Consider the following 134,397-nt stretch of genomic DNA (forward strand, 5'->3'; position numbering starts at 1 on the left):
TCCCATAACCTTAGGGGAAAAAAAATTTAAATGCGAGTTGAAAATTACCAATATTGATGAGTAGATTGGATTTTTGTGACTATACTCATACAAAGTTTTAACATTTATAGGAATAAAGCAAGAGTTGGCTCACACAACTTGATCTGGGACAAAATAAAAAACAGTTCAGAAGTAGTGGTGTAAAGGTTGATATTTAGTAAAATGCTTTTCTCAGCAAAGTGGTTTACAATTAACCAAATAATGGAACAACATGTTAACTCAATCTATTATATAGTACTACAAATGAAAAGCTGATCTAAGATTAAAAACAATAACACTATGCTAACTAGTCACTAGTCTAAATTGAATCACTAGCACAAATCAATACAATTTATACAATTGGTGGTGGCTTATATTGATGGTCATTATATAGCCTATAATTGTTGGTACTGATAGGGGTTTTATTGAGGAGTGATTTGTACCAATAAAATGTAATGGGAATGCATCAAACATCATCAGACATCTCTCCACACAAATTACTGGCTCCAAGATCACCATTAAAATACCCATCACAAATATATTCAATAAAAACTGTGTGTTAATCCTCATTAAGAAAAGATTCATTGCAGGGCTGTTGCATGACACTTCACAGGTTTGTCTTGCCACATTTAATGATATGGAAAGTTAAAAAATACAATTATATAAATCAAAGAATCAATTATTTTACAAAAAAAAAAAAAAAAAAAAAAAAAAGAATTTCCTTCAGTTGCATAGCTGTACTGACCAATACCATATTTCAAGGGGCACTTAAATGCTGTATCCTCATTTTCTTCAACTCTGCAGTAAGAAGCATCAACAGGGGCTATAAGATCTGGACAGATTTTGCTTACTGGATGATAAATTCCATTAAGCTGTTTCCTTTGCTGATGCTGATCCTCACATGGCATGAATGATGTGCTTTGACTGTGATTCCAGATACATGCCAGAGCCTTGAAGAAAAATTCCAGTTTTTTTAAACCAAAAGTTTGCATCCAATGTGTAATGCTGGCAGTCATGTATTCAAATCAAGCCTTGGATTTATATAATCTGTAGTCACAAATAATTTCTTTGAAATAAGCCATGTTAATTCTGAGTGCAATTCAGGAATACCTCAGCTGCACCTTCTTTGACAATAAATAGACCTAATATAATTCGTCAGATGCATACCAGGATGCATCTGACAATAGGCTGTCTATACTTTCAGGGAATTACAAGTCATTCAGTTTTGTCACTCTTTATCTGGCTTAATGATGCCATTGATTGGATATGTAATGATGTTTTAAGCAAACTTATTTGAAGAGACATCTTCCGGGCAATGAATGGTCTCCATGATAAAGATGAATAGTGCATGTCTGGCATGCAGGAGTTATGGATTAGACACTGAGGTATTTCACCATATTTGTAGTAGAGCTCTGACCTCTTGTGCCTTATGGTGGAAGTGCAAAAGCGTCACACCTCGTTGGCAACCGTGCAACAAGAAGTCCTAGAATATAATACAGTTTGTAATAAGTCAGTATAATATACATCAAATCAACCCTTCTTGATGGCCCCTGTTTTGATCCCTATTTCCGCTTCATATACCTGTACGATCACTTCTTGTGATTGTTAGAAAAGTTAAATTCATTTATTGGCGATCCTCACCAAACACTGGGGGACAAAGTACCAATTACTTGTGTCAATAGAAAATCTAGATTTTATATTTTACTTTTGTAAGGTCACATTAGTATGATCTAAAAATGTTCAATCACATAAAAAGTAAAATTACTATTTATATATCATTACATTTTACGCTACATTTACAATTGAGTGCCTAAAAATAAGACAATTCCTGAAAATTACAATGAAAGTATTTGAAAATGAACAGTTGAAATTAGAGTTTTACATGCCGACTGAAAAACTTCCTCATTTTATTTTTATTGTTTGTATGATAAATGATTATCCATGCTAGCCATGTATTGTGCCATTATTCAGTTCACAAAATGAATACAATAATGTCCTTTTTTTCAAATGTTGACATGTACTTCCTTTTTTAAAGCCTGATCCTTAAGTTACATAAATCTGACAAGGAAATGTCGTGGACGGCAAGGTACATATTTATCTTCGATCTGTAATAGAGGTGAATCAACAATAAATATCTAATTGAAAAACTAAAAACTGAAGGTTACCACATCTATCACTGACATCATAAATTAACTCCTGTTCTGATAAAAGAATATCCAGGCCGATCTTATCTTAATGTAAAATACATCTTTAATGCTGCCTGACTAAAGATAAATGCCAAAATGTACCATAGTCCTTTCAACAGTACTGTTTAAACTAATAATTAATATTGTGTTATGTGAGCTTTAAAAGTTCAGACTTGAATAATACTGTTGCTGGCATGGGTCAGCAGTCCCACCTGCTCCGCTGCCATCCAACAAAACAATGAAAGTCTGTTGCTCTGTCTCTTAGAGGCTACAGATAACTAAGACTGATAGCATCAGAAATACCCTGAAAAGGACCAGAGAATGCTACACACAGGGACAGGGATGCATCCAACCAATAGCACTAGAGGATATGCTGAAGTACTAATACATATCAGCAAAGACGATTATCCGTCAATGGCAAGAACATCTCTTTAAATCAATGTCATGGAGGCTGATTAAATTTCAAGTGAGGGGCAACACAAGCAGGGATAGAAAATTGTAAAATGTCAATTGTAGTTTGTAATTGACCATAAACACATTTAAGTTTTGAAATGCTTTTGTTTTATAACAGTTGGTAATTTTGTTGGGTATATACTCATAACTTTTTGAAAAGCATGAACCTTAAGTGAATAGCAGTTACTGTGAAGTGTATGAAAACTGTATATTTTATAGTTTATTTCATACGATGACTATACAGGTCAGTCAGTAAGACCAGATATGAAAACCTTACTTTTCATTCATTTGTCAGATTGTCAATATTGGCCAATCAGATAAATGTAACCTGCTCGTTTAGAGATACTTGAAACACATATTGTGTCAGATGCTGATTACTGCATGGATATTCATCTCATCAGACTCATCAGTCTTTGAAATATACATTTTCTAAATACAAGGGTACTAGTATTATTGTCTTATACATTTGTGTATTGTTTATTTACTTTCTACCAGTTTTCGGTAGTTTAGAGCATTTGCACGATTGCTTTTTCACAGCTGTTTCAATTGTCTGTATCTAAAATCACTGGAAAATATATTCCCAATTTACAGAAACCACATAACAAAGTTAGAGAAATACTTTATCAACATAAGCAAGATATTGTTATAGAATTGACAGAAAGTACTCTAAAAATACAGATAAAACTGACATAATTGATAAATAAAATGTGTTTTAATTTTCTTAAAACTAACCTGCTGCAGTAAATGTTGTGAAACATAGATTGTGATACATTGTGATCACAATATACAAAGCTGGATTTGGACAGCATGACATATCACATTTTCTAGTTCTCATTTTGTCACTCAAAATGTCTACTCAAATTCGATAAAAAAAAGAATTATACATTAGCTGAAATTATTCAACTTGTTTCTTGAATTTAGAGTCAATAGAGGATAGACATTTAAGATACATTTAAATACATAGTGCATTTGATATGTGAGGGTTGATTGTTTAAAAACAATTATTTTGTTGTCTCAACCACACAATTGTACTCACACACATACGAACACGCACAAGTACATCTACATATGCACATGTGTGCGCCCATACACACAAATGCACACACTCACACAAACAGGCATGGCAGTTCATTCAAGAAAAGACATTTATGGAATACTGCATTTTCATTTTGGAATTCTTGTCAACCCTGTGAATCCTAATGAAGCAGAAATCTGTCAAATTTAGCCCAGAATGAGGATAGCTGGCAAACTTTCTCTTCAAAATGAAACTATTATCTCCAACTACTCATGCACTGGGCTCAATATAAATAAGTAAAGTCTCACTTATCTAGTGGCCGATGTGATTACTTCAGCCGAAGCTGACATCCAAATTGACTGTCTTATCATGTTGAAGTGATTTCTGCTGAGTGGAGACTGTAGATGAAAAAAAAAAAAAGATCTTTAAATAGTAGTTAAAGATGGTTTTGTGATAAGTTGTTCCACAACAGTTTTGATCATTGAAGCATGCATTCAATATATTGCCTATTTAGATATGTGAGATAAATTTAACTGGTCCTCTAAATGGTTAATAAATTTCCTCAGTACAAGGTAATGGCTTTGTTGAATTCATAATGTTGTGAGACTTTTGGGAAAATTATAATGCACATCAAATGACAGATTCTGAATAGTCTCCTGTTTGAGTCAGCTTTAATTTGGAGAACAATATTTTTTATCGAAACATATGTTTGAGCCAAATCACTGCATCAAACAGGCACAACTACAATGTAATGAATGAACTATTACCGCACAATAGCTATCTGTTCCTGGGTGTTGACCACTGGCCAAATAATTGAAAATGGGCCTTTAAGCTACAATTCCAGAGAAAGCTTTGGCACCAGCACATCCAAAAGCCATGAATTGATTTGCTTGCCCTCATATGACAAAGGCAGTCAGGTGGAAGCTACGGGTGTGGAAAATGTCAGAGCTATTTTCCTCTTTACTAGTCAACGCAATGCTTGCTTAATAGTAATTGGATTCTTATCCTTCTGTTTGCTCATCATTTCCTGTGCCTAGTTATTCCACACCTAAACTCCATTTAAGTTTTAATAACATTTTAGAATAGTTCCCATTCAGGTAAACAGAATCTGATTACCCTGATGGATTGAAAATGTATGTTTGACGCTAGTTTATTTGATTTATTTGAGGGGCCTCAAATGAAGGAAGTTTAACTGAGGCAAACAAATGATTGTGGTCCCTCTCTAACAGCATACTGGTTTACAGAAACTGGGGGCGCTTTTTAGCGTCTGGATTCAACAGTGGAGACAGTCTCTTAAGGATTTGGTTGTGAGTCAGAGCTGATTTAGTTATTCATAGAGTGCTTTTTTTTTCAACTTATACTGTCCACTGGAGTGCTTTGCTTGACTTGCGATATTTCTAAAAGTGGAATGCACTTGAAGCTGAGACTGCAGCTATTCTGTGATAGTTTTGGATTTCCTTCTATCTCTATGCCTCTCATTGTGTTGAAGGACCTGCTTTGTACAAGTGCTTGGCTGCTGCTTACTAAATGAGGTTATAGTGTTTCCGTATCAACTGTAAATTTCAATAATTTGTTGCAGGGGGCTCTCACCGTCAGTTTTTATCATATAATCAGTGACGACTCAATTTTCCTCTGCCACTCCATATCTGACATTGACCCCTGGCCCTATTACAGGCCTGTAATGGAGTGCAATGGAGTGGTAATTGGTCCACATTATAGCAGATCAGGTAACATTAGACTTATTTTCTTATCACAATGAGGCCTGCTGGTGACTCTCAATGAGAAACCAAACACACTTCCTTTCTTATTCAGGCTATCATCCAAATAACTTTTCAGCTGGACCCAATCCCCATTTCAGTTTTCCATTTCAAGATTGCACTCCATGTCCTCGGATTATGCTTTGTTTCCTGCTTCCTCTGCTATGTCTCTCAAATGGCAACAAAGTCAGTGAAGATAAAAAGATAGAGTTTTCTCAGTATAGTAAATCAGAAAGTATCATGACCACAATGTCAGCATAGGCAAGGTTATATGGGAAAAATGAATATCGAGATATCCAGACAGTTTTTTTTTCCAATCACTGTTCTCAGTAGGGTTTAAGCCAGGTGAAAAAAGGGGCCATGTCATTAGTTTCATCTTTAAGGCCTTTACTGTCCAGCCACGCAGTGGAGTACTCTGATGCTTGTGATGGAGCATTGTCTTACTCAAAAATCAAAGTCATCTTGAAAGATTGAGTATTTTTCCTTTACCACTGCTTGAAGAAAGAGTCTTCTAAAAATTGGCAGTAGGTCTGAGAGTTGATTATGTGTCAATTTTCAGCCCGAAAAGTTCCAGCTGGCTCATCTTTGATAATACCTGCCCGTGCCAGTACCTCACCGCCACCTTGCTGGTGTCTTAGTTGAAGTGGAGCTCTGTGTCCCTTACTGATCCAACTACGGACCATTCCATCTGGTCAAGAGTCCCTCTCATCTCATCATCTCAAAAAACCTTTGAAAAATCTGTCTTAAGATATTTCTTGGCCCATTCTTGACGTTTCAATTTATGTGTCTTGTACAGAGGTGGTTGGATTTCAGCCTCTCTTACCTTGGCCATGTCTCCGAGAACTGAACACCGCGTACTTCTTGACAGTCCAGGTGGGTTACAGTTGTGGAATATGGCAGCACTGGAGGATAATGGGTTCCTGGTAGTTTCATGTTTGAGTCTTCTCAAATCTTTGGTAGTTAAATAGCATGTTAAATTGCACCCTCTTGACACGTTTCTTGCGACCCTGTTGACTATTTGCAACAAAATGTTTGATGGTTCTGTGATCACACGCCAATATCTTAGCTATTTCAAGTGTGCTGCATGCCTTTGAAAGACTTTTTACTATTTTTTTACTGTTCAGATAAGTCAGTTAAATCTCTTTTTTTGCCCATTTTTCCTGAGGAGAAGAATCTGCCTAATAATTATGCACACCTTGATATCAGGTGTTGATCTCCTTAGGCCACACTGTCCTTATTACACAAATACACATCACCTGATATGCATCAAATCCAGCTTGGCATTGGAAATTATGGATAAAATGATGATATGGGCAAAATAATCACTTGCCTAATAATTGAGCACACAATGTATGTATATGCTATCCTTTTTCGTTTTGTCAAGTCAAATCTGATGTCATTAAATTGGTGACTGGAGTCTGGCTTTATTCCAAGTTGTATGACCTGACTGCACACCTCATACAAACAATAATTTTAGCTCCAAAAGTATTTGTCATTTGTCTTGTTAAAAGGTGGATAAATAAAATAAAGTTGCAACAAAATTAATCATAGAAGTGGTCCAAAAATATGCAGATAGATGACTGTTGTATTGCAACATCCATTTTCCTGGGCCAGTAAAGCAGACTAGCTCAAAGCTGTCGGTCCATGCTGCTTCTGGATGAACTTTTGCTCTAGGAGGCCGGATGTCAGATCTCCGTCTTGAACTGACGCAAGCTCTCTAGCTCTGTGTGCTGAAAACACACCAAGGAGTAAAAAGACAGGATATTGGATAACAAGGTTAAAATATAGGAGCAAAAATATTCTCTTATTAAACTCAGGCTGCTGGGATTTGAGTTGAGCCACCTAATAGATAGTGGTTTCAAGGGAGCCCAAACAAAAGGTAAAAGACCGGTCATGCACATGGTGGCTAATGGCAGAGTTTGAAGAAATTAGGGGATTCTTTTACTACAGGAAATTGTACTTAAAGATGGATCATGGATCACCCTGCTCTTCACAGGCCGCTTCAGAAGTCTGAGGGTGAACTTTTGCTGCAGTCATTAAAAGGTCTAGGTGGTAGGAAGAGGTCAAGGCAAAAACAAAACTGATTGTATTATTGAGAAAGGCAAAGCTATGTAAATTGATTTCATGGCTGGGATTTCATGGTGAGACAAATGAATAAACTATGTCTTCTCATTTTCTAACAGCAGTTTTAGGAAACTTTGATTGTGGCTGTGGCAAAGTTGCAGGTGCCAAAATCAACTGAATGCTGACAAAATGTATTTAAAAATGAATCACCAATAACTGTTTTTGGCTTCCATTTGACAGGAACTTGAATGAGATATTTGATGATTCAGTATTGTGTTCATGGTAGATTCAGGTGTTGCCACAGAATCTTATGTCTCTCCGCCAAAATAATCAATGCTCATGCATTTGAGTGTGATCACTCAGAAAATTACTTTGTATGTATTGGCAGTTATGTTACCTAAGTAATTGGTTATGTGTCAGACAAGGGTTTTCGTAGTCAAAGGCTGTGGGCTCCCCCTCAGACTCAGACTGAAATAAAGGGCACCCCTTTGTCTACCTGAGTGCTGGAACAATCAGTGCATTCATTAATTAGTTGGCTAATTAAACAACGACATTAATCACCAAGTATTTTCATAAACTATTATTGATGTTGGGCATTTTGTAGGGAGGAAATCTGCAGAAAAGTATTTCACTTTATTTTCTTCAGTTCTCTATGACAGTGAGTCTTGGGAATGTTCAGCTCTCAAGCCAAAAAATAAAAGCTCAAAAGTCTGCCCACAGTATCCCCGGGAGCTTTTGAAGGATGCTGATTGTGTGCACAAACCAAATAGGTCTGCATTGCTCAAACCAAAGTGACGGGAAGAGCTGGCCCTTTAATTTTTCAGTAGCCTTATGGTCATGTGACATGACGCGACGCTGGTAGCTCACAGCACCGTATTCCTCTTTTGTTAGTTTTTTTAAACTGCACTCAAGCGGCAAAACGCCGAAAGGCAAGCTCCTGTACAATTTAGCTGTTCCGGCGGTTAGAAAACAGTACGCCAAGACAGAGTTATCGTCTTTGGTTTTAGCGACTCAAATTCAGTTGAACGTGAAACGAGGGAAAAACGGCACTCGAGAACAACATTCCTGAAGGATTGAACTTTACAGAGGTTTCCTTGCGCTGACCTGGAAGGAAAGCTAAGGCGAACTGCAGAAGTCAAGACAGTTAGAGAAACTGTGTTTTTCCCACCATTATTTTGAGGTTACAACATCTAAAACCCTCAACCTAGTGATGTTTAGTACGTGCCAATCTGTAAGATCAGGTGCTTGCTATACTGTCCTGTAGCTCCATCTTTATTGTGACACCACCTCCACTTCATCATTGTGTTTATTTCTCTGTCTTCTTTTTCTACATTTAGTTTGGCCTATGCTATGGCCCTTGCTTGCTGTGTAGTAAATAACCTCTGTGGCTCCTGTTGGTGTGTAGTGAACAGCCCTTTTGAGTTGGTACCTGTTGCTGTGTAGTGAATAACACTTGCCATGTTATCTGGCTATGTTTTGTGTGCAGGGAATTCCCAAAAAGGTTGCTTGTTTATGGTTGGGGTGTAGGTGTAATACTTCCTCTGGGATGTGGCAGCCGCAGCTGACTGGTTACACTCATTTTGCTCTCTTGTTAGGTTCTCCATCCTTGTTATCGCCATTATTTTTTTTTTAATCAAAAATCAACATATGAATGCACAATTTTACCTGAAATATAACTTAATAGGACCGACTTGTTTCTGCACATAAGCTTCCCTCCTTTCTTAATTTATTCTATTGAATAACTCATCATGTGTAGTACTTACCTTTGGGTAGGTTACACCAATTTTTATCACCTTTGAACTGTTTTAGTTTTTAGCAACTCTTATGGTACACAGGGAACTTAAATCATCCCATATATTTTTTTAGAATAGAACAGTACAGAATAGAATATTCCTTCAGGCATCCTACAGTGGAGAAATACCAATTTACACACAGCAAAAAGGGGATAGTGCAGTAGAGACAGTTACCAATATCACTAAGATATATAAATATCAGAAAAATAAAAAGTAGTAAATAAGAATAAAAATTAAAAAAAAATACAGGCAATATATAATCAGTATAAACTTCTGCAAAAGTGGCAACTAGCAGTGTATAATAAAGCTTACAGCAACAACACCTATGGGTTTCTGGATGAATGGATGTATGAGCGAGTGAATGAATGAAAGAAGTCTATTGAGAGCAGAGCTGGGTGTTAAACCCCCAAACAGCAGAAGGAAGGAACGACATCTGACATCTGTCCTTCACACACTTTGTGTGAAGGAGGCTGTCACTGAAGGAGCTGCAATGATATTCTGCACAGGGTTGGAGACACGGTCCCTCATTGCTGATACCTTTGCTATGATTCTTCTCTTTCCCACTACCTGCACTGAGTCAATGGAGCAGAGTTGGCCTCCTTCAAAAGTTTGTCTAGTCTCTTCCTGTCAGTAACTAAAAGGCTGCTGTACCAGCAGACTACTCCAATGAAAATGGCTGATGCCACCAAAGTGTCAAAGAAGGTCCACAGGAGAGTCCCCTGCACTCCAAAGGACCCCGAGCCTCCTCAACAGGTAGAGTCTGCTCTGACCTTTCCTTTAGAGAACATCAGTGTTTTTCGACCAGCCCAGTTTATTGTTCAGGTAAACACCCAGGTACTTATAGGAGACCACTCTCTCAATGTCCATCCCCTGGATGTTCACCAATGTTGGGGTATGTCTGCTCCTAGTAAATCCACCACCAGGTGCTTGGTTTTTCCCAGATTTAACAGGAGGCAGTTCCGCATGCACCAGTCCACAGAGTCCTGTATCAGCTCTCTGTATTCCCTTCTGTATTCCCATCATCATCATCATCCTTGATGAGTCCAATGATCACTTGATCCAATGAGAACTTCTGAAAATGGCAGTTGTCTGAACTGTATATGAAGTCTGCAGTGTACAGAGTGAACACGAAGGGGGGCTGAGACCGTTCCCTGTGTGGCCCGTGTGCTGCAGACCACCATGTCTGAGACACTGTTCTTTGAGCTCACATACTGTGGGCAGTTAGTAAGGTAGTAAGATCCACTTCATGATGTGATCACCCACACCTGTAAGCTCCAGCTTGTCCTTCTGAGGCAGAGGCTGGATGGTGTTGACGGCACTGGTGAAGTCAAAGAATATGATCCACACAGGGCTTTTTCAGGTGAGAAAGAACTCAGTACAGGAAGTTGATGATTGCATCATTCACCCAGATGCCAGGCTGGTAGGTGATGTGTAGCAGGAACATCAACCCCCTTCCTCTAATTGTGCAAATATTTGGGTGATTTTAGGCAGATATTGAAGCAATGCAGAATATCCCCGGAGATGAGACAGTGGTAACCGGTGAAGACTTCAATGGACATGTTGGTGCTGCCAATAGAGGTGAAGAAGAAGTTATGGCCGGGATTGGTATCCAGGATAGGAACGCAGAGGGACAGATGGTGGTAGACTTTGCAGAAAGTATGGAAATGGCTGTAGTGAATACTTTCTTCCAGAAAAGACCGGAAAATAGGGTAACACCATAGAGCGGAGGTAGGAACATGCAGGTAGACTATATCTTGTATAGACAAGGTAATCTGAAGGAGATCAGCGACTGCAAAGTAGTGGTAGGTGAGAGCGTAGCCAGACAGCATAGGATGGTAGTAGGTGTAATGACTGGTGACAAGGAAGATCAAGAGTTCAAAGGCAGAGCAGAGGATGAAGTGGTGGAAGCTGAAAAGAGAAGAGTGTTTTCAGGGAGGAGCTGAGAAAGACTGGGTGGTCAGGGAGAGATAAGGAGACTTGCTGGTGGAATGAGGAAATGCAGGAGTATAAGCAGAAAGTGGTTAGCAAAGAAGAGGTGGGACACAGGGGACGGAAGAGAACAGACAGGAGTACAGGGAGATACATTGTAAGGTAAAGATAGAGGTAGCAAAGGCACAACAAGGCATCGATGACTTGTATACTCAGCTGAACAGTAAGGAGGGATGAATTATACAGGTTGGCAAAATAGAGATATAGAAATGGAAAGGAGTTACTGCAGTTCTAAGTGATTAAGGATAGAGAGGGAAATGCATTGACAGATGCAAAAGGAGTGATTGGAAAATGGAAAGAGTACTTTGACAAGGTGATGAATGAGGAAAATGAAAGAGGGAAGGATAGAAGAGGTGACTATTGTAGACCACAAAGTAGCAGAGATTAGTAAAAGTGAAGTGAGGAAGCCATTGAAGAGGATGAAGCATGGAAAGGTCCTGGTGATATATCTGTAGAGGTATGGAAATGTCTAGGAGAGGCAGTGGTATGGTTTCTGGCTAGATTATTCAACAGGCTCTTAGAGAATGAGAAGATATCTGATGAATGGAGAAGATGTTGTGATAGTGCCCATTTTAAGAATAAGGGGGATGTGCAGAATTGCAGTAAATATAAAGGGATAAAGTTGATGGGCCATACAATGAAGTTATGGGAAAGAATAGTGAGATATAAATAGACTGAGAGCAGGAGTCAGCATTTGGAGACAGCAGTGCAGAGAAGCTGTAGGTAAAGGAGAAGTTCAAGGTGGAGCGGGACTCCATCGGGGACTGATGAACAGGCTGTGGTGAACAGGCTGACGGATGAGGTTAGACAGGAATCTCCATGGACCATGATGTTTGCAGATGACATTGTGATCTGTCGTGAGTGCATGGAACAGGTTGAGGAAATTCTTGAGAGGTGGAGATATGCTCTGGAAAGGAGAGGAATGAAGGTTAGTCACAGCAAGGCACAATATATGTGTAGAATGCTGAGGCTACAGGGATTGGAGAACAAGAAGTAGGTCGATTTGGTTGGTCAACAGTCCAGCAATGGAGAGTGTGGAAAAGGGGTAAAGAAACGGGTCCAAGCAGCTTGGAATGGGTGGAGAAAAATGTCAGGGGTATTATGTGATAGACTATCAGCCAGAATGAAAGGAAAGGTGTACAAGACAGTGGTGAGACCAGCAATGTTGTATGGTCTAGAGACATTGACAATGATGAAAAGACAGGAGGCAGAGCTAGAGATCACACAGATGAGGATGTTGAGGTTCTCTTTGGGAGTGGCGAGGATGGATAGGATAAGGAATGAGTCCATCAGAGGAACAGCACATGTTAGATGTTTTGGAGTGAACGTCAGAGAAGCCAGACTGAAATGGTTCGGTCATTTACAAAGGAGGGATAGTGAATATATTGGTAGACGAATGCTCGAATTGGAGCTGCCAGGCAAGAGGTCTTGAGGAAGACCAAAGAGAAGATTTATGGACGTATTGAGAGGGCATATGAAGGTAGTTGATGTGAAAGAGGAGGATACAGAGAATAGGGTTAGATGGAGAAAGTTGATTCGCTGGAGTGACCCCTGAAGGGAAAAGCTGAAAGAAGAAGATATGAAGTGACAAACTATTGATTGTGTCTATCATTGCAAAGACTCTTACACAATTCTTTTTGTATATTTTGCATTTCCCTATTTCTTTTCTAAGTAGCAAAGATCTGTCCACAGTGTTTCCAGTTTTTCCCTAGACATTATACTTTCATTTCAATAACAATCCACAAGAGATAAGTAAAGTAAATTTCTACTTCTAAAAAGCTTACTTTGACAGCAAGATACTTCAATTCAAATGAAATTGTTTCATCATATATTTATATTTCTTCATGAAGCTTATTCATTTTATTATTTGTTAGCCTTCTGCTTCAGTCCTGAGATTTTTGCAATTTTTCTCCACTGGAAAAAATGTCTTTACAGGCTAAAATGAATGGGATATTTCCGAGTAGTCTCACCTATTGGGTAGCTGGCTTCTTTCTAATGGCAGCTTTTTTTTTTATTAAGCCACTTCATATCCATTATAGTCTGATGTGTGTGTGTGTGTGTGTGTGTGTGTGTGTGTGTGTGTGTGTGTGTGTGTGTCTGTGTGTGTGTCTGTGTGTGTGTGTCTGTGTGTGTATGTGTGTATGCGTGCGTGCATGCGTGCGTGGGTGCATGTGTGCGCATGTGCAAGTGCGAGTGAAGTCACATATTAAAACTACTTGTTCAAAGGACAAATAATTACACAATATTTCATGCATTATGATCAAGTCATGTAATTTCCAGTTGACAGTTGGTCTATAAAAACAAAGCCATGAAAACTTTGTCTCTTTTTAAATGAAGTGAGCATAAAGATCATATAATTGTGGAGAACAGAAGACTATTATAGTCTGTGTTATAAACAGAGATATAAAGGTACAAAGCATTTGCAGTTAATTTAATCTTTCAATAAACAATATTAAAGCATGAATATATAAATACACATATTGTATTTGTGTAAGTATGTATGTATGTATGTTTTCAGGCAGGGCACATATAAATCATATATTAAAAGTTATTAAATCATCAAAAGAGATAAGATAACTATGGTTCCTGATGTTTGAATGGGACGTTGTGATGATATAAATTATAACAATCTCTAATGCTGAAAGTCATATTTACAATTTGCAGTTTAAAGTTATTTGCAGACTTAATATTATATATTATGAAATACATTTCAATAAAAAAAATTCATGTGGAGAATGACACCAATTATTATTAATGGTAAACTGGATAATAGGTCAAATAGACTACAGGGTTTATGATTTCCAAATCAGAAACCCAACTTCTTACTATATCTTTTTTTTTTTTCATAGCCTTTTTTGTAATGACATTATGACCACTGACAAACATGTTGCAAAGTCTGACTTGACTGTGTTGCATTTTCTCACTTCTTCAACTGCTTCAGGAAGTGGGGCAGAGTCTCTAAAATCAGGAAACTAAAGGTTGCTATTAATATAACTGAGCGAAGTGTTATAGGTGGTGAAAGCGAACGCAGTTTCATTTTAAGAACGAAGCAGCTCCAGTTCACCTGGGAAACCAAACGGATTAACTCTATCAAATTATGTTCTTTTCTGGGTGATTTTACCGATGAGTCTTTATAACTATGGAAGAATACATTTCAAGCAGTGAATCAGGTAAGATAATACACATCTTTAACTGTCTTTTTGGTCAGTAGGCTCTTTTTAAATGATGGAATGTTTTATTTTGTTTAGCTTTTTTAATAGTACCTTGCTTTTGCAAAGATCATATCAATATTCTATTAATTTTGTTTTTGAAAAAAGCAACTGCACCCAGCTTGTTAAGGAAAAAAGAGGAAGAAAGCAACTGCCCCCTTCTGCCCCCCCTTCTGTTTTCAAATTTGCCTGCCACTTCATTCCCCCACAAATTTTAATCAGCAGTGTAACGGTCTATTAACAAATTCACTCTATCCTGACATCGCTGAAAGCGGTGATGAAGCTGATTACTCACACTGGGGTTTCTTTCCCAGTTTGCTTGTGCAGATTTGAACTTGACCTGATTAAACACTGTAATGAGTCAAACTAAATTTCTCTGATGGTGTTGACACAGCATCGTGTTTGCACAACTCCTTGTGGCTCCACACTGGAGTCCAACAGATTGAACATTCATTCCCTAACCACAGTCACCTTGACATTCCATTGGTGGTGTGTTGTGGAGCTCATCCACCATAAACACTACCGGCTGCAACATAGAAAGTAACTCATAATATCACCAGTGTCATATCATTCATGTCATGTTTGAGCTAATTAGAGGAGTGCGTTTTAGGGTTAGCTTGGATCAGAAAGGTTTAAGAGAAATAATAAAATTAGATTTTTCCAGTTTTATTCCATCTCAGTCTGAAGGCCGGCACTGTACTGATGAATCACCTTTTAATATATTCTGTTTTTCAGCCGCCTCTCCTACTCTCTCGACACATGAGCTGCTGATTCTACACACTTCTGAGGCACAGGACTGGGCAATGTATATGTGGCAAATCTTGAAGTGCTCCAAAAAATTCCACAAAGAGCGTATTTTGCTGTATTCCATCAGCCCAGCTGATCAGCTCCACAATTATAATTTTGAATATCTCCGTAGCTTCAAATGCATTGTGTTGCTCCTCACAGGAGCTTTCTTAGACATCCTTAATGATGTTGAACTGCAGGGGGCACTGCAGAGACTCCTTTATCCTCGACACAGAGTGGTGGTGCTGTTCTGCGGTGTGTCAGAGAGTGACACACTGACTGACATCTTTCACGACTGGCCAAGGTGGAGGAAACTATACGCCGAGGATGAGCCTGCTGTCTATGTTACCACCATTTTGGAGAGCATTGCTCACAGTATGCCAGTAACCACACATTTCAAGCACTGCCTGTTCTTCATTGTGTTCTTCTACATTATTTCAATTCTGCTCAAAAAGAACCTTACACATAGGTGGGGTGTGTTAGAATTCTGTAGGTCTCTGCTGTTAAAATTATTTCTGATTGGTTTATCGGTAAGCCAATTTATCAGACAAGCTGAACCAATGTCCAGCTATGGTTTGCCTGTGGTTTGCCAACCTATGGTTGTCCACCTATGCACCACACTGGGGCAGCGTGGTGCAGGAGCTAGAGCAATTTTCTTTGGAACCGAACATTCCTGGTTCGATTCCTAGCTTGTTGAAGTGTTGTTGATGAAACCAGCAACAGCATACACCTTCACCGAGCTCAAATTAGGGCTGAATTAAATTTGTTATGAAAATTTTATTACACTGGCAGCCTCTGATGTTTACACAGTCATCTTGAAAGGTCACTGAATCTGTCATTTGGGTTTCGAGATGAACTTCCTTAACTCGCTCTGGAACTCTTGCAATTGTAATAATACAAATTGGAATCAGGTGTTTTCCAATGCTTTGGAGAGGTTATTTTTATTCTAATAAAATTAACATTAAAGTAGAGCTATGAGGTTAAATATGTATAATGTATACACAATATGTCGTGTGTGTGTGTGTGTGTGTGTGTGTGTGTGTGTGTGTGTGTGTGTGTGTGTGTGTGTGTATGACTACATACATGTCCATAGACAACACCGTGATGTTGTTTTTTTCACACAGGCACAGGAGTGGAGGCTAAACAAGAACTTTTGTTGGCAGCTGCAGAAAAGTTGCAGATCACAGAAGGATCCTTAACTGAAAATCCCACTGCTGATGAAACAGAGGAAGAGGTACCTCACAATCAAAAGCAAAAAATCTCAGGGGATGATGAACATGTGGCATCATCCTCAACCGCCACCTGTCTCACTGTTCAGCCAAAGAGAGTTCAATGTGGGGTAAGGCTATAGTTATTACACATAATGAAACCTTTTTTAAATAATGGGTAAAGAAGAGAAACCTTTTTGTAACAAGAAAATGAAAATCATATTTAATGAAAGGGAATTCATAATCTTGTTACTAAGTTCTTGGTTATTATCCTAAAGCCATGCCTGGAACCTAATTACTAGCCATTCTCTTCTTTTTTTTTTTTTTGCTTTTTCCTAAGGAGGAGGAAAGCATTTTTATTATTTTTACAGACAAAGTGGACAGTCAGATCATACCAGTGGTGGAATTTTCAGCTGAAAACTGTGCATCAAGAAGAGTCCCAGGGATTGTGGAGAATGAGTACACTATATGTGTCAGAGCTCCTGGTGAGGATCTTCAAATCTTCAGGAAATTGAAAATTGCATATCTTAGCCTTCATTTTTACAAATGATTGAACAATAGGGACATTATCAAAACTGATCATGGATACTATTTTTTTCCAAACTGAGTTATTTTTGCAATTATTAGTGATCATGTAGTCATTTATTTATAATCTGTTTATTTTAATGTTATTTTCTAATTGCTTTAAATGATGTTAAAATAAGTAGAGCATCATATGACAAAATAGGTCTAAGAGTAAATTCCAAGATGCATCTGTGCTTCCTAAGCTGGTCCTAATGCCTCCTACTTGTAGGATGTATTTTCACCACCTTACCAGAAACATGTGTCCAGACGAAAGATGCTCCATACAACCTAAAAACTCCGCCATATCAAATTCCAAGCTGTTTAAACAGCAGGTTTGTTCTTACATCTCATTTATAGAAAGAACCTTTAAAGCATGTTTTTTTCCCCCAGACATGCCTCCTGGAGAGGTATCACTCACTATGTACACAGACCAGTCATGTATCTGCTTGAAACCTGTCATCTTCTACACAATGATGGGAGAAGTCAGCTGGTGTCTAGAAAATGCTACTGATCCCATTAGTTTTATCTGCCAGGTTAGAAATTCTATCATGCTACAAACACCAGTGCTTGTTGCTTCGATAAATGCTGTAATTTAACTTACTTTTTGCCTCCAGGCCTTTAACTCCACTTCAACAGAATTTGTGGACAACATTTTAACTGACTCACTTAAATCCAAGATGCCTTCAACTGGTCTTGAGCTGTTTGGAATTAGACAGATAGAGGAAGGCAATATGGCAGCGTGTAAGTGATGAACACACATATCTCAATCATTCCATAATTTGTTATCTATACCACTGATTGTGCGCTTAGGGTCATAACAGAGGGGAGGGAGGCAATTGGGAAAGAGGACTTGGTCCCCCTGGACTGGTCGCTAGCTTATTACCAATAGAACATTGAAAACTTAAGAGATCTGCTCCACTGCTGTAATACTTCATTTATTTCATTTTGTAAATTTTAGAGAAATCCAGCCTGCCAGATGCAAACAAACAGCATTAGTTCTATGGACTGAGAGGCAGACATCAGGTGCAAACATGTTCAGCAAACTAGCCATTTACAATTAAATAATTTTTTTAAGAACATGTGCAAGATTGACAACAAGCAAAGTCCCAAAACAAAGAAAAGAATGTTCTGAAACATGATATCCAAAAGATCAAATACACGTGTGTCTGTTTCCACCAAATTTGAAAGAATTCCAAAAAGAAATGAATGGGTTGTGAACCCAGAAACTACCTCTGGCCACAGTTGTTACAACTTGCAGAGGTAATGATTAAAAGGAACAATAAAAAAGAATAACACAGCCTCAGAAAGTCTGTGACTAAATGGTAGCCTCAAAAGGTCTTTGATGAAATGAAACTATTCAGAGTAAATTCACACATACATCACAACTTTTTGCCTTTTGTTCTTCAGATGAGCGCAAGAATGAGCTTCCTACACTGCTCCACTTTTCTGCCAAGTACGGCCTGAGGAAGCTGACTACCATCCTTCTGCAGAGTCCAGGAGCTCTACAGGCCTACAGTGTCATGAACAAGGATGGTGACTACCCAAACACCCTGGCGGAGAAGAGTGGTTTCCCCGACCTCAGAAAGTTCATGGATGATTTTGTAGTAGGTCCAATGAATGGGACACAATCTCCCTTAGAACATGACATCAAACAATTCTCCCTTCTAACAATCTTCATGTGTCTTCCGTTAAAACAACACCTAGGAAACAGCAGACTTTGAAGACTCCATCAATGCAGAGGTGTATGAGAGGATGGCGGCCATGGACATCAGTATGAAGTTTTCCAGCTGCTCAGAAGATATCTATGAGTCAATGGTCGGGATTAATCCTGAATGTGCAGATGAGCTGTGTAAGGTTGCATTAATTTGTTATGTCAATTTACAAATATTTAAAGTCCTGCATGTTTGTGGATGATAACAGTCTTAGTAGCTGCTGATGAGGGGACCAATGTGTTTACCAGATGTAATGATGAATGCAGTAGAAGAGAACCCAGAGGAAGCTCTGCTTCGGAAGTTTTTCCAAGGTATGAAACTTCAAAATTATCACCAACAATTGCTAAACTCCGTGTAATTAACACGTGAGCAAAGGGTTAATACATATAAGACAACATACAGATGAAGTTTTCATTTGTTTTAAGCATTGATTCTAGTTCTGTTTAAAACAAGAACAATGGGGTTTATGAAGGTTCTCAGTCATCCAGGTCATAGTTTATTGTTTTTAAATCTTGTTGTGGCAACGACCTTTCTTTTTTTTCTTTTTTTCTTTTTTTTTTAAGATAATTCATCTCAGAGGCTTCTTCAGTTCTAATACGGTAGACCATTTTCTTTCTTGTGCACATCTGTCTATTTGAACTGAGCAGGCCCCTCAGGTGACAGATGAGAAAAAAGGAAAGTCCAGTTGCCTAGAGAAGATTTGACAAAGATTTGACAATGATTAAGGAAAATGGTACATTCTTCTTTAGTTTTTTTCTTCATCTTATTTCTGTGGAACATCTGTATCTTCTGAAGAAAATTCGTTGCTGATGTTAAGGAAAAGTCTAGCTGCAATCCATTTATGATTTTCAAACTGAAAAGCAAGGTACAGCGCACTAATTAGACAATGTACTTGTTTATATGTTTTCCAGCCTGTGTATAATGTGTGTGTGTGTGTGTGTGTGTGTGTGTGTGTGTGTGTGTGTGTGTGTGTGTGTGTGTGTGTGTGTGTGTGTGTGTGTTTTGGTCAAAAGCAAAACCTCATAACAGTGAAATCCTGGATAACAAAGAGCAAGCTAGCAACAAGCAACGAGAAAATGATGACCACACTGACCCGGGTCAAAGTGATCAAGAGGATGACCCTTACACCCTCTTCTTTGAAGATGTTTACGACTCTGTGGACACAAATATCAAGAGTCCAGTAATAAGCCGTCCACCAGCCCCTATTCCAAGACCTGAAGTAGACCATGAATCACTAAAGCTACCTACCTACATTTCAAAAGGTAATTTCAAATTATTCTTGAACATGTTCTAAAATACTTTGATTTGATTTAATAAAGCTTTTCTTTAACCAGGAAAGAAATTAACCTTTTTTACAGTTTCATCACAGGATCAACCTGTAGAGACTGGATATGCTACAGGTATGCTGCTTTTTAAATGATTAAGAGAATATTTTCGTACAGTAAGTCCAGCAATCTAAATCTAGGAGTTCAAACATTTCACAATTTCTGACTATTTCTATTCTGGTTTCAGCTCAGTCTGTGAAGGCTCTCAATATGCAAGGTCATGATCCCTTTGCTGGAATGAAGACACCCGGACAGAAGCAGCTCATATCCCTGCAGGAGAGGGTAAAATTTGGGAAAATTACTGTGGATGAAGCCGTCCAGGAGTTCAAGGCATGGCGAGCTGACCATGACAAGAGAGCCAGATCCATACGTTACCAGCAGGTGAACCATCTGTGAATATACACTTTATCAGGTATAAATTCAAAAATTGTCAAGGTATATGAATGGGATTTATTTTGTGTCTGGTGTGTTACTGCACCTCATACCTCCTCAGGAAAACCTGAGGAGACTACGAGAGAGCATCACTCGACGCCATAAAGACAGGGAGAAGTCAGGGAAGCAGCTTGGTAAATGATTCATTTCTAACATTTTCATGAATGTTGCATCTTAAATTGAAAATTAAAATCCATGTATGTGTTTAGAGTATGAGATAAGTGCACCTCTGCAAAGAAACTTATACTGGGGTACCAATTCGGGATTTGACTGTGCTATTTACGATCCGGCACCAAGAAAGGTGGCTCAGACCACTTCAGCAAATCCGCCCATCCAGAGAGGGAGCTGGAAGACAGGAAGCACATCTAGTACATCCAGTGAGTCAAGTGCAAATTTCTTCTTCACCTACTCTCTTAAAACACAGAACTTCTAAAAATGTTAAATGTTATATTTATAGAACTGTGGCCGGCACCACTCCTGGAAGCCAAAACATTGACGTGATTGAGGCTGATGGATTGTGCATACACCAAATATGTGGGATTGGGAAAGTTTTTTGTTCATTTTTGCTTTCTTTTGATTATTTGGATTACATCTGGAGTATTCAGAAAAAATGTAAATTTTTGTTTGATTTCTGGCTCCTTTTTATGATTATTGCCAGTTTTTCAGTGGATTTATGTGAAAAGTTTGATGTAACCTCTTGCTCATTCACAAAAGTTAACTTTTATTCAGGTTTTCCTTTTAAATAATTGTTGTACACAGACATTGCTTGTTGATGTACGCTGCTATGTTTTGGAGATTAATTTTGAGGGCAAATAACCAAAAGCATTTATTGATACCATGGTGACACTTCGGTCAGTGCTGGTTTAGCATTCTTACAACCCTTAGTACAGGATAAGTGGTGGAAAATGGATGGATGGATAAAATAGTAACATATGGTCACTAAAAACAGTGTGAATCAATAATGATCAATAATTCAAATAAATCTTTATCTTATATGTCACTGAACTTTTATGGCATTAAGAAGCTACCACCTTACATGTTTCTGAAAAACCAGATGAACCCCTGCTTTTCAGTTAAGTTCATTCCCCCTAATGGTGGAATGACTGAGACAAGGAAGAACAGGAAGCTGTTGCTCATAACAGTAGGCAGAACACATTTTAAAGGCCAGCACTAAAGGAAGTAACTTCTCTAGTACTTACACAAAGCTAATAGTGTGACTTGAAGTTCCCTGTTCTAGTAATTGCTTGCTCATTTCTGTTGTTCACATTGTGCCCAAAAAGCAGTAGTATAGCTTGACCCGGAAGGAAGTTTGACTCTTGAACTGATGTGAAAACAAGGCTCAAACAATTACATGGTCAGGACTTTAGAACTGTTATTCGAACTATCCAGATATACAATCATTAAAGTAACATCCATATGTGTCAGATAGCAATATTTTTTTCCCAATATCATTGCCAAAACAGGAAATACCATGTCAGATACATAAGATGTGTTGTTCCTAATTTTCTCCTACTACCTCGAATTTCTTGAAATGGCTTAAGGAGTTATTGCAATGCAAAAGGAAACAATTTAATACTTTATCATTTCTTTATATCTTTCAAATTCTGTCTTGCTGTTTCCCCAGCTTATTAGCTATTCTTTAGCAGTTGTCTTCAAACTGAGTAATTGTCAAAGTACTACTAGTAATCCATACAACACTAAAACAGTGAAATATGTGAGAGATTTACAAATTAGCTGAACACTGTAAACATGTATCACAGTAAGCTGTCACAGTATATTCATGTTTCCATGTGCCCTTTATTACCCATTTTCAGTCTTGATCGGTCTGAAAGGTATTTGGTCTTGTTCTGTTATCTGTAGATACTTCAGTAGCTTTATGTGAGCCATTGAGAAAGTTATCATTACTGAGAGACAAACAAATTGGTAGTTTCCAATCCTTTGGTTTGTTCCAGCCAAGGGGAAATGTGGTACCAAAGTGTGTCAGGGGGAGAGGTTATAATCAAAAGGTTATGATTATACATCGAATAAAAAAAAAATTCAATCAATAGATTTCATAAAAATTTACAACTATTATGTACCGGTAAATATGTTATTTTGAATTAAACGTTCTTTGATTAAGTAATTATTTAGTTTGTTGATTATTTTGTTTACACTGTAAATTGCAGGAAATTCCTTAAAAGGACCAGGAAATAATCAAGTACAAATGAAAATATGATATTTGAAAGTTAGCGATATATTAAATGTGTTAATATTCATTGATAAATGAGTATAGAATACCACTATTGCATATAGTTTATAAAGCAACAAATATAAAAGATAAATATCCCACAAGTTTCATCCACCTTCCTGTGAAGTCAAATGCTGGCTGCACTGTTCATGGTGTGTTCTCTCTGGATTTTTATGATGTCTTGGGGGAGTTTTCAACACTGCCTTTTAAAAAAGTACAATTTGTGTTTAAATGTAAAATATTCTTTTTACTTCACATACCTTTTATCTCAAAGTTTTAGTCAACAAATAGAGGGTTAGCAAATTGTGCCGTAAGCTGCATCGATATGTCAATAAGATTTGAAGACTTGTTTTCTGGTAGATTATTTAATAAATAGTATCCTCCCCACCAAGCAGCTGCAATTATTCTCACTCTGACTGCTTGTTCACTCTGCCCTGCAAAAATGTCATATGATGCTGTTGTTGTTTTAATATCTGAAAATTTTTTCAGACAATATGTGACTTTGTTTTTCACCAGAGTCTACCACAATTGTCAACCTCAGAGAAACTTGAAATCAACATAAGCATGTTTTTTTTTTTTTTCCATCAGGTACTGAGAGCAACAGACTCAGCACTCACAGCAACATTAGCTACAGCAGCGGGACTGAGCCTGATTCAGAGGTCAGCCAGACACAACACCTGAAATCAGTTTTCATACTATATGGGCAATATAGCTGATAGCAGCCTGTAATTGTTGGCATATTATCTGTTAATCACACTAACCACTTTCTTTTGTGGTGCTGCACAAAGCTTACTTTGTGCTCTGCTAAAGGAACTAGCTCAGCAGATATGTGTGTCCAGCAGAGGGCCCACAGTCTCCCCCAGTTCCTTCAACTCTTGCAACTACCAAAATGTTTTTAGTTCCAGACGACAATTGAAAATGCTTTATTATGGCTGTGTTCCTCATCCCACCTGTTTTGGCGAAAAATCTATTTCTGTCCAGACCCTTATAGTGACATAAACTGAATTTAAATGACAGAAATTAATGCAAATAAAGTAAGGCTGCCTTTAGTTTTGAGTGTTTTTGAGTTACAGTTACATGTTCAGTCAGATCCCAGATCTCTTGTCAGTGATGAGAACAGAAATCTATGATATCTTGTTTGATGCTCTTTCTATAGTAATCACTTTTTTCTTACACTTGACCATGCAACACGTGTTTTAATTTGATTCTTTTTAATGATAGCATAGTAATAGTCTTTATCTTGTCTGATTTCTTCAAGGACATCCTAGAAAATATGCCTCCTCCACTACCTCCACGACATTCTGACACTGCAAGTCCTAGTCATCCCCCCAGGGTCCCTCCACGGATTCCACACAGGTCAGTCAGCTAATCAAAGGTGTGCACTAGAGCTTCATGATCTGGTTAGGTTGACACTGATCTCATGCATCTGATGAATGCAGACTGGAACTTACCAGATTCAGAGCTTTACCTTTTTTGATTGTGAAGACTTCAGATTTTCTTGATACTTTAAAAATTTAAAATCTTCAACATATCTCCACACCTCTACACTGCATATAAAGCATGACAGTGTTGACTTTACAACAAGCAGTACAGTGGTGCAGTGGTTAGCACTTCTGCCTCACAGTACAAAGGAACCTGGTTCCTGGTTCGACAAGGGGACATTTCTGTGTGGAATTTGTGTGTTCTCTCCCGTGTCTGTGTGGGTTTCCTCTGGATTCTCTGGTTTCATCCCACATTCCAAAAAGGTTAATTTGAAAGAATCGGGAAAAATTGGGAAAAAAAAATCCCAGAATGAGTGAGTGAGTGAGTGAATGGTTGTCTGTCTCTGTATGTGGCCCTGTGATCGACTGGTGACCAGTCCATGGTGTACCCTGCGTCTCGCCCAATGACAGCTGGGATGGGCTCCCGCATCCCCCACGACCCTGAGTGCAGGATAAGCGGTAGAAATTGGATGGATGAACTTTACAACTATTGCCTATGGTATTCATTCCTGGTGTTTAGACTCTTGTCTTCTCTTCATGGCAACTGGACTTGAATTTCTTCCCTTGGAACTTTTTCTGTATATCTTCTTGTTCTTCTCCTTTCGGCTTTTCCCCTCAGAGGTCGCCACAGCAAATCAACCTTCTCCATCTAACCCTATTATCTGTATCCTCCTCTCTCACACCAACTACCTTCATATTCTGTCTCACTATGTTCATAAGTCTTCTCTTTGGACTCCCTCGAGACCTCCTGCCTGGCAGCTCCAATTCCAGTATCCGTCTATCAATATATTCACTATCTCTCCTCTGTACATGACCGACAGCTTTAGTCTGGCTTCTATGACCTTCTCTCCAAAACAACTAAAATATCCTCATTCTTGATCCTATGCATCCTGGTCACTCCCAAAGAGAAAGAGAGAGGTCTCACCACTATCATGTACGCCTTTTCTTTTATTCTGGCTGATACTTTTGTGTCGCATAGTACCCCTGAGTCTTTTCTCCACCCATTCCAACCTCCTTGAACCCATTTCTTCACCTCTTTTCCATACTCTCCATTGCTCTGGACTGTTGACCCAAAGTACCTGAAATCCTCCAACTTATTGATCTCCACTCCCTGTAGCCTCACCGTTTCACCCAAGTTCCTCTCATTCACACACACTTACTCTGTCTTGCTGCGACTAACCTTCATTCCTCTCCTTTCCAGTGCATACCTCCAGCTCTCTAGATTTTCCTCAACCTGTTCCCTGGTCTCACTAAAAATCACAATGTCATCTGCAAACATCATGGTCCATGGAGATTCTTGTCTAACCTCATCTGTCAACCTGTCCATCACCACTGCAAACAAGAAGGGACTCAGAGCTGATCCAGGAAGGAGTCCCACCTCCACCTTGAACTTCTCTGTTACCCCTACAGCACACCGCACCACTGTCTCACAGCTAGCATACATGTCCTGCACCAGTCTACCATACTTCTCTGCCACAGTTTTTCTGTATATAACTGCCAGTATTGGGGACTGGTCTAAGTTGGGATAATTTGTTATGTTAATAGGAAAGTTGTTTTGCAGAGACTAGGTTGAATAGGGTTGAGGTGTCAATGGGGGTGTCCTATGGGGGGAGCAAAGTTACAACTTCGGGGGCCTTTCTCCTTCAGGAGTAGGTGGACTGTGGAGTCCTGTCCCGAAGTGGTGGCTCTCCTGTTTTTGGCCAGCCATTTGTGCAGAGGTTTTGTCTCCCCAACATAGACATTATCACAATTCTCATTGCATCTCTCTATTTGTTGGATCCTTGTTTGTCTGCTTACAGTGGTTAATAGGATGTTTTTTGCTCTGTGGTGAAGTGTTCTGCTAACCCCTATCTTGGGTTCAAGGGTATGATGTGACTCAAAGAATAAGTATTCGTCAGTTTGTGTAGGTTTCCTTTAGCTCATGTCCTGTCCTGGAGCCTCTGGCTCCTGTCCTGTTGAGTATGAGCACAACAGTCCAAGTACCAAGTTTGGCAGTGACATCCTCACTACTGAATTTGATGTGGGTGTCGTAGACCACAAAGTAGCAGAAATAAGTAAAAGTGAAGTGAGGAAGCTATTGAAGAGTATGAAGAGTGTGGAGGCAGTTGGTCCTGATGATATACCTGTGGAGTGACTAGGAGAGGCGAGGAGAGGAGAGAATTTCCGGCTAGATTATTCAACAGGCTCTTAGAGAATAAGAAGATGCCTGAGGAATTGAGACAAAGCGTGCTAGTGCTCAATTTTATGAATAAGCTGGATGTGCAGAATTGTGGTAACTATAGAGGGATAAAGTTGATGGGTATACAATGAAGTTATAGGAAAGAGTAGTGGAAACTAGACTGAGAGCAGAAGTCAGAACTTGTGAGCAGTAGTATGGCTTCATACTTCTTATCTTATACTTCTCATCTTATTTTAATTTCTCTTATCTTATGTGAACAGTTAGGTTACGTCAAAGAGCACCATGGGTTCATCTGGGTCTAGCTTGATCTGTCTGACCTTGTTGGCAAAATCCTGTGAGTTCTGGATACGGTGTGTGATATTGTCAACTTGAGGGGCCAGAATTCCTACTCTGTGTTGGTCGATGTTGTGGAGTTGGTGACGGAGTTGGTACTGCTGACAATAGGTCTGAGGGGGCCTCCCTCCTTGTGAATCTTTGGAAGTCTGTAAATGCAAGGCATGGATTCTCTTGGGTACAGTGGTTAACCACAGTGATATTGACTTTGTTCCCCTTAATTACACCCCAATTAACACAACAACCCCATTCAACCTGGTTTCTGCAAAAACAACTGTCCCATTGACATAAAGACCCATCACAACTTAGACAAGTACCCAACACTCCCCACAGTCAATTTGTAATTGAAGAAGTATCTTGGATGAGAGGTGAAACGTCTTCAAGAGAAAAAAATTCAAGTCCAGTTCGCATGAAAACATTTAGACAAAAATCAACCATGGCCTAAATAACCGAGAACGTCTATATATATCAGTATTGTAGATTATGCCATAGATTATACTGGAGATGGTTACTAACAAACCCCAGGGCAAGAAGGTTCCTGGTTTGATCCTGACAGGAGGTTCTTTTGAGACCTTAAATTGTCCAAACGTGAATGGGAGCCTGAATGATTGTTTCTATGTGACCATATGATCGACTGCCAACTGATTCAGGGTGTGCAACCCTGAGGACAAGACAATTGGTATAGATAATGATTCAGTGGATGATTACTAACAAAAGAGCTCTTGGTCTAGATATTTCATCCTGGGACAGTTAAACAATAAAAATTACTCCTTTTATCCATATCTGCACCACACCGCTGGAGCTGGAATTAAAAACTTGACTCTCAGATTGACATTCAATTTAAAATTATATTAGGCAATTTATATTTCTCAAAACCTATGTATACAGCACTGTGTAAAATAAATTTCCATATCTCTTTTTTTCATGTGTTGAATGTATGTATTTTCCAACTTGTAAACCAATCTTTTCTGACTTCACCTTTGAAATGATTTTGTATGACCAACAAACTGCACCCTGAATTTTCAGTCTGTTGACCAAAGTTCACATCATGGTATTTAGTCTCAGTCTTAGTCTAACACAGGAACTGAAAGTAAACAAAAAAAACAGTTGCTAGTTTAGATTCACTAGGGAGAAAAGAAAGATCAGTCTAATCAATAAAGTCATGGAGTATAACAAAAAGACAGGACTACTCACTTTAATGTGGTGAAACAGCCAAATAAGTCAAATACTTCCATGTGTAAAAGGTTTGTGAAGTACTTTAATGGATTTCAATCCAACCACTAGATATAACAAGCAGACAAGGCAAAGCCTTCAAAATAAATGAGTCTGAAGTCTCATTTTATACAGAAATATACAGAAATATTTTCATTGTCTTCTAAAGAATAATCATGTAAATTATTGCAGTACAATACTTGTGCAAGAAAACAAACATGTTAAATGGTTATCAAAGCTAAGGTGTGTCCAGAACAAACTTTTTATGTTATGTTATGTTTCATGTTAAATACATTTTATGCATGTTATTATTTAATACAGGTTTCGGTGAGTCAATGTTACTTTGCCATACATCAAACTAAATAAGTAAGTTAATATTCTGGAAAATGAAAAAAATTCTATCAGTCCTATTTCATAGTAATGAATGAAAATTAACTTATTTTCTAATTATTTATTAATAGTAGATGGTCCTGATAACTAATAAACTATTTAGTTTACTTTATAAACACTGCTTGATGTGTATAAATCCTGCAGTTTTTTTCACCAATTTTCACACACCCGAATGTCAAAATAACATCATAAAACAGGTAATTTAGCCTAATACATGGTCAACATTATATTTGGGTAATTCATAGTCATTTAGAGTCTGCACTACATAAAGTATAGTATACAAATCTTGGAAATTTGCTGTCACAGACTGAAAGGGAAAGATGGCCCACCTGTTCACTGAGCATGAGCCACAGTAAGTTGAACAATAACATATAAACTTTCTGCTTCTTGCAGCGTGTCACAAAAGATGCTGAATGAGCGCTACATATTCCATTCTTCCCCAGCAATTCCTCAGATACCCCCTCGCAAACACACAGACCTAACACCTCTCCCTCGTCGCCACCGGTGATATACATGTCAACTTTCACTGGTGATCCTGATTGTATCAACATTTTAATTCTTCTTTGATTGTTTTTTTGTGTACTTCTTTGTTTGTCTGTTTGTTTTCCCTTTTTTTCTATAATGATATGCACTGTTTCTTTGTATGACATGTTTTTGAGAGGATAGCATGTCATTTCTGAATTTCTCTGAGGATTTAAAGTTAATTTTCTTGGGGGGGATTTTTTGCTTTAAAGTATATTTATTTCATTAAAATTAAAATTAAAACAAAAGGCTTGCATCATTGAACACGTTTGGAGCCCATCTCTGATGTAAAGTTTTTTTTACATGTGTGGAAAATGAGTGATTATTCTGAAAATGTTTTTTTTTCCAGTTATGTTACATTTCATATAACCTCTCAGAATAACTGCATGGAATATCATAAAAGTTACCATTTTTGAAATGTTTGTTTTTCTTTCCACTTGAAATCTGGTGATTTATATCTCGAGAACTAAGCAATGTGGCCACTTGATGGCGCTCCATGTTCTGCTGCTCAACTATGAAGATGTCCTTGAAGATGTTCATTTTTTCCAAACTGATGTTTTTTCTCTATTATATACAGTTGTTTGACAATATTAAAGATGACCTGTCAGTTTAGATTTTAAAGGACAGGCAATCTAGAAATTCAGTTTAAATGTTCAAAGTAAAACAGTTCTGACAAGTAGACTGGCAGAAGGATATGTGTGTGTGTGTGTGTGTGTGTGTGTGTGTGTGTGTGTGTGTGTGTGTGTGTGTGTGTGTGTGTGTGTGTGTGTGTGTGTGTGCGTGTGTGTGTGTGTGTGTGTGTGTGTGTGTGTGCGTGTGTGCGTGTGCGCGTGCGCGCGCGTGCGCGCGTGTGTATGTGCGTGTGCGTGTGTGTGCTGTAATGAAGAATCATTCAGGGATATGGTGACAGAATGTTATATTAACGGGATTGCATAATTAATCATTGTTGCCTATACAGTTTTTTGGATGTTAATTTAAAATATAAACAAAATTACATTCTTAAAACATACTTTTGTGCCTTGGGGATAAATGTAACGAGATCATGAACAAATGAATGAAAATTAAGTTCCGAGCACAGCTTTAAATGATTTAAACCACTCAGTTATTGGTGTCATAATCAACTGGACAAAACCCACAACAATCTGAAAAGAAAACTCGTAGTAAAGTCAACATTTTATGAACATGACATTTCACAGACCCAACTTTGCAGAGTACAAATGATATTTGCCAAAACAAAGTGTAACTTCAAAAAAAGATGACAGATTAGATTAGATTAGATTAGATTAGATTCAACTTTATTGTCATTACATATTTTCAAGTGCATTGCAATGGAATGCATAGCTATCATGCATGATAGGTAAATTAACATTATGTCATCCAGGGTGTACCCTACCTCTTGCCCGATGACAGCTGGGATAGACTCCAGTATCCCCCTGAGTGCAGGATAAGTGTCAGAAGATGGATGGATGGATTATGACATGGTAATGTTAATGGACTTGTCAATAATATACAGGTGATTCACAGACTAGGTACTATGTATATATTATACAGATGTGTATGTTCATTTCATGTGTTAGGCTATAGGTGGGAACTATGAAAATATTTACAAAAGGAAATGTACAGATGTTAAGTTATGCCATAGAAAAATACAGTTGAAAGGGAGATTAAATAGCGCATAAATGAATATAGACAATAATGTCTAGGTTTACTAATCTAGTGTGGTATAAAGCACAGAGATGTTATTAAGCTTGTTCAGGGAGTAGGTCTCCATGGCTATCGGGATGGAGGTGGTAGGTTCTGGTCTGTGATGGCCTGGAAGCCTTGTCACATACATCTGGGGTCGGAGATGGAAAAGTGACCCTCTATCTTGACTTTGTGGCAGTGGTGGGCCTTTTTCATGCCCCCTCCTCAGATTTGCCCTGGATATGTTGTAGGCCTGTGCATCACCTGTTCTGAGTGCAGTACTACAGGCCTTTAGCAAAATCTGCATCTCCCTGTTCATCCATGGGTTCTGATTAGGATATGTGGTGATCTGCTTCCTTTATGTGACACTATTGATGGTGGTGGTGCTAGAATCCAGAACAGGGGTAGTACAGTATAGCTGTCGATGTCCGTATGTGAGGCACAGGTGGTCTGGGGAGAAAACGCACACTAGTCTGTGTGTTGTAGTGGAGTGTAGTTTGTTCATACTTTGATGGTCCTCACCGATGGCCTGACATGGTTGATGAGGGCTGAATATTTGAAACAAAGGTGGTCTGATTGTCCTAGGTGGGGGGTTGTGTTGTAAACACCAGCCATATTTGTGTTAATATGGTCCATGGTATTTTTTTCTTCTGGTGTTGCAGGGAAATTGCTGGTGGATATTGGGAAGCACTGACCTTATGTTTTAGTGTTTATAATAATCTGCAATAATAAATGCCGCAAAAAAAAAAGAATTTTAATTATAAAAGTAATTCAGGAAAAAACAAAGGATGAAAAAAAATATAGACGAATCAGAAGACATAACGACCTTTCCAAAAAATGGACCGCTGTTGTATTTAAGCACAAGCTTTTATTTTGAAGCCCCCCCCCCCCCCCTCCATCGGGCCGCCCCCTCCTGTGCTCACGCTACTAGGGCCGGTTGGGTGACTGTGTGTCCCTGTGTCTGCGTGTGCGCAAGTGTTTGTGCTCGTGCGTATGCAGATCGTTGGCAGGACAGGGTTGAAGAGCAGACTTCGTCGTAGAGTCAAGAGTGTCTACAGCTGCGACCACAACATTGAATCACGCACAGGTACGCCTGTTCCTCCATCGCTTCATATCTCCTTAGTTATTCTGAAGTTATTGTGCTTTTGTTGTTAATTTCACACCATACCTATATTTACTTATACATTGGCACCCTGGCAGCTGTCTGTATGTGTATGCAGCATGATGCTCCATCAGTGGCACATTTCTAATCAATCAAACAACCACTTAGAAGTGAATACGGCAGACTCTATCCAGCCTGTGTGCGCCCGTTGGTCGATATTTCCCCCCACGTCGCAGACCGCAGTATATGGCCACCCTGCTGCGGGACGGTCTCTGCAGTCGAGACATGGGCGCTGCGCTCTGGATGCCCAGGACAAAAATTACAGCCTGAAGTTTCCATGCCATTCTGGAATATATCGTGTTCAGTGCATTCTGGTCCTTAGAGTGATACCCCTGAAGTTGCGTTTGTCACTGTGGGCATCAGGCTGCCCCCTGTCCTTCGACAACATGTACTTAATGGAATGCATACACTGCGGCACGGAGCTCCCTGGTACTACTGACAGTGTGCTGACCGCCCTTCAAAAATCCAGTTTTAAGGGGAAATATTATCGCTTTATTTGTTCTGTTCTAGAAGACTCTGGACTTCGAAAACCTCAAAGCCCGACCAGTGTTGAATTGACAAAAAGTTAACTATAATTCTATTTGCACAAACCTGTTCTTTTTATGAAGAAAGTATCTTTAATGTTAGGTCAAAAATCGAATCAGTGTGCATAGCCATTGAGGTTTTTGTAAGTTAATAAGGGATAAACATGTTTTCATATTGTAACTGTATCTAACTAGTGAAGTTAATTTTTGTGATTCTAAACCCGATAGTTGACATGACAACATTGTCAATGTCACACAGGGGAAGCAAGTGCACTTTAGAATCCTGGATAATAGATTTTTTTCAAACAAGAAAAAAAACATATATTTCTTTATCACATCATCACAAACACGTTTAGCTGCTTGATGCGCTTGTAATCACAGAACACTCATATTAAACCTTGATATGAATGCCTTTGTTTATATTTAATGCTGTATTCTTGTAGAAATAAGACATTTCTACTTTTGACTTGAGTTTTTGAAGAACTCATTCAACATTCCTTGTCCATGGTCTTTTATTGTGAATGCACTCGGAAATGTAAATTTATAAGTGTAAATATTAACTATACATGAAAGATATATGTATATATAGAATACAACTGCCCTTTTCTACCATTTCAGCGTGCTCTTAGACTATTAAGGAAACCAATGTTCTTCTGTGCCTTTCAGCTTTTCCATTCAGGAGTCACCATAGCGAATTGACCTCCTCTATCTAACCCTATTTTCTGTATCTTCTTCTCTCACATTGAACTTCTTGTCCTCTTTTACTTCTTCCATAAATAGTCTCTTTGGTCTTCATCAAGGCCTCCTGCCTGGCAGTTCCATCTCCAGTGTCCTTCTACCAATGTATTCACGATCCATCCTCTGTATATGACCAAACCATCTCAGCCAGGCCTCACTGACCGAATGTCCAAAACATGTAACATGTGCTGTTCCTGTAATAGAACCATTCCTGATCCTATCCATCCTCGTTACCCCTAAAGAGAACCTCAACATCTTCATCTCCAGCTATACTTCCTGTCATTTTGTCAGTGCCAGTGTCTCTTAACCATATAACATTGCAGATCTCGCCACTGTCTTATATACCCTTCCTTTCATTCTGGCTGATACTCTTTTATCACATTACCCTTGACACTTTTCTTAGCTGTTTCAGCCTGCTTGAATCTGCTTGATTTCTCCTCTTTCTTTATCTCTACTCTTTGTAACCTTACCACTCCACTTGTGTTTCTCTGATTCACACATGTATTCTGTCTTGTTGCAACTAGCCTTCCTTCTTCTCATTTCCAGAGCATACCTCCATCTCTCAACATTTTCCTCCACCTGCTCCCTGCCCTCACCATAAATGACAATGTCATTTGCAACATTAGGGTCCATGTACATTCTGTCTAATCTTATGTATCAGCTTGTCCATCACCACAGCAAACAAGAAGGGGCTCAGAGCTGATTCCTGATGTAGTCCCACCTCTACCTTGAATTTCTCTGTCATACCACAGCACATCTCACCACTGTCACACAACTTGTATATGTCTTGTACCATTCTATTATACTGTAGCGTTTCAGTCAGGGAAATACCCGGGTGATGGTTAAATGTCTGTTTACTGAGCAATAGCTGTTGTTGGCCACAGCGGTGCCACGCGAGCCTGCAAAACAACTAACTGTTCCCACTCAGTTCCAGGCAAAAAAAAAAACAGAATTCATTGCACCCCAAACTACACCCACATAATTCCCAGTAATGCCAAAACTATACAGAAAACAAGCATCAACATAAACCCCAACATTCGTTACTCGCTACACTTTCCCCCCCATAGTGGAGTCCTCAATCCTGAGGACAAAGTCTCTGAACCTCGGCGGCATATGTCTTCTCCTTGGTCGTCCTCTTGGCGTGGTATCTTGTGGCCAGGTCGTTTTCTCAACCGGATGTGTGGACGGTCCCAGGTCCCTTTGTGCACAAGTCATAATTCTGTTTCTGCCACACGCCCGCAACCTGCATTTGCCTCCGGGGGAAAGCGTGCGCTGGATCCAAGAAATCCTGCAGCTGCTTTGCATAGGCCGGATTAGCGAGGACTGGTGGTGCATCCAGAGCCCTTCCAAAGGCCAACTTTGCTGGTTTTCTCAACTCCCTGCCCAACAAGAGCAGGCATTTGCAGTGTGTTGGGCATCTGCGCATATACCCGCCGTGTCAGCCCCTCAATATAATTTGCCAGGGCCCTAAGTGACTCCCCTAGGCGTCTCTGACGTCCGTGTAGCTCCTATCTCAAGAGCTCTGAACGAAAACACTGTCCAAATCACCACCCTAGCGCACTTGTAAGCGAGCTATGATTAGCTCTCTCACTCGGGTCCTGAAGCAGCAGGCAAGACAAAGCATCATCCATCAGACAAAAGGCGAGCTGGAGGGCTTTTTGCTCATCAACCCGGCCACTTGCATGGGCTAACAATTGGAACTGAGCATGGAAAGCATCCCAGTACGATTTTCCAGCGTATTTAGGAGTCTATATCTCCAGTGCTTTCCATCCATGGGCGCCGCCATCTTTTTTTACATCCTTGCCAGATACATTGCCTGATGTCATCGTTGTGCAGGGAAAACACTCTTTGCTAACCTTTTCTACCCCCCCAGCAGCTGCTGAGCAGGGCTCTTCATAGAGCGCTGATTCACTTTTCACTATGGCATGTTTCTGACGCAGAGTGTCAAACTGTCCTCTCCCCCCCGATGTAGAGCAGCATACCCTTCTTCCTCCTCCTCCATCATGATATGCACCGCACAATCAATCACACAGTCAGAACACTGTGCCAGAGAGGATAGCTTTTCTTCCACCAGACGAACTGATTGAACAGTAAGTATACTTCTGACACCAGTTGTAGCATTCTCGCCAGGGAGACAACCGGGTGACGGTAAAATGTCTGTTTAATGAGCAATAGCAGTTGTTGGCCACAGCTGCGCCACACGAGCCTGCAATACAACTAACTGTTCCTGCTCAATTCCTGCTCTGCAACCCCAAAATCACACAGAAAACAAGCATCAACATAAACCCCAACATTTGTGAATCGCTACAATATTTCTCTGTCACTCCAGACATCCTCATACTGGAGCATAGTTTCACCACTCTGCTTTTTCGAGATCAACAAGTAACAATGCAGCTCCCTCTGACCATATCTGTACTTCTCTACCAGTATTCTTAAGGCAATTACTGCATCTGTAGCACTCTTTCTAAGCATGAAACCAATTTCTGCTCACTTTTCCTCTCAGTCTAGTTTCAGTCTAGTTTCAACGTCTTTTTCCCATAGCTTGTGTGTCTCATCAACTTTATCCCTCTATAGTTACAGCCATTTTGCACATCCCCCTTATTCTTAAAGTTGGGTACCATCGCACTTCTTCTCCATTTTTCGGACATCCTCTCTCTCTTTAAGAGCATGTTGAATAATCAAGCCAGAACTCTACTGCTGCCTCTCCTGGGCACTCCCATACCTACACAGGACCAACTGCCTTTCCACTCTTCAATGCTTTCCTCACTTCACTTTTCTGCTAATTTTTCCTCATTCATCAGCTCTTGAAAGTACCATTACCATCTTCCCATCACTCTTGTAGCATCTGTCAATACATTTCCCACTCCATCCTTAATCACTCGACCTGCTGTACATCCTTTCCATCTCTATTTCTGTTTTGCCAACCTGTATAAATCACTCTCTCTCCTTACTGTCTAATCGAGCATACAAGTCACTGTATGCCCTCTATCTTTACCTTACACTGTATCTCCCTGTACTCCTGCCTGTTCTCTCCAGTCCTCTCAATGTCCCACTTCTTTGCTAACAGCTCTCTCTGTATATACTCCTGCACTTCCTCATTCCACCAACAAGTCTCTTTATCTACTTTCCCTCCAGATGATACACCAAGTACTCTCTTACCTGTCTCCCTGATCACATTAGCTGTAGTTGTTCAGTCATTTGGGAGCTCTCCCTGACCACCCAGAGCCATCCTACAAACCTCCGTCTTATGCTGTCTGGCTGAGCTCTCACCTACAACTACTTTGCAGTCACCGATCTCTTTCGGGTTACCTTGTCTATACAAGAGGTAGTCTACCTGCCTGCTCTTACCTCCATTCTTATAAGTTACCCTATGTTCCTGTCTTCTCTGGAAAAAAGTATTCTCCACAGCCATTTCCAAGTCTACCATCATCTCTCCCTCTGCATTCCTATCCTGGATACTAAACCTGTCCATCACTTTTTCATCACCTCTGTTGCCTGCACCAGCATGTCCATTGAAGTCTGCACCAATTACCACTTTCATCTCTCGGGACATTCTGCATCTCTTCATCTAACTAATTCCAGAACTTCTTCTCTTCTAACTCACATCTCAACAGCAGGGCATAGCCACTACCAACATTGAGCATCACACCTTCAGTTTCCAATTTCAGACTCGTTTATCTGACATTCTTTTCATCTCCTGAACATTCCTTCCAAACTCCTCATTCAAGATAACTCCTACTCTATTTCTCTTCCTATCAGTACCATTATCGTACAAATTAAAAACCTGCTCCAAAGCTTCTAGCCTTACTTTTCTAGCCTTACTTTTCCACCTGGTCTCCTGGGCACACAGTATATCCACCTTCCTTCCCTGCATGTTGTCAACCAACTCTCTAGCTTTTCCTGACGTCATCCAAATATTCAAAGTACCTACTCTAAGTCACAGACACTTGTTTTAGAAAGTGTCAGGAGTGCTATGTGATATAAGACTATTGGCTGGAATAAAACGTGTAGCTCAATGGTAGTGTGCATGCTATGCATGTTTGAGGTCCTGGGTTCAATCCCCGGCATCTCATCTGTAAGTCGTTTTGGATAAAACCGTCTGCCAAATGACTGTATTCTCAGTGTCAGGAGTACTATGTGATAGAAGACTATCGGCCAGAATGAAAGGAAAGGTGTACAAGACAGCGATGAGACCAGCGATGCCGAATGGACAAGAGACATTTACAATGACCAAAAGACAGGCGGCAGAGCTGGAGGTCGCAGAGATGAAGATGTTGAGGTCACTCTTTGGGAGTGACCAGGATTGATAAGATCAGGAATGAGTCCATCAGAGGAACACCGTGTTAGATGTTTTGGAGAGAAGGTCAGAGAGTCAGACTGATACGGTTCGGTCATGTACAGAGAAGGGATAGTTAATATATTGGTAGGCGGATGCTGGAATTGGAGCTGCCAGGCAGGAGGTCTAGAGGAAGACCAAAGAGAAGATTTATGGACGTAGTGAGAGATGAGATGAGATGAGAACAACTTTATTTATCCCCAAGGAAATTTTTGTGCCAGAGTTTCAAGCAAAAACATAACAATAATAGATAATAGTAGGAAGGAGGGAGAATAAGAAATACAATAAAATATAAATTGTCAAGGTTAAGGTCAAAGGTGTTTTAAGGTCTTAAGTACAAAGATTTGAGGATATGAAGGTAGTTGGTGTGAGAGAGGAGGATACAGAGATTAGAGTTAGATTGAGAAGGGTGATTCCATGTGGTGATCCCTGAAGGGAAAAGCCAAAAGGAGAAGATATAAATGTGTGTGTGTATATGTTGTGTATATACTGTATACACTATATGGCCAAAAGTATTCGCTCACTTGCCTTGACTCGCACACTCAATTGACATCCAATCCCTAATCCATTAGGGTCCAATATGAAGTTGGTCCACCCTTTGCACCTGTTACAGCTTCAACTCTTCAGGGAAGGCTGTCCACAAGGTTCAGGAGTTTGTTTATGGGAATTTTTGACCAGTCTTCCCGAAGTACATTTGTGATGTCACACACTGATGTTGGATGAGAAGGTCTGGCTCTCAGTGTCCGCTCTAATTCATTCGAAAGGTGTTCTATCGGGTTGAGGTTAGGACTGTCTAGGCCAGTCAAGTTCATCCACACCAGACTCTGTCATCCATGTACGTATGGACCTTGCTTTGTGCACTGGTGCATAGTCATGTTGGAAAAGGAAGGGGCCAGCTCCAAACTGTTCCCACACATTGGGAGCATGGAATTATCCAAAATGTCTTGGTATGCTGAAGCTTTCAGAGTTCCTTTCACTGGAAATAAGGGCCAAGCCCAGCTCCTGAAAAACAGCCCTACACCGTAATCCCCTCTCCACCAAACTTCACACTTGGTACAGTGCAGTCATACAAGTACTGTTCTCCTTGCTACCGCCAAACCCAGACTCGTCCATCAGATTGCCAGATGGAGAAGTGTGATTCTTTACTCCAGAGAATGCGTCTCCACTGCTCTAGAGTCCAGTGGCGGCATGCTTTAAACCACTGCATCTGACACTTTGCATTGCACCTGGTGATGTGTGACCTGGATGCAGCTGCTCGGCCAAGGACACCTATTCTATGAAGCTTTCCGTGCACTGTTCTTGAGCGAATCGAAGGTTGAAGTTTAAGTTTCGTCTGTTGCGATTGACTCTGCAGTAAGTTGGTGACCTCTTCACACTATGCACCTCTGCATCCACTGACCCCGTTCTGTCAGCTTACGTGGCCTACCACTTTGGTCAAGTTGCTGTTGTTCCCAAACACTTCCATGTTTTTATCATACAGCTGACAGTTGACTGTAGAATATTCAGGAAATTTCACAACTGGATTTGTTGCACAGGTGGCATCCTATCACAGTTCCACGCTGGAATTCATTGAGTCCCTAAGAGCTACCCATTCTTTCACAAATGTTTGTAAAGAAAAACAGCCTGCAAGTCTAGGTGCTTGATTTTATACACCTGTGGCCATGGAAGTGATTGTAACACCTAATTCCAATTATTTGGATAAGTGAGCAAATTTGGCCATAGTGTATATGTCTGTGCGTATACAGTCATGCACGTACGCACACACGCACATACACACACACACAAACACACACACACACAAAAAATGAAAATAAAAGAAGAAAATAAAACTAAAAATAAATAAAAATAAACATATATGTGTGTGTGCGTGTGCGTGTGCGTGTGCGTGTGTGTGTGTGTGCGTACGTGTGTGTGCGTGCGTGCGTGTATGTGTGTTCATTTTTATTTATTATTTTATTTTGTGAATGTTATCATGTGTTGTATTATTGCAAACCATCCATGCATGGTCGGATGGTAACTTGCTGCAGCTATTGACATAGTAGCCCTGAATTATCGGTATATTTCTCAACATTCTCAGCATTTATCAACATGCCCTTCAAAGTATCCAATACAAACAAGTTAAATAAATAGTCCCCCCTTTTACAGGAGTTTGTCCATTGTCATTGAAGCAATGCACTTTAAAATACTAAAAACTGAGATGCAATTTAATTTATTGTTTATTTACAGATAAAGTTTCTCAAAAGGATTTTCTTTATGGCTATGACTATCTTTTTGACTATCAATTTACTGAATTTCTTATGATTTTTATTTCTTCTATAATTTCATTATAAATTGTTAGAATTTAATCAAAAAAATATAAATCAGTTTCAAAACATCAATTTACCTGACATTTTTGAAGAATCTGAAAAACATTTATCGTGATGCAGCGGTTCGCACTCCTGCATCATAGCGAGGTCTCTCGTGAATTGTGACAAGGGGGTTTTCTGTATTCTTGCCTGCAGGAAAACCTGCCCTTGCCTGCAGGTTTTCCTTCCACAGTCCCAAAACATGTATTAGGTTCATTGGAGATCCCAAATTTCCAAGATATAAATGGTTGTACAGATATGCCTGTATACGTGGCCCTGTGGATTGACTGGTGACCATTCCAGGGTGTCCCCCGCCTAATCCCAGGTGCAGGGTAAGTGGCACAAATAATAAATGGATCTTAGACCAAATGTCTGGGTGCCATAATTATTTGGATCAATATGATACCCCTACAGCCCAGCTCAACACTCAGTCTGTCTTTTCTTTCACAATTTCGTTAAAATCATTTTTCCGTCAATGTATACGATCTGTGTAACATGACACGAAACAAACTTGATAAAATATTAACCCCAACACAAATAATTCATCACATCTGTCTTTTAGAGGACAGTTAGAAAGCCGTCAGGCTGATTCTCTAAGAACTGCATGTTTTGGGTGTTCTTTTTGGTGATGTAAATATCACACTCTCTTCTATGCTTCTTATCACTTATTATGTATTTGACATAGTAAACACAGATAGCGTCCGGATAGTATTTACTCAGAGGGAACAGGACGTATATACGCCCAATATGTGTTAGCATTTGTGTGACCAGCTCAAACTCAAACACTTATTGGTAACACTATGTTTAAGCCCCGGAGGCATAGTTTGCGTCTCTGCGCACTGTTAAAACCACATGACAAGCTTTTCAGGTTCTAGGTATTGACTCACAATTTGAGCAAAAGCAAGTTAAGCCGATGCCCGCTTTCCTTTATGTCACCGGAGCTGTGTGTAAACACAAGGAAGCCTTGGGTGATAGAGTGATAAATTATATACCCAGCAGCTCAGCCCTGGGGCCAGAGCATCACCAACTGCAGCTCGGACTTTTCATGTCGTTGTTAAACAGATAAAACTGTATGAACTACATTTTGGACATATAATATTCAGATGACACTTTCAGAACACTGTAATATATTAATAGGTATGCGAGTACCTGTAGTATGAAGGAACACATATCTCTACATTTGATTATTTCATTTCGAAGGTCATCGGAGGTCATCGGAATTCACATCTGAGAAGCCTCTCCCCACCATCTAGACATAAAAAAATCTAACCAAGTATCTCTGATTTGACTTGTTATTCTGAGACATTCTTCTCTTCTTACCCATACTGATTTGTTAATGGTTTCCAGTTAGTTTTAATTTTATTCGCATTTTTAGTTAATTTCCTTACAAAAATAGGAAATTAGCATTTATAGCTGTTTCAGCATTAAAAACAGTGGTTACATTTAGTTTAATCCAAGTGTCAGTGTATTGACAAGGTTGGACCTTTAAAGTGTTGGTCTGTTGGCTGTTGTCATCATTTTGGAAGCAGTGATTATAACTAGTGTTTTATAACCAGCATGACAAGCATTTGCCTTGGCTCTGCTTCTTTAAATTCAACATAGTTATTTAATCAAACTTTTCAGTGCAACATTTCAGAGCAGCGCTCACAAAAATAAATGGTATTACTTGTCAAATGCACGTGACTGGAAGAGTCTCCACGGATTTTTTTTTTGGAAATTATTTCAGCAGATTTTTTGAACAGGAATAAGAGATGCAATGTTCAAGTAACATTACCAGTCTGCTGTCATTTTATTGTCATTCTCATTGGCTTTCGCTCATTAATTCACCTTTACATATTCCCCGCATCTGTTGGTGTTCCCAGATACTAACAGATGCATTTCCAGTCACTGCATTCAGAAGCTTTTCACAAATACTTTAACAAAATCAACCAGTTTGGCCTCAATATTTCAATAATAAGAATTTTTTTAAAACTGTTTGGTTCTGTAATTTTTTTCTTGCTACCGCTTTCTAGCATCTCACACATTTTTCAGGTTCTAATGCTTTCCATGCTTGATTATTTATTGGATTTAAAATATAAAGTATTTATTACACAGCATTCATCGGTAATCGTAAAGTCATATTGCGATCTTGTTCACCGTATTAAATGCATATGTATATTTTAGCGATCACATAATTTAAGTAGGAATACATGTTTGCGTTGAATTTCTTCCTCACATCTGTCAAAGCATTGAAGAGAAAAATGACTGCTGTCTTCTCTTGGGTCAATGAATGGCTTTGGATCAGGGTGGATATTTCAGCCAGACACCAGGTTTTTGTTTTCACTCCATGTTAATGTTACAACAGGTTGCTTAGCAACCCACCCTCCCAACCCCCTGCCCATTTTCTCTATCTGCTGCCATTGGCTAAAGCGTATGGTGAAGTGAAGTGCTACACTTTGGCTTCTTAGTGTCTGTGGTAGCCCCCGCATAATGAACGCTTGTAAACAAGGCAGTGAAAAGACAATTTATGCTTCAGTGATACATTTAAACAGCACATCCACTGCGGCCCCATTTCTCTGGCCTGGCTGTCGGCTGTGTCTCATGTCATGAAGGGATGGAAAACAAGAGTATCAAATCAGACGCCGGCAGATTTCTCAGCATAAGAATCAGCAGGAGGCCTTACTCTTCATTGCAAAAGTCAAGACAGATTAGCCAGTAATGTATACATTCCCTGAGTAAAACAAAGCAATGAACAATTTAGTTCAAAAAAGAGCAAATTGGGTTGAGACAGTTCTGTCCTGTGGAAAATATGGAGTCAGTAGAGTGATGTGTGCAGTCACCTGTGAATCCCAGCTGTTATTGAGAGTGTCTGTGTATGGTTGTGACTAGACAAGTCAGACTAGGCCTGTGTTCCTGAAATAGACTGTTGATAGAGACCTAGTGGAGTCCCAGTGCAAGCTCATTGCACACGAGGATACATTCATAGCACTTAAAATTGCTGGATTATCACATAGCTGTTTATATTCGCATTTAGATGCCATATCCTATGACTCAATTATCAAGTATCACAGGAGGTGCACACAGGAGGTGCGCATAGAGTTATATTAGGGAACACACTCAGAGGCTTCATTCCGTGCTGGAGTCAAAACATCCAGCAGAGATGAGGAAACACTTTGAGGTCGCTCTCAGACAGTAATTTGAATTGTCATTGCACTTTACCTAATGGCAGCGTGTTCTATGAACCAAGCCAGCAGTAATCTATTATGAATAGCTGAGCTTGTTATCCAGTGATGACTCACAACATTTGTCTCTTTATTTTATCACATTATATGAAAGTCACACATCAGGATTACCAATTACTAGATTTAGAAATGCTCTGGAATGTTTTTTCCTCATGTATGTTTTGGCTATCTGTTTCGTTCGGTTATCTTTTGTCTGTCTATTCTATTTCTACTAGTGCTTTTCTTATTCAGTACTTTTTATTGTATTTGTCATTTTCCCCAGATGAACCTCTATAAGTATTTTTTCCTCCAGGGGAGAAAAAATACACTATATGTTGTGGTTACATAGTATTGAAAATGAACACAAGTATCTATTGCCTTTAGGGCTTTTTACTATGATGAACTAAAACTGCGTTCTGTTTGAACACAAAACAAATTCTAAACTTCACAAATTCCCCCGAAGAGACTCAGCAAAACCGTAAAATCAGAATATTCAGATGAGTGTTTGAATTTGTCTCAGAACTTTGATCCTAGTTTTGTTTCTTGGAGCTCAGCCAAGATCACTTGCTGTGAAGATGTATCACTGGGTAAACTGTTTGCTCAAAGGCATTCTTATTACACTGGCTCTAAAAGTATAGTAGACATGTTAAAAGCCACCTGGCTAACTAACTGTGTCAGTAACTATCGCTGACTCCTGAACCTCCTCGTGTGCTACACTGGTGGTCCCTGAGATCTGGATATGATATGACCACTGCCATTAACTGCCTTTCATGGATACATGGATGCATAAAATAAAAACATCATTCCATGATAGGACTGAGAGGACTTTTCAAAAAGTGATTTTTCACAGGGAAAAGACTGACTGGCACTGGACTCTTGGAGCAAATTCAATACTCAGTGATTAAAAAAAAAACGAAAGATTTTGACGAGTCTGTTTAGACTTATTTGTACTATTTGTACTGTCAGCAAAATGTGTTTAGCCCTTGAAAAATGAAAAAAAAAGTATGTGTTTTTAAAATGGTTCCAGTTTGCATTCTATTGATCACTGAACTTTATTCATATATAAGCATAATTGAAATAGAAGGACTTAACCGTGATACTATTGAGTCATCTCTCCCCAGTTTCATAACTAATGTGATCTCGTGTCAGAGATGTATATTTAACACACAAGAAATGTGTAAATAATGTATACCTTCACATTGTAAAAATTTGACTTTAAAATTACATAGATGTCAGACTACACATCATAGTGATGCTTATAACATGCGATGGAGTCTTCCCAGGAGGTCCTACCATTGACACCTCAGCCTACATTCAACAAATATCAACATATAAATAATGATGATGTGTAATTGGGAGGCTGCATTAAGTTATAACAAAGTAGCTTAAGCATTTGCAAATGGAATAGTGATATATATTTCACATTGGTCATGAAAGTGGTTTTCATCACTGATTTTGGCTATGAAATTGGCCGAAATGTCCTTTAAGTAGGATATTATTTTCTTAAAGATTAATTTAGTTTTCAAAATATTTGACTATCAGTGGCTCATTCTTACCTCTTATCTTAAATTGGCAGGTTATTAGATAAAGCTTAGAGAATTTGTTAATGCATCAAGTTACCGCACAGTGTTTTTTTAAGCTCCAGCCATTATCAGTATAATGTGTAATCTTGTTCTTAATTTGTAATATGTATCTTACATACATTTCCTTTTATGCTGGAGTTGTTTAAAATGAACTTCACATAGCTAGGGGGAGGAATGTATGGAATCCTGGGCTGGTGTCTTGCATGGATTCTGTTTATGGAAGATAGTCGGGTGGGTGGAGGGGGGAGGTAGGGGTCACCACAATTAGGAGGATTAGCTGTTGCTCTGAAGTCGCCTTTTCAAGCCATGTTTGGCGCTGTTTGGTGGGATCTGCGCACAGCACTGGATCACTTCTCCCTCCTCTGCCATTTGTTGACAAAGCAGAAGTTAAAGCAGCATTATGCAACAGCCCTTTCTCTCTGTCCATAATACAGCAGTCAGTGAGATGAGAACTCTTTTGTGTTATTATCGCTCACTTATTAGGCAACAAAGACACCCCTTGTATGAAACACATATTAGTTCAACTTGATGTCACCTTGGTTTTATTTAGATTTCAGAGGGCCAGTTAAAAATACTATAGACCCTGGTTCAGATGAAGTGGTTGTTGTAGTCTGTACATTGTTTACAGCCCGATATTTTGATATTATGAAATTATGAAATTATTCAGCAATTTTCTCTGTCTTCTGATGAGATGAAAGTAACCCCCAGTTAAAACTCACTTTGCTTTTGTGATTGATTTTACCCATCATCCTTTAAGTTATTTTATTAATTGACATATAATTCACTTAACAAACAGAGGTTGGAGTCTCTTTGCTTGCAAAACCTGAATACATAGGTTTTATTTGTAACATTTTTAAGAATATATATATTTGTATTCTTAATAGATAACAAACTCTATCTACTCTGTTTGCTTGTTCTAGTACATTCTTGGTCATAGCAAATCTATGGTACTTATATCCTGGATGTGTTGACACAAATTGCCATCCACCAGATTAGGCACATTTGGATCTTTACCTCAAAAAAATCTGTGATGAAACACTGATCATCTATTAAAATCAGCTTTTTTAAATCTCTTTTAAAAAACAATTTGTTCTACCAGGAGTCATCTGGTTGAAAAGTGAAGAGTCTTAATTGCTGAGTTGCGAATAAGGTAGAGAATATTTGAGAGAATAAAGAGAATTTGAATCAAACTCCAAAGGCCGAAACTTTGGATAGCCTTAGATGGAGTCAGAATTTGTTTGAAAATGTCTGCTTGTTATCACAGTAATTGTTATAAGCTTGGTTTTAAAGTGCTTGTTTGAGGCTTTGTGTGTCTCAACACATCAACTCCCAACATCAATGTGGCAGGAGTAGGGAAATGGCAACATGCTTAGCAGTATATTCATATTCCTTTGCCTATATCCTGTTTGTTTTTTTTACCTTGAGATTCACATGACAGTTTAACAATGGTTAATTTGGCTAATTTGATACAATAAAAAGTGATCAACTCAACCCAAGCCGAATGTCTTTCTAAGAGTTCAACACTGTCAGCTGTGAGAAGTAGCCTGTCCATGTCAAATGCCAGTGATAAAGCAACAGTGGTTTGTGTTTGACTCAAAAAGCTCTACCTATGGTGGTGCTAAAAGAAATTTTGGCCTACTTCCAAAGTCAGAAGGACTCGACCATTACAGACCAAATCCAAAATTGATTTCACACAACAATTTCTGATCTATAAAATATCACTCTGCTAATTTTGGAAACGTTTAAGCATGTCCGCTAATTAGTACGTGAACAATTGCAGACACTGGAGTACTTCAAAATTTACTCTAAAGTATTAAAATATCCTGGCCTGTTAAGTCATGCAGTAGCAGATTTCAGCTGTCCCTCTGGGCTACTCTGTCTTTCATCCACTGGCCCTGCTGCAGGATTTCCAGGGGGTGGGGGCCTCCATGTGGTCGTCTACACATTTGTTGAGTGGGTGCCACATACCCATTTGGCATGTGGTGACAGGGTCATCTGGACGCGCCTTTTGTCGAAAACAAACAGACCCCCTGCATGACATGGTTCAAGGTCAAAGCTGTGACTGTCCTGCTGGACCCTCAAAGCTCAAGGCAAACACCTCTGGAGGCTGTAAAGGGACCCTGACCTGTGTGTGACAGATAGCACATTTTGTTTTTAGAAAGTGCCCTTTGGGAATTGCAAGTTTTGGACAGGTATTTCAGTTACACCATTTGTGTTTATTTTATTATTTAAAGCGCTCTGTATCATTGTGTGAGTTCATGTGTGTCACATTTTATTGTAGTTTTGCATCGAGGCAGTAGCTTACATTTGTATTAGGGATAATTAGTTTCTTCTTTCATTCTCAAGAGAGACGAAAATTGGCAATAGTAGGGGCATCTGTCACATGCTTTATTACAAAACATCACACCTTTGTATAAAAATACATGGAAATACTGAAAAGTTGGTGAAGCAGATACAAATAGCTTACCAGAATATATGGGATGATTTATTTTTACTTCCAAAGAATTCCATTCGGGTAAATCGCAATTCTGTGGAAATTGAGATTCTGCTATCATGTCATCAGTCTTTGCCTGAAGGGCTCCTCTTGCTGGTCACATTGTTTTCTTCAGATGGATGGACCCAACTATGCTCTGATGCATCACTTCCTAAAAAGGCTAAGGGTGACCTCTACTTTCTGTGTTTATAAAGTGAGCTAAGCACTGTCTGCACTCTCGCCTCATCATCTATCATAAATGAGAGCTTTAAATACTCTTGTGTTTCTCTATTAACTGTCTCCTTCCCCTGTTTGGGTTCATCTGAGGATACAGCAAATGCGGACTTGGAGTAAGGAAATTCATACTTTGGAAACGCAATCATGGATGGGCCTGCTTTGGGAGGTTGCCTGCGGGAACATCTGCAGTGTGATGTACTTGTTGGCTTATTTAACACGTGATCCAGTCCTGGAAACGCTGCAGTGAGAATTTGGATGATAGTTTGATGCTGACAGAAAAGTATATTGAGGTTGTCTTATATGTATGGGTACATACAGGTATTAGTGCATTTGTGTGCATGTGTGTTTTTTATTTGTGCCTGCATACATGCATGTATGTGTGCCCTGACTCAGTAAGACCTTTTCTTTAAGTCTGAAAAGGGGACAGCTCCTAAATCAGTAGTGCTGGCCCTACAAAATGGTGGTGGGAGGGGCGGGGTCCACTGCACTTCTGGTTGCCTTGGTGTTTCTTCATGCTCTGCTGATGTCCCTCAGTTTAACAAACTGTATATATGCTCCCCCTTAGATTCAGAACCAGACCTCTTGTCTTTTAAAGGTCCAGAACAAACTCAAAAATTGCAAGACACACAAATTTGAGTTTGACAACATCACCAGTAGCACCTACAGGATATCACTGTTTGAACAGAAATAGCCAAGCATTAATTTACCTTCAAGTGATTAGCATCTCTATCCTCAGCATGTGTTTTAATTGATTTTACATGAAGCAGCTGTTGACATGCTTGTTTATCTTGTTTTCTAGCTTGATATTTATAGATATTATAGGTGAGTAACAGTGACAGAACACAGTCAAGAGAATGAGCTGAAATAGACAACCGCTCCCTGTCATTTTCCCTCCCTTTTCACTGTGAAAAAGGCAAAATATGGCATTTCATTTATATTTGAAGACGGTGAAATAAACATGAATTGGAACAGTAGAGCTTGGGCGGCACTGGCCCGTGTCTGCCCAAGCCTGCCTTGGGGGGGCAGTGTCTCCCTGTGCCAGTCCCAAGCCCGGATAAATGCAGAGGGTTGCGTCAGGAAGGGCATCCGGCATAAAACTTTTGCCAAAACCAAACATGCGAGTCAACCATAACCATATCATACCGGATCGATCGCGGACCGGGTTAACAATGACCACCATTGGTACTGATGACCTACAGGGTACTAGAGGAAATTGGGCTACTGTGGGTCGAAGAACAAGAACAAGAAGAAGAGGAGGAGTGTGTGTTCGGAAGCAGAGAGAGAGGAGGAAAGGAAAGAGCCTGGGACTGAGAGTAGGGACTTTGAATATTGGGACTATGACAGGAAAAGGTAGAGAGTTGGTCGACATGATGCAGAGAAGGAAGGTGGATATACTGTGTGTCCAGGAGACCAGGTGGAAAGGTAGTAAAGCTAGAAGCTTAGGAGCAGGCTTTAAGTTGTACTATTATGGTACCGACAAGAAGAGAAATGGAGTAGGAGTTATCCTGAAGGAGGAGTTTGTTAGGAACATCCTAGAGGTGAAAAGAATGTCAGATAGACTTATGAGTCTGAAATTGGAAATTGAAGGTGTGATGCTCAATGTTGTTAGTGGCTATGCCCCGCAGGTGGGATGTGAATCTGAAGAGAAGGAGAACTTCTGGAATGAGTTGGATGAAGTGATGCAGAATATTCCCAGAAATGAGAGAGTGGTAATTGGTGCAGACATCAATGGACATGTTGGTGAAGGCAATAGAGGGGATGAAGAAGTGATGGGCAGATTTGGTATCCAGGATAGGAATGCAGAGGGACAGATGGTGGTAGATTTTGCAAAAAGGATGGAAATGGCTGTAGTGAACACCTTTTTCAGAAAAAACAGGAACATGCAGTTACTTATAAGAGCGGAGGTAGGAGCAGGCAGGTAGACTACATCTTGTATAGACGAGGTAACCTGAAAGAGATCAGTGACTGCAAGTAGTTGTAGGTGAGAGTGTTGCCAGACAGCATAGGATGGTGGTTTGTAGGATGACTCTGGTGACAAGGAAAATGAAGAGGACAAAGGCAGAGCACAGGACAAAATGGTGGAAGCTGAAAAGGGAGGAGTGTTGCATGGTTTTCAGGGAGGAGTTGAGAAAGGCTCTGGGTGGTCAAGGAGAGCTTCCAGATGATTGGACAACAACAGAGTGTTATCAGGGAGACAGGTAGGAGAGTACTTGGTGTGTCATCTGGAAGGAAAGTAGATAAGGGGACTTGGTGGTGGAATGAGGAAGTGCAGAAGTATATACAGAGAAAGCAGTTAGCAAAGAAGTGGGATACTGAGAGGACTGAAGAGAACAGACAGGAGTACAGAGAGATACAGCGTAAGGTAAAGATAGAGGTAGCAAAGGCAAAACAAAGGGCGTACGATGACCTGTATGCTCGTTTGGACAGGAGGGAGGGAGAGAATGATCTATACAGGTTGGCGAAACAGAGAGATAATGATGGAAAGGATGTACAACGGGACTGAGTGATTAAGGATAGAGGGAAATGTATTGACAGATGCTAGAACAGAGGTGGGCAAACTTTTCGGCTCAGGGGCCCCATTGACTTAAAATTTGAACGACGGGCCAGGTCACCACAAGATATGATACATATAAAAAAAACGCATTTGTTAGCAGTACATATAAGACTTGACTGACATTTGATTTGAAAATAAAACCAGTTGGTTTTGAAGGCTCTGACATTTGCTTGCATTTCATGCACAAACCAGATTTTACCTTGTAGCTTCACGTCTAGCTTATTCATGAGTGTCAGTATGCCCACAGTAAAGGCTAAATTACAAAGCCAATCTGCGTAGAGGTAGCAAAGGCAAAACAAAGGGCGTACGATGACTTGTATGCTCAGTTGGACAGTAAGGAGGGTGAGAATGATCTATACAGGTTGGTGAAACAGAGAGATAAAGATGGAAAGGATGTACAACAGGTCCGGGTGATTAAGGACAGAGAGGGAAATGTATTGACAGATGCTAGAAGAGTGATGGGAAGATGGAAAGAGTACTTTGAAGAGCTGATGAATGTGGAAAATGAAAGAGAGGCAAGGGTAGAAGAGGGGGCTATTGTAGACCACAAATTAGCAAAAATTAGTAAAAGTGAAGTGAGGAAGGCATTGTAGAGGATGAAGAGTGGAAAAGCAGTTGGTCCTGATGATATACCTGTGGAGGTGTGGAAGTGTCTAGGAAAGGCAGCGGTAGATTTTCTGACTAGATTATTCAACAGGATCTTAGAGAGTGAGAAGATGCCTGAAGAATGGGGACAAAGTGTGATGTGCCTATTTTTAAGAATAAAGGGGATGTGCAGAATTGTGGCAACTATAGAGGGATAAAGTTGATGAGCCATACAATGAAGTTATGGGAAAGAGTAGTGGAAACTAGACTGAGAGCAGAAGTCAGCATTTGTGAACAGCAGTATGGCTTCATGCCTAGGAAGAGTACTACAGATGCAGTATTTGCGTTGAGAATGCTAATAAAAACTACAGAGAAGGCCAGAGGGAGCTGCATTGTGTTTTTGTAGACCTAGCCTTGAGACACTGGTACGGTGTGCTGTGGGGGTAACAGAGAAGTTCAAGGTGGAGGTGGGACTCCTTCCTGGATCAGCTCTGAGCCCCTTCTTGTTCGCAATGGTGATGGATAGGCTGACAGATGAGGTTAGACAGGAATCCCCATGGACCATGATATTTGCGGATGACATTGTGATCTGTAGTGAGACCAGGGAACAGGTTGTGGAAAATCTAGAGAGGTGGAGGTATGTTCTGGAAAGGAGAGGAATGAAAGTTAGTCGCAGCAAGACAGAATATATGTGTGTGAATGAGAGGAACTCGGGTGGAACGGTGAGGCTACAGGGAGTGGAGATCAAGAAGCTGGAGGATTTCAGGTTCTTAGGTCAACAGTCCAGAGCAACGGAGAGTGTGCAAAAGAGGTGAAGAGACGGGTCCAAGCAGGTTGGAATTGGTGGATAAAAGTGTCAGGGGTACTATGTGATAGAAGACTTTCAGCCAGAATAAAAGGAAAAGTGTACAAGACAGTGGTGAGACCAGCGACGATGTATGGACTAGAAACTGTTACAATGACCAAAAGACAGCAGGCAGAACCAGATGGTTCGGTCCAGGGTTATGCATCTAGATGGTTCGGTCATGTACAGAGGAGGGATAGAGAATATATCGGTAGACGGATGCTGGAATTGGAGCTGCCAGGCAAGAGGTCTCGAGGAAGACCAAAGAGGAGATTTTTGGACGTAGTGAGAGAGGATATGAAGGTAGTTGGTGTGAGACAGGAGGATACAGAGAATAGGGTTAGATGGAGAAAGTTGACTCGCTGTGGAGACCCCTGACAGGAAAAGCCAAAAGAAGAAAAAGAAGAAGAAGAAGAAGAGCTTGGCAATAAATGTCAAACCCTTCAAGAGGGATTGAAGCATAGAAAATTATAAACTGAAAATATTGTTTGATTTAATACAATATTCACTATGAATGGATACACCATTCATCCCTGTGTTGAAAATATCATCTTCCTTCCTCAGAGCTCTCCAGAAGAGGGCAGTGTGAGACAAAGACAAAGACTCCAGTAAGTTTTCCGTCATGGTTCACATAACACTATAGTAGGGTCTATTCATCCATGTATTATATCATCAAAATAGTTCTTCTGGATCTTGCATTCAAGTTTCTTACTGCATAAAAAGCATTGTCATTGTTTGTGCACTGAAGTCCCAGCAGGTTCTCAATCCATCTGCGCTGTAAAGATCTCGCCTCTGTCAACCATGAAAGGATCCCCTGACCTCATTCCTGCTGCAGGTGACTTCTCCTTCTCATCATAAATCTTTTAGTCCCTACAACAGTGGGTCACCTCATATGCTCGAAGAAACGTAGAAGGATGCGTCATCACTTTAACACCCTGTAAAGAGGAAGGGGTCTCTAGCCACTCCACTTCCAGCTCTGACAACATGATTGTGACAATTAGTTTTACAGGCTGCCAGGATATTAACTTGATGACCTGGTTTTGATGTTCTATTTTAGCCATTTGGGGCATGAAGTAGCGAAATTTGAAGCATGGGTATTTTTGAACTGAGAAAAGAAGAGCTGTGTGTTGAATGATAATTTGAAAAGGAAAGAACCTTGTTTTAAATGTTTTCCAGACCTGGACCCTAGCAGAGTTTGCAAAGGAAAAGGAGTGGTTACACTGAGGGCCCGGCTTGTACACATCAATGACGAAGACTGCAGCAGCCCAGAACCAAACGGTATTACAGCACCAAGTAAGCCAGAACAAATGACACAGCTGTTTGATAATGACTACCCACAATGGAAGTTATTTATTGAACTGTCAGAGTAGCATTGTTTTGAGAAAAGAGCAAAATGTGGATGAAATTGGGTTGGAATTTTGCCGTAAAAGCATTTGTAAAAGAGAATGCCTAATTTGCCAATGCCTGTTTTTTGGACCTGCATTGATTAGCACCGAAATAGAGTGAAATGCAAACAAATTGCAGTACATGCGATGTACAAACAGCTAAAGAAATTGTAATTTTAACATCAAAAAGACCCATTTTTTAGATGTTTGATTTTGGCAAGTTATAAACAATTTCATAAACATATCACAATATCACTTAGTGGTCACTATTATCTAAATCAACCTGTTGGTACTAAACATGTTGGTACTGACATCAAATCTGCATTGTACATGCAGCCTTTATGTCAGCATTAAGCTAATGGTGTCAAGTTTCTTTTAAATGAGTACCTACAGTTTCCCTATCCGCCAACTTTGACGCCTTTGCAGATTCATCTTTATGGCAGAAGGTGAGCTAAATGTTCTCGAGGTCTAGTTCTCATAAACATTCGTTACATGTCATCCCAAAGTTTGTCATGAAATGAGAATTGGACATCAAAAGTTATTTGAAGATTATCATCTGTTGTCAGGCACACCCAGAATAATTTTAAAGGGTACTTGCTTATATTTTCAATTGTGCTTCAAAGAGGTTTTTGTGTGCTTGGCCACACTGCTCTTTGGAGCTGGAGCCTTGACTTTGTGCTTGTTTGTTTCGTAGACCACATTGGGGCGAGACTGGACACTGGCCAAGGCTTTCACAGAGATGCTCTAATTGTTGTAGAGGTTGAATATAAATGCCACTGGAACAAACAGCCTTTGCAGCTCACTGAATAGGCACTTTGTTCTAATGACAAAGTTCACAGATTGTGGGAGAATCTTTTTTTTTTCTTGCCTGGGGATTTCAACATCTCTGTGCTTGAACACCACGATGAAACACATTCATGCCGTTTTGGGGGGAAATAAGGAATTATTTTGTTATTAATTAGCTTTTGAGATTATACTGTTTTGTATCATCTGTAATGTGTTGATTTTGCAGCACTGAGTGCCAAACTGACAGAAATATGTACTCTCTTTAGGTGGCTGGACAAACCAGATCAGTGGAGATGGCTCTAAAGCAGGACTGGCTGAAGGAGGCAAGAGCATCACAGCTGATTTACCCCCTGTGAACAACACTCAGTGCGAGGTATGCTTTCGCCCAGCTGATCAATGATCAATTTGTTTCTCTGAAGTTTCTTTGAAAACCAACACTTATTCTCTCTTTGATCGGACTTCTAGGTGAACTCACCAAATATCGCAAAAGCAGAAAATCAGCCTCAAACTGTACAGAACTGCATCACATCGTCCTCCATCTACCAATGCACCAGCATAGTTGACCCCACCATCGTGCTACTACAGCACAACCGAGGTAAGCGTGTTTGTCTGTGAGACAAATTGACTTACCTCAAGATGTTTTGAAGAGACTGTCAAAGTTGTTTTATGTCTTTTTTGGTGTGTTACTAAATTAACCCATGTCAAAATGGAAAACCAAGAGGGAAAATTCAGTTTGTATTTTTACTAAAAATTTATAAAACAGTTCATGATATTGTAGCAAAGCTCCTGACATCTCATCATGCTTTGTGGTGTTTTTTTAGATGATAATTAAATGTTTTTTGGTTAGATCTTCAGTGACAACTTCCTTGACTCAACCTGTACCTACTGTTTTATAACCATGACATACTGCATTCATAAACATATATAGATGTCTCTAATTAACAGTTCAGAAGAGTTAATATAACAGGATTATTTTTTATGTAGGACTGTATTCAATTAAGCAAGGGAGAAAGTCATTTACATGACTACATGTATCATTGTATTTGGGTAACTCTGCAACATCATCTGAGCTGCACTGTCCTTTATTACCACTAAAAACCATAGTTTTAAACTTATATATGGAGTCCTCTTATAAATATTAGCACAAGTCCATAGAATAATATCAATGGTGTTAGAGAGTAATCCTAAATGGCAATGCCAATGTTTCTTTATGCTTTGTACTAAAATAATAACCAGAAAGCCACAGGAGTGTTTGTGAGTGAAAAAGCCCAGTGAGATAGGAATTGCACCTATTGTACATATGTACATACATACATATATACATACATGTCTATAGAAATCCAAGTATATTTTCCTTGAAATACTCAATTAAAACATTTTAGAAAAAAATAAGACCCCAGTAAGGAGCATGCCTGATGGCTTTGCTTCTCATTATGCAGATTCAGATAGTTATTAAAAAGTAACTGATGAGTTTTTTAATTACTGCATGTCACATTTATGCAATTATAGCAAAGCATTACACCCAACCCTTGTCTTCACACATGCGTTCATATAGTCTATGTTCCATACATGCATTAAATGATGGACATATAAATCCATGTACTTGTGATACATTTTTGCATAGGGTTATAGTTATGTTAACTGCTAACTGTGTTGTCTGTGACCCAGTTGTATCTTCTTTCCCTTTTCCCCATGCCGAGAGCTCACACTGCTGCTTTCCACATTCATCACTCAGTCTTTGTCTGTTCCCCCACAACAGAACAGCTAAAGCATCTTTCTCACTTGGAAGGTATGCTTTTTGGTGCCATCAGACAACCCCCTTTTATCGTAGTTGTTGAGAACACCATGTTATCTGCCTTCAATGTGATTTACCAAGGACAGGTGTTTCTTTTCCAGTGCTTCATTTGTTCATGTTTGCATGTCAAATATATCTCATAGCACTAAATAGTAGTCATAGCTCTGCCTCAGAAATTTAGAACAAGTCATTGATCAGTTTAGTGATCTTGCTAACTCAGTTTACTCAGTATGTATGGAATGTAAACAGCTTTACCTTTCCAGCACTAACTTCAGAACCAGTGGTCCAAAAAAACTGTAATGATTGGTATATTGCTTCAGATCTATAATATTACCTGCATACAGGTAGACTGAACAGTTGAAAATATTACAGCAACCAGACTTTTCACACTGGACAGAGTATATGCTGTCAGTTTTGATCAAAATTTGGGCTTGTTTTTGGATATTATGGTTGATGTTTACAACAGACCCCAACCCAGAGAGGCACAAAAGCCCTGATCCTGGTCGAGACTTCATGAGCTCAGCCCCCAACATGGATGGAAAAAGGCTGCGACTTTCCCTGCATTCCCCTGTCCTCAGTCCCCTCAACAAGCCTATTGTGCCTCAGCGGGTGAGCAAAAAAACCTGCTGCCAGATGTTCAACAGTGACCATATTCATCTCATGGTTGTTGATCTGTTGTGAAGAAATAAAGTTGTCTCTATTTCTGTTGAGTACTTAATAAGTATATTTACTCAAATAGTTATCAATAAGTACATTAATGATTTTTATCACTTTAGCAATGGTGAACAAAGAATGAAGGCCTCACATGAAAGTAAAAGTTGTGATATTGTTTTGTAAAATGAAAACTGTAAATTTTGCTATCTAACAAAAATGGTCCTGCAAAGCTGTAATGAATCTAAATATTGCTTAAGTAAATAAGTAAATAAATAAATATATACCATGACTTTCCATTAATACATTTTCCCAGAAAAGCAATGCAACATTTTTTTCTTTTTAAGAAAATGTTTTTAAATTATGTCATTACTATGACTTTGATCATTCATATCAATTCAAGTGGTAAATCTAATCAGGGCTATGCTGTATCTACTTGTCAATATCTTTTCATGATCGATTTCTCTTTACATTTCAGAGCACAGAAAAATCCAGAGATTGGTATAGGACAATGTTCAAACAGATCCACAAAATACCAGGTAAGAGACAGTTTATCCTCCTTTTCAGAGGTCTCGGTTCTATGGTGGTGTCCAAGTTATCTGTGCGTGTATTAGTGTGTGTCTGTATGTGTGCTTTTATCACACTTTGCTCTATCTTTCATCACTTCACTCAGAGCCCATTGAGGAAAACCCTTACCACCCCACCTACATTTTCCCAGAGGGCAATGACATTCACATAAAATCAAAAGGTATCTGATGGCTGTAACTCCATGCTCATCGGCTTTACTAATCAATGATTAATGTGGGCACTTTTAAATATTTGACTTGTTAACCTGTCCATGAACTTTGTTGTAATAACATAATGTAAAGTAGTTTATTTTTATGATGAAAGGAAATACAAATGAACAAAACAAAAAAGTACCTAATTATAAATATTATAAATATGTTATGAGTGAATGTTGTGAGTGAATGTTGTCTGTCTGTATATGTGGCCCTGCAATTGACTGGTGACCAGTCCAGGGTGTACCCCACTTCTCGCCTGATGATAGCTGGGATAAGCTCCAGCATCCCCTGCGTACCTGAGTGCAGGATAAGTGGCAGACGATGAATTGATGGATGGATGATCCATGTTAGGGATGCCGTCAAGCTGATGGAGCGCCATCAGGCCTTTTTCCTTTTTGTTCTGGTTGAGAACAGTGGACCAGCTCTTTACCCTAAGAGCGAGTCCACACCCTAAGTAGGATCCTGGAGGATGCTTGGATTTCACCCAACCAGTCTACATGTGCTTTGTAGACTTGGACAAGGTATTTGACTGTGTCCCTCAGGGGAGTCCTGGGGGGGAGGTTTTGGGAGGAGGGGGTACCCTGGACTGGGTGTCTGATATGGGCCATTCAGTCCCTTTACAACTGGTGTCAGAACTTAGTTTGCATTGAATTTGATTCAAGTGAGTGTTTTGACCCCACAAGGGCTGCCCTTTGTCAGTAAATCTGTTCATAACCTTTATGGACAGAATTTCTTTGCACCTCTTTCTTGGAGTCAGATGAAGTGGAGAGGTCTTCTTGTCAGGAGGCCTCCTGGATGCCTCCCTGGTCAGGTGTTCCACATCCCATCGGGAAGACTGGGGACACCACAGTGGAGGAACGATGTCTCTCGGTTAGCCTAGGAATGCTGAAGGGAAAGCTGGACGAAGTAGCCAGGGAGAGAGAGGCTGCTTAGGCCCGCGCCCCCATGACCTGATCCCAGATAACTCCTAGATGATGGATGGATGGATGATCGGCGTCTGCATCATAATAACGCTCTGAAGACTGGAGATGGTGGTGGACTTCTTGAAGAAACAAGCCCAACCCTCCCCCATCATCCTGAGAGACTCCCAGGCTGGCACTGTGGAGTCCTGCTGTTTCCTGGAAACAATCATCTCCCAGGACCTCAAGTGGGAGCTGAACTTCAGCTCCCTCACAAGCAAAGCACAGCAGACGATGCTCTTCCTGAGGCACTTAAAGAAGTTTAACCTGCCAAAGACAATGACAGCGGACTCCTATACCTCCATTGAGTCCATCCTCACCTCCTCCATCACCATCTGGTACACCACCACCACTGCCAGAGACAACGGCAGACTCTAGCGTATCATCTGCTCTTAAGAGAGGCTGATTGGCTGTAATCTACCTGTAAGGACCTGTACGCCTCCTGGACTCGCAGGCGCACAGGCAAGATCTGGGTGAGCCCTCTCACCCAGGACATAGACTCTTCAAACCACTCCCCTCTGGCAGGCGGTTGTTGTCCATCAGGACCAAAACTACCCACCACAAAAACAGTTTCTTCCCATCGGCAGCCTGCTTCATCAATAATGCCCCAGTCCCCAATTGACAATGCCCCAACCTTTCCATTGCTTTGATCCAGGGTTATGCATCTAGATGCATCTCCTTTACCCTCTGTCCTCACCAGAGAGCCTAATTTGGATGTCAGGTGGAGTCAGTGCAGTCCTGTGGCCTATCAGACCAGACAGAGGATAAGAGGAGCCTGCTGCCAGCCCTTTGGCACTGGATTGTTGTCTAGAGTGGGTGCTGCTAAATGGACCCTGGACTACTTATTGAATCCCGTCCTTCCTGGTAGATCTTCATCTCCAAACCACCCGTCCTCAACCAGGCTACTTCCTAGTTCCAGGAGTGGATGCCTTCCCCCGCCACTTCCTAGTTCCAGAGGGCTGACACCTTCCCCTGCCTGTTCCAGAGGGTCAGCGCCTCTCCTTGCCAGTCCCTAGTTCCTTAGACTCCCGTGAAACATGACCCGAGAAACAACCCAGACTCAGTACAGCTTTCCATTCATCTCCCTTGTCAAATAAACACCTTTAAGACACCTTACCGCCTTGCGTTTGGGTCAGGCACACCCCCTGAAATCATGATAATTGCACTGGTTTGCACAACTAGACACTTTGCACCCCCAACCGCAATCACCCTGATTTCACTCTTAATTTATATAATGCCTGCTACATGTCTAGTTAGCACCGTTAACCAATGCAAATTCTATTGGGTTGTAAAATGCGTATTGCAATTATCAATATGTTCTTTTGTGAAATCTGTGCAGAAGAACAGCTGTTTATTTCTTTTTAAAGTTATTGTATATTTCATACAGAGTTTTTGATTTAGTCTCTTAAGGAGAAGTTCGGCATGATTCATGCTCATAGGCAGTTTGAAACACTAACAACTGCTTAACATGCCTACTGATTATTTATCCTGTTGTAGTATAACAGACTGGGCCTTGAAGATTTCTAACAAACTTTGCTCTTAAGAGATAGCCTTTCACTGTTAGATGGTATTTCACAAAGAACTGAACTCATCACTACCTCATGAAATAATGTCCTTTCCTGAAAATATAACATGTTGGTTGCTCCTCTGCTTCTGTTGCAAACTGTTTTCATTACCATTATCTCAGTGATGTGCAGTCAGTAGAGGCAGAGGAGGCCGGGCCTCACCTGTCATCACGGAAAGAAAAAAATGCAAAATTAAAAAAATAAATGTAATTGGTTATATTTATTCAGTGACTTGTACTATAAAGTTATTTTCCACGTAGCTTTACCATTTTTAGTTGGTTTTTTTTCATAAACAATAAAAAAAATCACATTTACCGTTCAAATATGAGGAAGAGACGTGCGGTGATGACGTCAGTGCCTCACCAGCCAAGAGCCTCATCGCACGTCACTGCATAATCTTCAATAGTCCATAGAGTACTGTTATATTACTTTTCACAGTAACCTAACATTATCGCTAGCCCTGAAACTGTTGTATTGAAGTGTTTGGTCACGAGGCCTTACTGCTGTCGATGAGTCGAGCTATGTTTGTTGACATTGTTCTTTCTACCTTTTCCAGTACTCCGTTTGGATTGTCATGTATAAATGGTGAGGGTTGGGATGATTTTTGATCTGTTGATCCCAGCAAGGAGTGGCTCCTGACAGAAAAAATGCTTCATCCTGTTTTGTTAAATTCAATGGGCTTTATACTCTCAAGTCAACTTCATTAAATTCATGTCCAATGTCTGAACTAGTCTGGTGATAATACAAGCCATAGTTTGTTCAAAAGTCCTTCTCACTGGGGTAGCTGTGGTTGTTTTTAGCTATATTGAGCATTTCATTACTTATTTAAAGGCTAGTTTCATCGATAAATTGATCCCCTTTTAAATCAGTAATGCTTACTGTAAGGTGCTTTGCTCTGACACACTTGAATTGTGTTTACTGAGCCTGTAGTATTTTGGGCTAATGGAGTTTGAATGGCAGCTGGAAAAACTAAAAAAAGGACTTAAGGGTCTCCTAAATTATTTGATACTGCACAATATAAAAGATAAATCCAGAAGACCAGGGAGGCATATTTTCAGCCTCTTTCAGCCGAAAAGTTCTGTTTTTACCATCTGTTGAATACAACTTAGAGACAAGGTTTTTTTTTTCTAGGTTGAGTTTTCAGTATTACTCCTCATTGTTACTTCATTTGGCCACAAGAGAGCACCAACTAACCACTGGTCTAAATGGCATTTAATATTTCAAGTGGTCACTTCATGTTTTGAAAAAAAAAATCGGTGTAATGTGTGTAAGTGAGCTCTGTAACATTACAGTCCGGTTTAAAAGTTTAAAAACATAATCCTAAATCAATTTAGGATTGCCTCTGTGAGAATGTTGAATCGTTTGTGATTGTGCTTTGCATCTGGGTTTTAGATGATGGCCCAGCCCAGTTTGGATACTTGGAAGATGGTGAGTTGGGGAATTGTTTTTCTCATAATATGGACACAAAACATCACCTCACCGCTAGTATGCAATGTAAATAGTGAAGCTGTAAATCTGAATTTTGAAATACTTAATTCATGTTAAGTAAGTAAGTAATTCAACTGTAAAGATTGAAAAATTCAGGTCATTTAGTTCTAAACTAAATGGCCTGAGTTTATACATCTGTGGTGTGTGTGTGTGTGTGTTTGTGTGTGTGTGTGTGTGTGTGTGTGTGTGTGTGTGTGTGTGTGTGTGTGTTTGTGTTGGTTCTCAGTTAAAGGGAACCCTTGCTCAAAAAGTGACGCTGAGGTTGATTCAAGACGCCGAACAATGCCAGTGCCTGCACGGTCTTCCTCACTGAAACCCTCTATCAAGAGGTCAGTGTCACTGCCATTGAGATGTTCTATGTTTCATTTGAAAGAATTGTCTGTTTTTGCTTCCTTTTTTCCTCTGGTACAGATGTGTAAAATATTTTTTGTCTTTAATCTTTTATCAGTAATCTTGACTAAACTCATTAAAAGACAGTGTTCTATTTAGTCCATGACTGCTGTTGTAGATCAAAGTGAGTAATGTTCTCTCAGAGCAACCTCAGCTCTGGTTGCAAAAAAATGTCCCGTGATGAATGTTTGTATGTATCTTTAATTCTATACATTGCAGATGTTTATTTCAATTGGGCTGATCATCACAGTCCAGGATTTATATTCTTGCTCCCTGATTCTGTGAATATAACCTTTTCTTTCCATCTGTAACTTTCATCACATCCTTTTGGATAACCTACACATACCCTCCCACACACACTTACACGACTAAACACAAAGGCACAAATTAGCAGTGACACAGGCTGACCCATACACAGCCATGAGTGATGGAGTAATGAATGAGGACAGATGAAGACTAATATTTTAGTGGTAGAGATGAAGGTCCAGGACTAACCTTCTGCCCTGTAGACAAATATTCCATACATTATTACGTCTAATAAACAGAAAAGACTACTTGATTTGGGGCACAATCAAATGTAATAACACAGCCTTTATTGAATGATCCTTGCTGTTGAAAAGATTTTCTTCTCCCCAAAAAATGTTAATATAACAAATGTGCACTAAATGAACTTAACACTTTGCATATATATATATTCTTCTCCTTTCAGCTTTTCCCTTCAGGGGTCGCCACAGCGAATCAGCCTTCTCCATCTAACCCTATTCTCTGTATCTCCTCTCTCACACCAACTACCTTCATATCCTCTCTCACTACATCCATAAATCTTCTCCTTGGTCTTCCTCGAGACCTCCTGTGCCACCCCGAGGCTGGCTCAGGGAGACACGGGCCCGTGCCACCCTGAGACTGCATTTTTGCTCATATACATATTTATGTTTGTATATAAAGTATATGTATAGCTATGGTATTGTCAGAGGAATTCATGGGTGGCTGTGCAGTATGTTAGACAGGTGCAAGACATGTATGCGAACTATGGGACAGTGGTGAAGTGTGCTATAGGAATGACAGAGAAATTCAAGATGGAGGTGGGACAACATCAGGGATCAGCTCTGAACCCCTCCTTGTTTGCAATGGTGATGGACAGGCTGACAGATGAGGCTAGACACAAATATCCATGGACCATGATGTTTGGAGATGTCATTGTCCTCTGCAAACATCATGGTCCTTCGAGCTTCAAGCAGGTGGAGGTATGCTCTGGAAAGGAGAGGAATGAAGGTTACCTGCACAAGACAGAATGTATATGTGAATAAGAGGAACTGTGAGGCAACAGGGAGTTGAGATAAAGAATGTTGAGGATTTTTGGTATGGATGGATAAAATCAGGAACGAATCCATCAGAGAGATGGCACACGTTAGATGTTTAGAAATAAGTTAAAAGAGGCTAGACTGAGATGATTTGGTCATGTACAGAGGAGGAATAGTGAATACATTGATAGAAGGATGCTAAGGCTTAGACTGCCAGGTAAGAGGCCTAAGGGAAGACTGAAGAGAAGATGTATTGATGGAGTGAAAGGGTACTTAGTTGGTGTTAGAGAAGAGGATACTGAGAATATATATATATGTATGTATGTGTGTGTGTGTGTGTGTGTGTGTGTGTGTACTATAGAATTATGTCAGTTAAAAGAAACTGAATATTTAAACTGGTGCACAATGTCACTAAGTATATATCAATAAATTGTTAGACTGCACTTCTTTACAAATGTTTTCATATACCAAAATAAAATAAGGTAATATTTTCAATATCTCAGCTGTTCTTAAATTCTGGTGTCTGTCTGTACAATGATGATAAAGCCTCTATTCTACTGATCTTATTCCAAGGAGTACAGGAACCAGGAGGGACAGAGCAGGGATAGATAATAAATTAGATCGTATGCTAAGCAAAACAAAAAAAAACATCCGAGCCCCAAGATGGTTTCCATGGTGACTATTTGATAAGGATTGGCTCTTTCCATCCCGCCCACCACCCCTCCCTTTTTCTCTACAGGAATGAGTGGGAGCCCCCAGATAAAAAGGTAGACACCAGGAAGTACCGCGCAGAGCCCAAGAGCATCTTTGAGTACGAGCCAGGGAAATCATCGGTGCTGAAGCTGCAGAGAACGGTATGCTAACTGGCTGTTCGTCTTTCCTTTCATCTCTCCGTGCATGTTGTGTGACTTGCCCTTCCCCAACACCCTCTATGTCTGTCCAAGCTCCAGAGTGGCAGCTTTACTAATAGCTTTGCAGGCAATGTATGTGATGCATGGATCGACATGTGCGCCACATTCCTGAAAAAGTGTCCTGTTGAGGGGACAGACGATCCAGCCTGACAGCAGGGAGTGGTATCAGTTACACGTATATCCATTGTCATTCTATCTTCATTTTAGGGTTATTGGGCTGATTCAGCTTAGGTCGAGACAATGCTATTGTGACTGTTGCTACCCTACCTACAGTTATAGCCTTTATAGGCTGTGCTGAATCCAATACTCAGCCATTATTTAATGTGGCCTTGAGGGTTTGAGATTATTTGTACTTGCTTAACCTCACTACCAAAAGGGATGCAATCATTTTTCAATCAGATGTGTTTCTGCTAACAAGTCTGTAATATTATCTCTTATATAACACAGAATGTCAAGAGGCTCATTCCTTAACCGATCGTTATTTGTCTGGTCCTTAGTTTCATCAAGCTAGTGGCTGTTGTACCAAATACACTCCTCACAGTCTGCTCCAATTTGTCATGAAACAAGAATCCATTGTTTTTAGATTTGGAAGACTTCATTGATCAGTGTTGCTGTAGCTAGTCATTTTTTTTTCTTTCACAATCTTGTCTCTCATGCCCAATGAGGCTGAAAGTTTTTGTTTTATTTTATCATTGCTCAGATTTTTCAAGAATTGTACATCTGTTAACTATGCTGTCTCTTTCAAGCACACAGAACGAAAATAAAAACTCTTTAAAGTTCACACTCAGTTCATCAGTTTTGATTAGTTAACTATATCTACTCAATTGGCTCTTTTAAGAAGAACTAATTAAATAGTGGTCCTTCAATGGGTCCCTTAACTTAGGTCTGATGGGACAGTACCCTCTTTCATTCTTTAATGGTCACTGGTTCCTTGTGACACCAAACTTAAAAAAAATGAGGGGCAAAGATAAAAGGCTTTTGATGCAAATTATATCAATAGCAAATATATACATGAATGAAAAGTGCTGTGACATTGCATTGTATTGATGATATTTTAAACCATCTAATTTTGCACATTTCTTTTGATTATTATTATGAGTTATATCTACTGATCGCTGCCGAGCATAGATATTTTCAACTATTTTCCCTCCACTTAATACTTACGTCAATCACAGTTTTGATCAGTGCAAAGTAAGCTTCAAATGTAAATTGGCAAGTAGTACCACTATAAAATCAGTTCAATTATGGGGGGTGGGGGGTAAGAAAATGAGGAACAGCACAAATATTTTTTATTTGTTTTAACAGTTCTTGAAAGGTCAAATTTGATGTGATATTTAGTTGAATCTTTTTTTATGCGATGATTGTGAATTAAACAAATGGTGGTATTTGTGGCATTAATGTAAAAACAAAGAAAGACAAAAAAGCAGTTCTCAGTCATTGTGACAGATTAAATATACCTTATCCCACTGGCAGCTGTTAAATCAGAGATATTCGTGCGTTACCTTGGTTTGATTATTCTGTGCTGTCTGAACTGTCTTCTCTTTGTCTTCTTCCTCCTCTTCTTGTTGCCATGCCCCTAGACTCAGGATGTAGGTCCAGGGGATGTAGATTTAGAGAATGAGCCATGGTATAAATTCTTTTCAGAGATGGAATTTGACATAACGGTAAGTGTTCTTTCTTTAAAGTGACTGTGTATCGTATTTTATTGCATGAGATAACATCTATGTTCCAATAATTCCTCAGTAAAATGTATCTGTCAGAAGACTACAAATTCTACTGGCACTTTCACTTTTTTGTTTTGAAAAATTTCCTTGATGATTGATTCCTTTACACACAACTCATGTGACTGAATTTGTAAGAGGAGACCATTTTCCTTGGAATAATACACCTCTATGTTTCCTTTTAACTTACTGAGACCGGCTCTGCTACATTTTTATACATACCTTGTTTAACATAGTCTCTGTGTTTTCCCTTTTTTTTTACAACATATCTGTTTGTATTGGAGCATTTGTTTGTTTGTTTTTTTGCGATACACTTGTCCTTTCAAAACTTTATATATACAGTTACCATTCTTCAGCTCTCTTTATTTAATGTATTAAAAAATCCAAACCAAAAATGACTAGGTGACTGAAAATATGCTTGCCCTCTTGCAAGAGTTAATTTGAAATTCATGAATAAATCAGAACATTTAAGTCATGAACAAGGTCCACAAATCAAGACACATTGTTATGAATGTAATACAGAGGATTTCCAACAATTTGAAAACGACATCAACATTCAAAAACAGGAAACGTGGAATATTTCCCAAGCTCTGAAGCAAATCTCAAGACAGACTTAAATCAAATGAACCTATACTACAAGGATGTGAAGACAGACTTAAATCAAATGAACCTATACTACAAGGATGTGAAGAGAAAGGTATGAAGGAAGAATAGAGGAGGTGTAACACATGGCATGTATAGCTGCTAGTGAACCTGGACAACTGTCGTATTGATGATGTGATACTGATAGAAGCAGCATGAGGGATTCTGAAGCCAGCACAGCTTGACTCTTCAGTTATGTACATTCAACAAATTGCAAACAAACTATTCATGTGGAATATGACTCTAAACAGTCCATGAAAGCAAACCATAGGTGGCGACATAGTGTTAAATGTCCCTAGCCTGATGCAGCCTGAGAGTCTGAGGCTGCGTCTAAGTTCACAATGATAGCCACCTCTGGTTGGTATATATGTAGACGAGATGGAGGCGACTGACTGTGTCTGGATGGTCGCCAGATGAGCTTGGCTCAATAACTGGCTCCTGTTTAATGTTGAAGTCACTTCAAAAGCTGCATCTGGTATGTGCAGTATTTGACCTTAAGGCTCAGCCAGACATACTGGCTCATTGGAGTTTGATTGACATATCACCCTGTTTGACTGGAGTAGAGATACGGCTGGTGGTCTGACAGTGCTAAGGAATTATGCAAAAAACTGTTGGAGACAACCATGAAAGTGCACTAAGAAAGTTGTAATGTAGATTGATGGTAGTGATGTTGATAGCAATTTAGGTTAATTTTAACACTTTTAGACTGCAAACTGTTAATTAGCAAATTGCCAAACAAAACATCACTGAAAGTGATACGGGGTCAACTGTTTTTCCTTTCATCTTTGTTAATTTTGTATTTATTTTCAGATTTATACTTATAATTCATATGATACTAGCTTTACAATTAGCACTTTCTTGTTGCAGCTTAGTATGAGTGACAGCTGTATATAATCACAGTAATGGTCCTTAATATTAACAAATCCTAGCTTTAGGAGGAGTCAGAAAACCCGTCCAGTGACAGTTACAGTCAAGCTTACAGTCATCGATATTCATGGCTATGAGTCTGAATTCCATACATAACTCCAGTAAAGATGAGTGTTTTACCCCCCGACCCCCACCCCACCCCAACCACCAGAGTGTGAGGCATATGTGGTTGAGGGGCCACTCTGGAGCCGCCCCCTTTACCACCTGACATATTCTAAAGGAGGCAACACTGTAAGCCTGCCAGCGCATTGTGCTCTCATATTTAACTTCTGTTACGCGCTTAACCTTTACCTCTAAGTGTTTAGTGTACACGAGATAAGGCATGTTTGCCTGCAACAGGCCCCTCACTCTGACGGAGCTGTTTGTTTTCATGAGAACATATCAACATAAAAAAAGGTGTCAGAAAGAATGGGATTCATGTTACCGTGACCTAGTCATGATTGCTATTTTGATTTTGAAAACAGCACACAGGATCCGGCCTCTGAGTAGCTGGGGACACTTGTTTGGAAACATGAAATTCTGCAGAACCTTTGTCATCATCATTCCACTGACTCACCAAGCCTTTAATATGTGTCCATATACAGTCGTGCACATTTCAATATGTGACTGCTTTAAATGAGCAGATTCTTCCCGTAAATCACTCGATATATTTTTTCATTTTAATGTCACACCATATGTATGTACTGTAGGTGTACTGGTGAAATAAAGCAGAATAGTAATCTGTGCAACTGCAACTATTTCAGAATGATGCAATGTTTTTCGAAAGTTATCACTGAATTTGTGCATGACCATGTTACACTTTGACCCTTTTAAATTGAAAAATGAATCGAAACTGTTATAAATCTGGCATCTTGTCCAGACTGAGATGCCTTTGCTCCAGATCCTTTTATGCATTTTTCTGGTGTAGTTTTCACATATGTGGTGTGTGTGTGTGTATGTGTGTGTGTGTGTGTGTGTGTGTGTGTGCGTGCGTGCGTGCGCGTGCGTGCCGCGTGTGTGTGTGTGTGCGCACGTTTGTGCTTAATTACCCAGGGTGACAGAAGTTCTCCCCAAGCTAGAGATGAGATGTAGTGGGATTTAAGATTTGGCAGTGCAAGGAAGACCAGCAGATTAGTCAATGACACTGGCATGCTTTCTTCATTTACATGGAACATTTACTGTTATAAATAGATCAGAATATGCACCTGCCATCCTGATGTTCTGTTCTTATAAAGATAGGCATTTATTCTGATGAGTTATTAATGTTCATCCTGCCCTGGCAACTAAGTGCAAAAGCATGTTGTGGCAAATGGGCTGTTGAGAATGTTCCTTGTCTGGTCATTGGTGTGGGAAGTGGGGGCTTGACTATGCCATGTGGAAGTGGATGTGGTATTAACAGCAAGGCCTTGCTGGCTAGGATGGGGATTGTGCAATCATATTTGCAAACAACACTGGTACTCTTATTCATAGTTCCCATGTCGCACCTGTTATTTTTACCTACTGTGACGTCTGAAAAGAAGGAAGCAACAGAAACAGTGGTCTAAAATTAGTTGCCCCCCAAACCATTCACAGTGCTAGTGGGTGCTACCACACGGAATGGCCCCCACATATATTGAGATTATATTTGTTTTAATATATCAGTGTATTTTTTGCTGTAGTTTTATTATATCTCCTTCTTCTTCTTCTTCTTCTTTTGGCTTTTCCCGTCAGGGGTCGCCACAGCGAGTCAACTTTCTCCATCTAACCCTATTCTCTGTATCTTCCTCTCTCACACCAACTACCTTCATAGTAGTGAAGCCAGTGCTGCCCTGAGGCTGCATTTGTAGTTTTATTATATCAATTCTCTCATTCTATGTCCTCACCCTATATCTCTATCCCTTTATGTTTTTAGTTTCTCTATAACATTTTTATACATCAGTCGCATCAATATTCTTCTGCAAGGGTCCCAAGGTGTTGTTCAGCATTGTGAGGCACATTTGTTAAACGAAGTATTAGTAATAATGTCTCAATAATTGTCTCAAAGTAATACAAAAAGCAGAATCACAACATTCATGTTCAATCACAACATGTTGTTTCAAATGAGAGTTCCTACTCGAAGTGATATTCACTTTGTTTCATTTGATTTATTTGTTTTGCTGACTTTCAGTTATTTACCCGAGTCTGTGTTTATGATCCCACAAAAACTTGCAAGATATAGAATAGAATATTTGGTTTGTTTTTGTTTTTTGAAAGACCTAAAAAAACACAACAAAATCTACTGAAAATTAAATGCTGAAAATTACCTTGAAGTTGTCTGAACATAAAGAAATTAGTGAAAAATACTTAAGCCTTTAAAAATAGTTTTAGGCATATATGTTACAATATAAAATTATATATACATTCAAAATCTATATGTATTCTGTTGCTATGTTTCAATTTACTCTGATGACAATAAGAGTCCATGATTCTCTCACCCTTATATTGGAGCAGTTGGTACCTACTTTTAGAACCCCTGTTTTACTGTTTTCTTCACTTTGTCTGTAAGTATTTGTGCCTCTTTTTGAGTCCAGTTGTGTGTGCGATAGAGTATTGAATGTTTGTGTGAATATGTTAATGTGTAATTTGGCCCGTTTGCACCGCCAGCCGGTTAATTGTCCTACAGTCTAGTCCGGTGGTAATGAGTGTGACTCAATGCCAGACAAAAGAGAATTCTTCACTGGGAGACAGGAGCCTATTGGCTGAGCCTGTGACAGCCCCCTCCCTGCATGGGCGCCTCCTGGCTGATGCACACCCTACCACCCTCTCCCCCCCATCCTCTGCTCTCCTTATTGCCTCTTGTTTTCTCCAACTTGCATGTAGGCCAAAACACACGCTTATACCTTCATGCCAAACCTAGTCCAGAGACGCTAAGAACCCTGGGTGCTGGAGACAGAATCTCACAGCGGCGCATTGAACAACTGAGAAGAAAAGCAAAAAGAATCTAGCCTTAGCTAATGCTCCTGCCTGTGTTCTAGCTGGAGGAGAGCTTCCTGTGGATTTATCAATGACTTCTTTGTTTGGTTTGTTGCAGAGTGCCCCCTCTTTCAGCCCTCTGGACTCAGCCAAAGACCTGCACGAGTAGTAAGTACATGCGTCCTCTTATGTTAATCGTTGTGCTATAGGACTTCCTTCCTATTTCAGTGTGCTGGTAACAATTTAGGGCATGTTCTGTGGATAAATATCTGTGTGAGATTTCTCCACCTTGCCGAATTTGTCAGCTTACAGCAGGTTGGGGATCCTGCCCCCTGAGGAGATCCTAATAAAACCGATAGCTACTAGAACAGTGTGTCCTCTGTGTGTGTTAAATTGTGCTTTTTAGGAGGGAATGGGTGTTTATAGTGTGGAAACAGGGCTGGTATGTTGGGATGTATTTAAAGACAGCAACTTGTATGCCACTGGCATACAGGAGTTCTGACAAAAGCACCACAGCTGCTGCATAACTTAAAAACCGTTATCTCCTCCTGAATGGGTGTGTGTAAAGGAGCCATATGAAGAAGAATGATAGCCATAATGAAACAAACAACCCTTTCTTGACAACCTCTATTTTTGTTTGTGTAATACAATGTAAAGCATGTAAGAGCAAGTCATGGCAAAAGCCTAATGCTACGGTCCAGGGAAAATGAACTTCCCTCTCTATTGCTGCTCAAACTTTCCATCTGCTAAAATCATTATGTGATTATGGCCAAGTATTTGAAAAGACTTTTCTAATCCATATTTATTGTGAATGGATTTGTTGTTCTTCTCAGAAAGAAGAAATTCTTGGTGTTAAGCCGATGAAGGTTTCAGTCACACACTTTCAAAGGAAACCTTTGAAAGTCATAAAATTATTTCCTTCAAAGGCGTACATATTTAGTTTTTTTTTCCTTGGGATCTATTTGAAATCTGAGAGATTTAAAACAAACTTCCAGTGTGTTGTTTTTTATCACAGACTGGAAATAATGTATATAGAGCCCAATGAATGAAAATATTGTGTGTGTGTGTGTGTGTGTGTGTGTGTGTGTGTGTGTGTGTGTGTGTGTGTGTGTGTGTGTGTGTGTGTGTGTTGTAAGCAAAATGATAAAAGTATAGATGGCAGAAGACTGATACCATTAATCACCACATGCTTGTATAGCCTCACCAAAGCTGCCAATTGAATATGACAGCTATCATTAGGCTATGCACCCTTTTCAAAAACTTCTGATCACAGGACAACGTCATGATATTATGTAGCAGATAAAACTACTGGTTGTGGCCCATATGGAGCATTGACATCACCAGAACCTAAATGTTGCATTGATTTGCAAAAGTAGATTTTCCATTGCACACTCACTTAATTTCTTGAAAATGACTTATGCTTAGAGCATATAAAAGGCTTTTAAGCAGTTGCATATTTTTCCACAAGTTATAAAGACATTTCCTATTAAGGGCGTTGACAAGCATGTAGACATGCAGACATTTCAGTAAGCATGTGAAACTGTGGGTTGGAATATGCAAAATCACAATTCAGAAAATATATCAGGATCTCTTTTTTGTTACATCAGAGAAACCCCAAGTCTGGGAGATAAACAACCATGTTTCTTGTTACACGCAGAGTAACTCCTGGGGAAATGTGAGCAGGTTATGACCTTCAACCTGAAATTTATGCAGGTGAAAGGTATGGGCTAATGCACCATGTGAGAAATTTTAAAAGAATATTTATTATACGCTATTAATCCCTTGTGGGAAATTCCTTCGCTGCATTTAACTGATCATGGAAGAACCATGAGCAGTTGGCTGCCATCTAGCGGCACCAAGGGAGCAGTTAGGGGTAGAGCATCTTGCCCAACAACACTTTGACACACTAGGAGGAGCAGGGAATCGAACCAGGAATGTTCAGTTCCAAGGATGATCGCTGTACCCTATTACTCCTGGTGGCCTCACAGGAATTCTAAGATATGTTTAGTAGATGCTTTCTTTTTCTCTCACATTTCTGCAAAGATACTGTAAATGAGAACCACATGACACCTCATTACCCACTTCTTGGGTCTCTGTTTACCGTAAAAACATGTAACAGTACCCTCTGGATGAATTAGACTGTTTAATAACCTGAATGCCTTTCCTGTCTAGCTCCTCAAGCAAGTCTGGTCACAGCGAGGTGGAGAAGGACGAAGGATCTGCCGCAAGTGAGGCCGCAGCTCCAGAATGCGACCGTCATGTTTACAAGAGTGTCTTGGAGGGTGGTGATATACCCTTACAAGGTCTGCGAGCCCTAAACAAGCGCCATGGCAGCTCCTCCTCCTCTAAAGGTAGGAATATTTCCACTTAACCTTCTTATGTACCTGTGGGCTTCAGTAAAAGATGTCTTCGAGACAGACCCAATAAGTTTCAGACACTGATGCTGGTCGTGTCAGTCAAGGATACATGTGTTTTTGTTCTGCTGTAATACACACATTTTCTTTGTTCCTATACATAGCAGCATTAGAAAGTCACCTTGCAGCATTTATTTTCTGAGTAGCTTTTGATTTATAACTTATGCAATTGGTGCTAACTTATGCCTTTGGTGTCCTCATCACATATGTAGCATATGTGACATCTGCTTTGGAAAACTGGTGGGTTGGTCTCTAATTCAATGAAAGCTAACCTTGGGGATTTTCCTCTTCTCTCACTCCAGTCACTAGGCAGGCTATAGGGCAAGAGTCCAGAGTATTCCATGGCCAGAGAACAGGGGTAGGGGAGGGAATGGATGAGTGAGATAAACAGAGCTGGCCAGGGGTGAGATAAACAGGAGGAACACAGAGGGTGGGCAGGGTTGAGGAAATCAGCTGTCAGTATGAGGTCAGGAGCTGGAATGTCTGAGCACATGGCTGAAAGAAATGCAGGGGGAGGAGAGAAGATGAGATGGATGGAAGAAAGGAAGGGACAGATCAGGCTCAGGGACAATTGCCTAATATTAATCATTGCTTTACATCTTGCAAAACTCACAGCACAGCAAGTTAGGAAGAAATTAGGTACATTCCAATTATCAAATACAATTATTAGTGTTCTTAATAGAGACAGTGAGATACATCACAGCTTAACACTGTAATTGGAAGCAGGAAATGGGATTTGGCACTCCTGTCAACTGACTAGCATGCTACTTCAATAGCCCCCAGCAAGGGGAGGCACCACCTCTATCATTAGACTCTCTGACTGTTTACTAGGCACAGGGTACAGCATACTTGGCCCCAAAGACAAGCGTTAAATCATCATCATGTGTTTCTGTCTCGTGCTCAAGAAATAAAGACAATATCTATGAATCTGAGATTCCTCTAGGGGTGTTTCTCATGGCCAGATTTTGGACTTGCTGTATATGAGGACCTTCCTAAGCATGTGTTAGGTTATTAGTGAGTATGACAGAAGGATTTCTCATGTTGCTGAAGTGTCTCACAGCATGTGAAAGTGTTATTTCCTGCTTCCATATGGAGTGCTATAAAGAAAAGCCAGAACCTATCATGAGTATCTCAGAAGCTTTTAACTGTCACCATACTAGACACTGTGACTGAAATATAATTTTTTTATTTTGAAGACCAGCAGGCCTTTTGTAAATAGCGGCATATTTACTGAAGTGCCGCGGGGATTTATCATTGCGTTCACATCCAAAGTTAAGAAGATTATAAGGAGGAAACCAGCTAGTGTAACATCGTCAGTTAATTATTACAAAGAACATAGTAATGTATTTCAAACATTCTTTTTTTGTTTGTTTGTTCAATTAGGATTTTTTAATGCATTGATACTGCAGTCAGTGTCAAGAATTCCTATGTGAACTCTAACATCACATGACATTTCATTGCATATTCCTCTTGACACCCTATGTTTCACTATTTTTTCTTTTTTTTGCTGTTTATGGTAATACCAATTGATCCATTAATCTCTTGGACAGTCAACCTTTCCTTGTTCCATTTTAATAAAACATAAATCTTCATGTACACTGCTGTACCATACTGTTTATTATAACAGTCATATATTACTTGATGTACACAGCATCAAGTCTGCTTCCTTTCACATTCAATTTTAGTAGAACTTGGTTTTTACTTTAGAAATGTGCTTGACGCTGTTTCAGTGCGTTTGTGTGTGAAGCTGTGACCATTGTAATCTAATATGTTGTTTATTCTGTTGTCCTGCATGCTTGCCAGTGGATTATAAAGGTGGGAATAGTTATTTAATTTCACCCTGCTCCTCTGTAAATAGTCGATTGGTTCTTGCCAGTAATGCAATAGGTAACCAATGTAAGAGTAAGAAGCCTCTTTCTGCTGCCAAAGCCTGCATACCCCAAATCCTGCCCTCGAAGTTCAAGCCCCAACTGCTGCCACCTGGTGGTGACAGCCAGGAAAGCAGGACTAATGCTGTAAGGCGACCAAATACTAACACCTGGGAGGACCTGTACACAGGAGAATGTAACCCTGGAATAGAGGAGAGGGCAAGTGGGCAAATTTTAGACTCTATCTGTGGCAACAACTGTGCTGATGCCCTCAGGCATGTTACGCCAGCAATTAGGAAGAGCACATCTGAGTTTTCCAGCCTCTATAGGGTCATGCATCATATCCAGCGGCCCAGTTCAGCCAGTTGCAGCTCCCATGGTAGCGTCCAAAGCCTGGCCTCTCTTTTTGAGGGGCCAAAGGCCGATGGGAGTGAAAGGTCAGAGACTGATGATGGGGATAACATTCCACGGGATGCAGTGTTGTCACGGGTCAGTGAGTTTGAAATGATCATACAGCGGTCTTATTCAGTACCCAGCCGCTCGTCCTCCTTGCCCACCCTGCCATCCAGCCACACCTTCAGCCCTGACCAGAGTTCCTCCCATCTCTACATGGGGTCTGCTGTGTCAGCAGAGTCCCTTCTGGTGACTGAAATTTCCCAAGTGGAATCCTGCTCCCAGGTAGGGCCTGAGGGCAATCACACAGGGGAGGAGGCTTTCTCAGAAGGCAGTGATAAAGTTAAGGAACCAGCTTCCTCCCCAGCAGATGGACATTATATCAGGACAGACTCCTCCTTTGCCACTGGAGCTGAGGCAGAAGAAATCTTAAGTAAGAGTTCCCCGCAACCGACCCAGCCAACTGTAAGTGGATCAAAGAGTACCTGCACCCTACTGACAACATCTCTTCCACAACACCATCATCTTCTGCACCACCTGAACCATCACCTCCACCTCAAACCCAGCAAATGCAAAGGTCCCTGCCCAGCGTCTTACACACGCTTTACCACCATTCTTAGACATGAGAGGCAACAGGCCACTAACCAACAGGAGAGGCCACCGCCATCAGAGAGAAAGACCACACTGCCTGGGAACCTGTTACTCATGGGCCCTGCTCCCTTCAGGTTACGGAAGAACCTGCAATCCCACCACATTCGGAGGACCTTGTCAGCCACCAAGGTTACAACAAGCACCCAGAGGCCTTGCAGTATGTCCCTTGAGCTCAGACCTCTGATCCCTCAGCGTTTGTCCTCCTTGGAGATCCTGGAGAGGCTGACTAACGGTGAGGGAAGCAACACAGACCACCTGAGTAATGGGCAATGCTTGGACGCCAACGGGAACCTACTGCAGCCGCTGTCAGCTCACCGCAGAGGTGGCTATCTCCATCCCTTCACCACTGTCACTACTATCTTCTGTGGTCATTCATCTACTTCGACTCTGTTTACCTTGTGTCCCTTTTTCCACGAAACCCAGTCCTTCATCTCTAATCTGTGTGCTGCATTTACAAAGTGATTAGGCAGACTCATTTCATTCTGAGTGTGGTGTTTGATGTTCTTCCATCTCACTGTGAATCAGTATGGTCCCACAAAACCATCTCAACACTTCAGTGACTGTGAGAAGTTCAGGCTATTAGAAAATTGTATAGATCTCATGACATCAAATTTGGTTTGATTGCAAGAGTATTCATTGTAGTAACAGACAGAAGAAAATGAGATCCATCAGGGCCCTGTGATACAGGAAAGACTGATTAATTTATATCATGGCATTAACTCATAAGAGAATGAGGAATACCAAATTTACAGCCTTCAAAATGGAAGAATCTTGACAAACTTTATCTGACTCAGCTTTTACATATGTTTGATTTTCTCCCTAATTCTCTGACAAATCCATATTAATGTTAGAAATCCTTTACTAATGTGTTTAATGTGTTCTTTAGTAAAGGCCTCACTGTTTCCTCATTATATCTGTGTAAATTCTTGTAGGGTTTCTCGCTATCTTAATATTGTTCTTTTTCTAGAATTATCGCTTTTTCTGTTTCTATATGAAAATATCTACAATTGGGACATCAGACTTACAGTAGATGACATCAACACATAAGACCAATATCACCAATAATCTGACCAGCTGTAAGTTTTTGGTTATCAAAGATAAAATAGCGGCCAAAGTAGCATTTAACCACAAATTTGATATTCATCCTAAAAGCAGATATCACTGCATTCATCTGTAATGTTAAACAACATTATATCATACAGCTTTGCATAAATTCTCAAATTAATGCTTTGTGTCTTTGTGTTTTTGGAGGCTTCTTTTTGTCTTTAATGACTCTGGGAGGGATTTTCTCCACCAAACAGGATCATTCCTGCTTTTATTTTGTTGTTTGTGTTCAGGCTATACACTACACAGAAACATGAATAATTGTTTCTTTTGAGCCCTGCCGGGAATGAAACAGAATGAAATATCTGTTGATGTGATGAGAAAATCTAGCAATTAAGCCTTTTAGTGCTTAAGGTAAAACTTCAGTATTGTTATTGATGCTGGTTGGTTAACGATATTAGTGATATTAGTGAAACCATGACCTCATATTTCTATTCTTTTGGCAAAAACACAGTATGTTATGGTGGTTTTGTTTCCTGTGTTCTTTTTTTCCCATGAACACGCATTGGATCACTCAATGTTCATTCCTCTATGCATGCAAGATTACATTTGGCTTTTCAAATGTGTGTGTGTGTATGTGTGTATGTGTGTATGTGTGTGTGTGTGTGTGTGTGTGTGTGTGTGTGTGTGTGTGTGAGGGAGAGAAGAGAGTGTGTTTGTTTTGTGTTCTTTTATTGGGAATGAACGCGCATGTGTAATTTTAGTAAAGTTGTTTTGTGAAACAAAATGGAATTAAGGGTTTGACTGCAATATCACCTTCTTGCATGTTTTGTCTCTAAGTTAGGTGTCATCCTCTTTCTTTTTTGGTTTCAGACTCATCCCCAGCACATGGGGAGAACCAGGAAGAGGTGTTGAGAAGGCGTCACGGTGACAAAGAGGTTATTTTCTTTTGAATTTACACACTTGCAAGCAAACAGAGGACGATAGCCACATCCACAGGAAAAAACAGATCACTGTGCTTCCTTGACAGAAAATCTTGGAGGAGCAGAGGCGGCTCAAGCGGGAACAGGAAGAAGCTGACACTGCGTCGAGGCGACACACAGGCACTGTCCCAACACATCATCAGTTCATCACCAATGAACGCTTTGGAGACCTGCTCAACATCACAGATAACACAGAGAAAAGGAAATCAGGCCTAGAGGTACAATATAGGGCAGCATCTTATCCTTCTGCAAACAGGAAGATTACACTTGCCTTTGTCATTGTGGTGTGTGTGAGACTGTATGTGTGTGTGTGACTGTATATGTGTGTGTGACTGTATGTGTGTGTGTGTGTGTGTGTGTGTGTGTGTGTGTGTGTGTGTGTGTGTGTGTGTGTGTGTGTGTGTGTTACACATACAAAGTTAAACTTCTCTTTAAGTTCAGGACAGCAATAGCATCACAATAATTGGACTATGAGTTTATTACTAAAAATTTCATATATATTTTTAACGACGATGTCAAGATCTGACATACACACTCACAGACACTGAATAAGGTGCATCTAGATCATACAAAGAAAATGTTTGTTTGTAACCAAGCAAACAGATCCACATAGCCACAATTTTCAGCCTCTGACAATAATCAGTAACATTAATCTTGGTAGGTCAGAGTTTTTAATGCACCTATTGACATCAGAGGAGAATTTCTACACAACAATAAAACATACATATGGAGCCAAACCTTTGATAAAAGAACTGGCAAGTCTAAAGCAATGGAAAAAAATGTTTTTATAAAATATAGAAATACTTCGACAAGTTTGTTGAATCGCGTTTAAAATTTGTTTCATTTTCAGAGCTGCCTAAACAGGAGAGTTGACAGCATCATGAAAAGAAAGAAGTTTTTGTTGCTAGCTGGTTGCTCTTATTCATGTAGTCTTCAGTTCTTGGAATGCAATAGGGATGACTCTTCCAATAAGGCTCCCAGTCATAAAGATTATGTCTGAAAAACTCAACAGAAAAATGGTTACTAAAGATACACGCTTTATGGTCAGCTGTTGAATGACATTCTTTTCTGTCGACATGATGTCATCTAAATGAAACTGCTCCAAAGTTGCATAAGTGTGCAAAGTAATTGATCAGATATTTTGCTGATGACCTCTCTGTTACACTTTCAAAATAGAAGGTTTAAAGCTCCAAGAAACAAAAAAGGAGTTTAAGTAGTACCAGTTTATGTATGTGAAAGCAGAAATGCCTGCAACCATTATGTTTTTAAAGGGTTCAACTAAATATTCAAGTATGTTTGTATGTCACATTAGTTGCACTCCTACTCTGTTTACCAAGAGGTGCCTTCCTTTGGCTATTCTTACAGTAAACAGTCAACAACAGCTTTGGACTGAGCTCTAGCTTTGTAGCCAATCGAATCAAGTGTTATTCCTGTCATTGTTAGAATGTCTGGGTTGAGAGGAGATGACCCTTGCATTTACAGTTTACAAATACATGTTATACAGAAATGACATTGTCAGAGTATTAACCAAGGGGTGGGGATGGGATTTTCTGCAATAACAAGTATAGAAAATTACAGTAAGGTTATATTCAGGGCCTCAATGCAACCATAATTGTGTCTTTTTTTTTTGTTTGTAAACAGAGAACTCCAGCAATGGCTCGCTTTGACTTCAGAGCTGAAAGTCTAAAGTAAGTGGAAGACACTTATATGTACGGCTGTTGGTGTGATACCATGAGTCAGAGCTGGACCATGTGGCTTTTCACCAAACAAAGATTTGTCCGTAAAAATTTAACTACCATTTAAAAAAAAATCCGTGACAAAGTACCACTGTCTGACAATATTATAGTAATATATAGTAATAGTATACTGCATATACTAGTGTATGTGTGTGTGTGTGTGTGTGTGTGTATGCTCGTGCGTATGTCTCTTCATATGTGCATGTATCTCCTTCTTCCTCTGGCAATTCTAACTTCATCATTCTTCTTAGAATATAACCATCTCAGTTTGGCCTCTGGTTTTATCATCAAAGCATAGATCATGCTCATTGTTGATCCTATCCATCCTCTTCACTCTCAAAGAGAGCCTCAACATTTTCATATCCATTACATTTGGCAGCTCACCTCCAGTTGCACACCTTTCTTCACTTCCTTCCCATTTTCTTTGTTGCACTGGATTTCTGACCCTAGATACTATAAATCACCCACCTTCTTTATCTCTACTACCTATAGCTTCACCATTCTATTTGGGTCCATCTAAATCAGACACATAAAGCATATTCTGTCTTGCTTTGGGTTCTTCTCCTTTCCAGGGCGTGCCTCCATCTCACTACTTTTTCCACAACCCGTTCCCTGGTCTCACTACATATCACAGTATTATCTGCAAACATCCTAGTCCATGTTGATTCTTGGCTAATCTCATCTATAAGCTGGTCCATCACCATACCAAACAAGAAGGGGCTGAAAGCTGATCCTTGATGTAGTCCCACCTCTATCTTAAACTGCTCTGAATGTTTTCTCTCATTTATCTCATTAATCAACCCCTCTTTCCTCTTTTGAATTACACCTCTGGCACCTGCCAATACATTTACCTATTAATCCCTAATCTCTTCTTTTTGCCAACCCATATAAATCAGTCCCTCCAATGCAGCCCCAGGGCGGCACTGGCCGGTGTCTCCCCAAACGAGCCTGGGGGGGGCACGGAGCAGTGTCTCCCTGAGCCGGTCCCAGGCATAAATCCAGCGTAAAACCTTTTGCCAATACCAAACATGCAAATCAACCATCGTACAGGGAACCAATGGAAACTGGGCTACTGTAGGTCAAAGAAGGAGAGGAGGAAGGCGTGTTCGGAAGTAGAGAGAGAAGAGGAAAGGCAAGAGTTTGGTACTGAGAGTAGGGACTTTGAATATTGGGACTATGACAGGAAAAGGTAGAGTTGGTCAACATGATGCAGATAAGCAAAGTGGACATACTGTGTGTCCAGGAAACCAGGTGGAAAGGTAGTAAGGCTAGAAGCTTAGGAGCAGGCTCTAAGAAAAATGGATTCAGAGTTATCTTGAAGGAGGAGTTTGTTGGGAATGTTCAGGAGGTGAAAAGAATGTCAGATAGACTTATGAGTCTAAAACTGGAAATTGAAGGTGTGATGCTCAATCTCGTTAGTGGCTATGCCCCACAGGTGGGATGTGAATTTGAGGAGAAGGAGAAGTTCGAGAATGAGTTAGATGAAGTGATGCAGAATATCCCCAGAGATGAGAGTGTAGTAATTGGTGCAGACTTCAATGGACATGTTGGTGAAGGCAAAAGGGGAAAAAGAAGTGATGGGCAGATTTGGTATACAGGATACGGATGCAGAGGGACAGAAGGTGGTAGATTTTGCAAAAAGGATGGAAATGGCTGTAGTGAATACTTTTTTTCAGAAAAAACAGGTACATAGGGTAACTTATAAGAGCAGTGGTAGAAGCACGCAGGTAGACCACATCTTGTATAGACGAGGGAACCGGAAAGAGATCATTGACTGCAAAGTAGTTGTAGGTGAGAGTGTAGCCAGACAGCATAGGATGGTGGTTTGTAGGATGACTGGTGACAAGGAAGATCAAGAGGACAAAGGCAAAGCAGAGGGAAGCTGAAAAGGGAGGAGTGTTTTATGGTTTTCAGGGAAGAGTTGAGAAAGGCTCTGGGTGGTCAGGGAGAGCTTCCAGATGATTGGACAACAACAGCTAGTGTTATCAGGGAGACAGGTAGGAAAGTAATTGGTGTATCATCTGGAAGGAAAGTAGATAAGGAGACTTGGTGGTGGAATGAGGAAGGGCAGGAGTATGAACAGAGAAAGTGGTAAGCAAAGAAGTGGGACACTGAGAGGACTGAAGAGAACAGACAGGAGTACTGGGAGATACAACGTAAGGTAAAGATAGAGATAGAGGTAGCAAAGGCAAAACATGCAGTATTTGCTTTGAGAATGGTAATAAGGAAGTACAGAGAAGGCCAGAGGGAGCTGCATTGTGTTTTTGTAGACCTTGAAAAAACATTATGATAGAGTGGCAAGAGAGGAGCTCTGGTATTATATGAGGAAATCTGGAGTGGCAGAGAAGTATGTTAGACTGGTGCAGGATATGTATGCTAGCCTTGAGACAGTGGTGCGGTATGCTTTAGGGGTAACAGAAGTTGAAGGTGGAGGTGGGACTCCATCAGGGATCAGCTCTGGGCCCCTTCTTGTTTGCAGTGGTGATGGACAGGCTGACAGATGAGGTTAGACAGCAATCTCCATGGACCACGATGTTTGCAGATGACATTGTGATCTGTAGTGAGAGCAGAGAACAGGTTGAGGAAAATCTAGAGAGGTGGAGGTATGTGTTGGAAAGGAGAGGAATGTAAGTTAGTTGCAGCAAGACAGAGTATATGTGTGTGAATGAGAGGAACTCAGGTGGAACGGTGTGGGACCAGGGGAGGAGACCAGGAAGTTGGAGGATTTCAGGTACTTAGGGTCAACAGTCCTGAGCAACGGAGAGTGTGGAAAAGAGGTGAAGAGACAGGTTCAAGCAGGTTGGAATGAGTGGAGAAAAGTGTCAGGGGTACTATGTGATAGAAGACCATCGGCCAGAATGAAAGGAAAGCTGTACAAGACAGTGGTGAGACCAGCGATGCTGTATGGACTAGAGACTGTTCCAATGACCAAAAGACAGAAGGCAGAGCTAGAGGTCACAGAGATGAAGATGTTGAGGTTCTCTTTGGGAGTGACCAGGATGGATAGGCTCAGGAATGAGTCTATCAGAGGAACAACACATGTTAGATGTATTAAATCGGATGAACTTCCTGGAACAACTCTGCATTTATCTGGGTTTGGGATTGGCATAAGGAGAACACTGATATGTGGCTCCTTGGTGCTGCATTATGGTAGTATATGTGCACACCTACACATACACAAATGTATATAGGTGTGTGTGTGCTTGGCTGCCCGCATGCATTTGTGCATGCATGTGTGCGTGCGTGTATACATATATGTAAATAGGTATATATATGTAGAGTAGAGAATGAGAAAGATCCATCCCTCAATCCTCCAACTCTAACCAATCACGCAATATGAAAATATACATCACAGGATCTGCATTTTATAAACGCAATCAATGGAAAATTATACTTCTCATGTGGAATCAGACCTTAAAATGTCAGATATGTAACGTCCAATGCATTATCTTCTGAAGGGATGCTTTTTCTTTGAGCTCAGAAGCAATTGATCAAGTTGAAACATAAAATCCCAGGAAATCAGTATATAACACTTTAATACTCTAACCAATGATGTAATATGTACTTGAGCATGTAGAGACCCCACCTATCTGACACTCAAGACAATGCAACTTAGTGGCTGTCTAATATCCCACTTACTGTTCCTATCTATGAAAGAAAAGTTGTGTAATTTCATGTAGACACTAATCTTTACAGAACATGTTCTAGGGAATTACCATTTCAGAAAGGAGACATTGTGTACATCATCAGACCAGTGGATCAAAACTGGTATGAAGGGGAGCATCATGGAAGAGTGGGTATTTTCCCTCGGAGCTATGTTGAGGTACATGAACTCTATCCCACCTACTTTACTCAACCACGGTTCTCTAACTAGGATTATTTTTGGGCTATATAGGAAAATAAGTATTTACACATTTAACACTAATAACAATAAAAAACTGTAGTTTAATTACATTTTTATTTGGGTTCTTCTGTAGCTCCTTCCTCCCACAGAGAAAGCCCAGCCGAAGAAAAATGTCCCAGTTCAGGTGCTTGAATATGGAGATGCCATTGCCCGTTTTAACTTTACTGGAGACACAGTGGTTGAAATGTCCTTCAGAAAGGTGAGATGCTATTTACCTGTAGAAGTACTCATGTATAGTATGTATTACTTATGTAATTTTTCATTTGTGTTTTTTTTAGAATTTCCTGCCAATCTTTCAGATATATAACTCACTGATTATTGTAGGTGTATGTGTTATAGCCCAGCCCTATGTTTCGTTTATATAAATAGTACATTGAAACATTATTACAGTTGCTTCGTTTATGGGGTCCAAGTAGTCTAAATGGTTTTCTGTTCCTCCTCCACATGTTCAGGGTGAAAGGATCACACTGATTCGCAGAGTTGATGAGAACTGGTATGAAGGAAAAATCTCAGGCACCAACCGGCAAGGTATCTTTCCTGTCTCCTATGTGGAAGTGCACAAACGGCCTCGTGTCAAAAATGGGGTGGATTATCCTGACCCTCCTGTAAACCACTCACCGCAGCGCAGCACCAACGCCTCTCCTCAGGTAAGAACTGAGAGCGAGATTTATCTGATCAGCCACAGCTGGGAATTCCATGGTTTCCATCACTTTTATTTTCTTTTGTGTCCACCATTCAGTACGAATGTCTTTACCTACTCTCATCTTTCTCCTTCTTCTTCGTTTTCTTTCCATATCCAATGGTCCCATCTCTCTAAAAAGCTGAATCGTAATCGCCTGACCACCTCTCCTCTGCCTCTCCCTCATCCCCCGCGTCGCTCCGTGTCCCCTGAGGTTCATGCTGTCTCCTCTGAGTGGATTTCCCTGACAGTCGGAGGTGGAAGCCCTCCTGCTGCCCCTACCCCTCCCTTGCCACCATTGCCCACCGTGTCTTACCGCTGTGGCGAATACTTGCCTCCACCTTTCTCCGCCAGCCCTGTGCCCCCAATTAGTAGCAGTCCATACGGCATCTCCCCCGTGGCCTCTCCATCTGCCTCACCTCTGCCACCCCCATATCCGCCCAGGCCCAACTCTGCCACTCCCTTCCTGACATTTACCCCGCCTCAAGGGGAGGACTTTTTGCTCTCCCCCCATTTTCCACATCTGTCACGCAGCATGAGTCCTTGTGGTGGGCCAGTTCTGGAAGGCTGGCTTAGGGGGGAAAAGGAGCTGACAGAGGGAGAAGGTAGAGAGGGTGATATGGGTAATGGCCGTGCAGCCCTGGGCAGCAGACGAAATAGCCCTGCAGAGGTATCTTCAGCATGGTGTGCAGTGTTGCATCTCAGGCTTACGACCATTATTTGAATAATAGAATTGGTGTTTGATTAAATCTGAAGCTAACATTTGTGTGTGATGGATGTGACTAACCATCAGATTTCAAGTGAATTTCGAAAAGAAAATGTTACAGCTGGTCACACTGCTGAAGGGAACGTGTGCATTTGTGTGCATGTGCACTACTAAATCACAATTGCCATATTTTAGTGTCCATGTGGATTGCTTCAGATACATAAGCTTTGTATGAGAGGAGGTATTGTTCTTGCATTCCCAGGATATCAGAGCTAAAGTTAGTCTCCTCAAAATATAGCATGTGTCAAATTTTGTTGGCGAGGTGTATGATACTTCTGATGTCATTACAGTAGGGAAACATGGGAAAACATGCAACCTTCAGAAAGAGGCTTTTTTTTGAAGAGTCCTTACTAACACAATGCTCCTTGCCTTACAGTTTGTGAAGAACGAGACTGACCATCATGACCGTAGCTCAAAAAGCCCAGTGATGTTGTTTGACATCCAGGACAACAACAATGCAAACTCATTTGCGGTAAGATTATAAGGTCATTTTTTATTTGGCTGTTACTTGTAAACATCCACTGATTCAGACTATCTTTTAATAGGAAATATTATTACTCCAATGTAAAATGCTCAAGACTGTGTTTCATGAATCTGTTTGCCCATTTTTATTCTGCATGTTCTTAAAATGATTATCCTGCCAAACTAATATTTCATGTCTCCTCTACATGCACTCACCCTGGTGTCTTGCCTTTCCATACATTCCCTCCTGGCCCCACCACACCTACCTACTTTCTCACCTGGCTTGTAACGGATCACTTCCTTTTCCTCCTTGTTACTTACTGGACCAACCCGCCCTCCATCTGTTATTCTCTTAACCCCCTACCTCACCCACTCGACTTCACCTTGTTTGGGACCTCTGCTGACTTTTTCACTATGACGACTTCACCTACTACTCCTAGGAGGCGGTGTGTAATGAGATCTTAAATATAGCTGAGACCTCAGTGAGGTACTGCAGCACCTTGCCACGCCACCCTCATGAGTCAGTTCACAGACTTCCCCCCCACCCCAATAAACAATCTCTCATCATTTCCCAGCAACCCCAATCCCACAGCAACAGCCCAGAGCCAAGCCGTCTCAACTGTGGAATGTGAGTGAGATTTAGTCAAACGCAGACATGAATTGTGCTTTTGAGCGAAATATTTAGCTAATCTTGATATCAATTCATTCTCATGTCCTACTCCAGCTTCCAGGCTCTGTACAGCTATGTACCACAGAACGAAGATGAGCTTGAGCTGCAGGAGGGGGATCTTGTCAGCGTCATGGAGAAATGTGATGATGGCTGGTTTGTTGGTACGTGCCTTGGGTCTTAATTCCAGACAGATTCCAAAGGTAACCAGAAGAAGGCCAAGTAATTAGCTCCATATTGAACCACAGAGAAGGACATCCATCACAACCTATAAAAATGGGGAGCATGATTATAAATTTCCCCAATATTGACTTGGTCATTGTATTTTATTTTTTTTTTACAAAAAGGTAATTTCTTCCTTTAATTTGCTCAAGAACATGTGCTTTCTGTTCCTTTTACTCTACAGGTACCTCAAAGAGGACAAAACAGTTTGGGACTTTCCCTGGAAATTATGTGAAGGAAGTGAATCTGTAAACTGTCTAACACATGATTGACGTCAGGCCTTGGAAGTCACTACTATCGCGCATGGCTGTGGCTTACTGTAGTCATTCAACCAGGCGAGCCCATTTTGTCTTGGAAAGTGATCGGTTCTGTTCGAGGTATGTCAGAGTGCACAAGGCGAAGAGAGAGACAGCTATTGATTCACTGCCCAAACCTCAGTATGGTATATTCCTTGACCACATTTAACACATATCTTGACAGAATCCGTCCGTTTCCACATGTGGAATTTCTCTGTGACAACTAACCGCAAAGTAGCTTTTACTCTTGAGATTATAGCTTCCATTCTGTACATGTAACTCACCAGTGTTTACGTAGCATGTCTGTTTTGAGTCCAGCAATGGAGTGGTATATGGGTCAAAGAGTGGATCTTACTACCTGAACTGGATTTTTCAGGTTCAGAATGCATATCTTTGAGATGTGATGTTCGTTATGAGCTACCTCTCAGGACCAGAGGTTTTAACCAAGAGTAGCCAAGTATGACACAAACAGTAACACTCTCAATTCACTTTATTTCTCCGGACAGTGCATCCATAAAGAAGAATGTTATGATTTGAATGAATAAACTATACATGCATGATGTTTTTTTCACTGACTCACACAAAGGGCCAGAAAATATCTTGCGTATCAGAGTTTACTGTAGCCTTTATTTGAAAATCCACTTTGTATGCTTTTGAAAAAAGATTTTCAAAATGTTCATAAAGCTTTTTGCACCACATCAGTATTATCTTAATCCTAAGGTTATTACATGACTCTTTATGGTGTTCACAACTAGGAAATATTAAAGTGGTTCTTTTTCCTCAGTGAATGTGTTACACACAGACACACTGCTGGATATCTGTTAAAAGTGGGAAGAGACTGTGTTAATAATGCATATCCTATGCTCTGACTCATCATAAAGGTTTTATGCCACTCCTGTCACAGTATAAGTCAAATAAACAAGTTTGCTAAGACCGAGAGCCTCTGAGGTAACTGATAATAGACGCCTGGTTCCAGTGTGTCCACAGGACAAGCGTGGTAGGACTTAACTTCCTGTTTGAAAATTTAAGGGATTCCACTTAACAAGACAATGAGGGAATTAATTATTTAACCTTTGAAGAAAAAGCCTACAAGATGTCTTTTAAATTAATAATTTCAATCCCTTTATGTCAAAAATTTCCCTTAATGATATTGTGTATGTTCTGGCTTTGTGAATATGTATAGAAAACAGAGGCCTTTAGTATATTGATACATATTTTCATATGTAACAAGTACAGCCTTACAGCAGTTTGCAGATTCAGTAATAAAGTCAGCATTAGTTCAGCATGTGATGTTTGGCTCGCTTAACATGCTGAAATAGATGCTGGATAAACCTGACGTGATGCTAACAATAAGTCAGCTCACATTGTTTTTTGTTTTCTTTTTGTTACAAACTTGAGCACCACAATCTTACATGAATTATATCACGATGACTTCCTTGAGAGAGACCATCTTCTCCTTTATTGGTTCAAGTCTTGTTGATACCTGTTGTATGTTGAAATCTATTGGAATAAATTAACTGCTCAATCAACAGCAATGCAACGTCATCACGTGACACATGATATGCTGTTTTGATTTGCTTTTAGATTAATCTACCCCCCTCAGAAAGTTACAACTTTTGCAACTGAGGTTTAAAGATCATAAAGGTTCCAACCAATTAAACTTAGTCTAAAATCAATAAGATTGACAAAACAAATCAAAGCATGAAACAGTCAATGTTATCACCCTTAGCTTTTAAGAATCTGGTCTCTGCTCTTCAGTAGCTATGCTTTGAAATGCTATCAAAGAATCAGATCTGTCTTCCTGCAACTACAGATCTTCCACATCTTCTTCTTTGTCAGACCCCAGAGAACAGTGTCCCCACACAGATAGGAACAAGATACTTTTTTTCTTTCAAATTCCTCTTTGTCCTCAACCACTTAACATCAAGCCTGGACAGAATGTCAGACAATGCATGTTGCAGCCTGCTCTTAGCGCCAGATGGTTGGATTTTTGAAAGGAAGTTGCAAAAAGTATATTTAGTGAAGTTTATACTCATTGGCAAGTCGCTTAAGAGCAATCATTCTTCATACCACATATATCTAATCACATGTTGCCAGACTATCAGTGAATCCTTTGATGAAAGCCTTTGTTGTTGCACAGATTTAAGAACATCATGTGAAGTATTAAAGGCCAAAATAGTCATACTTGCAAGATGTTTGGAAAACAGTTTGAGGCACCTAAGTGTGGTAACTGATGGGGCATGCATTCAGTTGTGGCCTTGACTTCTCTAATATTTTCTTGAGGCAAAATTGTGACTTTCTTATTGGGCAGATCAAAATCACTGGCAAACATAAAACAAACCTCATGATAAATATGCTTTTGCAGCACTGACAAAAAGTCCAGGTATTTTGTTACACAACAAAAGCACGTTATTCCCTCCACTCCATTGTTTTTGTGTAACTAAAGCCTTAGGTGAATGTAATTTTGGTAGTAAGTCAGCTGGTCTGCTGTTTTTCTTCCCAAATAGAACAACAGGAATCCATCGATTCCAAAGTCACCCCAAAGCATCATCAATTCACAACCCACAACTGAGTGTTCTGCAACTGTTCATCACAGAATGTATGATATATGAATGTGGCACAGTATGAGTGTAACATGTATAAAAGTCTGAATCTTCATCTTGAATTAACATGTAGACTGACGAGAAGCATGTCACAAGGATTGTAAATATGTAAATTAAAGAAGACTGCAAATGATGGGAGTGTGAGACTTGGCTTTCTGTCAAATGCAGTCATTTATTTACCTGAAGATTATGGCAAAGCACAGAGTTAAGCATTACTGAGCACAGGAAGTTTGATGCCTATGAATGTTATCGCGGCTATTTGTGAGGATCATTATGCCTTATGTTTGATGCAAAAATAAGCCTAATTTTCATTCATGTTTATTTTGACTATCATCGAAATGTATCCTTGATATATTGAATAGAACCATTGTTTTCCAAGTATCCTCTTCTTTGTCATGGGAGAACATTTACTGAACCTTGTCAGTTACTGTGCAACAAGTGTGAGACAAAGCTTCAACATAATGATTAATGATCAAGAATTAACTAGTTTGACGAGACAAGACCTGCAATAGGTTTGGTTTGTTTGCTTCAATTTGCAGTGTTATTTTATTGACAATATTAAAATAAAGATACGACACACTGCTGTGACTTCGGTATTATGCAATATGTAATAAACCATTTCAAACCATTCTTTATGTCATGCCTCTTGTGTTTTGGAAACTACAAATCTGTGGGCTGAAGGAAACAAACGTACTCAACTTCTTCAGTCTTGAGGGCAAATAATGTTATCTTTGTATGTGAATGTTATCTTTTAGTAGCCTTCTGAAGTTGGATTTCCAACACACATAGGGGGTGGGAAGGATTTTTAAAAAACACAGAAAACTTAAAATTAGCCACATAATCTTCAGTTCAATTTGTACACATTTTTATAAAAACAATAATTTACAATTTTGGTTAATTTTGTATTCTTTTCATATCTGTGAAAATTGTACTTAATTGTATTGAATACAGTACATTGATAAACTATTTATTTATTAATGTATTTATTTCTCTGAAGCCTCTTGTACCTTTTATAAGAAAGATGATCAATATCAATATCGTTCATTATTATTATTGTCATTATTACAAAAAATAGTGCTGGTTGAGAAGTCTGGGGAGCCCTGTTCTTTGATGAAAGAAAACCTCATACAAGTTATCATGAGGCAAGGATGAGAAATCAAGGATTACAATCTGCTGACCAGAATAATTAAAGTCAAGGCTGCACATTTTCAGAAAAGAACACAAATTAATAAAAAAATGAAAATCTTTTAATGCTAAAGAACATTATGTGTTAGATCTACTAATCATTGCTTCCATTTTCAGAATGATTTGATACCAGAGAGGTGAGACAATCTAGGATGTGGAAGAGGGGAACATCCTAGGCTCACTTGAGAAAATTGTCATTTCTCTGAGGAAAAATAAACTCCCCTGGACTAATAAAATAAAAAGATGTCTTTTCAGCGGCAGATGTTTAACTTAAAATTTAAAGAGGACTTCAGTGGCATGCATGGGGCCTGAAATGCTGAGTTTGTTCACCACAGTGAGAGACAGGCTGCGTGTAGCTTTCTCTCTCCACACGTTTAAACTGCGATCCTCTAACAGGAATCCAAGCTTTGGGAGCGGCACATTCCACATCCTGGGATTTAGCTCTACCATAAATGGTAACCTTGCATGTATTACGGTGACGCACAGCAGCCTTAGAGCCCAAAAACAAACAAAGGAGCTCATCTGAGAGAGGAAAAATATGCAGAGTAACAACTCTGCTCTCTTTTTGCACTAAGCATATTGAGTCAAGAATTAATTTAGAAACCTTTGTATTTGTCTCTAGACAATGGTGTCTTTTATGCTTTAAATTAATCAGACAATAACGACGCTATGACAAAGTCAAAGATGCCTTTCAAGGTGTGCAATTTTATCTCCAGAATATATATAATACATGATAAAACATGCCAGGTTCTTTTATTAAAAAAAAGAATAATAAGGAGATTAATAATGTCTTCAAATGACAGTTATACTAATCTGTTGCCTAATCGATATTTTGTCATGCCTCAATTTAGGGGTGATTTGTATATCACATGTTGGTGAGTGTAATACAGATAAAAAATTATATTTTTAAACTATTTGAAGTTAAAATGGCATAATCTATGCACCAATATTTGTAATCTTGACTTGGTTGGCTGGGTTATCTAAAAATGAAACAAGTGATCTTTTGAGCTTGTTGACATTTAATTTGAAATCCTACAACTCATTTGGCTCAATATGTATTGAAAGCTCTTCCACTGTTTTTAATTAATTTAATTTAATTGATGAGTGGCACAGAGACAGTAGTGGTTAGCGCTTTTGCCTCACAGCACAAACGACCCTGGTTGGATTCTGACGGGCACCTTTCTGTGTGGTGTTTGCATATTCTCCAAAGACATGTGGCAGTTTAATTGGGAAACTTGCCCCGAATGACTGAGTAACTGAATGTTGTCTGTCTTTGTATGTGGCCCAGCAATTGACTGGCACTAGTCCAGGGTATACCCTGCCTCCCACCCAATGACAGCTGCGATAGGCTCCAGCATCCCCCGCGACCCTGAGTGCAGGACAAGCGTAGAAGATGGATGGATGAATGAATTTAAACGGAAAGTTGGACATCCAGTGTCTGAGAAAATAGAGGCAAAATATTCACCATATTAAAAGAACTAGGATATAGAGCATTGTTACTTTAAATGTTGCATGTTTTGCTGTCTTTTCTTTCTTTTGTTATCTTTCTATGCTCATTTCAACATAAATGATAATAGCAATCACTGGCGAGTAGAAAAGTTGTAGACTGTCACGTGACTCGATTAGCCTTCTGTCCTCGCGCTTCTTCGGTTCCCCGTAGCAGTGCAGAGTGGTGCCTCTGTTAACACGCGATCTCTGCATATTAGTCGGCTTGAAGGCGATTTGTCCAACAGTAAGCAGAAGGCCCGCCCCTACCTCTAATGCTGCTAAGTTGTGAACGTCAGTCAGGGCACATGTCACGTTCAGTAGGAAGTGGTCGGCGGTCCCTAGAAACATTTCTTAACATTTTTCTCCTCACGGGTGCAGAGTAATGCCTGTCCAGGTGGTGATGCAGGGTCCCGGACCCTGGGGGTTCCGGCTCGTGGGGGGAAAGGACTTCAAGGAGCCCCTGACTGTTTCCCGGGTAAGATTCTGTTGTTAGTGGCTTATCCAAGGATTGTACACTTGGTGTGTCCCGACAAAACTTTCACCTCACTTGTCTATTGGCCGGGCACTTCTCTGTCAAAAACAGATATAACAGCTTTAAAACCACTGCTTCTCAATTATTTTCTGTCACGCCCCCACTGGGAAGAAGAAAACATTTCGCGCTCCCCACATGCCGCAATTATATATAGTATCATTTGTCTATAAAATTGTGATACGTAAACCTCTACACAACATTGTATCATTATTAACATTAAAGAAATAAAAATATTAAGAGATATAGATCAACTTGCAAAGAACAACTTTATTAACATTTGTTAACATAACAGTGCTCACTGGAGTAGCTTTCACAAAGCGGGATGGTTGTTGGTAATATTCGGCACGTTTTCGCCGAAAAAACTCCAGCGGCTTATCAGCGTAATCGGGATGTAATGTCTTTAAGTGACGCGTTCATTTATTTTGTCTCATGCTGTCCGCTGCCAACATTTTTAGACACAATAAACACACCAGTCTTTCCTCGTCTCCCACCGTAGTCACGGTAAAGCCAAGTGCTACATACGCTTCGTCCTATTTTCTCCGTCTTCGCTTTCGGGTGATTTTCGTTTGTCTCATTATTTCCGTCTCTCACCGCATTTCTTATCACCCCTGTTAAATATTTTTCCATGGTGTCTATTGGAGAAGCAATGTATTAAACTATGATTCGCCCCTTAAAAGACAAGTGAATTTAACATGAAATGATAACACCGTGAGCAACATTTGTGCTCTACACATATGCATTGGGCTTTAACTAATGTCCGTTTAAGTCTTACGCCTTTGCGGTCCAACTATTCCCAGACTTAGTTAGTCCGACTCACTGAAGCCCCTATGACTTAGCTGTTAGCTCATTAGCATGGTACCGAAAGCAGCGGTGGTACAGTGAAGTAGTGACTATTCCCCCGGGATTTACAGTGTTCGTGATCATCTCACGGGTCTTTCCTTTCCGCTCACCAAGGGGCGAGAAGAAATTCATGCGCTGACAAAAACTTTCACAACTTCCTAAGCAGTGCTTGCCACCCAGACTCAATACTGCCCTACCTCTCCGGCCCTGCCGGTGTCTACTGTCAACGAGCCGTATGAAGCGATTCGAAGGTCATTTAATCACAGAAGTCGTTGTTCTTGGCTGGGTGGTAAACGATCAAGAATTACATATATTTACCGCCTTCATTTGAACATTGATTATTGTCTACTTTTAAACACTTATGCCCTGTTTTCGCTGCTAATCTATTAAAGTGTTTCGCCCCCATTAAATTCAATTGGCATGTTTTCAGAATTATAGGAAATGGTGTGTATTTGGACTAACATTGACTTCTGAAAAAGGGGAAATTACGCCACTGAAATAAAACAGTTTTTGTGAGGTAAAAGAAAAAGTAAGAGCATGCTTGGAATAAATATTGACACTGAAAATTGGGTTCCTAATAGCAGGAACCTCTTTAGAGTTTTTCATAGGACCATGAGTTTATAACTTGCTTGAAATCACCCTGTCTGAAAAGGAACAAAACCTCTTGGTCCAGGCTGACTATAACTCCCAGAACATGCTGATATCCATAATTTCTCCTTCCTTTGTTGTAGGTGACCCCTGGAAGTAAAGCTGCCCAGGCCAACCTGTGTATTGGAGACATGATCGTGGCTATTGAGGGAGAAACCACAGAGAACATGACCCACATGGAGGCACAGAACAAGATCAAGGCTTGTATGGAGGAGATGGTGCTCTCCATAGACAGGTAGGGTATAACAACAAGTCTGATCCTTGTAGCCTCAGGTCTGCAAAAGCTTGAGTAATACCAGTCGGCTTAGCCACAATCCAGGTGTTCAGGCAGTGACGTTATGTTTATACATCACTTTGTTTCAAAGAACCCTCCGTTCAAGATTCAAGTTTGCTAAATTATGTTCTCATTCATACCATGTAGCAAAATCTCTTGCAGTTGATGTTAATAAGGAAAATGCGGCCACTATTAAGACAAGCAGGTAATGTCTTCAAATAAGGAGAACATGTATTGATGTTAAGGTGAGGTGATTCTTCAAGCTAAAACAACATACAGGGCAATGTTGGATTCAAAATCAGACATCGATGTTCTTGGTCCAGCTACACTAGAAAAGCACCGAGGGGAGGATAGCATGGTAATTTACTTTTAAAGCAAGTAAGTTATTAGTGAATAGGATACTCATACTTGTTCTGTTTTTCAGGTCAGAAAATAAAATGTGGTCGCCTCTTGCATCGCAGGAAGGGAAGACCAACCCATACAAGATGAATCTTGCATCAGAGCCTCGGGTGCGTGTCTGCCCACTCGCTATGAGCTTATAGAACAGTTTTCATTACCATTTACAGGTAGCCATATGGTTAATCCAAGCCAAATAGTTTTATTTCCCACCACACCCGAACATGGTTTCTGATACAGCCAGCTATGAGGTCATTGTTTTTTTCCTAACAGGAGGTTTCCTAGGACACCGGTTGTGATGTAAACCTCAGCTCCTGCCACTGAGTGGAAAGCTGAGGCCCAACCTGAGAACTCCTATAGGGAACACTGGTGTGTCACAAACTCTTGGGTCATGCACATTGTGCAATTTTGTGACACACCGATATGCTTTGAATGCTTGTTTCCCATTGCCATGTCAATGCCTTATCACTGTTTTATTGCATTTTTTATTACATCATTAATTTGAGACGATTGTAACACTTTTCCATGTGAGCATTATTAGTTGTATCTGCTTTTAAAGTCATGTGGATATTCTGCATTTTGAATGTGGGATGCTTCAAGCATGGGCCGTATTTGTAGCATTTCCTTGTTCCTTCTGGGAAGCATGAGTCAGATTGAGTGGTATTTCATTGCCCACGGTGATAGCATGCCACTGTAATAACATGATTGTCTATAAAGAGTACAAGAGTAAAGCTGTAATTAAGGCAGAATCCAATGTCCTACACTGAAATGCTTTATCATGCATGAAGGTTTTCAGGTGATCATAATCTAAAGGGTGTAACATAGAGACATCATAATGAATACAGATAAAGAGATAGATACTTTATTAAATCCTGCAGGAAGTTACAGATTACAGCAAAAGTAAAATCATATCTTCAATACAGTGTCCTAATTATTTTCATAAGTAAGCATGATATGTTTTTCATAAATCATACACCTGTATTGTGCCTACAAAATTCAGCAGTTATTTGAAAAGAGATCTGAAAACCCTATAGCTGAATATCTTTCAGATTTTTTTCGAAATTATTGCTCATAGTAAAAAAGGCTATATTTGCACAGGATAAAAGTCAAAATAGTTAAGATAGGTGTACTATGATATATTTATATGTGTGCCTATGCTTTGTCTCATCACTGGAATGATTAAACCTGATGGGCAGGGAATTACTATTTGTATTTTCAGAATGCCTATATCTATCCAAATATATCACCTCATTACCAGTAGATGGTATCTGAGTGCACTTTATTCTCTATATTTTACTGATAATTTGCACTATACTATAATTTTATTAATCTAATTTCATTGTGGGAAAGAAAGAAACATGTTCTCGATTCCTCTGTATTTCTAGTACACGTGGAGCAGTCGGCAATAAAGCTGACTGAATTTGAAAAAAAAAACCTTACTTAAAATACATGTAACAAATAAATTCCCTTAAGACTTAACGATGTGGATTTCCTCTACTTTTGGCAATGTCATGCCATTTTTTTTCTTCCAAAGTTTGTTCTTCCAAGTTCTTCCACATTTTTGAATGAATGAATTGTGTAATTTAAAGTTGATTTGAAGATTTTCTCATTAGAAAAACAAAATAGTTATGTTGAGTGAACAACAACAAACTAGATAGCAGTTGATGTTAGGTCATCTGATTATTAAAGTTTCTCAAGCTTCTAACAGTCATTTACATCTCACACACCTTAATGCTCTTTTTCCTGAGTTAATACACATAGTAATATATTTAGTTCATCTGAAAATAGCAAAAAGTACCTGCACCTCATGGAGATTTTCATACTTCAAGCATTTGTCAAGTTTCTGCGTGGCACAGTGGGTTATAGTGGTTGTCCGTGGGAATGAACATTTCAATTCACACACATTTCCTTGGCTGCAAAGTGTTGTTGAGCAACACACAGAACCCCTAACTGCTTCCCTGGTCCTGTTCCTTAGCTGCTTTCTGCTCACGCATCCATGATGGGTTAAATGCAGTGGTCAAATTTTGCTGATGTTGTCCTCTATGTATAACTGTATGTGACAATAAAGGCATTTCTTCTATCATGAAATGCTACACAAACCACTCTTTTCATGGTTTCCAACCAAATACTTTAAGGCACTCTTTTCCATCTGTCCAGGAGGTGAAACACATTGGCTCTGCGCACAACAGGAGTGCTCTGCCATTTACTGGTTTTGGCTCCAAGGTTGTGACCAGCCAGTACAACAATCCTGCTGGTCTCTACTCTTCGGATAACATCAAGGACTTCAACACAGCTTTGGACGGAGTTAAAACCATGGCAACCACCACAGAGCCCGAAAACAAGTAGGAAAACGCTGAAATCACACTCCTATTTTAGACCATAACTAAAATATTTAATAGTCAGTGTTCCTGTCTTTCATACTTGGTGCCATGTAGCACATGCATTTCTAAAAACTAGCAGTGGTGCAGTGTAACTGGTGTTATGCAGTTTTACTCAGTTTTCTAATGACTTAGAAAATCAAATGTCTTGGATGGGATTGTCAGCTAAAACATTAGCATTATGATTATATTAAATTATTTAAAGTATTTATCAAATATGTATTTGAGTAATCAGAAATAAAAGTGGAAACCAATTCGTTTATTTCTCTTAAAATCTACCCCTTGTCTTATTTTTTCCTGTCTTAATTCTGTGCATTTTGCACGATGGTACATACAGTGGAGCTGAAAGCAGCTGACCTGTGTCTTCAGGATCTGTTAAGGCTAAAATTATTTGAAGTGCAGGGAATTTTAGATATGTATTTTGTTGATGTACGTAAGCATGAATCAAAATGGAGTGTGTGTGTGTGTGTGTGTGTGTGTGTGTGTGTGTGTGTGTGTGTGTGTGTGTGTGTGTGTGTGTGTGTGTGTGTGTGTGTGTGTGTGTGTGTGTGTGTGTGTGTGTGTGTGTGTGTGTGTGGAGAAGTAGAGAGAGGGACAGAGAGAGAGAGAGAGAAGGAGGGAGGGAGACAAAACCCTTATTTCCTTATTTCTCTGAAGACAAATATCCCAAACTCTTACAATTGATGTATCTCCATCATGGTAATGTTGTAATCAGCTTCACAATAATTTCATTGCTGCAATCTTAAAAACACATCAGTGTGTTCATTCTTTCATACTACATTTTTTGCAGTGCTCCGCTGGAGCCTCAGATGGTAGGCAAGCGGCCACCTATAGCAGCAGATTCAGAAGTTTACAAGATGCTGCAGGAGAACCAGGAGTCTGATGAGCCTCCTCGACAGTCTGCGTCATTCAAAGTGCTTCAGGAGATTCTTGAAACAGGTACTGGTCCTGGTTGGTGCCTGTAGCCTCCACAAACACATAGCAGTTCCCTATTTTTACCATTCACAAGGTGACTGTGTTCTGTAGATGTTGACTGTTTAGTTGCCCATCATATTCTAGAATGGCCGCTTAAAATGTTTCATCATTTAATGTATAACCTCTCAAGATTTCTGTCATTGTTTGTGTTTTTATGTTTGCAGGAGACAACGAAAAACCATCAGGATTCCGGAGTGTTAAAGCACCCACAACAAAGATCGGGTCATCAGTGGGAAACACAGAGAAACTTCCCATCTGTGGCAAATGTGGATCAGGGATCGTGTAAGCATTTAATGATCCTCCAGCATTATTTTTCTTAGACAGTGTGTCAGTCACATCTGGTTTTGATTTGATTCCAAACATATTATCAGCACAGAGCTCTGTTACCATCTTTCCGAAGGGATTGAAGTTTGTTATTGTATTTACCTCAGCCATGTAAAAGACGGTTGTCAGCTAAGCAAATGGGCCAGATTGTTTTTGTTTTCACCTTGTGACAGATATAGGAAAAAAACAGTAAAACGTGTTTTCCCTCAGTCACATTTTGGTGCTGCCTTTAGTCGATTTCCCTCCATAGCATTTTCTCTCCAGGATATATTTATTGTTGGAATTGGATAACAGTTACAAGAAACCTTTTTTTGCAGAGGGAAACTCGCCAAGCTTCCTCATTTTGGTACCATTAATATTTACTTGAAGTCAGTGTTTCTGCCGAATGGCCTTTGTTCATTATTTAGAAGTTTATTTATATCAAATGCTGCTGCCGAAACTTATCGTTAATGTTTTGCATGCATTAACTACAGATGGTCACATATAAAGATCATATGAAAGCACCTGAATTTACAATGAGCTTGAGCTCACCTTAAAGAGAGATGGGAGGCAAAATTGAGGATGAATCATCTGTCAACTAATCAGTAAAAACAGACTGACTTTGTTAATTCATTTTGTATTACATTAAAATGCTTTACTAATAGTTAATGTTATACAGCACCAGTTTCAGACACAGTAATAAGTTACTCGATAATACCTGTCTGTCTTTACATCCTTTTTTTCCAAGTAGTTTTGATTCCTGCATTTTCACCACTCACAACCTAACACAGGAGGCCTTGGGTTCAGTTCTGCATACTTACTATACACTGAATGTGTGTGCACGCGTGCGTGTCTGTATGCTGAGTTAACCAGTTTGTTCCATTTTCTGAAAAGACATCGCAGTTTTTCATGTTTTGTGATGCCTTTAAAGTGAAGCATTCTCTTTTTGCTGTCAGCTTGGTTTGACCAACAAAAATCTGGCTGAATTAAAATGTTTGTGCTTTGGTTTAAAAGGAGAAAAGTCTCCAACAAAGTGTACTTAAACATAGGAGCAACAATTTGGACAAACTTCCGACTTTATATTTTCACAGAATATGTCTTTGGAAAAAAAATTAAAGCCTAGTCTAGGTGTTTTTTTTTTTCTCTTGTATCTTATAAGTTTTTTAAAATGTTCATGTCATCTTATATTCTCTCGTACATTTAAAAAATGAAAAATAGGCTTCAATAAAGGAAACACAACTTAACAATCTTTGTTTATTTGGCATATGAAATTCTTGCAATGAAAAAAAATAAAGGTAAACAATTTAGAAACGTATGAAATTCGTAAAATTAGCAAAAACGAAATAAGAATTTTACATACTACAAATCAGAATTGTTCCATATATTACTTACTGTACACAACTACGTTTGGGTACACTTACACTCTCGACTGCACTGCCACTGTACTCAGTCCATATACATTGACATCGCAACTTCAAGATATTTTCGTTAGATGAATATTGGTCAAAGTCATAATGACCGTCGTAGAGCCAAGTTGTCTTTAAATTAGTGCATTGTTAAGTGAGGAGGGACTATTGGTCATTTCAAAGGCTGGATGATGAAAAGGTACCTGCAGTCAGCATGGCTTTACCATCAAGCTGCTAAGATTTTTTATAAGCTGCTGGGAAAGAAAAGAGTCCTTTGGATTAAGAATATGTGGGTTTAAAATTCTGTCCTACATGCTGTTGGCCAGTCGTGTTGCCATAAAGCACAACCTTCCTAGACCTGTTTGTGACATGGGTGATTGTAAATGAAAATTGCTTATATGTTTGTGTCTCTGCCCCCCAGAGGGATGGTGGTGAAGCTGCGGGACAAGTTCCGGCACCCTGAATGCTATACCTGCACACAGTGTAACATCAACCTGAAACAGAAGGGACATTTCTTTGTGGAGGACCAGATTTACTGTGAGACACACGCAAGGGAGCGCGTGACTCCACCTGAGGGTTACGACGTAGTCACAGTCTTCCCCAAGTAGAGGGCCCTTCTGTTTCATCTCAGGACTACAGAGCATCACATAACCAAGACATTGCAGCATACAGCTCCTGTTAAGAACAAGAAACAGTCATTCTTTCAACCCTCTCAGTTCAGCCCATGGCAGACTGAACAGTTAGCAACTGTTCTGAAATATTGATTTGTACACTATCATTGGCACCCATGACAAAAGAAAAGGGCATTCATTCATTCATTTCTTCTCTCCCAACAAGTGCTTGACATTTTAATGCAATTTACAAAATAAAACAGACACTGGTCTTTGTCTTTGTGTATCTTCAGTATGTTCTTTATAATCATGAAAACAAGGGAAATCCATCTCCTGTATGTCTGCAAGGAAGTGGTCGTACTTTCTATTTTTTTTTTTTTTTTTTTTAATCCTTGATTTTTGTGCAAAAATGTAGACATTTCAATGCAGTGCCAAATAAATATTTTAGCTTAAACCACTTGTCTTACTTTTGCTCAAAAGAGTTACAGTACAATATCTGTAATGATAAAATGTGTTCTCCTTAAGGTTCTTGAAAAAAATAATATTTTTCAAAGTCAAGTTACTCACACCAAGTGTTGCCAGAGAATCCTGAATGTAGCAAAAGCTGCAGGATACACACATACACACACACATACATGCTCATCCTCTCACTGTGAAGGCATTCTCCTCAAATGAAAACCAGCATATTTTTCTGCTTCCAAGGCCCGTGTAAAAAAGACACTTACTATTGCCAGTTACATCCAAAAACATTTTCACCGCAGAATTGCCTTAAATACAAGGTTACAGGCCTGAGACTCGGTTGGTCTCTTGATAAGATCGTGGATGTGTTCAGGTGTCCGGGGTCAAAGTTACCTGATGACCCCCAGTCATCCACCTCAGTTTGCCCATAGATGGCCGGGCTGCTCAAGCCGAACCCTGGCGGGCGCTCCATCTGGTCTGCGTTTTGCTCCGCTATTCGCAGCGTCTCCGTCAGCGCCCAGATGTAGTTGTGGGCGAAGCGCAGAGTTTCTATCTTGGTGAGCTTGGTGTCCTCAGGCAGGGACGGAAGGATACTCCTCAGCGCGTTCAGGGCGGAGTTCAGGTTGTGCATTCGGTGTCGCTCCCTGTCGTTCGCCTTCAACCTGCGTCTGCCTTTTCGCCCGGACGATGCGCGTCTGCTGTGGAGTCGTGCGTTGTGCGTCGAGGAAGCTCCTCCTGCCTCTGGGTTCCGAGATGTGCCGCAGTTTTCACGAGAGGCACCACTTTCACCCGATGAGCAGCGTACGTGAGGACAAAATACGCTGAACGTCGCTGCGCTCCTGGATGAGCGCAGGTCAGCGAGAGCGAACGAAGTGGTGGGAGACATTCTGTGCGATTAAAAGACAATCCACTGTTAAGCACTGGATACAAATCGTGATTTTAAAAGGCACAAACTGCGACAATATAAAACCTAAAAGAACATCCCCAATAAGAACATGGCAAATAACATTTTATTCCACAATCCACTGTATGCGTCTGTGTGAGAAGAAAGCAGAACTAACAAAGACGCGTTAAAGTAAAAATCATATAGTCACGGACGAAGACTAGCTTGGTGGAGTTGTGACAGGTCAGCGTGGGTCGTCCTCGTGTTTCCCCGTGGGCAGCAGACCATCAGTGCCGCGTACTGCACACTGAGGGTTGGATGCGCATCCCCTGTCATTTTATGATGCCTTTATCTCACCGAATTGCGAAGTGGGGGCCTGAATCAACATCGCCTGACAAGTGACCAATCAGCTTCCAAGACGGCTGTCAGGCTCATCTCCGTCTTTGTCATATTCCGTCAAATCCGCGTGTAAGCGCGCACGCGTGTGTGAATGTGCGCAGGCGTGCGTATGTGTGTACAAGAAAAAGAGGGGGGGGGTGTGTGAAATGTTTCAAATTGACCAGAATATAGTGACGACGGGGTGCAAGCAGGGCGCCTACTTACTGGGACAAACACAGAGCCCCCTGCTCAAACATGAATACATCATTTTTTTGTTGAAAGAAATGGTTCTTGTGCGCAAAGTGGGTAAATGTAATGTTCATAAGACGTTTCTCTCCACCCAAGCACTGTGACACTGACGTATTATATTTTTATATTAATGATTAACATCAATAGGTTGGTTTTTATTTTCATATGGCTCATATCAGCCTATAATATCGAAATGTCAAAAATGCAGACCATATTGTACAATCTAAAGCAGACTATGTGGTTAAAGATACCCGCCGTGGCACATTTTGCGCATTCATAATACCATTGTGTTATGGTAACAAAACAAAAAAAATCGACAAAATCAACTTCGAGTGAGCCAAATGATGTAAACTATTGTGGAAACCACGACTACAGCAACACTGTGTAAAACAGATTTACAATTTACAGTTGCGTATTTTGCGCACATCACATGACCTGATGAACAGAAAATCTTTCTTTGTGCCGTTCCAAACTGATCATGAATCGTGTGTCACCAAGTGTTGGTGTTGCATATAGTATGTGTCTTTGCAAGTTAATTAAATTCAATATATAACTTGGGCATTTAAAACGTTGGAACTACATATATATTTGAAAATAAAATCTTTACTGCGTTGGAGCGCAAGGCACCTGTCGCCTGAGAGGGACAATTACGCATGGCGCCCTCCGACAGAGCAGATTTCAAAAGGTGACATACATTGTGTGAACCGATAGTCCAAAGTCTCTTGATGCGTGTGACAGCAACCAAAGGTAGAACCCATCAGTAATTTTAGTGTAAACCAATGCGCTATGACATCTCCATGAACATGATCAGCATCGCCACAGCTCGATGGCGCAGTGCTCGTTCACCATACAGTTTTATTCATAGGAGGTTTTAAAGCTTCAAAATCCACCCACGGAGTCTACTCGCGTGTTGGTTGTGAGGGAGAGCGTGGCAGGGCTCTAATATGATTCACAGTTTCCGAACAAAGGATCACAAAACACTCCTTAACTTTCTGTCTAAATATGTGTTTTGGGAACAACCTGATAACCATATGGTTTCAATAAACTGGACAAATACACGTGTGTGATAGGAGACGGTGCCTTGCTGTTGTAAAAGGCCCGAAAAGTCTAAAGTAAACTGAATATTGCCACTTACCAAATAATCATTGATGCCAAATCCATATTCGGCTATAATGGCCAGGTGTGGTTTTGGAATCGTAAGTCTTTCTCCCAGATTTTTATCAGCGTGCTGTAGCGTCCTGCTTGTTATGCAAAGTATGGGCAAACATAAGCGCCCAGTTTTTGTAGAAGTAGCAGTTATCGGAGCAGACTTAGTACCAAAAGTGATTTAACAATATTTAACAATAAACTGAGAACAAGCTCCCGGAGCAGGTGATACCTGCCCAATGCTCCTGATTAATACTTCCTCTACTACTTCACTTTACAGTCTCTTTTGCTTATTTATTAAACGAAATCTATTTATTATTATTTTAGCAAACAGAGGTACCAGGTGGGTCTTTATTTTCGTCTTCAGCTTTTTGTTTGAAGGACGCTTTGAGGGGGCAATCAAAGTCCAACAACTCGCTGACCAGATTGTTATCATCCCAAACCAGCAGCGAAGCCATTCAATGTGCCCCCCTCCTCTTGTTCTTTCTGGCAAAGAGCTGCCAGGAGAGAAAAAAGAGAAAGGAAACTTCTTCAAGAAAGGAAAACATCTTAAAAACATTTAATTGCAACTCGGATGCCATATGTACACCTCTTGTGAAACCCCTCAACAATGTGACTGCCTTTTAGAAAGTATGGAGTGCGTCTTTGGAGACGTGTGCGCTTTTGGAGAAGTGCGCGCATCGTGACCAGAATGACCCCAAACACACTTTACACAAAAAGTAATTCACTTTTAATGTGCTTTGGAGTTTCCTTTCACTGGCAAAGCATTGTATATCTCATCTCAGCTTTTGAAGACAGTGTACACCAATTACAGCGGAATGTCCTCAGGGGACAGTTTGTCTTTTTGTAAAGATTGGTGATTTGAAGCACAAATGGATGGAGGTCGTCTCCCGCACAATCACTTCCCTTTCTCTGATAGTGTGTTTAGAGTGAGCAGCTTTATATTCATTCATGGATCCCAGTGGATAAAAGACCAAATCTAACAGTCCCCACGTTTATTTACTCATCTGTTCATTTGCACAGAGCGATGGTTGTGTCTCACACACCCGCGCGCGTACACGCAAAGTGGGGGGCGGGGAGGGGCGTGCGCGGGGGGTAGAGAGATAAAGAAAGGTAACAGAAATCAAGTTCTTAAAATTGTGTGAATTCATTATTCTGCATGTTGCATTTTTTCCACACAGCTCTGGAGAATGACAGGCCTTGATCAAACATGATCCACCTCATCATATTCACAAATCAAAACGTTTTGAATAATTCATCCCACATCTACTTTCCACTGTCTGAAATTATGTTTTAGAAGTGATTGTGCATACCTTACCTTAATTTATCATTGCAATTTGTATATCCTCACGAGATCCAGTGCGTATATTTTTGCAACTGGTACCTTTAAATGTGTGTTAAAGATATATAAATTCAAATGACTGGAGTACAGTCCCCTCAACAGATGGGATTCACGCCTGCACTTTCCTTATGTTGTTGCTGGAGTGTTTGTCAACTGACTGTTATGTTACTACTTGACCACGCCGTAGCGCTGTTGTCTCTCAGTTAACGGTGAATTTTGGCAACCTCGAATGCATGGAAATGATAAAATTAGTAATTGATACTTTATGTTCTTGCAATTATTAATCTTTTGTATACACGGCTTCGAATGGCACACTTCTGTCCAACGCAAGTGTGTGTGTGTGTGTGTGTGTGTGTGTGTGTGTGTGTGTGTAGAGGGTACATGAAGTTTTGATCTCGTATTATATTTGCAAATTTACACAGCAATGCATAATTCTTTTGTTCTTTTGTTACGTTCTTGATGGATTCAAGATGACCTACGTTTAATTTCTGGTAGATTTTCAAGCTATTATCGCGATCGTTTTCGTGTAGGTCGCGATATGCATTCAAGACCCTGAAATTGATTTTGTTTAGACCGCTGTTGGTGGTTATGGGGCTTGAGACTTTCCATGATATTTGAACACAGTATTATTTGGTCACTAATTCGGGGCGGCTTCTCTGGCGCGGAGCTGTAAAGCATGCTATTCGGCAGATGCGTAGGGATGTCCAATGATTAGACCCATCTTCGGTATTGTTAAATCTGCACATGCGCGGTCACCGTGACTTCCTGAAAAAGCGTTAGCTTGCAGCTGTGTTTGGTAGTAGCATGTAGATGAGAGTTGAAGACCCGGAGCAGCCAGCTGGAGGTGACTTTCCTGTGTCTCGCACAATAAAAGAGGGGTTTTGGCAAAACTTTTGCTCTTCAACATGGATTACTGGGTAGGTGAAGCTTCACTTTAATCCGTTTCTTACGTTTTGGACTAATTTATAAAAGGGACAATGACAGTGCTTGCTTGAGCTCAGACTTGTTTGTGAGCTTCGGAGTAAAGTGAGGTAATGACCTGTTTGTTTGGCTCTTGGAGATGCTACAAGTCCTTTAAGCGGTTCTGTTGTGACCTCTGATATGAAAGATATGTTATAGATTTGTATAGATTTGTGATTGTGTTGACATTGACAGTTGCTTTTAGAGGAGGCGCGTTATTGTGTTTGCAGACTTAAAATGAAATTTTTCAAAGAAAATCCGGTACAGACTAATATTTGCGTTGAACTGTTTTCAGAAAAAGCATCCATCTGTTATTCGATTGTACTTCATCTGTAAAAGCTATAAAGATCCTGCCCATTGTTTATTGTTGTACTCAGTATTTAAAATTAGAGGTTCCCTTCAACATGAACCTCCAGGAAGTTTCAAACAAAGCGTTGCTGAGGCCTGTTAACATTTGTGTGATTGTTGTGTGCCCCCCCACTCCCCCACCCCCTTAAAGGAGCAGAATCAAGTTTTGTTCATATTGGACAGACAAAATCCTGAGCACCAAAGTGTGTACCCCATCACACACACAAACACACACACGTCACCTGAGACCTATCTGTCCCAGTCTGGGCAGCACATCCGTTTAAGAAGAAGAAATAAGATGTGACTGAATACTCCCACAATACAAAAGCAGCCACATTCATATTCAAACAATATAACAACACCACAACAATGTGTTCTTTCTTGAAAAAAAACAGGTGGTGTTCTGCTACTCATAGTTTGTGAATAGGAGCAGCAGGTGAGTGAGGAACAGACACCTACTGCCAACAATGAGCAATACAGTACTGTAACAGGAGTCTTTGTGGGAAATTGGTTTTAGTTTTCCACTGGCGACAAGGGAGAAGTTAATGGCTCAGAAAGGTGTGGGTGGATCTGAAAATGTCTACGAGGTTTATAAACTATGGGGTTGTAGATACTGCATTAGCCCCTGACCTGACTTTTGGACTGATGCAAGATAAAGATTTTTTTAATGACAGATGAAGGAGTGACACATGGCAGTCCTTGCACTGTGGTTCAGTGAACAAATGTGTTGCCTGCTATGAAAAGCCTAGAGCTCCCAGTTAACTGCTTGTTTTCCAGTGCTTCCCACTCCACTTTATGCTGCTGGTCCTGCCAAACCTGTATGAGAAGATGTTATCCTCCAGAGTGGTATGACAGCTCTATGCATGCTGACATCCCTCCTCCACTTTATGTGAGACTATAACCTATTTGAGCCTGACAAAATTTATCGAAACTTTTATTGATTGATTGATCATCATTACTGACTTCCATGATATTTGAGCAGTATTTTACCGTTATCCTCATTGACCTCATTTTAACAGATGATGTTGGTGACTCATTGGATAGATGTTAACTTTCAGAAAGGCAGGGGAAGGCAGTTAGATTGTGGATAATTAACCAAATAGCTTAAATATGGCACAATATGAACAAAAGTATTTAATATCATCAGACATTGTGGCATTTACAACTCAGTCTACCAAATATAACGAGATCACAACAGGCTTAAGTTGGGCTCTAAATTAGGTAACGAAACTCCTAAATTGTGGCCGTGACCGGATGCTGCTTCACAATGGCTGACATGGTAAAAATTATGCAACGTGTTTGGGTGAACTGTTATGAAATGTGCGTTTCAAGCAGTGCAGAAAATGGAGATAGTGATTGCTAAAGATATTATCATGTTGAACCTTTAGCTTGGTCCATCAGATTGTGTCTGAGGTGGAGAAAAAGGTACGCTTGCTATCAAGTTTTCTGCTATTGTGTCATGAGGTCTCCACAGTCCAGAGAGATAGTAAGCATGTAAGTCATTTACTGCAATCAGGCAATTCAGCCCATGATAATTTTACCATAATACAACCCATTTTCGGCACTCACATTCATCTGTTTTTACTTTGATTTGTGGATGGTTCGACAGCTTGGCAGACTAATGATTATTGGCTGAAAACTTGCTCTCTAAAATGTGAGTAACTTAAAGACTACTGAGTGCACTTGTGTGACTTATCTCTGTAGAACCTGCTATGACTCCTGATGTAAGTACTTGTCAGTGCTGAATTATGTTAGATCATTTTGTATATTATCTGTGGAAGTTGAGGGTTTCTTTTCTTCTTTTGGAACTTGGATTTTTCTCTCACCAATTGTAATTCTTTGATAGCCCTTCAATCATAACATTTTGGTTATTTTATATTTTGGGGCTTGAAATATAGGGCAGCATGGTGGTGCAGTGGTTAGCCCCTCAGCCTCCAGTTTCCTTCCACAATCCAAAAACATGCAGCAGGTTAATTGGAAAAAATTGGGATAATTTCCCTAATTGATTGAGCTAATAGTTGTCTATATATTGAATGACTGCTGACCAGTCTCGGGTGTATCCCACCTCTGTCCCGATGACCGCTGGAATAGGCTCCAGGATCCCCCACGACCCTAAGTACAGGATAGGCGTTAGACAATGGATGGATGGCTTAGAAATATATCCATATGTCATTTGCTTTTTGTTTTTTGTTTTTTTATATCTAAATTAAAACATGTTCATAGCTTAAATGTGAACTTGTCCGAGATCATTATATGGTTTAAAAACAACTCTTGAATCCTATTTTGTTTCTCATTCATTAAACAACCTCTTCTCAGTAAATGTGTAAAATTTTGATTTTAATTATTATTAACAAAAGTGCACAGTGTATATTTGTGATCATTCAACCTTTAAAGATCTGAACCAGAAATGAAAGGATTCCCTGTCAGTTATGTCCGGTTTAAGATTATTTTACTGAAAAAATAGTAGTACTGGTACATTCATTGAGAAAGGTCAAGAAATTACCTTAAAGTCCACATAACAAGTTAGAAGGAATCATATATTATTATTTATAATATTAAAAGGAAGGAACAAAAATAGAATCTAAATATTTGGACCCAAACTGGGAAAAAAAGTATAATTCTTGTGCTCAAAAACTGGCTTCAATACTACCAGTTGCAGAAGGATACTAAAAAAGATCATGGTTTTAAATATTAACCAGACAAAAAGACTCACAGTGACTTTTGAATTATAGCGACAAGAACATTATCACTTTCTTGTTCTCTATCGACATTCTCCAGATTGATTATCCCATTTATCACTTTGTCAATATACACATGTATTTGACAAACATGTTTTTGTTATTTTGAGTTTATTCCCTGTTTTGAGAGATGACACTTTGAGACTTTGTTGCGCACCTGGTGTCTTGGGAATGTGAATGTAGAATGTCTCCAGCTTTTAGACATACTCATAATTCATTGGAATCTTGAACTTTTGGAAATTATGTATGGCGAACAATTAATACATAGTACGATTAGCATGGTAAGCAGTACTGATTTTAATGTTAGGGATCAGTAAACCATGTCAGTTTTAGGGGTATCATTGTGTTCATGATTTCCCCCTATGACAATTTTCTACTGGTTGTAATCACTTTTATTGATTGTCAGTGGACCAGCATTAACAGCCTGCATATGTCTTTGCGCAGAGTTCATTGAAAGTGTATAAGGAGATGGTGCTGTTGTACCTGGAGGAGGCCCGGCGGCTGGTAAACTCCCACTGCAGCCACCTGGAGCCGTGGCAGATTGTCGGAGCCACATTTTTCACCACACTGGTAGCCATCTGGCTGAAAGGATTTCTCTTCAAGCAAGAAAGTAATATTTTACACTCTCCCCTTTTTAGATCTTTTATTACTGTGTGTAATTAGATTGTTATTTAATCCTTTAGGTTGGTGTGCATTTGTGTGTGGTTTTGAGACTAAATGCATTAGTTACAAAAGTTTTTTCAGAAGTATTTTAAAAGCTTTTACAGAACAGAATTTATTTACTCCTTTAAAAATGTCACTTAAATTATCCTAATTTTAAAAAAAAAACTTATTAATTTTAACTCAATAGTTTTCTTGGGATTTTGGCTATTTGATATAACTGTTAACCAATACCTTTTCTTTGGAATTGTGTTTTCATGCTCATTTCCAGTCAATGTCATTTTGAGTCCTTGTGAAATTTCCCATGGCAATTTGAAAACAGTCGTGTTTTTATTTTTTTTATTTTTTTTTGTGTCTCATTTAATTTGCAAAATCATAATCAAATTAGTTGAAAAGTGTCACACAAAGTATGATTCACGTATGGATAAAAAAATAGAGGACTAAAACACTGTTCACTGTTTCAGTTTTTCAGTTTTCCATGTAGAATATATGGGTGTATTGCCCAGTTTCCTATCATCTTGACCAGGATTTGTCTATCTTGTACTTTCACTGTCAAATACCATATTCTTTCATCAATCAATCTGTGGTTGGATTCCTTCGTAAGAGGGTCTGCTCCACCAATCTGAATTTAGAGAGGAGCTTCTCCACTGCTTTCAAGATCAGAATGAAATGTTTTGTGAACTCTATTCTGTTTTCTTTTCCATGTCTTGGCTTATGATTAAAAGTCAGCTGCTAATGTTTGTGGTTTATCGTGTGCCAATGTGTGACCACAGCTGCTGCCCTGTCTTTCTGTCCACTAGGTCTCACATGCCGAATGAAGAAGCAGTGCTTTCGACTCATCAGAAAAATACCCTTTGTTGGCGGAGCGGTAAGAATCAGCTGTAATGCTGTTCCTTTTTTGTCTAGCAGATATGCATATGCATTTACTTTGGTATGTGAAACTCAGTGACTCACTCACAGATGACTGAGTGTGGGTGGCGGGCTTGTTGGGGGGGGCACACACTTTGAACTGTGCACTGGTAATACCATGTGGATAGTCATGGTCATTATGTTGCACACATAGTTCAACCTCAGCTTTTATCAAGAATTGACACAAATAGGGGGTAGTTCAGTATCAGTACTGTCAGATCCATCTGAAATACAATGCGTCTGCAATAATATTCATTTAAGAGAATGGCTTTTTTATCCTCTCTGAGTTTTAAAAGTGGCTTTTGTTGTTACAGATTCAGAGCCAGCTGAACAAGGCTCTGGATGACATGTCAGTCAGTCTCTGTACTCTAAAGGAGGGGATGAGCTACACCAAGCAGCTGCCTTCCAAAGGCCTCTCACAGAGCCAAGTTCTTGACAAAATCCGCGAGTACCAGACTCTGAGTAAGTCTGCGTTCATCCCTAACCTCATGGCTCATTATCTGTACTTTTGATCTCAGATAATGTTTTTGTAATCTGATTGTTCACCACTTGAAGGAGGGAGGGGAAATGTGGAGTGTTTTAGTTTCTCTGTGTTCTGCTCATTACTATTGCGAAATCTGATGGGTATTTTAACACATTTTTGGGAATATATTTCTCTAAACATGGGGATTTGCTTTGGCAGATGAGGTGCGATGGGAAAATGGCTGTGTCTCAGGAGCAGTGTACTGGGGTGATGAGATGCTGACTAAACTTCTGGTGAAGGTACGATCGTGGCCTCTTCGAATTCAAAGCATGAAGAGTCATAGTTGACCTTGAATAGATCCTGTCTTTTTTCTGGCTACAGGAAGCAAGACTTTATGTTTATTCCTCTACAGTTCTCTTTTGAGATGACTGCCTTTGCCAATCCCCTTTTAACCTTTGTTCATATTTTGCAGTACATAGTTAGATTTTATTTTTCCCCCAACTTGTCATGAATACTTTCTTTGTGTAGAGTAAGGTTCTACAGGTATTGTCTTACTGTTTTTAGGTATATGGAGATTTTGCATGGAGCAACCCACTTCACCCTGACATCTTTCCAGGTGTGAGAAAGATGGAGGCAGAGGTTGTTAGAATGGCTTGCAGCCTTTTTCACGGGGGGCCAAACTCCTGTGGGACAGTAAGTTGCCATATTTTGTACAAGCGGGCCAGCAGAGGCAGGGCAAGATTTACTTCTTTGCCTTTTTGTTCAGGTTACTTCTGGAGGAACCGAGAGCATTCTGATGGCCTGCAAAGTGTATAGAGACATGGCATACGAACGAGGAGTCAAGCACCCCGAAATGTAAGACGAACATCTTTAGATAAAGTTGCCTTATATGTCTTGCTATCCATCCATATCTCGTGTTCTTCTTCGTAACCATAAAGTCCTGCAGATGGGGTCCAAAAGCATATACAAACAATCTGCTCCACATAACTTAACCAGCCTTATAGAAATATTGTAAGAAACCCTGTTTTTTTCATAGAACAGTTCTAAAATTGTTTTTAATATGATGTAAACATATACTGGGTATTCATTTAAATTGTAAAGAACATGGTTTTCTACTTTTATGGCCACTCTGAGTGATATGCTTTCCATTGTCTCCCAGTGGAACAGGAGTTGCAATAGATCTCAATTAATCTTTATCTTTGATCCAATTCTTACAAATTCACAACCACTAAGCAAAGATAAGCTAAAACATCAATAAGTGGATATGGGAACACCCTTCTGGGGTTACCGCATAAAAATAATCTATTTGGTGAGGCTCAACAGATTCAACTGCAGAAGCATTTTTTGACAGTAAAATTTCATAATATTTCCATTGTGCTCCTAGTCCTTCTCGGTGTGATCTATCAATTTTCTCAGTTTCTGTTATACATGAAAAGCATGTTTTGCTAGTGTTTCTCCTCACACTGGCTTACCAAGCCAGCCTTACCCAGTGTGGTGCCCTCAGTAAGATTATATGGCACCCCCTTCCATCAGCAATTTCTATGTGCTTAGAAAATAGATTAAATAGCATTGTTACGACTGTCTTAAATTTAAAAGATAAGTCAAACATTCTACATGCTTAAAAAATAACCAATAAATTGGAAAAAATCTGAAATTCAATTTAATACCCTTACCACAAAATAAAAATCCTGTAAATAAGTGAATAAATAGTGAATTACTAATACAAGTGGTCATGTAAAGACACAGAAAGTGAGCAGGTACCAATCAGCTGCAGGAGGGGCTGGGGGGCCTTATTTGATGTTACTATTTGTAGTGATGTTAATTGAGCATTGCTTTACATTTTATTCTAAGTTAGCTTTACCATTTTCAGAGTTAATAGTAATAACTAGTTTTATTATTTATATTGAAGGTGAGGTTTTCACTAATTTTGTTGTGTCCCGTAGAGGCAATGGTGCTCATAGCATTTGCCTATATTGCCCAATGGGCCAGCCAACGGTGCTGATATAATTGGTTGCATGTTCTGTTCCTTAGTCTTGCACCAGTGAGTGTCCACGCAGCTTTTGACAAAGCAGCACACTACTTTGGGATGAAGCTTGTGCATATTCCCCTCAACAAGAAGACCATGAAAGTTGATGTGAAGGTGAGATTGCATTGTAGAGAGATGTTGCTAAGGGACTGCTATTCTGATATCTTACTACTTTGTACCTTTTACTTCTTACCAAGGCTATGAAGAGAGCCATTAGCAAGAACACTGCCATGCTTGTCTGCTCAGCACCTCAGTTCCCTCATGGAATCATGGATCCCATTGAGGAAGTAGCGAAGGTTAAAAATGAAAACATTTTTCTTTGGTCTCTGAAATGGAAGTAAGGAAGTTGCTCTCTGACACTGTCCCCCGTTGTGTTGCAGCTGGCAGACAGCCACAGCCTCCCACTGCATGTGGATGCCTGTCTGGGAGGGTTTCTCATCGTCTTTATGGACAAAGCTGGTTACACACTTGCACCTTTTGACTTCAGGGTGAAAGGAGTTACCAGCATCTCTGCGGACACACACAAGGTGAGAAATGGCTGAGCGATAGCAAAATTGTCAACAAACAGATGAATTGATCTTTTATTTTTGGCACTTCTCTTATTAAAAATGTCTAATCATTAAATTTTACACATTAACCTTTTTATACTATAACATTGATTGGTCCTAAAAGGAAATACGTTTTTTTTTTCCCCCTGAAGTTACATACAAATTAATCTACCAACCTAGGTAACATTTGTGCATAAGAAGCCAAACCTTAAGAATCTTGCAGAATCTACTCAACCTTATACTCTTCTCTGATGATGTGGCCTCCTCTTGGGACTTGATTCATAGGATCTCACAAATGGAGTAAAAGACTATCAAAGGCAATAGTGAACATTATTCTTACTATTTAATAAATCCCTCACTCAATGTGACATCACAATCTTTGTGCTTCCTCTATCATGGTGTTTGTGTTGGGGGGAGAGAAGGGGTGGTGTTACAATATCCATGTTGTAATATCATCATTTGCCTCTCTTATCGTCGCTTCCTATGGTAGATTCAACTTCACAATCCCCCCTTTGTGACATCACAGATTTCTTGGTCATGGTGTTGCATGTCCTTCTCTTCACTATCTTCTGCGATGTTTGACATCGAGAAAGTTAAGAACTACCTCCTTTTAAGTTGTAATCTTCCTCTGTGTTAATTTCTATTAATCACGGATGAACTTGAATTATTCATCAAGCCCATTGGTGTTAAATTATTCAACATGCATTTCATGCCCTTAGCTCTGATGTAATTCTCAAATACTTCTCTTTTCCTTCCACCCTTACTAATCTGTCCTGCTGTGTAATATTGGGCTGCCTCTCACCTACAGGTTTCGGGCAGATTAAAAGAATAGGCTCCAACCTCTCAGCCTCAGCTCAAGGACTTGACGGATAGTTTTCTGTCACATGTTCTTGGCACATCCCAACACGCAGAAATTTTCTAGTTTACTCATTCATCTTATCCTTGACTGTCCCTCAGACATTGCATCTCTCTCTCCCTTTCATATGACATGTGGGGGGCCTCCCAACTCCTCTCATGGCCTTTTCCTCCCATTATATTTACAACTAAAGGATTAACAAGGTTCTGCAAATCCTGTTAAGCAGTGAACAATAGATTACTATTCTACAATACAACACACAATAATCCATACATTTAGGTTAAGTATTCTACCTTCACAATTTCTTGGCTGTATGTGTATTAAGCTAATGTTTTATAAATTGTCTGTGTGTGTTTTTTATCTTTTTAATCTTTCTGCAGTATGGCTATGCCCCAAAAGGTTCCTCTGTGATCCTCTACAGTGATAAAATGTACAGGCACTATCAATATTTTGTGGCTCCTGACTGGCAAGGTGGAATCTATGCTTCACCCTCTGTGGCGGGTTCCCGACCTGGAGGAATCATCGCCGCCTGCTGGGCAACCATGATGCACATGGGAGAAGATGGATACGTTGATGCCACCATGAAGATTATCAGTACAGCGCGCAAAATAAAAACAGAGTGAGATTCAGCCTTCTGCATGTGACAACATACATAGATTATGTGTTAAATTTTGTAAAAGGTCTTCAAAAAAACTTTCCCCTCCCCCAGACTTTCCAAGATAGAAGGTGTGTTTGTGTTTGGGGATCCAGAGGTGTCAGTAGTTGCAATAGGCTCAGACAGTTTTGATATTTTCCGGCTATCTAATGCACTGACGTCAAAGGGCTGGAATCTGAACACACTTCAGTACCCATCCAGGTAAGCAGAATAACCATTTAAAGCATCTTGAAGGACAAACGTGTGTGTGTGTGTGTGTGTGTGCGTGCGTGCGTGCGTGCGTGCGTGCGTGCGTGCGTCCGTGCGTGCTTAATTTTTTTTTATCTCTTTGCAGTATCCACATCTGTTGTACAGTGCTGCACACCCAACCAGGTGTCGCAGAGCAGTTCATAAGCGATGTCAGAGAGCAGGTCGCCATCATCATGAAGAACCCCAAAGAGAAAACAACAGGAATGGTTAGATGGCTCAGCTTTCAGAATTCCCTTATATAGTATTTCAGTGTTTGCATGGTTCATAATTTATACTTCTAAAGTCTCCTTTCAATAGAAAACATGTTCTGCTCCTTGATTAGATTTTTTTAACTCTCCAGAAGCAATGAAAAAATGTTTCCAATATGTTTTTCTCAGTTTTAACACTGTAACACAGCGAGACTACCTCAGGAGGATAATTCAGTACTCTAAAACTGGTCCCTAATGTAGCTTTTGTAACCTCCCTGCCTATTTCAGCCACAATTGTTCTAGAGGACAGGAAAAAAGACATTACATATTATTCATGGACCCCAACTTTTCAAAACAGTCATGTGACTGACTTAACAAAACTATTACAATGAAGAAAAGACTAAATTAACATAAAAACATTGAAAAACAAAGCATCAAGACCAAGAGTGTGTTTCACAATGTTGACTGTTTTTGATAGTTTAAGAACTTCACAGTATGATAAAACAGGTATATGATATTCAATATACTGTATATCAAACTTAGTTAACTTACCTGATTTACTTGTGGTGTTTCAGGGAGCCATCTATGGAATGGCCCAGTCCATTCCTGACAGGTCCATGGTGACAGAAATATCCCGAGGTTTCCTGGACTGTCTCTACAGCACTGAGGTGCCCAAGTCCAACACAAGCCACATGAATGGTAATGGCAAAGCCCATTGAAACTGTCTGGGCTCGGTTCTGCAGCATGCAGGGAAGCATGGTCGCCCCCCCCCCCCAGCGCTCTGAGTTCATCATTCATCGCTGGTTGCCTTACTTTGCGGGCCCTAACCATCCTGAAACTCCAGCAACATTTTTTAAAGCACAAAATATGTAATCTGTCCAGAGGGATGCCTCTTACTCAGCCTGAGTGGTACAGTGAGGAATCAAGTTTAAATCTTTAATTTGTTTTTAATGAGGTAAAGGAAGTGAGTTTGTTTTTCAGATTTGATTTCAGAGTTCATTTCAATTTTAGCTGTTATCTAATCTGCATAGAGAGAAAAAAAAAATATTAGCCTAAACATTTCAGCTTGCTGCCATCAGTTGCATTGCCTTCAATGATTCAGCATAAACAGACCTTTCAGTGGGTGGAATTGAGCTGCCCTCTAGCATGAAATATGATGTACTGCAAGCGCTGTTCTCTACACCTATATAAAATCGTTTTTAGATTAGAGCTTTTGTCTTCATGTAAACACTGCAATGCTCTGGCAAACACATCATCAGGTTGATTTGTAATACTTTTTCTTTAACTCTGATGTATGTGATCATGTATCTTCTAAATCCTTGTTTGTTAGCACTTAACGTTTAGTTGCTCTGCATCAGTGAACAGTGGTGGGATTTGTAGACAGAGGGAGAATAATTTATACATTGCAGATTCTCGTGTCATTGATACCCAACAAAAAATTGTATATATACTTAAAATTTACAGAAGGGATTCAATTTAACCAAAAATTTAGAAAGAACCAGTGAATTCCAAAGCTAATTATTAGCCACATAAATGAGTGAACTGAATGTCTCAGACATGAAAGCAAATTGTGGAGAAATGACATCTTTGATCTGAGAACTGTACTTCCTTGGCCCACTGGTCATTATCCAGACTTTCTGTGTATCGCCTTGTTTTAAATGTCATGTCATTTAATCTACCTCAGTTTCTCTGCAATGCAATTGTCATGTTTTCATCCACTGAGGCACATTCTAACTTGGCAACTGTTAACTTTTAATTCCAACAGTATCATCTTTGCAGACTTTCCACTGTTAAGGCATTTAACAAAGTACTGAAAACCCACGTTTGACAGACCGACAGAAAGGATTGTTTTGTTAAAAGGGGAAAAATACGTTGTGGGTAAACTGCTGTTGTGGTGAATGTTCTCTGGGACGCGTGAAGACAAATGTTGAAGATGCATTCTGTAATACCAAAAGAACCGTTTATTCTTCCTTCATATGCTTTCCCTGTGTCCTTTCATACAATTATTTTTCTTTGTGCAATATGTAATTATTTTGAAGAGGTGATATGAAAAGGAACACTAACTATTACTAAACATAAAGTAATGAGATGAATGAGAGATTCTCTGCCCTTGTAAGGGGAATTTTACTTTTGAGTGACCACTACATATCATTTTCTTCATTGTTAGTCAATGAGCGTTTGTGATTTTTACATACTGATTAGTTTTCTAGAGGTTGGTGATGAATGTATTTGTGTTCTTGCATGTCAAGGGTGTAGCTTTGTTAGTCTCCAGATTATGGTCAACTTTGCCAGTTTCGATGAATTCTGGTCAAAGGAATACTTACTCCTGGCCCAAAAAACACCAACACAAAATAACATGCAAAGGTTTAAGTGAGTTATTTGTTCCTGAATGTTTCTGGGTGAACAGTGTTACATCTTCCTTCCAAATAGCTGAAGAGGTAGTTGACAATTTTTTCATCTATTTTCTAATGATGGTAATGTTACCAAGAGCCAATTAGGAATTTCTGCAAAGTGCAAGGTATCAATAATGCCTTTTTAAGTCTACTTCATGTTGATATTTTTGTGATGTAGAGTACACTGGAGGACTGGAATGGAGGCATTCACACCCCTCACATGCCAGTTATATTATTTGGTAATAGTGCACCAGTGATTTCAGCTGTTTGAAGGAAAATGTATTGTTTTCCCTGTAAGCTCCAGAAATGTTCTTGAGGTAAGATGGCTAAGAACACAATTTTAAACTTTTGATGACCTAGTCATGGACTACTGTCATACTTCAGGATTCTTTGGGCTGATCCAACATTTGTAGATTCTGTGCTTGTCCACTGGGTGTGGGAACTAGAATTCAAGTATCAAATCGCTCTGGTCAAATTTTTAAGTCGTTATGCAATGTTTAAGCAGCACTTGGCTATAACCAGTTTTCTAGCATTGCATAGATTTATAATCTGGGCTTTTATTAATGTCATTTGGTGGCTTGTGTAGCAATAACGAGCATTCACCTCTGTGCCTTCAGAGGTTTGGACTTAATTTGTCACTAGTGTTGTTTTCCTCTTAACATCCTCAGGGATTGGGCTGTGTAACAAACATCACCAAGGTCTACTGGTTTTTTAAACCTGCACAGTGTGGACAAAGTACCTCCAAAGTACCACCCTGATACAATATGTCTGTACCAAGAATGTAAAAGGTCATACTTTTAATAAACTAAATAAACAGTTAGCAATCAATAGATATTAACAGAGGTTATCTCCTAGTTGGACACATTAGAAGATCTTTAGTGTTGTTTTTTTCAATAAAATGCATTCACTCACAGTATTTCCTTTTCTCTTTTGTTAGAAAAAAGAACTGTTACACAGAAATCACAGGTTTTCAGATATTCGTATTTTACTGCCACAGAATATGACAAATCAACAGACATCCTTACATATTAATACGAGGACATGTATTTTCAACCAATCATGTGGAACAATAGTCGTTTAACATCATGAACTCCGCATGAAACTTGGAAAATAATTTGTCTTTGGGATTTGTAAGATACACTGGCAGCAGTTTGTCAGCTGAACAAATAAATGAGGTGTGATGTCCTTACATCAGGGATGCTTGATCAATAAATGTTGCCAAAGTGATGTCACGCTGGGACAGGCCGCCACAGTCATGAGTGCTGAGAGTGATCTGCACCTGGGTAAGGATAGGAGTGTAAAAATGGTGCAGTGATAGCTGAACAAATTTGTTTAAACTATGTAAAATAGCAATTCTAGCAGCTTTGCAACAATGCATATATAACTCATGCAGTGGTGGCAGCTGGAAACACCACTGATGAGAGAAGAAAGTGCAGATACATTAGCAAAAGATGCTCAAATGCAGTTTGGATCTAAAATGCTCTTGTGTGTCAATGAGAGCATGAATGGTTGGTTGTTTCTATGTGGCCCTGTGATGGACTGCCGACCAGTCCAGGGTATACCCCACCTAGTAGATGACGGATGGATAGAGGGGGAAATAACCGTTTTAGTCTTCTGCGTTCTAATGAATCTTTAAATACCTACCACATAAAGACAATTGAGAAACTTTTCAAAGAACACATGGGTTTGAAGAAAAAAATTTAAATGTACAACATACATTGTCTTTGAAGGGACATTTGTCCTGACACGTCTGTGGCAGATCCAGCCATATGTCGTTTTCTCCTCTGTCCCCTTGCTAATCTTAGTTTCCTGATCATATTCCTTTGTATACCCTTCCAGTCTCCTCTCCCCTCATCAGGGCCATGATCATGCTACTTGAGTGTCCTTTTGTTCCTTTGTCCCTGAACATGTCTGGAAGCCCCCTACTGAGTTCACCCTCCTGTGAAAAGTTGCCCTTGATTGACATCCACTATACAATCTATTCATGAACCATCTGCAAGGACACCCAAGTAGAGGGTAAATCTGTTCTCTGGCCAAGCATTCTGGGTCAGTCTCTGGTCTCTGACCCACTCTGTGTCAGTGGGCTCACCATAGCATGGAACTCCAATAAACCTGCATCATCTCAGCAAATTTGGAACTAGACTGGGATTGTTTTTTTTTTTCTCCAAAGGGTTATAACAACCTCTTTACCATTTGCATTCTGCAATATGGTAAATGAAGATTGCTCAATCACACTGGTGATTAATCTACCATCACAAGTGCTGTTTAAGCCAAGGCCATTATGAGGCTATGAGTATAAGAATAATGAGTATTTAATGCTGTACTGAAAGAGAACATCTCTGGCTAGAATTCAGACAGAGTAAGTCAGCCAGTAGTGCGTGTTTCTCTACCAGGAAACAAGCCAAGATCCAGATCCCTACTGACCAGATGACCTGGTCATTCATTCGCGGAGGTAAATTTTCATTATATTTCATCGACTGACATGGATCTCAAAAAACTCACACGGAAAAGAGGAGAGGTATATCTTCTCATTTTCCTATATAGAAAACAGCATATAGGCAAAATGCTTTGTTCTTTCAACTTACAACCCAGTATGTTGTATGCATTAGATGGATGTAACAAGGTATGTATTTTTTTACATTTACTGCTTCAGAAGTATTTAGTGGCGGGGTCAATACCTCATACACAATGATAGTGAAACCCAACAAGGTGACCCAGCGAACCTCCCTCACCCTAAGCACAGGCCAGATTAGGACTCCCCACACTCAGAATAGAATAAGATGAATGAGAGGGGAAATGTCTTCTTAAAAGCAACACCATTAACATGCAGTTATTACAACCAGCCTCAGCCAACAACCTTGATGACAGAGAACCTTCACAGGAAAAACCCCAGGGATACTTTTCCCACAGGAACGAAAAATATTAAACTGTGTGGATTTTGAATCATAAGCAGTTTTATCTGTGACTTTATCTTTATCTGTGTTGCCTTGTTTTGAATACCTTATTATAGACATTGAACCACTCAGGGTGATGATCCATCTTCTCTGCCTGTAGAGCCACTCTGGACATGAAACCAAATGCCTAGAGACACAGTATCATGAAACTATGAATGGTGGCTGATCCTGTGGGTTGAAACTGATGTGCTGGGAGGGAAGTTAGAAACCTGATTAAAGTCTTTGAAAACAAATTCTTTGTAAATAGCGTCCCGACCCACAGCCTCCACCCACTGAGCGTTTTGCAGCAGTGGCAGAATATGTGTCCTCTCCTCTTCTGTCAGACTCTGAATCTTCCCAGCCTGGAGACATAGACTGGAGGTTAGAAGGGGGCAGTTTCAAAAACACAAAATGTGATTGGTTACAAAGCATACCATCTGGAAACAATGAGAATCTGAAACACTGGCTGGATCATGGGTATATGCTGGTGGTGGGAGGAGTGGGGCTGATTTCCCCCCCACCCACCAAAAAAAAAAAAAAAAAAACTAGTGTGAACACATTATGTAGGGTCACATTTTCTACTTTCAGTTATAGTTAATTTGTTGGCCCCGCATGACCCTGACGCCAAATCTAAAATGTATTTGCACACATTTCACAACAAATCTAGAGTGCTGTTCCAGGAGCTTGTCCCCAGATAAATGTTGTTTAAATTGACACAGTAAACAGGGTGTGCAACAGAGCAATGACATCAACTGGTATCATGGCAACACTGCAATTTGCTTTATCAGTGAAGCAGACAATCGCCACTGTCAGTGGCTTAAACCTCTATTCTCTCTTCACACTGGCCGAGGGCACGAGTGCAAAATTTGCCGATAAAATTCTTATACCCATTTGAAGAGTTTTGTCAAAAAGCTACGACCTATTGTAAATTCATGCAAACGTTTGGCAGCCCGTGATGAAAAATTAACAGAATTTGGACTGTGAAATTTTAATTGTCAACAAGTGAGTGCGAGGCAGGGAGCTGCCCTCAGATGTGTGTGTGGGATGTTGTGTACTCACCATGTTTGCAGAGTTGTTACACAAATGCAGTCCTCTCTTCTGCACAGACACGGGGGCAAATCTGCTCTGATGGCTGGAGTGAATGTTCACGAGTCTCTTGCAGGGACCTGCTTAGCTGCCCCTACAGAAGCCTGAGCAGAAATCCTACCCGCTGGTTAGTTCTTAACTTAACCTGTCAACAAGAGTTTAATCATAAACCATCTGTTGAAGGAGGCATTGCAGGGCCAGCTACTGTTGCAGGCTTCTACAAACAGTTCACTGTACTGTGTAATGAAGGAATGCAAGATATTTATATATCCATGTAATACATTATATGTAACCTTTGGACCATGGCCCTGAGATAGACATGTGTCCAAATATGAGAAAAGAAGAAAAACTAAAAAAATAACAACTTGGTCTGGTTCCGGGCTCCCCTTCAATTCATCTGTCCATCCATCCTTTATCTATCTCTTATCCCTCACGTAGGGTTGTGGGTAAACAAGAGCCTATTCCAGATGTTAACTGGGCAAGAGGCAGGATACACCCTGGACCGGTTGCCAGTCGATCTCTGAGTCACTTGTGGAGAGAAAAACGGAGAGTGCGGAAAAGAGGTGAAGAGACAGGTTCAAGCAGGTCGGAATGGGGGGAGAAAATGGGTGGGTCAGGCGTGCTATCCAATAGAAGACTATCAGCCAGAATGAAAGGAAAGGTGTACAAGACAGTGGTGAAACCAGCAATGCTGTATGGCCTCGAAACACTTACAATGACGAAAAGACAGGAGGCAGAGCGAGAGGTCACAGAGATGAAGATGCTAAGGTTCTTTTTGGGAGTGACCAGGATGGAGAGGATCAGGAATGAGTCTGTCAGAGGAACAGCACATGTGAGATGTTTTGGAGAGCAGCCAGACTGAGGTGGTTCGGTCATGTACAGAGGAGGGATTGTGATTATATTGGTAGACGGATGCTGGATTTAGATTTATGAACGTAGTGAAAGAAGATATGAAGGTAGTTGATGTGAGAGAGGAGGATACAGAGAATGTACAGCAGGCCCGGATGATTAAGGATAGCGAGGGAAATGTATTGAAAGATGCTAGAGGAGTGATAGGATGATGGAAAGAGTACTTTGAAGAGTTGGTGAATGTAGAAAATTAAAGAGAGGCAAGGGTAGAAGAGGTGACTATTGTCGACCACAAAGTAGCAGAGATTAGTAAAAGCGAAGTGAGGAAGGTTTTGAAGAGTAAGAAGATAGGAAAGGCAGTTGGTCCTGATGATATACCTGGGGAGGTATGGAAGTGTCTAGGAGAGGCTGCGGTGGAGTTTCTGGCTAGATTATTCTACAGGATCTTAGAGAGTGAGAAGATGCCTGAGGAATTGAGAAATGTGAGGGTGCCCTTTGTTAAGACTAAGGGGGATGTTCAGCATTGTGGGAACTTTAGAGGGATGAAGTTGATGATCCATACATTGAAGTTATAGGAATGAGTAGTGGAAACTAGACTGAGAGCCTAAGTCAGCATTTGTGAGCAGCTGTATGGCTTCATGCCTAGAAAGAGTACTACAGATGCTGTAATTGCTTTAAGAATGCTAATAGGAAAGTATAGAGAAGGTCAGGGGGAGCTGCATTTCACTTTTGCAGACCTAGAAAAAGCATACATCAGGGTACTGAGAGAGGAACTCTGGTATCATATGAAGAAGTCTGGCGTGCCAAAGAAGTATGTTAGACTGGTGCAGGACATGTATCCTCGCTGTGAGACTTGGTGAGGTGTGCTGTTCAAGGTGGAAGTGGGGCTTCATCAGGGATCAGCTCTGAGCCCCTTCTTATTTGTAGTGGTGATGGACAGGCTGACAGATGAGGTCAGACAGGAATCTCCATGTACTTTGATGTGTGCAGATGACGTTGACATCTGTAGTATCTAGAGAGGCGGAGATATGCTCTGGAAAGTAGAGGAATGAAGGTTAGTCGCAGCAAGAAAGAATATATGTGTTTGAATGAAAGGAACCCGGGTGGAACAGTGAGGCTACAGGCAGTGGAGATCAAGAAGTTGGATGATTTCAAGTACTTGGGATCAACAATTCAGAGCAGTGGAGAGTGTGCAAAAGAGGTAAAGAAACAGGTCCAAGCAGGTTTGAATGGGGGGAGAAAAGTGTCAGGCGTACTATCCGATAGAGGACCATAAGCCGGAATGAAAAGAAAGATGTACAAGACAGTGGTGAAACCAGCAATGCTTGTATGGCCTAGAAACACTTACAATGACAAAAAGACAGGAGGCAGAGCTGGAGGTCGCAGAGATGAAGATGCTAAGGTTCTCTTTGGATGTGACTTGGATGGATAGGATCAGGAACGAGTCTATCAGAGGAACAGCACATGTTAGATGTTTTGGAGAGAAGGTCAGAGAAGCCAGACTGAGATGGCTCAGTCATGTACAGAGGAGGGATTGTGATTATATTGGTAGACAGATGCTGGAATAGGAGCTGCCAGACAGGAGGTCTCGAGGACAACCAAATAGAAGATTATGGACGTTGTGAGAGAAGATATGAAATTAGTTGGTGTTAGAGAGGAAGATACAGAGAATAGAGTTAGATGGAGAAGGTTAATTTGCTGTTGTGACTCCCGAAGAGAAAAGCCAAAAAGAAAAAAAGAAGCATCTCTGAACAACACATCGACCCAGGCGCACCATGACTCAGGGATGGTGATGTCGTCATGTAGATTTGATCATCTTTCACCTGTCTGTCTTAAAATCAGGGTAACTGCTGAGTCATTGGCGTGTGTGTGTGTGTGTGTGTGTGTGTGTGTGTGTGTGTGTGTGTGTGTGTGTGTGTGTTTCTGTGTGTGTGTGTGGGGGGGCTGACATTTACTGCCTTATACACTTGTGTACCTCTTCAATGTGTGTACAAGCATCTGGCCAATCTAAAAAAACACAAACACATCTACAGTGATCAGTACCAAATGTGCTTCAACTATACAAGTAACTAAAAAGGAATGCTACTTTGTGCTGGTGGCCTCTTAATTTCTGAAACAGAGCACTATGAACAAATACATTTCAGTCGCATTCCAGGGGGTTAAGATAGCAGCTTTTTTATTGTTATGTACTGACTTTGAGAGTGTCTAACTTATTCCCAGACGTAATATACTGTGGTGGCATTGGATGCTTGCATTAGCAGTCTGCTGGATTATTTACTGTGGCAGAGGGGTAATCTTGACGTGAGTGATGTCGTCCCCCAGACAACCTCACCAGTTATTGATCTGGAGTCTTTTGGGGGTTAATAAAACCTGACATTCCAATATTAATGAAAAGGGCTCATTAAAAGTTTGCAGCTACATGTCCTGTTCAAAGGAAGGAGAAAGAGAAGGATATTTTCATCTCGGGTTCACCTGAAATATGGAGCATGGATTCACTTCCAGAGACCATCCTTATGGTGTGTTGTATTTTTTCCACCTCACCCCTCAAAAGGTTCAGAATTGGGCTGGTTGATCAATTGTGAGGTCTCTAGCATAACTGTACCATCGATTTCCTCTCTGTCTTTGAAGAAACACTCAGAGCAATAGCTTGTATGTCATCCCAACAGTAGATCAATATGACCATGTAATGCTTATACATGCTTTTGGACCCAACACTGCAGATGAGAGGATAGCTGATGGGTGCACTTTTCTGTCATGGGCAGTAGATGGTGGTCTTGAGCTTAATTTGTGTTACTAAACACGCAGCTGTTTAGAGAAAAACATGAGCATTAGATGGGAAACAAATAATAGGATTTACGGTTTAAACTCAGGTAATCAAATGTAGACATTTTGAATTTGTATGCTTTTAAGGAGAGTGTTGCTGTTTTGGATGCATACAGAGAAGGCAGTCATTACTCTCTTCAGATGCCAGACACTGCCAGTGGCCCCAGCTGTTTTCACATAGTAGATTATAGACCAAAGCTTGCTTCCCAGCGAAATTGACTGATGAAATGCACAAAACAACGGTGACAAAGGATGCGAAATGAAAGTGTGACTGCTTTGATGTTAAACCTTGGTCCACTTTCTGCTTGATTGAGTCAGCAAAGGGCAAAACCACTACAGTACACATCTACTGTGCAGCGTTCTCTACCATCCCATGGGACATGATGTGTATTGATCAGATAAGACTTGCTTTCTTAAAAAGGGATGAAAGAAAAGCTTTTCTGTTTGTTTTGAAGGCTTGCCTGTGTGCATGGTGGATTGTGGGTAATACATTAGGGAGTGTGGAAGGATTAGGGTGTAATGGGATTTTGAAAACATCCCTCTCCATAATGTACGCCCTACTTAACAATATTGCAGATTATGTTGTGGAACTGACTTTTAAGGCCAAGTAGCCATTATGTGAGCAGATATATGGTCAATGTGACTGCACCCCTCACAGTATGATGATCTTCCATTAGCTTCGCAGACTGGTGATTACACTAACTCCCCATAGGACTTGCTAAGGTTAAGTAATGGCCTGGTCAGCAGCTGAGGCTTTGCTCGGGAATCTCAAAAGTTCAGTTCAGGGGCCCTTAGATTGATTGGTCTAAGGGCATCATGGGTCATTTGTTTGGTCTTCATCAATAATATGCTTCTGTGCAGGCTGCGATCAGATCCACCCTTTAATCATATTAGTAGTGTATTCTGCTTTGTACCACAAACCACACATCATCTGCAGCAGCCTCAACTCTTAAAGAGAATTCCAAGATATTGACTTCTATTAAGAGTTCAGGTCAACTGAATGTATCAATGAACGGGACATAATCCAGTTGTTTTGAAACGCCTCCATTTATTTTGTGCTTATTCTGACAGTAAATAATAGAGCAAGTGTGTCTGCTGCTTAAAACCAGTGCTGTTTCATTCCATGTGCTGAGAGCTTTATGGTGTTTTTATGAGTGGACACCCGAGATGCTATGACTTTTCAGAAGCGATTAAGAGACCACTTTGCACAGAGTGGGTAATGTTGCTGTCAGCTCTAGCTAAAATAGGCACGTTTGTTTGTTTTTCCACAAGAGTCAAATGGTCACAGCTCATAGGGCCTTGCTGTTGCCTCTGCTCTGCCACATCTATCCCATAATGATAGCGTTTCTGCCAGCTGTTATAGCTTGAACTGACATTTTCTGAGAAATTACATAATTTTTGTCCCATAAAATACAGATAATAAATCAAAATCAGATAAACTATCATGGAATCATATCTTGAATTTACATTCCGTGTAATGGTGGGTTGCAATAATGTATGATATGAAAATGAATGCTCATGCTCATTTGTGTTCATTGATTTATTGAATTTAGTGCAATTCCTTTGTATCACTGACAAGTGCAAGGAATGCTAACATACAGGTTCACAGCAATTTATTCAATCAAAGAAAGAAAATCATATAAGCTGCAGTGTAGGATCATCCTGACCCAATCTAGCTTTTTCCATTCATCTTTGATTTCTTAACCCTATTCCACTGAAGCCTCATATGTTTCTTTCAGATGTTTGCAGTGTTTTGCCCTGATGGACTGACCAAGAATTTTCCATTGAGGCTCTTGTTTGTCACATGAGGGATCACCTTTGACACTGATAGACTGACAGGGAGCCACATGGGAGTCCAGAGGTGGGTAAATCTGACACTTTGGAAGCTAATCAGGATTTTTATCCCAGTCAGCCTCAGCTGTGATTCAAATGCACAGTTCAAGGCTGCTCACATGGACAACCCAACAGAAAGGCTGCGAGCCAGCAGTACAGTTTGATTTGGCAATATCATTTATAAATATTGTCTTGATTCTGTGGTAATTTGTAATCATTTTACTGGCTGCTCTCAAAGTGCCTGTAATCTCTCTCTCCTCTTCAATGCGACCATCCATATACAGGTATAATATTTAAATCATCAAAGTAGATCGATTTTAGAAACCCTATCATCCGTTCTTTTTAGAGGAGCTGTTGTACATTCAAAAGCTGTGAACATCTTCAGCACTTAACAGACTATGTGAGTAAAATGTATCAGATTAAACTCTTAAAAAACATCAAATGGCCTGATGCATTTGTACTGAGATATGAGCACAAACTGAGAGCTGAGAGCTGAGCTGAGAACTGAGTACAAACTATTTCAGTTCTCAAATGGAAGAATCATCACTATTAACTCAACGGTATGTCATGTATTAGAAAACTAAACAAAACACTTAGGCCTAACCCTATATTTTATTTCCGTAACATTGCCAAGTATAATTTCAGACATATGGCAGGTATGGTTAATTTTTGAGATGGAATGAAAAGAAGATTTCTGTATTGTACAATATGTAAAATATTACAAGACCAATGTATTCAGAGGGCTGCTTTCTCAAACAAGGTTAGATATTCATTTATATCTAAACTCATTATACAATCAGACATGAATCAGACTGGACAGCTTTTGCTCCCATCAGGGGGTCAAGGTAATGAGAAATCACCATTTTCCATCTACTGCCATACTGTTGTCTTCTTAGCCAAGGGAAAATGTTGTTCTGAAGTAACGTGTACTTTGACTGCTAATGTTAATGACTGCTCTAACTGAGAAATAATGTCTTGAGAAGAGGGAGAATTTGATACTGAAGACGAGAAAATGATGAACATAGATAACCTAAGGCCTAATTTCTGCACTAAATATCTATTTATATATCCTCGGACAGGCCCACATTGGTCAATAATATTGGCAGATCAACATGTTTTTTAGGCTCTTCTTAACAGCCTCAATAGCACCCAGATGCAGCCACAAGCCTCTTTTTTTCTTACCCCCATAGTGTACTCTTGAGATATGATTGTGTTTTGGTTCCGTAAACCATGAAAATCCCAGCTGCAATTAAAACCACCATTAATGCATTATAAACTCTACTTCCTTTACGATAAGAATGATTGACTTTTATGTTTTTCTGGCAATAAAACGTTGTGTTCATCCAGTGATTCCTCCAAATTATTTTCATTGGCCAAATACACTGTGTGAGTTGCATACCAAAACTGCTCTGAGACACCAGCAGTCAAGCTGGAGGGAGACACTAATGGAATGATTGATACAAATGTTAGCAGAGCCCATTGTGAAGCAGATTTACATTGAAGCATCTGTCCAGTCATCTTGCTTGACGGTCGGATCTGCTGTGTATTTTTGGTGAGCATGAATAGCTCCTCTCAGTCGTTCAAGCAAGAGGTCTCTGTATTCCATATGCTGCCAGGATGGCATGCAGATCCATCATGACATATTAGTGCCGGTGTCTTCCTGCTCTGGCTCTTTAAACTGGAGGCCAGCAAGTCAGACTAATCCAACTGAGAGGGCAGCGGGCCAGAGTTGTCTGAATGGTGCTTTCACGCAGAGGAAGAAGAAGAGCAGGGCCGCAAAGCACAGAAGATGAAACAGAACACAGACACTAAAGAGTTCTGACCCATGTGGCAATTTGGATTTTTGGTCTTGTCAACATTTTCCATCTTAGAACAAACAATACATGCTATAAAAAGTGCTTTTTTTGCATTATACAAATTCTTCGGGATGTTTTAAGGACATATTAGTGTTGTTAGTTTTCCACATTTGAGATTCACACCTTAAAATCTTTCAGCTTTTCTACATTTAATCTGTACTACACAAAGACTTGTGGAAAAAAAAGGAAATTACGTGAGCACTTTGGAGGAAAGAAGTATTAGTTGAGGCGACTGGTGAATATAATTAATCAAACAATATTTTAATTAAGGCTAGAACTTATCATCTTAACATGCTGCAATCACCAAAGTGATATGTTGAAGAGACAGGTGATTCTAATAACAGAAAAGGCATATCTTTCTGTTTAGAAAACACTAATCTGTTTAGAGCAACATATCTGTCTGCTATGTTTTTGTGTGAATTGTGGAAATTTGGAGATTTCCGCCACAAATGTCAGCATTCTCTTTAACACTAGTGCTTATGTTGTAGTGTTTAGTGCACAACTTTGTGTGTTGTGTTTTTTTTTCAGATTTTATACTAGTTATTCACTATAATTACACATTTGTTTGTGTGTTTTTAAATCTTTGAGCACTGAAACTCAATCCAAATACCTTGTCTCAGAAAGAGGGCAGAGATCTCTAATACTTTTCACTCATTCATTATTTATGGGTTTGCGGGGATGCTGGAACCTATCCCAGCTGTCAGTGGGCAAGAGGCTAGGTTCACCCTCAACCGGCAGTTGATTGCAGGGCTACATATAGACAAGTAACCATCTCGCTCTCATTCACATGTCAGAGCAATGTAGGATTTCTGATGAACCCACTGCACGTTATTATAGGAAAAAACCATGGAACCCTGGAGGAAGCCAAGACAGACTGGGGGAGAACATGCAAACTCCATACATAAAGGTCCCATTTTGGAAACAAACAAAAGATTTTTCACTTTGTGATGGAAGTGCTAACCACTGTGCCAGCACTACAAATACCTTGAGAAGCTCAATCACATTTCATTTAGACATCTTTAAATTCACACGGAAGTTGTCTTTGTGGAAACAATGTTTTTATTACCACTTGTGAAAACAGCCTAAGAGATACATTAATGTACATCCACACAGCAGTCTTATTTAAAAGGACGACAAATGCAGCTACTTCGAATACATTGCTGACATTACTTTGTTGACAGCCCCCCCCCAGTTTAGCAGGAAGGAGCACATATTAGTGATGCTTAATGTGAAGTCTCAAAATCCAAACAAATGTTTGTGCACTCACAAGACACTTACCGTGGGTATGCATCCATCCTGTGTATTAATCTATCAGCACATGCAGCCTACCCAGTCAAATACTAATTCTTTGTGCAAGTATGATGAAGATTTACAGGCCAAATGTATTGAATAATCACGGGGGTCACAGTCTGGCCACATGTTCCCTCAAGGTTCAATTATCAAGTCGATAGCTCAAGGCATGATTTCTGATATCGGCACGTGTTGGGTTTGGAACAGTGTGTTTCTATTGGACAGGAGTGATGCATGTGATTGAATCTGGGCTCCTTGCTAGCCTTAATTGTGGCCTGGGGGTAGACACAAAGCACGCATCTCTGGAAACAGGATGCTGGTGTGGCCAAATAATTGATGTAATAATACAGTAAACATATCAGCACACATCCATACAGCCATAGATCTCCTGCAAAGGGAGAGCAACAAGAAAAACAGCAGCACGGAGGCAACTGGCATCTTCTTTAACTGTGGTTTCACATCTGAAACTTTCGTGCATATGCAGAGACATCAAACGCACCACATCGTTTTTTTAGTATGGGAGCAGTGGGTTGAAAACATAGGTTCGAGTCTAGTCCAAATTTCTTTTTGACCACAGGAAATTCTATTTGCTGAAATGTCACTGTTGGGTTAGCGATAGCTGTCACTTATTAATGCCATTATTGATAATGCTGGAAATTTTTATACCTGCCAACAATTTTAATAAAATTGTGCCTCAGCTCTCAAGATGCCCCTGCCTCCTAAGGCTGATGACTTATGAGCCTTGCCCCAGATAAGTAACAACTCTCTGCCGTAAACGCTGAGATATTCCTGATGGCAAAAGGCTTTTCTTCCAAGTTGGATGTTTTTTTTTCTGATCACCGCTCAGTCTCCACTGACATGATATACACAGAATTGTAGAGAGACGGTAGCACATTAATTTTTCTAAAAGGATTTGGATTTTAATCTTGTGCCGTGGAACTAAAAGCCTGTCACCTTTTCCCTGGTGTAGCAAATCGCACAACCAGTAGTGAGTAGTGCCATATAGCAGAGTAAACAGTTTTATTTGAAAAAAAAATAGATGCTTGCTCATATTTCAGAACAAATGGCTAACTCATTCTGGACCCTGTTTTGACTTATTCCAATTTTTCCAAAGATATGTTTGCCAATATGCCCTAATGTTCAGCCAAGTACTAGTGATTTATTTATGACTAGATTTTGTGTCCATACATTTGATATGGCCTAAAGGTAACTCAATATCCAACAGTGATATAGTGTAACTATCCATTTGAAATGGAGAAATGTACTAAGTTTACACTATAATTGGTAATGCATGTACAGTGATTCAAATCAAAGAGGTCCATGAGCCTCTATCAGGGAGTCATAACATTTCCCTGCTGCATGAAAGACCCTGGTATCGGTAATCTGTTAGCTATAAATCATAGATACTGATTCCCGGACATGAATTAAGTCTATTCCTGATGTGATGAGTGTTTGATGGCGGGCCTTTAAGGGTTATTTACAACTAAAGCTGAAAAACAAATCATGAAACATGTTGTGTCCACTCAGTAATGAGCTTTTCTTTTACTAACTTTCTGTGAAGTCTTTGAATATTAGCCATTAAAATTGTCTTTTAATCATTATTAGCTTCCAGTAGTGTTCCATGTGTGACATTTGGAATGTAATCTGTGTGAAATGGTACTCAGACACCAGTGTTTTAATGAAAAAGATGGCCTCAGAAGCATAGATACTGGAGCGACTTTCCCCAGGTCACATCTGGCTTGTGATTTAACCTTTCTTTGTCACTATGGCTACTAATGGATATGTTTGTCAAAATTAAAATTATAGCCGTGTGTATGTGTGAGTGTGTGTGTGTGTGCGGGCGCGCACGCACGTGCCTACTTGCGTGCGTACCTATGTGTGAGGGAGAGAGGAGAAGGAGTAACCAGATATGCACTGGGGTTTCTTTAATAGCACCTATGAGACGGTAGTCGTCAATTAGCATCTTGCATCAGCAGGTTAGGGCGAAAAGAGCATTGATTGGCTCCTGTGTCTATTAATTGAAAAAGCTGGAAAAAAAAAACAAGAGGGCAGAAATAGATACAGCCCAGCCCATCAGACTCCCTTGTTCCTAAATGTTGTCCTAATCTTATAATGACACTTAAAGACTGAGTTTTTGTCATTCTCTATTCCTCTGTATTGAATAGCTCACAATGAAAATGATCAATTTGTGTATTTAAGATGCTGAAAATGTTTTCTATGTCATGGAGCCCAACCTCCACCCTGTACGTCATCAGTCCATGAGTTTGTATTATGTAACAACATGCACACATTTTCTGACCTGCAACACCTTCTTTCTCCCATTGTCTGCTTTAGTGAGGCTCTCCATCTTGTGTGTGGCACTTCTGCAGCCTTGGCTACAGCGAGGGCATAAAGTGTATCATATATTACAGGCAAAGTCTTTAGTCAGCACTCCTGCTTGAGGAGATCCAGAGGACAAGTATTCATTTCCTGAGTGATTCATAATGCTTAGATTGCATTACCTTGCATTTGTGATGTGACAGAATGTAAAAAAAGGTACTCTCCAGGCTGCCTACCTTTGGATAATGTGTCTGTGTTTGAATCCTGTTTCTGTTTCACCTGTTTCATGAACACGACCATCGTCCAACCCCCCAAGAGGAGCCCACCCACCTGCCTGATCAGGCCAGTAGTAATCACTCTGATCATCATTACTTGCTTTGAGAAAGTGGTGCTGACCCACATTCAGAATGACGTTCTGGAATCCCTAGACCCCTGCACTCTGGATTTCCTCATACAATACCAGAGTTCCTCTCTTGGCACCCTGTCATAAGCTTTTTTCTAGGTTTACAAAAACACAATGCAGCTCCCTCTGGCCTTCTCTGTACGTCTGTATTAGCATTCTCAAAGCAAATACTGCATCGGTAGTACTCTTTCTAGGCATGAAGCCATACTGCTGTTCACAAATGCTGACCTGTGCTCTCAATCTAGTTTCCACTACTCTTTCCCATAACTTCATTGTATGGCTCATCAACTTTATCCCTCTATATTTGCCACAATTCTGCACATCCCTCTTATTCTTAAAAATGGGCACCATCATACTTCGTCTCCATTCTTCAGGCATCTTCTCACTCTCTAAGATCCTGTTGAATAATAGAGTCAGAAACTCTACCGCTGCCTCTCCTAGACACTTCCACACCTCCACAGGTATATCATCAGGACCAACTGCTTTTCCACTCTTCATCCTCTTCAATGCCTCCCTCACTTCACTTTTATGAATCTCTGCTACTTTGAGGTCTACAATAGTCACCACTTCTACCCACACTCTTCTAGCATCTGTCAATACATTTCCCTCTCTATCCTCAATCACCCGGACCCCCGCTGTACATTCTTTCCATCATTAACTCCCTGTTTCACCAGCCTGTATAGATCATTCTCTCCCTCTTTACTGTCTAACTGAGCATACAGGTCATTGTACGCCCTTTGTTTTACCTTTGCTAACTCTATCTTTACTTTACGTTATATCTCCCTGTACCTCTGTTTGTTCTCGTCAGTCTTCTCAGTATCCCAGTTCTTCTTTGCTTTCTCTGTATATACCCCTGCACTTCCTCATTCCACCACCAAGCCTCCTTAAGTACTTTCCTTTCAGATGAGACACCAAGTACTCTCCTACCTGTCTCCCTGATACCACTAGCTGTTGTTGTCCAATCATCTGGAAGCTCTCCCTGACCACCCAGAGCCTCTCTCATCTCCTCCCAGAATACCATACAACACTCCTCCATTTTCAGCTTCCACCACTTTGTCCTCTGGTCTGCCTTTGTCTTCTTGATCTTCCTTGTCACCAGTCATCCCACAAACAAGCATCCTATGCTGTCTGGCTACAGTCTCACCTACAAGTACTTTGCAGTCACTTGTGTGCCCCCCCCCCCCCCTCCCGAGGTTGGTTCGGGGAGACACCAGCCTGTGCCGCCCTGAGGCTTCATTTAAAGAAGACGTTAATTGATCATTTTGAAATCTGTGATTCGAAGGTTTTGACAGCTGCCAGGAAAAGGTGCTGCAAACATTATTTTCTGTTTTGAACATGAAGACTGACATGTAATGACGGCATGAACTCTAGCCTTTATTTTGATGGTAATGGTTTTCTCTCAAGTCTGCAGCAGCTTTTGACCCCATACCACTAATTATGATAAATGCAGTCTCAAACATAAAACATTGATGCCATTCCTCATCCAGGCTGATTTGGAGACCAGATCTATACATGTTTATTGTTATTAACAGCCAAGAAGGAGTTGGGGAGGAGGAGGTTTGTCTTAAAATGGCAAATCGGATATCGGGGAGAGAGAAGTGAATGAATAATAACCCACTACTGCAATTGCCAGTCTGACTACTGGTTGTGTGAGCAGCATGTTGTCTCTTCTGCTAAAAATGATTAAAGTTCTTTAAATGGCTTTTGTTGGTAGGGCTTGTGCTCAATTAATATTTTGTAATAGCCTCTTTGCCACCTCTACAATTGTGTATTGATTTCAGGGCAATATGATTAATCATATCTGTGCTTGAGGACTGTAACAGGAGTTTAAGTTGTTATGAATCCCATCTTTTGAGAATGGAATGTTAATAGACAGAGGCAAAACTTTAAGGGCACAGCACTGCCTTTGGTTCATGAAGCATAAAAATCAAGTATTTCAGTGATATTTGTCGTCTGTCTTTTATTCCGGTCCAACGGTGGGATGTCTTGCCATGGCTATGCCATGGTAGGTCTGCAGCTTTGTTAGTTTGTGTGCTTAATTTGTATTTATGATATAAAGAATGCACTTTTGTATGCCCGATACATACATAGATATGGACATACATACATTTTATCCATGCATATATATTTATTCTGTATGTCTATATGTTTCTATAAAATCTGTTTTACAAAGACGTGTCCGTCAGCTGAATTTGCTTGTAAGAGTTTCACCGTTTAGGCAGGCTGGCTACTTTAAGTTAGAGTTCTCTGATAAAAAATGACTTTTTGTTCAATGCAATCTTGAACAATCACTGGGATTTGAAATTATATTAAATAGCTTTGCAATGACGTGAACATCCAAGTGATTGAGCAGATTGTACCGGATCTGCAGAATGGCCTCTAAATTCCATTCCGTTTGTGGAATGGAAAAAATGAAAACCATTCCAAAAATGAAACCCTTTACAATCAGACTGGATGAAAAAAATAGCATTATGATTTTCTTTATTGAACATGCATTTC

At 40.0% G+C, this 134,397-nt stretch overlaps 5 protein-coding genes across 13 annotated transcripts; 4 read left to right on the forward strand and 1 right to left on the reverse strand.

The window, feature by feature from the left end:
- Positions 1-14,241: 14,241 nt before the first annotated feature.
- On the forward strand, positions 14,242-28,989 carry pik3ap1 (phosphoinositide-3-kinase adaptor protein 1). Of its 2 annotated transcripts, none has more exons than XM_086165438.1 (17): positions 14,242-14,445; positions 15,220-15,645; positions 16,395-16,609; positions 16,819-16,963; positions 17,433-17,575; positions 17,657-17,783; positions 18,450-18,646; positions 18,747-18,891; positions 19,003-19,065; positions 19,768-20,016; positions 20,089-20,154; positions 20,267-20,460; positions 20,573-20,645; positions 20,721-20,888; positions 23,327-23,397; positions 23,997-24,094; positions 28,727-28,989. In XM_086165438.1, exons 1-17 carry the CDS (start codon positions 14,415-14,417, stop codon positions 28,839-28,841), a joined length of 2,526 nt encoding a protein of 841 aa, XP_086021564.1. In that variant the 5' UTR covers positions 14,242-14,414; the 3' UTR covers positions 28,842-28,989. The 2 variants fall into 2 exon arrangements, with proteins under 2 accessions (XP_086021564.1, XP_086021572.1); XM_086165446.1 differs by having other exon boundaries at positions 20,113-20,154.
- Positions 28,990-31,492: 2,503 nt separating this feature from the next.
- Positions 31,493-88,398, forward strand: sorbs1 (sorbin and SH3 domain containing 1). Of its 6 annotated transcripts, XM_086165544.1 has the most exons (28): positions 31,493-31,625; positions 51,684-51,727; positions 51,868-51,954; positions 52,296-52,412; positions 53,557-53,663; positions 53,756-53,885; positions 55,050-55,079; positions 55,552-55,694; positions 56,215-56,275; positions 56,410-56,484; positions 60,435-60,470; positions 60,757-60,859; positions 62,961-63,075; positions 64,713-64,796; positions 69,451-69,500; positions 71,505-71,683; positions 73,550-74,980; positions 76,576-76,640; positions 76,733-76,903; positions 78,327-78,373; positions 82,130-82,244; positions 82,399-82,524; positions 82,778-82,972; positions 83,147-83,674; positions 84,147-84,242; positions 84,673-84,860; positions 84,957-85,063; positions 85,306-88,153. In XM_086165544.1, the coding sequence occupies exons 3-28, from the start codon at positions 51,921-51,923 to the stop codon at positions 85,371-85,373; spliced, it is 4,401 nt and encodes a 1,466-aa protein (XP_086021670.1). In that variant the 5' UTR covers positions 31,493-31,625; positions 51,684-51,727; positions 51,868-51,920; the 3' UTR covers positions 85,374-88,153. The 6 variants fall into 6 exon arrangements, with proteins under 6 accessions (XP_086021670.1, XP_086021622.1, XP_086021630.1 ...); XM_086165496.1 differs by lacking the exon at positions 73,550-74,980 and having other exon boundaries at positions 31,510-31,625; positions 85,306-88,398; XM_086165504.1 differs by lacking the exon at positions 73,550-74,980 and having other exon boundaries at positions 31,510-31,625; positions 52,296-52,397; positions 85,306-88,398.
- A 2,587-nt stretch (positions 88,399-90,985) lies between these two features.
- On the forward strand, positions 90,986-99,342 carry pdlim1 (PDZ and LIM domain 1 (elfin)). Its single transcript, XM_086165591.1, has 7 exons — positions 90,986-91,168; positions 92,797-92,948; positions 93,412-93,496; positions 95,541-95,725; positions 96,552-96,700; positions 96,901-97,018; positions 98,867-99,342. Exons 1-7 carry the CDS (start codon positions 91,076-91,078, stop codon positions 99,051-99,053), a joined length of 969 nt encoding a protein of 322 aa, XP_086021717.1. The 5' UTR covers positions 90,986-91,075; the 3' UTR covers positions 99,054-99,342.
- A 4,958-nt stretch (positions 99,343-104,300) lies between these two features.
- Positions 104,301-117,421, forward strand: sgpl1 (sphingosine-1-phosphate lyase 1). 3 transcript variants are annotated; one of them, XM_086165569.1, is made up of 15 exons: positions 104,302-104,430; positions 104,973-105,024; positions 108,004-108,169; positions 109,020-109,087; positions 109,443-109,590; positions 109,811-109,890; positions 110,156-110,284; positions 110,358-110,446; positions 111,623-111,731; positions 111,815-111,913; positions 111,998-112,144; positions 113,402-113,640; positions 113,731-113,877; positions 114,011-114,131; positions 114,689-117,421. In XM_086165569.1, exons 1-15 carry the CDS (start codon positions 104,324-104,326, stop codon positions 114,830-114,832), a joined length of 1,845 nt encoding a protein of 614 aa, XP_086021695.1. In that variant the 5' UTR covers positions 104,302-104,323; the 3' UTR covers positions 114,833-117,421. The 3 variants fall into 3 exon arrangements, with proteins under 3 accessions (XP_086021704.1, XP_086021695.1, XP_086021685.1); XM_086165559.1 differs by lacking the exon at positions 104,973-105,024 and adding an exon at positions 105,599-105,710; XM_086165578.1 differs by lacking the exon at positions 104,973-105,024 and having other exon boundaries at positions 104,301-104,430.
- Positions 117,422-117,473: 52 nt separating this feature from the next.
- Positions 117,474-120,617, reverse strand: pcbd1 (pterin-4 alpha-carbinolamine dehydratase/dimerization cofactor of hepatocyte nuclear factor 1 alpha). The gene is made up of 4 exons (XM_086165602.1): positions 120,499-120,617; positions 119,670-119,801; positions 119,507-119,587; positions 117,474-117,785 (listed from the first exon to the last, which is right to left on the reverse strand). Exons 1-4 carry the CDS (start codon positions 120,499-120,501, stop codon positions 117,693-117,695), a joined length of 309 nt encoding a protein of 102 aa, XP_086021728.1. The 5' UTR covers positions 120,502-120,617; the 3' UTR covers positions 117,474-117,692.
- Positions 120,618-134,397: the final 13,780 nt, after the last annotated feature.

Source organism: Fistularia commersonii, chromosome 2 (genome assembly GCF_037954325.1).
Source record: "Fistularia commersonii isolate RoL2024-O1a breed Wild chromosome 2, RoL_Fcom_v1.0, whole genome shotgun sequence".
Lineage (NCBI taxonomy): Eukaryota > Metazoa > Chordata > Actinopteri > Syngnathiformes > Fistulariidae > Fistularia > Fistularia commersonii.

Coding starts and splice junctions, on each gene's coding strand:
- pik3ap1 (XM_086165438.1), top strand. CDS start 14,415: ATGGAAGAATACATTTCAAGCAGTGAATCAG. Junction 14,446..15,219: donor CATTTCAAGCAGTGAATCAG/GTAAGATAATAC, acceptor TCTGTTTTTCAG/CCGCCTCTCCTACTCTCTCG. Junction 17,576..17,656: donor CCATTAGTTTTATCTGCCAG/GTTAGAAATTCT, acceptor TTTTGCCTCCAG/GCCTTTAACTCCACTTCAAC.
- pcbd1 (XM_086165602.1), bottom strand. Junction 119,588..119,669: donor TTTTCAAAGACTTTAATCAG/GTTTCTAACTTC, acceptor CTGTGTCTCTAG/GCATTTGGTTTCATGTCCAG. Junction 117,786..119,506: donor GGTTCAATGTCTATAATAAG/GTATTCAAAACA, acceptor ATCCTTACCCAG/GTGCAGATCACTCTCAGCAC.
- sorbs1 (XM_086165544.1), top strand. CDS start 51,921: ATGAAAGGATCCCCTGACCTCATTCCTGCTGCAG. Junction 56,485..60,434: donor CATTCACATAAAATCAAAAG/GTATCTGATGGC, acceptor TCTGGGTTTTAG/ATGATGGCCCAGCCCAGTTT. Junction 82,245..82,398: donor TCCCTCGGAGCTATGTTGAG/GTACATGAACTC, acceptor GTTCTTCTGTAG/CTCCTTCCTCCCACAGAGAA.
- pdlim1 (XM_086165591.1), top strand. CDS start 91,076: ATGCCTGTCCAGGTGGTGATGCAGGGTCCCGGACCCTGGGGGTTCCGG. Junction 91,169..92,796: donor AGCCCCTGACTGTTTCCCGG/GTAAGATTCTGT, acceptor CCTTTGTTGTAG/GTGACCCCTGGAAGTAAAGC. Junction 93,497..95,540: donor ATCTTGCATCAGAGCCTCGG/GTGCGTGTCTGC, acceptor CCATCTGTCCAG/GAGGTGAAACACATTGGCTC.
- sgpl1 (XM_086165559.1), top strand. CDS start 104,324: ATGAGAGTTGAAGACCCGGAGCAGCCAGCTGGAGGTGACTTTCCTGTG. Junction 104,431..105,598: donor TCTTCAACATGGATTACTGG/GTAGGTGAAGCT, acceptor CTTGTTTTCCAG/TGCTTCCCACTCCACTTTAT. Junction 105,711..108,003: donor ACATCCCTCCTCCACTTTAT/GTGAGACTATAA, acceptor GTCTTTGCGCAG/AGTTCATTGAAAGTGTATAA.